The sequence below is a fragment of the Oryza sativa genome, chromosome 1, assembly GCF_034140825.1.
Source record: "Oryza sativa Japonica Group chromosome 1, ASM3414082v1".
Taxonomy (NCBI): Eukaryota; Viridiplantae; Streptophyta; class Magnoliopsida; order Poales; family Poaceae; genus Oryza; species Oryza sativa.
Window position 1 is genome coordinate 13,510,851 of NC_089035.1, and position 142,857 is coordinate 13,653,707.

The window sequence follows — 142,857 nt, forward strand, 5'->3', positions numbered from 1 at the left end:
CCCCGATCGATCAACACATGTTGTCTTCTGCACCACTATTGCCAGGCTATAGCCTTTCTCCCTTACTTTACTAACAAACTTCCTCCAACTCCTAGTTGACGCAACCTCCACTACTCTCCACTGCCATCCATGTTGACCCCTCACTGGCCACACGGCATTTATGACAAATTTATCGTGCACTGGATCTACCCCAAACATATTATACAACCACCCTAACACGTCGTTCAAACCCATATGCTCCGGTGCATTCAGACTAGTATCATGGAAGGCATATACAGTCAAATCCACCCCGCTATCACATATTTGTATAGGAGCATCGCCATAATACAGACGAATGGGCATATCACCTGACATCCTGATAAAACATGACAAATAGTCTCACGTTTAATCATTTAATCATTCGATAATTACCCTATTACAACTTATACTACATTGCCGTGTACTAATTTACAACTATTAGTAACAAACAACTAGTTTAATAATCCAAATAAAATATAACACCTTTGTACATATTTTAACACACAACATATCAATAATATGTACTAACTAAGAACTAATTTAACCGTACAATTACTTAAATACCTCTACCAACATTTAGCAATAACAAATGTATGCTAACCATACATACTAACATCGAACAATGCGAAACAATTAACAACTCTTAAACCAATTTTTTATTAAACTTTCATATGCATTGTACTTAGGGATTACTAATGTATACCTTAACTTCACTGCTGGAGGGCGTCGCCAACCCTTTCCTCCCGGCCGGCGCCTCCTCGGCCTCCTCTCCGGCCTGCTATCCCCTACCCTCGCTCCCTCCGGCGCTCACGGCGACGATGTGGCGACTCTCGGCGGCGGCTGGCGATGTGGTCCTCAAACAAATCGAACAAGCATCACGGGCTGGGGGGACGGGGCTTTAAACCGGCCTGTCGAACGCCCATTGTTCGACAGGGTCGGTGGAGGGACCTGTCGAACGCCCCCGGTTCGACAGGCCTGGCGGCGCGGGGTGGTGGGCCCTGTCGAACTCCCTCCGTTCGACAGGTGACCGTGTCGAACGCCAGCCGTTCGACAGGGCTCTATCGACTGCTCGTCGTTCGATAGGTGCCCTATCGAATTGCACCCGTTCGACAGGGACCTACTTTCGCGATTTTCCCCGGTTGGCCACTACTTTTGCGATTTTCCATAAAAATAATATTAATTCTCAAAAAAATTCGCCGCTATGGACCAGCCGTCCATGCTCCTCTTTGCTTTGTCTCACTCTGCTTCAGTTCTTCTGGATAAGGAGCAGGGATAGAAGGGGTAAGAGTGTCCGTGGACTTAGTCTATGGCAATGGACTTGGTCTATGGAGCATTGAGCACTTTGGGCTGGTTACTGTGCTTTCCTGCTGCTTGTCTCTTTTCTTCCCGTTCAGAGAACGGGTTTGCGTCGCCCACTGCCTCATCGACATCTACGCGTCTCCGACATCGGCATCGACTCTACTTCGACTTCATCGTTTAGCCCGACGCATCTTCGGCTTGATCACCCGTTCAGGCGCCCGGCAACAACGACTTCTGCAACCGATCGTCATCGAGCACGCGTCTACGCCATCAAGCTTATGGTTGCCGCTGCGTCGCCCTCTTGGGCCACAGTGCCGCTGCCTATGGTCCACACCTCCACTGGTTGTTGCAGTGCTGAGAGGTGCCCTCCTCTCAGCATAGCTACATCATCGGTGGACTTCTCGTCGCTGCATCGACATGGAGCTGTAGCTGTATTGTCCTCTCGGACCGCAGTTTCGCCGCTCTCGTCGTCATCATCGTCGCCTGCGCATCGACATCCTCGTCGTCCGCACTGGTCATCGTCAGCCGCTCAGGGTCTTCTTCCTCTACTTCGAGCATCGCCGCCGCATCTCCAAGTTGCCACCGTAGCCACTCTTGGCCGGTGGTCCAGCTACCTCTACATAGCTTCCAACGTTGCCGTCCAGGCCGTTGGTCCCGCTACATCGTCTTCTTCTTCGTCCAACATGTCTCATCGCCAGTATCGCCGTATCTTCCTCGACTACACTTCGATCTTCTTCGGCAACCGCGTGCTGCTCCGGCAATTCTCCCTCTACGCCGTTCTTGCGCCGCGACCGTCTCGGAGGCCTTCTTTGCTAGTCTCCTCCAATATTGGCGTATGGTTCATGGTGGTCCCCTACCTCGTCCGCGCGGTATTGGCAACACCATTGCGCGCGTTCGTCCCGAGTTGTCCCCGGGTCTGGTAAACCCGGTGTGACGTCTCGTCCTTCACGGTTCTACTACATCAGCTCTTCGGCGTCATCTTCCTCCACGATCGCCGCGATTGTGTCACCGTCTTCGTCTCTAGCACGTCTTCGCGCGCCATTGGTCCACGACGCCCTCCTGTGCGTCCACAACCACTCTACGGCGCCTCATGTGCTCCCTGTGGCTCGGCTATCTCGACATCAGCTTCCTGACTTCGGCTACATCGACCACGGCTACTCTACGCACGGCTTCATCGACCACGGCTCTCTCGGCTCCTTCGCTTTGGCTACGTCGACAATGGCACAAAGTGCTATCATCCGTATTGAGCACTCTTGCCGGTTTCTTCTACAGTCGAAGTGTCTGCGCTGCTCACGCTTGGACTGCGGGGGATGTTAGAGTATATGGTAGTTAGAGTCATATTAGGATATGATTGGTTTGTTTGGATTTCTTCCATATCTGTAATCCTTCCTTATCTCCTTCCCATGTACTCCTATATATACCGGCCCCCGAGGCTCAATACAATGTGTCCCACGTTACGAAGTATACCTCTCCCTATACTATCCAACATTTAGATCCAAAGTTTGGATCCAAACTTCAGCCATTTTCCATCACATCAATCTATCATAGACACAACTTTTCAGTCACATCATCTTCAATTTCAACCAAAATCTAAACTTTTCGCTGAACTAAACACAGCCCAAGTGTCAACTACGTGGCCAACTCAACGAGTCGGTACGCAACCGGCCAGATCTCTGTTGGGGCGCATGGCGTGGAGAACGTCTGAACGTGTACGGACTGGTGTAGTGCACGCCCGACGAACTGTCTCGGCAACTTCGTCACTAGTCCTCGTTTAAACGTGATAATCGGATACATGGGATACAAATTTTAGCTCGATTTTCGTTAGTGTGTTTTATGATGCGTTTTCTACCTTTCGACAGGATAAAATTAACAACCGATATCTATAACTACTCAATAGTATTGGTTTATTAAAAAACCCGATACCAATAGTCTTCATACGTGCTGAATTTTATAATAAACCGGCGCTAATAGACATCACATATGTACTGGTTCTTATAATAACCGGTATCTTCTAGTACGGCCTAATTGGTGCAGTTTTTATTATGGAATGGCACATATAGGCATCACAAATATACCGTTTCTTAATAAAAACGGCACCTATGAGTGGTAAACCGGTACATATGATTACATCGCTCCTATACATGTGTTTTTACCTAAAGTTTTCGTATCAAGTCATATAAAATATATTTTACATGAAATTTATAGAGCTCAATGAAAACTACAACGTTGTAGTTCATAAATTTTTTATTTGAGGTTGTCTGGATGTCTGAAATTTTTTTTATTTGAGGTTGTCTGGATGTCTGAAATTGTGTTATAAGTTCTCAGATCTATTGGGATAAGTGAATTTTTAATATTTCTAAACAATCTCGGACAAAGATAACATTTATATGAAAATTGTCGATCTTAATGAGACCTACAATTTTATAGTTGACAAATTTTTCATTCGAAGTTATCTATGATGTTTATTATAAGTTTTGAATGATAGTATTTGCTTAAAAACAACGATTGTTACTAGGTGAGATGGTAAGTAAGCTTTGGATGCAGAGATCTCGGATTTAAACACTTGTAATCCCGAGCGCATAAAAATGGTGTTATAATTTTGTGTGTTGTGAGAATAGAAGTGTAACCATGTATTGCCTAGTAATATACAAAATATTTTTTCGGTTTTTTTCGCACCCATAAAAATAAAAAGGGAAAAGTCTAAAGTCCGAATCACACCCTAAACTATTGAGTGAGTACGAATTACCCTCTAAAAATCAGACATCTTTTACCCTCAACTATCGATACCGGATGACCCCCCACTACTGGAGAATCGCTTTTTAGTCCCGGTTGGGAACCCCCTATAGTCCCGGTTTCCCAACCGGGACTACGAATCCGGGACTAAAAATGTCTATTTTTAGTCCTGATTGAAATAACCGGGACTAAAAATATATCTTTAGTTCCGGTTCGTAACACCAACCGAGACTAAAGATTTAGAATCTTTACTCCCGGTTGATGGTACCAACCGGTACAAAAGTTATTTTTTTTCTTTTTTTCTTTTCTGGCGCCAAATATCATAGATTTGTGTTCACACATCACTCATCACATATCGATCACACATCTCAACATCCCAAATCATCCACAGCAACAACCCAATATCTCAAACATCCCAAATCCACACATCTCAACATCCCAAATCATCCACAACAACAACCCAATATCTCAAACATCCCAAATCATCCACAACAACAAATCACAGTCTCCCTAATCATAGATCATTCACACATCATTCTCAAATCACAGATCAAATCAACAATATTCACACAACGAGAAAGAAAAAAAAGAAAAAAAACGAAAAAAAATCTGGGAGCCTGCCGCCGCGCGGCCTTCAGCGCCGGGCCGCCGTCGCTCCGGCACGGGCCCGGCCGCCGCCGCCCCAGCTCGGCACGGCGCGGCCGCGGCCGCCGCCACCGCCCCCGCGCAGCACGGGCCCAGCCGCCGCCGCCCCTTCCCGGCATGGGCCCGGCCGCCGCCCCTTCCCGGCATGGGCACGGCCCGGCCGAGGCCGCGGCCGCCCCTCCCCGACATGGGCTCGGCCGCTGCCGCCCCAGCTCGGCACGGCCCGGTCGCCGCCGCCGCCGCCGCCCCCGCCCGGCACGGGCCCGGCCGCCGCCGCTGCCTCGGTTGCTTCTCTCGCAAATCTGAGGAAGAGAAGAGAGAAAAACTCGATCAGATGTGTGGAAGAGGAAGTGGATAGGAAGAGATGAGAGTGAAAGAGGAAGGTGAGAAAGAGATAAGGCCTAAGGGAGAGATAAAGAGTGGAGGGGAGGAAGAGATAAGGGTGAGGACTGAGTACTAACTACTCTGCGCGCGGAGAGAACGAGGGAAGAGAGAGATACGTGGGAAACTGATTTGTAGTCCCGGTTGGTATAAACAACCGGGACTAAAAATATTAGGAAACCTGCCACGTCGTGCCAATAAATAAACCGGGACAAAAGATGATCTTTAGTCCCGGTTGGTAACACTAACCGGGACTAAAGATCATTGCACTTTTAAACCGGGACTAAAAATGCTTTTTAGTCCCGGTTTTTTAAGCATCCGGAACTATTGTTGTTTTTGGGCAACCGACCAAAGATGATTTCTCCACCAGTGCCCCCTCCCTCCCCCGAGCAGTTTACAAGCGGTTTAGGTCCTACGCGGCAATCCAGTGAACAATTCTTTTATTAAAAAAATCAATAGGGCGCACCTGTTAGATCTCTTTCATCTCTCTCTTCCCCTCTCACCCCTCTCTCTCTCTCGCACGCTCATTGCCCGCAACACGAAGCAGACGGTGGCCAACATGGAAGGTGCTGCACATCCAGATCGAGGAGAGCATTGGCCGTGTTGAGACGGTGGTTGTCTTCGGCGAGCTACTGTAGTGCCGTTGAGACAGTGGTCGTTGGCGGCGAGACATAGGGCCTCTACCTGATCCAAGACGAGATGCCCCCACCCCCGCCCGTCGCTGTCCTCCGCGCCCGAGCTGCATCTACCCCCCTCCCCCCGCTCCCACGCCCTGCGTCCACCGTAGTCCTGCCACCCTCGCCCACAACCGTCCCGTCGCCCTCACCCGCCTCAATCCCACCGCCGTCCCTCCTTCTCTGCACATCGCTGTCCCGCCACCCCAAGCTGCCTCTGGCCTCACTCGCCGCCGCCCCGAGCTGCCTCCACTCCAACCCCCGCCCACCGTCATCCGGCTCTCCCTCTCGTGCTGAGAAATTGACAGAGGATTTGGGAAAGAGAGATATAGATGAGGGGAGGGAGAAGAGAGAGAGAGAGGGGTATTTGGGAAAGAGAGAGATAGAGAGCAGAGGGGAAAGAGATAGAGAGGGTGAGAGGCTTATAGGTAAGGCCCGCCAATTAGAAAAAGGAATTTGTGACTGGACTGCCAGGTAAGACCAAAACCTCTCCGGTTGGATAGTTGAGTGTGAAAGAAATCTAGTTTTGATAGTGTGAAAGAAATCCGGTATTGATAGTTGAGTGTGAAAGAAATCAAGTTTTCAGGTATTTGCGCCGGGGGGGGGGATAATTCGTACTCACTCAATAGTTTAAGAGCATAATTCAGACTTTTTCAAATAAAAAAGGGTGTACCAGTTTCTAAATCTTGTGAGCTACTCCTTCCGTAAAAAAAAAACCCCACTACCCAAAAGTGGGTTTTTTTTTATTTTGGGGACGGAGAGAGTATAAGAGTAGAGGTGTGACCATATATTGGTAAAATAGGATGAATGAGAGTTACAATCCTTGTTTTTGACTGGTTACGATCTTTTGTAATTCCTTGTGACGCCCACGGTCCGAAAACTGTATTAGGTCCATCTCATTCAGTTGGACCACATCTAACACTATACTTTCTCTGGTTCTATATTAATTGACCTTTTGGACAAGATTGAGGTTAAACTTTTATAACTTTGACCATTAATAACTTTAAAAATATTTAGTTTAAAGAAACTAGAAAAATATATATACATTTGTCTTTCAAAACACTATAATAAAAGTAAACATGCATTTATTTATTGTATATATTATAATAGAAAAATAAGGTCAAAGGTATATCTCGTAGTGAGGGAGTAACTCACTACGTTTTCCGTCTTCGCTTTAACACCAAAATTCTGGGAATCGAGCAACCTTTCCTATTTAAGTTGCTCCCTACTTCCTTCGTCCTAAAATATAGCTACCTAGTATTAGATGTGACGTTATCTAGTACTACGAATCTAGACATCCTCCCGTCCAGATTCATAGTACTAGGTAAGGTCACATGTTAGGTAGATACATAGGGTATCTTCTAGCTACAGTACCGCGATGGTACTGTAGCGCTGCTGCTGCCGCAGTGCTTCTACTGCACTTTACTGCTGCTGCTGCTGTCTTGCTTGTATGGACCGGCCAAGGCCCCAAGGCCAGGCCTGCTGGCTGCTGCTGCTGCTGCTGGGCTGCTAGCTCGCTGTCCTTTTTTTTTTCTCTTCTTTTTCTCCTTTTCATGCTTTATCCTTTTGATATTGTAAATAACTACTTTTTTTCTAATATATATATAACTATACTGGTAGTATTCTTGGAAAAAAATGAATTTTTTAGCACTCGTAAAAAATTGGTGTATCAATTTAGAACCGCTACCCATGACAATTTTGATTGGTTCCCCTATAAGTTGAAGGAGGGCTTCTCTCTCGTTTTACAGTTGGCGTCCTATAGTTGAGGGATGTAATATGAATATTTCCCTAATTTTTGTAGCCCATCTATACTTTCTATATAGTTGGTACCCACTAACAATTATTAGAAGCTAAGGCTCAACATGCAAGCATATGCCACATCATCACCCACTAGCAATTATTATTCTAGCCCATTTAAAATCCTATGCAAGCATCATGCAACATCTTCACTCACTAGCAATTACTGTTCTAGCCTATTTTAAATCCCATGCAAGCATGACACATCATCAATAAGCATATGTCAAATAATCTTCCTCACATTATTTTCTCAATATTTCAACTTTTCATCATTTCGACAATATTTAACATATAATCATTTATGAATATCGCAGCAAAGTGCAAGGTATCACCTAGTATGCGGTAAATAGTTCGGCCACAGGGGCAATACAATTTGTCCCATATCGTTTGTTATATTCAACTCGTAAATGCTGGTATATTTGGCCCGTCCGTGGTCCGCCCTTTGCAATTTCGTCCATAAGTGTGTATATACTCCGTAACTGATAGTAGTATATTTTAAAATGGAGAGAGTAGTATAGTTAATTTCGGCATGTTAGAGCTTAGCAGGTGGCCCAAATATCGCCTTGGTTTCCTCCCACCACGTTTCCTTCCAACAAACCATTCATTCGTGCCAGGAAAATCTAGCATTAGTTGTGCCAACGCTTTCTATGAAAAGGCAATGCAATTTTCTAAAGTCGTTGAGTGCAATCAAATTAACTTCTTATGGCCCGGAACAACCTCGAGAAATTAAATTAAGGAGTAAACCCATCAGTCGGTCAAATGCAAGATGCTGATATCTTGTCTCTTATACTCTCTTAATTAGTACTACTAAGGAGTAACTCGATAGAACATTCGGGTTCAGCCCAATCAACAACCAGTGGCAATCATCTTCAGCGAATGATGAGATTAAAATTAGATATAATCCCTTCGTTTTTCTTTTCAACAGATAACTTTATAGACGACGCCATTGACTTTTACCGTCCTTCTTATTAAAAAAACATAATTATCATTTATTTTGTTGTGAGTTATTTTATCACTAAAAATATTTTAAGTATCATTTATATCATATATATTAGTATAAATTTTTTAATAATACGAATGATCAAAAGTATATCAAAAATCAACAGCGTCACTATTAAAATAAAGAGAGGGATTATATATATTTATATATATTTGCCCTCATCCACGTCGTGTAGGACATTCATCCTAGAGTAGTCGAGTGAAGAACGGAGGGTCAGAATCACAAGAGTTTTAATTTGCAACCAATACAATGCGCTTGGCATTCTCGCGGCAAGTTCCCTGCTCTGCCTAAGGAACACCTAAAAAATCATATAGAAAACCATGCATGACAAGTCAAGTCAGAGAACTATACATAGCCGCGATCTGAAAACCGACCGGCCGGAGCTAAACAAAAACAGAGCATATATTCCTCTCTTATGTATGCAGGTTAGAACAATATTTATATGCAAACATAGATACGCTCGCGTTGCAAGTTGCAACTTGTTTTTCCGTTTGGTGCTATGGCGGTGATCAAGTCTTTGTAACGACTTAATTAATTATACTGTGAAACACATAGCAATTTGATAGCTGCAGCTAATTAATTAAGCCAGTGATTGAGCTTATTATACTATCTCTATTTTCAAATAAACGTTGTGTTATTGACTTTTACACACGACGGACCACGCACATGGACCGGCAGAACATATATAAGGATGATCGTATTGTACCTGCTGCTTGCTTCTAGATGAGTCGGGAAATGTAGTACAAACAACTCGAAATCTGAAAACTACCGTTGGATTAAAAAAATGAATATATAATATTTATCCATGTCATCCAGAGTTTTACTTCCAGATTTGATGACGTGCATAAATCTCATACATCTATTTTAGAATTCAATGATAGTTTCAAAGTTTTCATTACATATATAGTTTGTATTATGTATTTTTCCAACTAAGGTTTCGTTTGAATCTAATTTTATGAGCTAAGTATTTCCTCGTTGTCTATAAACAAGTTTCTCGAAAGGTTAAATTGTATATTTTGTGAATGTTTTATAGAAAATTTTATATAGAAAAGCAATTAAATATATTTTTAAAATTTAATACTTAATTGATCCAATGTTAATAATTAAACTGTCTTTGATTGCGTGTCACTAATAAACTGAGACAAAACCCAATGTCAAACAAAGCCTAATCTATCTATTAACTTATTAAAGTAATAGAAAAAGGAGTCTCCACGTTTGCTCTCACGGCCTAGAAATTCCCGCGTTAATCGGAGAAAAAGAAAAAGAAGAGACCATATAGAAATATAATTTCAAAAGTGTTTAATTTCGGAATTAGAAAATAAGGAATATTGGAAGAGGAGACTAGAGTCCATATAGGAATACAATTTAGAGCTAATTAAAATTCAGAAGAAAAAAAGAAGAAAATTAAAAGAAGTTAGAGACTATATAGAAATAGAACTCAGAAATAACTAAGGAATATTGAAAAACCAGTCTAGAGTCTATATATGAATACAATTTAGTAATAACTGAAATTCGAAATTAAAAATAAGGAATATTGAAAGATAAGTTTAGAGTCCATATAGAAAAACATATACAATTTAGATATAATTGAAATTATGAATTTAAAAAATAAGAAAACTAAAAGTAGAATTTAGAGTCCATATAGAAATACAACTTAGAAAAAAAAACTAAAATTCAAAATTTAAAAATAAGAAATATTAGAAAAAAGAATATAGAGTCCATATAGAAATACAACTTAGAAGAAGCTAAAATTCGAAATTGAAACAAAATAAGAAATATTAAAAATAGTCAAAAGTCCATATATGAATACAATTCGGAAATAATTGAAATTCAGAATTAAAAAGAAATATTAAAATATGAGTATAGAGTCCATATAATAAAAATACAATTTATAAATAAGAGAATTTGGAATTTTAAAAAATATGGATTGTTCGAAGAGGAGTCTAGAGTTTATATATAAATATAATTTAGAAATAACTGAACTTTGAGGTATTAAAATAATAAATATTGTAAGAAGGGTTTAGAGTCTATATTAGAATAAAATTTAAAAATAACATGACTTCGGAATTGGTGAGTATACAGTCTATATAGGAATACTATTTAAAATTAACTAAAAATTAGAATTTTAAAATAATTAATAAATATCACATATATATAATACAATACAATATATATATATATATATATACTACCTCCGTTTCGAAATGTTTGACGCTGTTGACTTTTTAGTACATGTTTGACCGTTCGTCTTATTCAAAAAATTTAAGTAGTTATTAATTCTTTTCCTATCATTTGATTCATTGTTAAAGATATTTTTATGTAGGCATATAATTTTATATATTTCACAAAAGTTTTTGAATAAGACGAACGGTCAAATATGTGCTAAAAAGTCAACGGTGTCAAACATTTTGAAACGGAGGGAGTATGACATATTAGTTAATTTGGTTAAGTTAGTACAAAATTAAAAGTTATGTTATTGTAGGAAAATATAAAAATATATACGATATTATATAAGAAAAATAAAGTTGCTAGCCACACAATTTGTGCGGTCTATTGTGCCAGTTAAATGTATGACCAAAACTACCACGTACTATAGGTAGAGCTACGAGCAGGAATTTCGAGGGAAATGGGCTTATAGAGTCACAACTTCACACTACGACTAGACAGGAGAGCCTATTATCCTAGCAAAAGCCAACCATACGTACGTATAATAAGTACTCCTACTAACATTTGGTCAAATACAATATGCTAATATTGACCTTATGATGCTAATATTATCCTAACTCTTATGAGAGCATTTCAAATCACGCCAATGAACAACCCAATAATTAACCACTTGCAAATTAATTGCGGTGTCATCTTCAACGACGTCGACAAAGAAACTAAAAACCACAGAAAATGTCTCCTCTTCCACGTCAGGAGCTGTGCATCCTGGAATAAACAACTTAAGGTCATAGTCACAGAATTCATTGAACTGATGTGCTCGGCATCCTCGCAGGAAGTTCCTGCGCGCTGCGCAAATCTGCAACGTCGGCCAATAATCATAGAGAGAACCAATAAAAGTCAAGGCAGAAAACTACAGCTCCAGGCCGCAAGAAAAGTTGTTTTCTGTTTTCTGGTTAACGTTATCCACAGACGCTCGTGTTGATTACAACTTCTCTCCTTTCGGCAGTCCAAGTCTTGATGACTGGACTATGTTTGGAAATCTACTCAGCATATCGGCACGGTCAAATAAAACCAGCATCATATAATCGAGTAATCTCAGCTTATAGCATCATACATAGCAGCCTTACATCTTCTAGGTGGTTGTTGATGTGGTTTATATCCTAGTTTGATAGGAAGCCGATGTTCAACAATCGATTGGCTGAGTCCTGGCATCTCATAATATTATCAAGCAAAGCAATCTCTGTATTCTTTTTAATAGCTCTATTAACTTGGTTCTGAATTCTGCAGATAGATTCTTACTGATGAATGTCGGCCTTGGCCTATCCCCTGGACTTATGTCAATTTCCTCCAGATCATCGGCCGATATGAAACACTGTCCTAACTTGCCATCGAGATCATCTACTGTGTCCTTGGTGTAGAAATTTGAACCCTCCACGACGCCCTCAAAGTAATAATTTGGGCTCTCCATCTTTAATTGGTTGTATATCACAATCAGACACTTTTAGATAATCTCCTTCTCAAACTTTTCCAGACAGGCAATCAATCCCATCCATCTCCCAAGGAGCTAAATCGGCACTAGCAACATTAACTAACCTGTCGGCTGGCACGATCTCAATCTTGTCACCTTGCCATTGAATCAAACACTGGTGCATGGTTGAAGGAATACAACAATTCACATGAATCCAATCCCTTCCAAACAACAGGCTGTAGGACCCCTTCCCATCGATGACAAAAAACGTGGTAGGAACAGTTTTGCTGCCGACTATCAACTCCACATTTAAAACTTCTTTGGTCTCCGATGGATTGCCACCAAAATCTTTGAGAATCATGTTTGTCTTGATGAGATCGTCTATATTCTTGCCCAATTTCCTGAATGTAGCATACGACATCAGATTTACAGCAGCCCCACCATCAACTATCATCTTGGGCATCGGCTTCCCGTTGACAAACCCGTTAACGTACAATGGCTTGAGATGCCGATTTTCTGTCCCCTCTGGCTTCTCAAAGATTGCTTGTTTTGGTGACAAAATCAACCTAGCAGAGGCCTCCTCTACATTATCAACATCGGCTTGCTTGGCCTCAAACTCTGCAGGCTGCATAAAAACCATGTTTACCGATGAAGACGCAACAGCTTTGCCCTTAGGCAACCTCTTCGCATTGTCGGCTTCAACCTCATCGGCTGTTGTGACTTTGCTCTTAACACGCCACTCCTGCTTTGTCTTTTTTCAGCCGATGGTTGATTTCTTGTAGTACCTCCTGAAAACGTTCCTTGTTCCTCATCCTTTGGACCCTTCTTTTCTGATTCTTAGTAAAAATACCAGAAGGACACCATTGCGACTTCCTGTCTTCACCCTCTTCCTCAGAACGAGCTTGGTGCATAGGACCCAACCTCTGATGAACAGGCACTCTTTTCTGAATCAGCCGATTTCCTCGATTGTAGGATTGGCTCGAGTTCCCTGAATTGTCACTGCATCCGGGGCAATATTCAATCCACGGCAATCTCATCCCTTCATTCCAGCAAAACCTGAAAAACTCACAATCCCAATGTGGATCAAAACCACCATCTTTTTCTTCAAGATATCTCTCCTGCTGCTTATCATGCCTTTTCTGATATTTGTTGATAATCCTGGCTGAATTCAGTTGTGAACCCCGATGTTTTCCTTCATCGGCTGCTCTTCCAGATGTATGCACCATGTAGATAGGAAAAGGATGGCCATCCACCTTGATCGGGTTCTTTGAGTCATCAAACTTAATTTTTCCTCCCTCAATAGCAAATTGGATCTGTTGCCTGAAAACTTTGCAATCATTAGTAGCATGAGAGCTGGAGTTGTGCCACTTGCAATATTTCCTTTTCCCTAACTCTTCAACCGATGGAATTACATGACCGACAGGAAGTTGAATATGCTTCTCCAGAAGTAGCAAATCAAAAATCTTGTCAGCTTTGGTGATATCAAAATCATATTTTTCTTCTTTTCCAGAATTCTTCACCCACCTGACATGTCACAACCTTTTTGCTTCTTGCCCACTCGGCTGCAGCTACTTCAGAATCATCATCTTCTTCAGAATCATACATATAAGGATAAACATGATTGACCTTTTTGAAATTTTTCTTAGCCTCTGCAAACCTTTGTTCATATAGGGTTACCTTCTGTGTAAGGTGAGACAAGCTTTCGAAATCTTGATACGAAAACTTCTCCTTGATTGGAGCTATCAAACCCTGAAAAGCAAGATCGGCTAACTGAGGATCGGTCAAAGCTAAACTGTAGCACCTATTCCTCATATATCTGAATCTCTGAATATAATCTTGTACAGTTTCATCATGCCTCTGTCTAACCGCTGTCAAATCATAAATTTTCATCTCATGATTTCCACGGTAAAAGTAGCTATGAAACTGTTTCTCCAGATCGGCCCAGCTATGAACGGAATTGTAAGGTAGTGAAGAAAACCATGTGAATGCCGATCCAGACAAGGACAAAGGAAACAAACTGACCCTCAATGCATCAATAGCCGACGCCTCACCACATTGAGCCAAAAATCGACTGACATGCTCATAAGTTGAGACATTATCTTGCCCTGAGAATTTTGAAAAATCTGGGACCTTGTATCGGCCTGGCAATGGTACTCTCTCAAACCACTCAGGGTAATGGTGCCAATACAAGTTTCCAGTATCCTTCGGCTTAAGCCCGAACTGCTCCTTCATTACATCTGCAATCATATCGGCCCAAGGCTTTTGCTGTGATACTCCTTGTATTTGCTGTTGGACTGGATCAAACTGGTTGAACTGAGGCAAAAGCTGATGTTGAGGTGATCCTCCTGTTTGATACTGAACTTGAGGCGAATGAGGCTGATATTGGAAGTTTAAGTTACCACCAAGATAGTTCTAAGGAGGCTGTTGCACATTATGCATCTGCTGTTCAGGAATAAATTGGGCTCCAATAGGCTGATGTTGCCGATTGATAGGTGTTCTCTATCCAACTAGTATCGGCTGAACCGTCTGTTGCCCAATCGGCTACACTACTTGCTGCCTGATTGGTGTTGAGTGAACTGGCTCGATAACCGGCTGAGGTAGCCTGAACATTGCTGCAATTTGCTCCTGAGTTAGCCGATTGATATTTTGCCCAGCATGCTGAGGTTGTTCTCTGGTCAACAAATAAGGATTAACCGTCTGCCTTTGTGCCGATGATGATGCACATGGTCCTGGAGCTGAAACCAATGCCATTGGCTGGCCTGGAGGTACATTAGAAGCATGCTGCTTGTTTCCGGTCACCAAATTCCTGTATGGTGGGAATACACCTTCTGGCAGAAAAACTGGCCCCTTATCTTGATGCTCAGCAATTATGCCACCAACCACAGATTTGATCATATTTGTCAAAGTATTGACAAGCACCCCTGATTGGTTGATTAGTGCTTGATGAACAACATAGTCAACCCGATCCTGGAATTTATGAATTCTAAGGTCTCATGCTCCTTAGTTTCATCTTCTTTAGGCTCCTCACCTTTGTCGCCTGCATCACCTCCATCACCTTTGTCACCTTTGGCTCCTTTAGCTTTGCCACCTTTAGATGAGCTTGTTTCTGGTTCATCGGCAGAAACTACCTTCAGCTTGTACTTCTGAATAACTACTCCTGAGCGGGTCTGTTTGAATGAATCCAGGTACTTGTTCTTCACATTGCTCAGCATCTGCTCAAATTCCTGCCTTTGTTCCGGTGTCAGCTTGTCTAGGGTGACTGGGATGATGTTTCCATCGTCAACCTCAGATGGTTGACCAGGCGCTTGTTTGGTAAACGGGGGCTTGGAACCTTGCTTGCCGTCCGACATGATGAAAAGCGTTCAACTCGTGTCCCACCGGGCATGCCAAAAGTGTGTTGATGCGGAAAACACACACTGGCCTGGAAGATCTGCTTAACTACTGTGCAGGTCCAAAATCTTGCTTTTAGGTTCGTGAGCGTGCCAGTTGATTTGATCCTGCAATCAACAAGAAGAAAAGACAAGAAAACACGGTTAAATCCATAAACAATAGCCGATCGGCTAGTTGCCGATGATGTATCATTTATCTTCGAGCCGATGTCATGTTGGAATCGATCGGCAGTAATGAATGAATAAAATAAGACTAAATCTACTCGATCGGCTGTAGATATTAACGACATATAATCTTTCCTTCGATGTATATTTAAACTAAGTGATTGGGATAGATCGGTCGCCATGCCGAGATAGTATAAATCACTTAAGTCGAAAGATACATTAAAGCAATGATTATATATACGTTTATAGCATAGCCGATCAGATAGGTCTAGCATGTATCGGCTAATACTCCGATACCACTTTATACTAAGATATTAAAACAAGCAAAATATATCAAACAAAAAGCCTAATATACTCTAATGCAATAAGATCTTAATATAAAGGGCATATTTAGCATGAAGGTCATGCATATAAGGTATAAGATAGCTAAACCAGATAAGATCGGCTGAAACCCCGATGCTATCTTTCTCGACAATCATAAAGCAAGCCAGATATCACAATTATAGATAATAGATCAAACTCAACCGATGCAGCATTAAGCATAAAGATAACTGTAAGATCTAAACAAGATGATGAAAATCTCTAAGAGATGATAGATAAACAATATAATCTAGATTAATAACGATATCTAACTCTATCGGCTACTTTCTAACAGTAAAAACCAGCCGATTGTAAGTTACATAGCGCAACTAATAAAGATTATGAAGTATATATGGTAACTCGACGAATTACATAAACAAGATTAGAGTGTCATAAAGATGGAAGCACTAATCTCGAGAACGCAAACCGCCATGACAAGTTTACCTCTAGTTGAAGATCGAAACCGATGCAGCTCAACCCGAAAGCAAGAACTTGTCAAAATAGAACGAAAGTAAAAGGGGTGGCGATGCTCCGAAAGTGTTATTGAACTGTTGTTGTTGATTACATGGGTTCGGTTTATATTTATACCCGAGATACATGATATGTCCTTGCTGGACACGACTATCATCTCTAACAAACTCTAAGATACACATAAGTCTTTACGACAGACTCTTGCCCAAGCATATCTCTAAGGAAATTACAAAATATCCTAATTAATAGATACAATTGCCTATCCGAGAGCTTATCTCCGTAGTGGCAATCCTTGTGTAGCACGTTCATCGATTCTAGAAGCAGTTTTACAACTGTCCTTAACAGAATCGGCTGTATCGGCTGTCCTCTGTGTGCTCCATCTCAGCCGATGCAAATCCCAGCCGATGCCTTCGCAGCCGATGCATACTCTGTTCTTCGAATCTAGCTCTTTGCCGAATCCACTTTGATTCCAATGCCGAACCTGGTTCATACCTTACCAAATTTGGTCGTTAACAACGGCACACATTCAAAAAGCAATCTCTTGATTCCTCATTTGTATTATTCTCTAAATTAGTAGAGTTTAGGCTTAGAATAGTTCTTCGGTTTCCTAGTCTTCTTGAAGATTCGGGTATGTCTTTAATACTTTACTCTCTTTGTAAGACTATGAACTTAGTAATGAAATTACCTTCTGTATTCATTTGTGTTCGTAGTTTATATATTGCTTTATCAATTATGACTAGTTTATACCTGTTTCATAAACTATATATGTTTAGACTAGTTGATCTATTCCACGACATCGGTCCAATCATACTAACTGGTTGCACAAGTTATTACTTGTCCATTCGAAGGGTGGGAGTCCCGCAGGAATTAGTGTATTAATTTGCAATGTAAGCATGGTGCTTAGATTGATAAATCGTTGGATGCGAGTATACCCCATAGAAATGTAGAGGTAGGCGACAAGTGGTGATAGCCTTGTCTGTCCTTTATTGTCCTCCACGTTTGTATATGATGTAAGAGTTCATAAAATAGCCATCAAAAACCACACTAGCAGACCAGCATGGAGTGGTCTCTCGGTAGTGCCTATGTACCTAGAAATAAGTCCTAGCCATGTATATGTATATGAATGTTATATCGACTAAACATGACAAAGATAGAAGTACATATGAAACCATAACTTTCTTCTGTCTTTCTTCACTAGCTAGCTAGTTTATTTATTGAGATGATTCTTATGTGCGTCACACTTTCATATTATTATCATTATGATTTACTCATGTTAGATTATGGTATATTAATAGCATGATTATGAATATATCGATCCATTCTTTACACCGTCGTCTTCCTTATGGAGAAGGAATAATGATACCCTTTTTTTTGCGGGGAAATAACGATACCCTTGGAATACTTCCTGATGAAATACTATAGCGGTATCCACACACTTGCGAATTTATCTGTGATCGTATTGAATACCAACACATGTGCCTCCGAAAGGGAAGAGGTCATTGAGTGCAAGCCAAGCTTTTTCTTGGTGGTTTCTTGGCAAAGCAAGCTTCACCAAAGGAAACTGCATGATGTCTAATCTTAGGACCGAGTGGATTACTTGGAGCACAAACTCGCCCTAGGTGGTTGCTTGAAGAGTCCAATGCACCATCAGAGGTTGCTTGAAGAGGAAAAAGGTTAAAAGAGACCGGACTTTTCCTTCTTTTTTTCCATGATTGAACGACTAACGCACACTCACACACACCATTACACAAGCTACACAAGCAACACCACACTCACACCCCACGAATGCCCCTGTTTAACACACGCTCTAAAAGACGGAAACCATCAACAGATCCTTGATCTCACTAAAATCCTGTTGGAAGCTCACCTGCATGTCAATAATATTCATGGGCACCAGGATTTGAACCCTAGTGAGGGGAGTCATGCACCCTCAACTCCCTCACCACACCATCGGTGTTTCCCTAAAAGAAATCTGGCTTTTCAAAGCCCATCAACAAAGACGTAGGATTGCTTAATCCAAACTTCGGTGTCTACCTTGTACTAGTTGTGTTGCTTGCATGCAAGTTTAGTTCTATCCTCAACTAGCTAGATTGTGTAGGAAGTGTGCTTGAGTAGCTCCTCTAGTTTGTATCTTGGTAAATTTCTTGTTAAATTCTCCATGTGTGTCGGATTATCCTACCACAGTCAGACAATCCGAGACTCTTAGAGCTTTATTGTTTTTCACACTAACTGGATTATCCGCCACGGTCCCGGAATGTCCGACTACTCTATTGTCAGATTGTTCGACCTGGTACAAGATTGTCTGGTTAGCAAGTTTTTGCTGCAAGTTTTTGAATTTTGAGGAAACGCCCATTCACCACTATATAGGTCACATATCCGATCCTCAAGACCCTTTTAGGCGACATGTCCATCGAAAATGAGTCACCTATGTTGACTTCTTCAATCTTAAGATATATTGGTCCAGTCTTCAGAGGTGCTCATAAGAATAGGATTTGCGTATGTGCATTAATATGGGTAAGTGTGGACACGTTTATATGAGCGTCTACGTTAATACTGTGTTTTAAAAAAAATAAATCTCTAGAATATATATATGACTTCAATAGTTGTAATATGAACAAGAAAAGCCCATGCAATGCGTACTATTTGATGATTAATTTCTGCAATGCTCTTGGCTCTGTATTTTAGCTTTTTAATTAGATTATTAGTGTGGATTATGTGCTAAGAGCCTGAAAAATATATCTTATCTCTAAGCTGTCTGTTAATTTTATGCCCTAAAATATCTAATTTGCATGTATAATTGTGTAGATAATCCACTATATAAAATCAAAGAGTGTTTGATTGTTATTTTGTGAAGAACAATTGGCATTTGAGATTATTGGTTTTGATATTTGGAGATTATTGGCGAAGTGGTTTTGAAGATGATGGGAATTTTCAAATGATCAACAAGAATTGCTGACAGAGTGGTCCGGTCAGACCGGGCTGTGGTAGCGAGTCAGTCTGTGGAATGTGTGCGGTCAGACTGGCTGACGATGTGTCAGTTTCTAGTTGATTCTTTCGATATCAGTGGATAATTTATGTTTATGGCTTCTAAATGGATACTATGCTTATGTAATACTGTTGTTTACTTACAATGAGTCAAGTTGGTGAAAACTTGTCCTCGGGTATGGTTTCTTGATTAATGCATGTGTAGGTGATTCTTAATGCCTCGGGAGAGTGTTGTCGGTGATGGATCGGGAGTCAACTTGAGAGAAGATGGCCTCCGGACGATTAGGATATCATGCGGAATGCTTAGGCTAAATATCAATGCACGTGGTTGGTGAAGATTCCATATGGCATACGATGGAGATATTGTGTGCGTATGGGATGCGGAGTCGAATTTGGAGGGAGTCAAATTTGGTATAATTGGAGTTTGTAAAGTTCGTTTCTTGTAAGGGAAGGTTTTCTAGGAGATTAAGACTTCTTGTACAAGGTTGGTTCGTGGCTTTAAGCTGCCTACCTCGAGTATAAATAGAGAGGGAGGGTGTGATTTTCCGGTATCGTTTTTGAGAGAGTTGAGTCCAGAGAAAAGTTAAGTGTTTCGAGTTTAGTCGAGATTTTCGTGAGGAGTGATGTTGTTGCACTTTGAGAGAAAAGTAATAAAGTTTCAATCTACTTTGAGAGATCTTTGATTTGTGTTTGCTTGGGTTCGGCGGTTCAACCAGTGGGACACCGACGGTCAGACTGACGGCATCAGGGCGGTCAGATCGGCGGCGGTGACAGACGACAGTAGCGCATCGGGCGGTCAGAACGAAGCAACTCCACCAATCAGACCGGTGGTAATCGAGAGTTCAGACCAGCGTGTCTTCTCCGATTAGACAGACCGCCATCGAATTTGATAGTAACTTTGAATTCCGCTAATGTTTTGGGTTTTGGGTACTACAATCATTCACCCCCTCTAGTTGGCTTAATTCTTGCTATTCGATTCTACACACTATAATAATCTGGTCAATAATATGTTTTCAACTATGCCTAATACTCTTGCTGGGTCGGTTGCAACTAATCGATCAGATTATCACAATTCATCAAATGACCTCGGACATTCGAGAGTTACTAGCCTTGCGCTCCACTTCACTATATACTCCACTTGTGTTGCTACAACTTTACTAAGCTAGCTCAGCAGCTAGTACAACTGAACGTTTAGTCGTTTACTATCCTCCTCCAACGTACGGGCACCATGCTCAACCTCCTCCTCCTCCTCGTGCTAGCCACCACCTCATGGTCACCGGCGGCGAGCGGCCAGGACACCTCCTCCGCCACGGTGAGCCCGCTGAACACGCACTGCAACGCGACCGCCGGCAACCACACGGCCGTGGGCAGCGCGTACCTCTCCAACCTGCGCGCCCTCGGAGGCGCGCTCTCCAGGCGCGCCCTCGCCACCGGCTTCGCGTCGGGGAGCTACGGCGCGGCGCCCGACGAGGTGCACGGCCTGGTGCTCTGCCGGGGCGACTTCACCGGCGGCAACTGCACCGACGGCCTCGCGTCGGCGTTCCGCGACGCCGCGGCGCAGTTCTGCCCGGGCGCCGCGGACGCCACCGTCTACTACGACCAGTACATGATCCGCTACACCAACGACGGCCGCCTCCTCTCCGACCCCGGCGACAACGAGCCGCTCTGGTCGGGCAAGAACATGAACGAGGTCGCCGGTGCCGACGCGGCGGCGCGGTTCATGGCGAAGGCCACGGAGCTGATGAACAGGACGGCCGACCTCGCCGCCTTCGGGTCGTCGTCGTCGCCGAGCCGGTACGCCACGGGGGAGACGTGGTTCGACGAGCAGGGGGTGAGCGTGGTGTACGGGCTGGTGCAGTGCACGCCGGACCTCACCGGCGAGCAGTGCCGGAGCTGCCTCGCCGGCATCATCGCGCAGATGCCGAAGCTGTTCGGCGACGCTTCGTCACGGCCGGTCGGTGGGAGGATCCTCGGAGTCCGGTGTAACCTCCGTTACGAGAAGGATGTCTTCTTCAAGGAGACCAGCACCACTATCAAGCTCAACATGCCCAAAAGTATGTCGTCTTCTCGTTGATTTCAATTCATATATGCACTAGCTCCTTGCATGAGCATGTCCTTGCAAGATTAACTACAGCAATTTAATCATATTTTCAGACAACCATGCATACATAATTGCATATATATCACCTGATTAATGTATGTAATCTAATCCAATATATCTATAAAATTCGTCCCTACTAAATTTTAAGTGTTGTTAATATTATTTATCTCTTCTCTAATTAAATTAAGTCACATCATCTCAATTCATAGCTCTTGAATGATTAACTTATGGTCTAAATTATCTTTCTCATTTTCTTCTCTTATAAAGTCATATCATATTTGTTTGCACACTTATCTCTTTTTCATCTAGCTAGTATCTTTTAATTGCACACTTACTTGCATCTAGAGGGACTGAGCACGATGCTGAAGATCGTCATATTTGGCGTGCCGTGCTTGGTACTGATCATATCCGTGGTGCTGCTCAGGCCTTACATCGTCAAGGAGATAAGAGGCGAGTTAACTAAAATTTCTTTGACTGTTGACCGATATGTTGTTTTCTTGCTCTCTAGTTAATATATATATATACACAAGATTATGGTCAATACTGTATTCTTCATTGTCACTTCATATTGATTTTTGCTTACAATTTGATCTGTGGCAACGACAGAGTTATTGTTGCAGAGGGATCTAGTCATATTGGAAAGGGAAATCGTGAGTGAAAGCGATGAAAGATTTTCACTGTTCAAGTTTTCTAAGATAAAAGATGCCACGGACAATTTCTCCAGGGAAAATAAGCTAGGAGAAGGTGGATTTGGTCATGTTTACAAGGTAAATGCGTATTCTCTAAATATAGTATAAGTACTTCTGTTCCAAAATATAACGGATTTTAGTTATGCATTTAGAGTCTGGACAAATAATTGATCACCAATAATCCTCTAACATGCAACTATATAAATATATATCTATGTTTCATCATCAGGGCCGTTTGACTACGAACCAAGACATTGCAGTGAAAAGACTTGCCCCAAATTCTGCACAGGGATTCAAGGAGTTCAAAAACGAAATTAAACTCATAGCATGCCTTCAGCATAGGAATCTTGTTAGGCTCCTTGGGTGCTGCATCAAAAGCAAGGAGAGGATATTAGTCTATGAATATATGCCTAATGGAAGCTTGGATGGCCTAATTTTCGGTATGCCTCTAACCCTTCAGCAAGAAAGCACGTTTTATTAATTTTTCACTCGCACTAGCTACAAAGTAATATTTGTATATATTCTCAAATTATTTTGGTTCATTAATTAATTGTATTTACTATTGTGAAAAAATATGACAGGAGAGGAAGAAGTGAAACCAAACTGGCATGTGCGTCGGCACATAATTGAAGGGATAGCAGAAGGTCTACTCTATATACATGACTATGCACATGCATGTATAGTCCACAGAGACCTGAAACCTAGCAACATACTGCTAGATCATGAAATGAATCCCAAAATTTCAGATTTTGGTATTGCTAGGATTTGCCTCTCCAGTGTGACAGAATCAAATACGACAACAGCAATAGGAACATTGTAAGTATATCTACCCTTTAATTTTATGTGAGGCACTTCCCTATCATTTTAGGATTTGTAGTTTTCTAGCTCGCTAGTCTTCAATCTGCTGAGAAGTTTGTACTTACACATTAATGAACATTTTCCTTTGAAGCCATGATAGTATATATAGCTAGAATACTCACCATTGTTTTACAACATGTAGATTCCACATTAAATTTGTATATTTTAGTACAAACTAGCATGGTGGTCTGCGCAGATTACTCGGTTAGCATCATTATATTTTCTCTCATATAATAGCATATATATTTTCTCAATGTATTATTCAAATATATTAAAATGGCAACATAATTTTAAATTTTGTACTAACTTTACAAAACTACTAATGTGTAATATTTATATTCTATTTTATATACGTGTTAGTTATTAATTATTTTTAATATCAAATTTTAGTTATTTCTAAATTATATTCCTATATAGACTCTAGACTCGTATTTCAATATTTCTTTTTTTAATTCCGAATTTTCGTTATCTGTAAATTGTATTTCTATATAGACTTTAGGCTCTTCTTCCAATATTATTTATTTTTAATTCTGAATTTTTATTTTTTCTAATTGTATTTCTATGTGGACTCTAAAGTCATCCTTCAATATTCTTTAATTTTTAATTTTGAATTTCAGTTACTTTTAAATTGCATTCATATATTGACTTTAGACTCTTCTTTCCATATTTTTTTATTTCTAATTTTAGTTATTTGTAAATTGTATTTTTATATGAACTCTAAACTTTACTTTTAATATTACTAGAAAAATACCCGTGCGTTGTAACGGGTGAAGTCTATGTTAATCTTATTAGTGTTATATGGTTTAGTTAAGATGAAATTCACTGTGGGAGTTCGCTTGGATATATATATATTTAGAAAATCATGAGCTGCGGTTAGGAGTCCGATCGTCTCAAGTTAGCATGCGAGCTTTTTTAAACATATTTCTTATATGATTCCTTATGTATTACCAAAAGTGAACGATTTTAAAAACCGGCTCAAATACAAATATGTATTTCCAAAAGCAAACGAACTTAGAAACCAACTCATACACGGATGACGTACCAAAATACCGAAAAAAACATCTTCAATTTTTACAATATTAGAGATTATGTTTATTCCGAATTTTAGTTAGTTTTAAATTCCTATATGGACTCTATACTCTACTTCTAATATTCCTTAGTTTTAATTCCTAATTTCTATTATTTCTTAATTATATTTCTATATGGACTCTATACTCTTCTTCTAATATTTTTTATTTTTAATTCTGAATATCAGTTATTTATAAATTGTATTTCTATATGGACTTTAGTCTCCTCTTCCAATATTCCTTATTTTTTAATTCCGAATTTCAACTATTTCTAAATTGTATTTCTATATGGACTCTGTTTTTCTTTTTCTCCGATTAATATGAGAATTTCTAAGCCATGAGAGCGAACGTGGAGGCTCCTTTTTCTATTTCTTTAATAAGTTAATAGATTACACTAAGGTCGATCTTAAATCATCTCATAGAGTATATATATATATATATATATATATATATATATATATATATATATATATATATATATATATATATATATATATATATATATATATATATAGACACACTCAAGAAGTGATATTTAGTATTACAAAATGCATGTGGAATACTAGGTAGAATTGACTAGTGTAAGGAATCTTCACCCCTCCTATTCTATAATCATGACAAATCCTTATCACTTGTCAAGATCTATGTGGACTTATTCAAACAAGTGATATACTCAGGTTAAATGACTAATTTTACCATTCTCGAGAAAATATTGGAAGGTATCTGTAGCGCCCGTTCCGTCGTGGCGCCTAGCGGAAAAATTATCTCTTAAAAACCCTAATTGCGAAATTTGTTTCTTTGCTTGTTATCTAGTGACCGTACCATCTCAGATCTCAAATCCCCGATCTATCGTCGAGTTCAATTCCGAATCCAAATCCTTCCAAATCAATTCCTCCGCAAAAGTCTATTTTGCCTCCCCCGGGTTCGATGGGCCGAATCTCTCTCGGCCCATCTTCCCCTCCCCTCCCCGGCGCCCTCTCTCTCTCTCTCTCTCTCTCTCCCTCCGCTCCGCTCCGCCCGCGCGCCGCGTGCGCGCGAGCGCGTGAGCCGCGCCGAGCGCCCCTCCTCCGCTCCCTCCGCCCTGCCCGCGCGTGTGTGAGCCGCCGCGCCGAGCGCCTCCCTCCCCCTCCGCTCTACGCGCGCGCGTGTGCGTGAGCCGCCCGCGCCGAGCCGAGCCGTCCTTTTCGCTCCCTCGCTGCCGCTCCCCGCGCGTCGTTCGCGCGCGCGCCCGCGTGGTCGTCGCCCTCGTCGCGTCTGCGCCGCCCGGCCCCGCTGCCCTGCCGCGCCTGCAACCGCGCAGCCGCTCGGCCCCGCAAGCCAACGCGCGTGCCCGAGCCGCGCCGCCCGTTGTTTCCCGCGCGCGCGTGCCGTGGTGGCCGACCGCCTGGTCGCCGCCGCCGTCAGCCTCTGCCGCGCCTGCCGCCCGTGTCGCCGCTCCGCTCCAAACCGCCCCGCCGTCATCGCCGTCGTCATCGCCCGGCCCCCGCTACTCCGCGCGCAAGCTGCCAAGGGACGGAGGCAGAGCCCCTCCCCTCCCTCTGCCGCGTCGCCCCCGCTCCCCTCATCCTTTTCCCAAAGAAGCAAAGGGTGAGCTCCCCTTTCTCTCCCTCCTTTTTCCCTTTTTCCCTCTCGCCGGCGTCACCTCCTATCGCCGTTTTGGCCGCTAGCCGGAGCGCCAGCTCGTTGGCTTGACCGTCCAATGTCGGTTCCCCTCTCCCAAACCGACATTGCCGCCCCTATAAACCAAGGCGCCCTCCCATCGATTCCCCCCCCCGTTTCGCTCATCGCCTCCGTGCCATTGCCGCCGCCTTCCGTGCTCCGTCTCGCCTCCGCCGTTCATCGCCAAGCGTCGGGAGAGCCGGTGCGTTCGTGGACGCGGAAGGGGACTCCGGGCGCGCCCTCTCCTTCCTCTTCCCCGGCCCGAGGCCGGAGAGATTACTCCCGCGCCGTCGGCCTCTCGTCACTGCGCCCCGTCTCGCACGGTAGTGCATCTCCCCGTTCTCCCTCCTCGTTCCATCTCTCCCCCTTAGTTTTCGGTAGTAGCTCGAGTAGCCTCCCCGTAGCTAGCCGGCGCCGCCCCGACCGTTGCCATCGCTCGCCGTGTGCTCGCCGCCGTCGCCGCCCGTGCTCCGTAGCACCCGCTCGTCGCCGGCCTCGCTCGGCGTAGCTCCGCCCAATCCGACGCTAGCAGCGGATTCCCGCGGCCGCGTAGATGCTCTCGCCGCCGGGAATTGGCCCCTCGTGACCTCGTCGCCTTTTCCCCCTTCTTCCGCCGCCGCTTGCCGCCGCCGCAATTCGTCGCCGTCAAGCTCCCTCCGGCGAATCCGAGCCGTTGGCTCGTCTCCCCTTGTCCTGTGCAAACACCCGGTGTGCTCGCTTTCGCCTGTATCGCCGTGGTTCGCTCCGCCGCTCGCCGCTGTCGTCCGCCGTCCGTTCCGGCCGGCGTCGTCGTCTACCTCCCGCTGGCCCGTGTGGCTGCCACGTAGGCGCCACCTCGGCGCCACCTCGGCCGCGACCGGATCAGCTGACCCAGCCAGCTGCTCCCTCCGTTTTTCCTCCCGTGCGCATGGTCCGCGGTGAGCCGTGAGGCTGCGCGTGGGCCCGCCGCATCCGTTCCTGCGCGAACCACGCGCGTGCACCGCGTCCCAACCCCGCCCGCGCGCGTGCGCCACGTGCTCCCTCCGCACGGTGAGCCGAGCCGCTGACTAGCGGGTCCCACCCGGGACCGCGCGTGGTGAGCCCGGTCCACCGACCCCCTCTCTCCTCCCCTCCCGCGTGCGCTCTGGGCCGCCTTTTGGGCCGGCCGGCCCATTAAGACTCGGCTGAGCCGCCCCAAATCTCTTGGGCCGCACCCTAGCCGCCCGAGAAAAGTCTATATTCCCTCCCTCCTTTCTTTTCTTTTTTTTCTTTTCCAAAAAGGATTTAATTAAATCCTTTTCCTTTAGACCAAAAATCCAATAATCTTAGAAATTCAATATCTTCCCAACCGTAAGTCCGTTTGACTCCGTTCAACTTCCAAAATTTCTCAAATCTCGAGATCTATCTAATGGCATGCTTAGAGGTCATTAATAGGGCTTTATTTTCGCCGTTTGTTGAGTTGTCCCGTTTCACGTGTAGTTTCGGAGCCCGAAGTCCCGCAGTGCGAGGATTTCGAGGATCAAGCTCCAGATCTCGAGCAAGGCAAGCCACCTTTGAACATCTTGAGCCTATATTTGAAATTTAATTATGTTGCTTGAAAAATATTATGCATTGTTAGGATCGCACTTAATCTGTTTGCCCCGTCTGCGAGGCAGATTAGTGGGCATACCTAATTTGTTGCATTTGATCCTTCCTTTGTTAATTGTTATATCATGTCCCCCTTGTATCCATCTAGTTGCGTCTCGATATTCTTGCACCCAGTGCGAGTATCGATGGACGCCTTCAAACTTAATATTTGAATAACAACTTGGGTAAAACTTGGGTTTTACAAAGACTTGGAAAACCCGACACCTGGGTCGGTGCTTGTGAACTAAATGAATTTCCAAAACCGCGGACCGGGGAACGTACCGGGTGTACGGTTTCCCGCTCTCGCACTTAAGGACCGTTTCCTTGGAATTTCATCCAAACATAAGACAAGTACGACCACATGGGTGGAATGGGACACCCCTGGCTGAGTAACTAGCTTATCAGGGGAGCCTTGATGCCGAGAGACATGTGGATTCGCTGGGGTGGTGTCGGGGAGGACCCCCGGGCTTCCTGGCACAGTATGGTCTGGGACCTAACCTGTTGTTGGTCTGGGACCCCTCTTGTCGGCATATGGTAAACCTGTGTCGGCTTTCGAAATGCCTTGTCATGAAAGTTTGGAGGTCTCCCGACGTGGCTGATCCCCACGGGCTGGGTGATCCAGGTTAGTAATGTCGTGTGGGTAAAGTGTACTCCCTCTGCAGAGGTTAACAAACTGTTCGAACAGCCGTGCCCACGGTCATGGGCGGATGTGAGGTGATTCCTAGCGTAGTTTTGTTTGACTACTGCTTGTGAAATTACTGTTGTGGAAAGGGGTTCGATGTTTGAAAAATCTGCAGCTGATGGGATCAGCTAGGCCCGGGTGGCCGTTTGAAAGTTGTTGGCCCGGGTGGCCGTTTGAAAAGTTGTTGGCCCGGGTGGCCGTTTGAAAAGCTATTGGCCGGGTGCCAACCCTGTTTCAATTCTAAAGACTGATACATTACACATACTCCGACCGGACGAGACGCACTGTCTCATCCGTGTCGTTTGAGAAGCACTCACTTAGTTGTTTTTAGAAAAGAGTTCAAATAAAATCAATTGCAAAAAAAAATATAGCAGCCTTTCCTTGAAGCCTGCATTAAACACTTATTTCCCATGGCTTGCTGAGTACTCCCGTACTCACCCTTGCTCTATATAAATAATTCCCCCCCCCCCAAGTTGCTGAAGAAGATGAAGCGGATACTGCTGATGAGGAGTTCTTCCAGGAGCAAGCCGGCTACGATGAGTTTTAGGGTTTCGGCCTAGTTCCCAAGTCGCGCCTGTGTCGTTTGGTCCAAGTCCTGGCTTCCGTTTCCCTTCTGTAATGCAGTTGTGAGCTCGGGATCTGTCCGCAGCCCAACATGACTGTACCTCTACTCTATAATAAAGAGACCTCTGTTGCTGTGATATTCTGTCTTCCTGTGATACCAGCACTGTTTCCTGGGACTGGTATCGATTAACAGGTTAATTTGGAACGTCACGGGCTAGTTCCGGTCGGGGCTAGTTTGGGGCGTGACAAGAGATGGTATCAGAGCACAGGCTTGGCCCTAGGGCGAAACCCGACGTTTAGGACGACCCTAAGGATACTAAGTTCAAAACTACTTGCGAAAAGCTAAGGTTTCTTTTGTTTTCTTTATTTCCAATAGTTTGTTTCTAAAATGGTTACTGATCTTTTCTCCCTCTTTCAAAATTGTAGATGGCAGTGAACGCCAGCTTCAGTTCCCACGGTTTCGGTGAGGGTCACCACGTCGCTCAGCTTCGTGACCTCGCCCGTTTCCTTGGCTTCTCGTGTCCCGAGTACACGGGGTACTCCGTGGACCGTGTTCCCCCTCACTGTGAGCTCTCTGTGTACCTTTACCCTCGTGGAGGTATACACGGAGCTGGCCTTCGCCCACACCACTTCACCGTGGCCAGGCCCACTCTCCAGATCGCGTACCAGGACCTCTCCTGGACTGCGCTTCGTCGCTTGGCCCACGACTACAGCCACCGTCTCGGAGGCTCCGCCTTCCGGCAGCTTCCACGCCTTCCTTCTGGCCACGCAGACGCCAGGTACCCTTGTCCGTACAGCGAGTCTCAGCCAGTGCTGACTCGCATGGTTGAGCTTTCGGAGGCTCAGGCCACTCAGCACGACCTACTCCTTGAGGCTTACCGCTCCCTTGCCCGTCGCTACGCCGCTTTGGAGGCCCGTCTGGCCGAGGAGGGTGTCACCTCAGTTGACACTATCTCTTGGGACTCAGGTCGCCTCTGCCGCGCCAGCCACCTGTCCTCCCACAGCTCCAGCGGCTCTGCCCGCACTCCCAGTGGCCCGCGCTCCCCCAGCTCGCGTGCGCCGTACTCACCAGTGTACTCCCCCTACCCACACCCAGTTAGCCCCTCCTACACCCCCGGACACACCCCAGTTGCTTCCTCCCGCCGTGGCCCACGCTTTATCCGCACTGCGCGGAAGCGTGTTGTTGGTTCTTCCACCGTGTTCCGTTTCCACTACCCAGCTCCCCCACCGCCAGCGCCCCGTGCTGCTGCCGGCCCTCGACAGGTTCCGCCGGTCCCTTCGCGTCAGCCGATCGATGTTTCTTCGACTGAGGAGCCGACTACAGGAGGCAGCCAGGCCGACGAGGAGTAGAGGAGGCAGTCTTCAGCAGCCGTCCGTGTGTTAGGCCCTTTTGTTCCGCCGCCAACTCTTTTGGAGTCGTGGTGAGGTAGTGTGTGCGTGTGTTTGTTGTGGGTGTTGTTTGGTAGTCTGGTTCTCCTAGGTGGTGTGCGCACAGTCAAGCTCGGCGTAGCTCTGTGACTTGTACACACCCGTTGTATCAGGTGTTTTTATGATTTGAAAAATCCAGTTTATGCCTAGTGTGTGCTATCTGAGTTGCTATTTACTTTGCTCCTTGCCCTCCTAAGTGCTTATCTGACTCTTACCCCGCCCTTTTCTGGGAGTTTAGATGGCTAGCCACCCCCGCCGTGCAGCTCGTGCACCAGCCCGCTTTGGTTTTGAAGATGGTAGAGTCGAGCCAGAAGCAAATCATGAGTCAGCTAATGAGCAGTCTCACCACAGCAACCGTTCGCACCGTACTGCTTCCCGCAACGCAGAAGTTGAGCAACCCCGCCGCAGCCACCGCTCGCATCACACAGCTTCCCGTAATACAGAAATGGAACAGTCTCACCGCTCTCACCGCACTGCTAGTCACAATTCTGGAGAAGAACGCCTCCCTTCCCCACCTCATGTGGAAAACAACATGCAGCACCTGATGGCAGTTCAGACACAAATCTTGCAAGGATTAGCCGCAGCCGTAGCCGGTTTTCAGCATAATGCGCAGGGAAATGGCCACCCTCACATGAACAACAATAGATCCAAGCTGACAGATTTTCTGAGGTCTCGTCCGCCAGAATTCTCTCAGACCGTCGAGCCCGTCGAGGCTGACGATTGGCTGAAAGATGTTGATAGAAAACTCAACTTAGTGCAGTGTACTCCTGTTGAGAAGACGCTCTACGCCTCTCACTAGCTAAGAGGACCTGCTGTAGATTGGTGGGAGAATTACTGCAATGCACACCCTGAACCCACTAACATTGCTTGGGATGAGTTTGCTACGGCTTTCCGTGCAGCTCATGTGCCTGAAAGCACCATTGACATGAAGAAAGAGGAATTCAACAGACTTAAGCAAGGCAACAGCAATGTCAATGAGTACCTAAGTATGTTCAACAAGTTGGCTCGGTACGCTCCGGAAGAAGTGGACACAGACAAAAAGAAGATCAGGAAGTTCTTGAAGGGAATCGCAGTCGGAATGAGACTCCAGTTGCTTGCTCCTGACTTCCCCACCTTTCAACATATGATCAACAAGGCACTTCTACTTGAGGATGCCAGAAAAGAGGCTACCAAAGAATACAAGAAACGCAAGTCTAACCATCAGGGAAATTCTTCCCGAGGCGCACCTCGCCCTCGCTACGGTCAACCCATGCAATACCACCAGTCGGTCACTCAGGCTAACCGCCAGCCAGGCTACACCCCTCGTCCTCAGATGAACCGTCCGGCACCTCAGCCACAGCAGCGTGCCCCTAGTGGCAATCCTGCGCCAAACAGTGTTACCTCTTTCAAGTCACCGCAGGGACCGTCAGCAGTTCAGTGTTTCCGGTGCAACCAGATGGGTCACTATGCCAGACAGTGCCCCCAGAATCCTATCAACACCAACTCAGGGCATGCTAATGGCAGCACTGCCAGGACTTCTACTCCAGCGGCAGCTCAGTCTCGTCCTAGCTCTCAGGCAAGTGGACAAGGTTCACGTGCTTCCAACAACTTTGGTCGAGGTCGGGTGAACCACATTCAAGCTGAAACCGCTCAGGATGCTCCAGACGTTGTGATGGGTATGTTCTTTGTCAACTCCATACCCACAATAGTTCTGTTTGATTCGGGAGCTTCCCATTCCTTCATATCACAAGCTTTTGTAAAAAGAAATGGTTGGAAAACCCAAAATTTGCGTGTGCCAATGATAGTACATTCCCCTGGAAGGAATATAAGGGCAACTCAAATATGCCCGGAAGTTAACCTTAGAATTGAGGAGGTTGACTTCCTAGCCAAACCAATAGTCCTAGACTCGCAAAGCTTGGACATCATCCTAGGGATGGATTGGTTGGCTAAGCACAAAGGACAGATAGATTGTGCCGAAAAATCCATCACCTTGCAAGGACCTGGAGGAAAGCAAGTCCGCTTTACCTCTAACACCCCTACCGCAAGTCGGTCTATTCTAACCTGCTTACAAGTCACCACCTTGGAGTCGGTGCCTATAGTCTGTGAATATCCCGACGTATTTCCGGAAGAATTAACGGGTATGCCACCAGACAGAGAGGTTGAGTTTGCCATAGAACTGGCGCCAGGCACCGCACCAATCGCAAAAAGACCCTACCGAATGGCAGCTAATGAGTTAGCAGAAGTTAAAAGACAAACCGAAGAATTGGAGAGTAAGGGTTATGTGTGACCTAGCTCATCCCCTTGGGGAGCCCCAGTGCTTCTGGTTAAGAAAAAGGATGGCTCTGAGAGAACGGTAATCGACTATAGAGCCCTGAATGAAGTAACCATAAAGAACAAGTACCCGTTGCCATGGATTGACGATTTGTTCGATCAACTTAAAGGAGCAAGAGTTTTCTCAAAAATTGACCTAAGATCAGGTTACCACCAACTGAAAATCAGATATGAAGATATCCCGAAGACCGCTTTCTCAACGCGTTATGGTCTATATGAGTTCACAGTGATGTCCTTCGGACTCACCAATGCCCCAGCATTCTTCATGAACTTAATGAACAAAATCTTTATGGAATACCTGGACTAGTTTGTCGTGGTGTTCATCGACAACATCCTGATATACTCCAAGAATGAGGAAGAACATGCTGAACACCTGAGGATGATAATTGAAAAGCTCAGGGATCATCAACTATACGCTAAATTCTTGAAATGCGAATTCTGGTTAGATCGAGTAGCATTTCTTGGACACGTGATCTCCTCCAACGGTGTCGAAGTAGATCCCAGCAAGGTTGAAGCTGTACTTGCTTGGAACCCGCCCAAGAATGTGTCAGAAATTCGCAGCTTCCTTGGCTTAGCTGGATATTATCGAAGATTCATTGAAGGATTCTCTAAGCTAGCCAGACCTATGACCGAGCTGTTAAAGAAGGAAAAGAAATTTCAATGGACTGCAGCCTGTGAAGACAGCTTTCAAGAAATGAAGAAAAGGTTGACCACTGCCCCAGTTCTCACCTTGCCAGATATCCAAAAAGATTTCGAAATCTTCTGTGATGCATCAAGACAAGGCTTAGGATGTGTCCTAATGCAAGAACGAAAGGTTGTGGCCTACGCATCCAGGCAGCTCAGGCCTCATGAAGTCAATTATCCCACCCATGATCTCGAGTTGGCAGCTGTGGTTCATGCTCTTAAGATCTGGAGACACTATTTAATCGGGAACAGATGTGAAGTATACACCGATCACAAAAGTCTTAAGTACATCTTTACTCAGACCGAGTTAAATATGAGGCAGAGAAGATGGTTGGAACTAATCAAGGATTACGATCTTGGAATTCATTACCACCCCGGTAAAGCTAACGTGGTCGCTGATGCGCTAAGTCGCAAGGCCTATTGCAATATAGCTCAAATACGGCCTGACCAAGATCGCCTGTGCAGAGAAATGGAGAAGTTGAGGCTGACCGTGGTACAGTCAGGTGTCCCTGCCAGCTTGACAGTACAGCCTACCCTAGAGTCGCAAATCCGGGAAGCTCAGAAAGATGACGAAGGGATAAGAGAGTTAATAAAAAGAATACAGGAGAAGAAAGACACCAATTTCTCCATAGACGATCAAGGCACAGTTTGGTGCGGTCCCCGCATCTGTGTACCGGCCAAGAAGGAGTTAAGAGATCTCATCCTAAAGGAAGCTCATGAGTCCGCCTACTCCATTCATCTAGGAAGTACGAAGATGTACCAAGATATCAAGGCATACTTCTGGTGGGCTGGAATGAAGCGAGATGTCGCAGAATACGTAGCCTTGTGCGACATTTGCCAAAGAGTCAAGGCAGAACATCAGAGGCCAGCTGGTCTGCTGCAACCCCTACCGATTCCCGAGTGGAAATGGGAAGAGATCGGAATGGATTTTATCACCGGTTTGCCAAGAACCCCTAGCGGGTACGACTCCATCTGGGTAATCGTGGACCGACTCACGAAATCAGCTCATTTCGTGCCAGTGAAAACCACCTTTGATGGGAAGAAACTAGTAGAACTCTACATGACCCATGTCGTATGTAGATTTGGCTGTCCCAAGAAGATTGTATCAGATCGAGGCACTCAGTTTACCTCAAGGTTCTGGAAGCAGTTGCATGAAGCCCTTGGAACCGATCTGAATTTTAGTACGGCCTACCATCCGCAGACCGATGGACAGACAGAAAGGGTAAACCAAATCCTAGAAGACATGCTACGTGCGTGTGCCCTGGATTTCGAAGGCACTTGGGATCGTTGTTTGCCGTATGCTGAGTTCTCGTACAACAACAGTTATCAGGCCAGCATTCAGATGTCGCCGAATGAGGCAATGTTCGGAAGAAAGTGCCGCACTCCCTTGTGCTGGAATGAGGTGGGCGAAGCGCTGGTATTCGGTCCTGACATACTGAAGGCAGCAGAAGAACAAGTTAAGCTGATCCGAGAACGTTTGAAGACAGCACAGAACCGTCAGAAGAATTACGCTGACAATCGGAGGCGTGACCTTGAGTTCAAAAAGGGAGATCATGTGTACCTGCGGGTATCACCCCTCCGTGGTATGAGAAGGTTTGGGATGTCCGGCAAGTTAGCACCCCGCTACATCGGCCCCTACCTCATAACCGCCAGATGTGGCGAAGTGGCTTATCAGCTTGAGTTACCTGAAGGTCTCGCAGATGTGCACAACGTGTTCCACGTATCCCAGTTAAAGAAATGTCTTCGAGTTCCAGAAGAACAAGTTCCCCTGGGTAATATCAAGCTGGAAAAGAATCTGACCTACAAGGAAAGACCGATCAAGGTTCTTGAAGAGGCAGAACGTCAGACTCGAAGGAAGACCACCAAGTTCTACAAGGTCCAATGGAGCAACCATTCTGAAGATAAGGCAACCTGGGAGCGAGAAGATCTTCTCCGCGCCGAGTTCCCGGAGCTGCTCAATTAGGTGCTGAATCTCGGGGTCGAGATTCTTGTTAGGGGGGTTGGTCTGTAGCGCCCGTTCCGTCGTGGCGCCTAGCGGGAAAATTATCTCTTAAAAACCCTAATTGCGAAATTTGTTTCTTTACTTGTTGTCTAGTGTCCGTACCATCTCAGATCTCAAATCCCCGATCTATCGTCAAGTTCAATTCCGAATCCAAATCCTTCCAAATCAATTCCTCCGCAAAAGTCTATTTTGCCTCCCCCGGGTTCGATGGGCCGAATCTCTCTCGGCCCATCTTCCCCTCCCCTCCCCGGCGCCCTCTCTCACTCTCTCTCTCTCTCTCTCTCTCTCTCCCTCCGCTCCGCTCCGCTCCGCCCGCGCGCCGCGTGCGCGCGAGCGCGTGAGCCGCGCCGAGCGCCCCTCCTCCGCTCCCTCCGCCCTGCCCGCGCGTGTGTGAGCCGCCGCGCCGAGCGCCTCCCTCCCCCTCCGCTCTGCGCGCGCGCGTGTGCGTGAGCCGCCTGCCCATTGTTTCCCGAGCCGCGCCGCCCATTGTTTCCCGCGCGCGCGTGCCGTGGTGGCCGACCGCCTGGTCGCCGCCGCCGTCAGCCTCTGCCGCGCCTGCCGCCCGTGTCGCCGCTCCGCTCCAAACCGCCCCGCCGTCATCGCCGTCGTCATCGCCCGGCCCCCGCTACTCCGCGCGCAAGCCGCCAAGGGACGGAGGCAGAGCCCCTCCCCTCCCTCTGCCGCGTCGCCCCCGCTCCCCTCCTCCTTTTCCCAAAGAAGCAAAGGGTGAGCTCCCCTTTCTCTCCCTCCTTTTTCCCTTTTTCCCTCTCGCCGGCGTCACCTCCTGTCGCCGTTTTGGCCGCTAGCCGGAGCGCCAGCTCGTCGGCTTGACCGTCCAATGTCGGTTCCCCTCTCCCAAACCGACATTGCCGCCCCTATAAACCAAGGCGCCCTCCCCTCGATTCCCCCCCCCCCCCCCCGTTTCGCTCATCGCCTCCGTGCCATTGCCGCCGCCTTCCGTGCTCCGTCTCGCCTCCGCCGTTCATCGCCAAGCGCCGGGAGAGCCGGTGCGTTCGTGGACGCGGAAGGGGACTCCGGGCGCGCCCTCTCCTTCCTCTTCCCCGGCCCGAGGCCGGAGAGATTACTCCCGCGCCGTCGGCCTCTCGTCACTGCGCCCCGTCTCGCACGGTAGTGCATCTCCCCGTTCTCCTTCCTCGTTCCATCTCTCCCCCTTAGTTTTCGGTATTAGCTCGAGTAGCCTCCCCGTAGCAAGCCGGCGCCGCCTCGACCGTTGCCATCGCTCGCCGTGTGCTCGCCGCCGTCGCCGCCCGTGCTCCGTAGCACCCGCTCGTCGCCGGCCTCGCTCGGCGTAGCTCCGCCCAATCCGACGCTAGCAACGGATTCCCGCGGCCGCGTAGATGCTCTCGCCGCCGGGAATTGGCCCCTCGTGACCTCGTCGCCTTTTCCCCCTTCTTCCGCTGCCGCTTGCCGCCGCCGCAATTCGTCGCCGTCAAGCTCCCTCCAGCGAATCCGAGCCGTTGGCTCGTCTCCCCTTGTCCTGTGCAACCACCCGGTGTGCTCGCTTTCGCCTGTATCGCCGTGGTTCGCTCCGCCGCTCGCCGCTGTCGTCCGCCGTCCGTTCCGGCCGGCGTTGTCGTCTACCTCCCGCCGGCCCGCGTGGCTGCCACGTAGGCGCCACGTCGGCGCCACCTCGGCCACGACTGGATCAGCTGACCCGGCCAGCCGCTCCCTCCGTTTTTCCTCCCGTGCGCATGGTCCGCGGTGAGCCGTGAGGCTGCGCGTGGGCCCGCCGCATCCGTTCCTCCGCGAACCACGCGCGTGCACCGCGTCCCAACCCCGCCCGCGCGCGTGCGCCGCGTGCTCCCTCCGCACGGTGAGCCGAGCCGCTGACAAGCGGGTCCCACCCGGGACCGCGCGTGGTGAGCCCGGTCCACCGGCCCCCTCTCTCCTCCCCTCCCGCGCGCGCTCTGGGCCGCCTTTTGGGCCGGCCGGCCCATTAAGACTCGGCTGAGCCACCCCAAATCTCTTGGGCCGCACCCTAGCCGCCCGAGAAAAGTCTATATTCCCTCCCTCCTTTCTTTTCTTTTTTTTCTTTTCCAAAAAGGATTTAATTAAATCCTTTTCCTTTAGACCAAAAATCCAAACATAAGACAAGTACGACCACATGGGTGGAATGGGACACCCCTGGCTGAGTAACTAGCTTATCAGGGGAGCCTTGATGCCGAGTGACATGTGGATTCGCCGGGGTGGTGTCGGGGAGGACCCCTGGGCTTCCTGGCACAGTATGGTCTGGGACCTAACCTGTTGTTGGTCTGGGACCCTTCTCGTCGGCATATGGTAAACCTGTGTCGGCTTTGGAAATGCCTTGTCATGAAAGCTTGGAGGTCTCCCGACGTGGCTGATTCCCACAGGCTGGGTGATCCGGGTTAGTAATGTCGTGTGGGTAAAGTGTACCCCCTCTGCAGAGGTTAACAAACTGTTCGAACAGCCGTGCCCACGGTCATGGGCGGATGTGAGGTGATTCCTAGCGTAGTTTTGTTTGACTACTGCTTGTGAAATTGCTGTTGTGAAAAGGGGTTCGATGTTTGAAAAATCTGCAGCTGACGGGATCAGCTAGGCCCGGGTGGCCGTTCGAAAGTTGTTGGCCGGGTGCCAATCTTGATCAATTCTAAAGACTGATACATTGCACAAACTCCGACCGGACGAGACACACTGTCTCATCCGTGTCGTTTGAGAAGCACTCACTTAGTTGTTTTCAAAAAGGAGTTCAAATAAAATCAATTGTAAAAATAACAGCCTTTCCTTGAAGCCTGCATTAAACACTTATTTCCCATGGCTTGCTGAGTACTCCCGTACTCACCCTTGCTCTATATAAATAATCCCTCCCCCCCAGTTGCTAAAGAAGATGAAGCGGATCCTGCTGATGAGGAGTTCTTCCAGGAGCAAGCCGGCTACGATGAGTTTTAGGGTTTCGGCCTAGTTCCCAAGTCGCGCCTGTGTTGTTTGGTCCAAGTCCTGGCTTCCGCTTCCCTTTTGTAATGCAGTTGTGAGCTCGGGATCTGTCCGCAGCCCAACATGACTGTACCTCTACTCTATAATAAAGAGACCTCTGTTGCTGTGATAATCTGTCTTCCTGTGATACCAGCACTGTGTCCTAGGACTGGTATCGATTAACAGGTTAATTTGGAGCGTCACGGGCTAGTTCCGGTCGGTACTAGTTCGGAGCGTGACAGTATCACATTTTTAAGCGTAAAATTTAGTACCTTCGGGTACTATACCTTGAGGAACCAAATTTTTAGTATAAAATTTAGATACATCGACGTACTTTCTCAAGTATTGTAAAATTTCTTCAGGTTAAATAGGAATAACGGTTCTTTGAAAGCCCATAATTTACATGTATCCAACTAATAAAATATAAGTGCCAAAGAAATAAGGTAGACATACATTGACATACCCAGACTAGAAATAAAATAAATTATCTACCAAAATTGGGTCATATTGTCAATGAACATTGCTGGTATCAGAAAAACTGTGTCCATGAAGATAATCCTGGGTTCACGTCCGTTTGGTTTTGGTCAAATGAAGTTAAATTTGATCTTGAATTACCTTCTGTTGAAATGCATAAACGTCCTCGTCAGTCGTCTATCTCTAGTTTAGTTGTAAAGGGAATGTTCTACACCTAATGAGAAATTGAAAACGGAACCTGCAACTAGTTCATATACTATTTAAATTTCAGTCTATCAGCAATAAATTGGATTGATCTGTTACAATCAGAGAACTTAAGAACACGGAAAGTTCAGTGCAGATATTTCTTAATTTTAAATTTGTAAGACCATGTGCACCAATACGAGTTGGAGTATTGAATTGAACTATTTGTTGATAGTTGCTCAAGCTAGTATCATTCCGTTAACGCCATATTTTTAAATTTGTTTAGTGTGGACTCTGGAGAAACCGAATAATAATTTCCTTTGGAGTCACGTTGCTTTCGTCGTCGGGAGCATTTTTCCGATTAATTTGGACAGCAAAAGCTACAAAATATCACTGCACACGATTGCTCAAATTACTGTGCGTTACCTGTAGTTTTTTACACAATTATTTTGCATTAAAATCTGATGGACGCACATGAATCATTTCTTTTCAGTGGATACATCGCGCCCGAGTACTGCTCCCAAAATGTTTATTCAACAAAGTCTGATGTTTTTAGCTTTGGCATTTTGGTTCTTGAGATCATAAGTGGGAAAAGAGCCGTGGGTTCATACAAATTATCTGGAAGATCATACGAGCTCAGGAGATATGTGAGTGAAAATCTCCTAAAAACTCTGCATATTCATCCTTTCCTACTGAAGCTGCATGTATCACTGTTGCTCGTTTATGTTTACCCTCTGAAACTTTATATTGTTTAATATTTGCTAATAGGCTTGGCAACTTTGGAAAGAAGAGAGATGCGACGAGTTGGTGGATCCATCTTTTGGAGAAGATTACCAAGAAATGGACATTATTAGGTGCATTCAGGTGGCACTTCTGTGTGTCCAAGACAGTGCAGAGGACAGGCCAACGATGCACGATGTAACGACGATGCTAAGCAACGGAAACAGGAGGTTGCTCATGCCTGCACAACCAGGTTCATTCAACATAGATATTGGCGATCCAGAGGAGCTCTGATGATGAAACCAGACTGACAGATCGTCCAGACAAATCAAACGTGTTTAGCCGGACGAATTCGATGTAGACAAATTAAATCAAATTTAGATCAAGCTATATATAGGACAATTATTCATGTATAAAGTGTTGTGTTCGCCACCTGTTGGAACTAAACTGATTGCAGATTAATTTCCCATGCTCTTGGCTAATTTGTACAGATTGAAAATCAAACTGCTTTGCTGTATTTTCCAACTAGAGGATTCATGAACAACACAGCCCAGCTTGGTTTGTTGACATGATCATTTTCTTCTTTTTGTTGATTTAGAGCATCTCCAACAGTCTCTCCAAATTCCACTCTTCAAATATCTATTTAGCCAACTATCCATTTAATTTGACAAGTTAAATCCGTTATTTACTCCAACAGCCTCTCCATTCATCCTCTCTATTATGAGTCTGTAACAGCGGGACCCATATGTCAGCCTTCTACATCACTTTCTTCCTCATTATCCTGCTCCCCCTCTTCCCCAAGCCCTTTTTGCTTGCGGCAGTGGTGCCCGCCCGCGGCGACGGCGGGGCAGCGGTGGCAGCGCGTGGCGACGGTGGGGCGGTGGTGGCCGCGCGCGGCGACGATGGGGCGGCGGTGCTCGTGCCCGACGACGACGGGGCGACGGTGGCCGGGTGCGACGACGACGGAGCGTTCCTCCTAATGGCGACCCTACTACTTATTGCTCGTCTCCCCACTCGGCACCCCCCATCTCTCTTTGTGCCAAAGGTAATCCATCCATTCCATCCATCGAATCCTGCTTCTTTTTTGCTTGTGCCTTGTGTTGCAAAGCAGTCTTGGATTCCTTCTGTTCGCATTGCCATGAGAGTTCTAGTTCGATCCCCAACTAAGAGCGTTTTGTTTTCGTTTTTTATTCTGTTCGTTCGTTCTTTCGATCTGCAGATCCTACAAACTCGCCTCGCGAATAACGATGGCATCGTCGCTGCCGTCGTCTGACCCGTCCTTGGAGACCGCAGAGGAAGGAGAGGGAAGACGTCGGCTCCCTGTGGATGGTGGCCGCGGCGCAAGGAGACGAGAGGATGTGGTGTGGTAGCGGAGCTGGAGGGAGAGGAGAAGCTCGGGTAGAGGAGAGCTGGGGGATAGCCAGCCTAGGAGGCTGGCCAATATTAGCCAGTGGGTGGGCTTGAATGGAGAGGCAATGGAGAGTTTGTTGGAGGAGTGTTTTTGGTTCATTTGTCAAATTTTTAGCTTGGAGAGCTTAGTAGAGAAGCTGTCGGAGATGCTCTTATTGGGCTTGGGCTTGAGCTTGAAAACTCGGCCACTATATCAACTGAGGTCAAGAGATATAAGCCCATATATATACGCTAGTATGGAGATTTCACCATGAACGTCCTACTAGTACTCAGAAATCATACTAGTACACGTAACAATCCAATTCAGTATCCAACTAGCTCAATTTATTTGTTCCAACAGCATCACATGTACTGTATATGCACAAGGATCACACAGCTAGCACCAGTTAAGCTCGTCCCAGCGCCACACGAAAATGTAACCAAGGACGGTCGCGATCGTCACTTCTAGCTACTACAACCAATATACATAGTACATACTGCAAATCTGCAATCTGCAAAGCGCTGCAACACCACACGCGACAGATACTTCATCATCAGGTGCCCTCCGCCCCGGACATCTTGCTCAGCCTGCTGGGCTGCTTGGAGTCCTTGCCGCCGGCCACCGCCTGCTGCCTCTGCCTCGCCGCGCCGCGGCACCGGCTCGTCGTCGTCGGCCCGTACAGCGCCCGCTGCGCCACCGCGCCGGCGTACAGGTCCACCCTCGACTTACCGCCGCCGCCGCCGCCGATGCCGTCGGAGCCCTGGCTGATGATCTTCTTCGTCGTCTGGTGGTGGTGGCCACCGTGATGATCAGCAGCTGACGCCTCCATGTCGTCCTGATGCGAAAACACTAATTGCGAGTGGTGCAAGTGAGATCTAGCTAGTAGTGTGAGATACAACGCACGATGCGTGGGAGCCGGAATTTATAGTGGCTTGGGGGTTGAAACTTCCCAAGGGGAAAGGAATCTGGCGACGTGTGGATGTGGTGTTCGCTTGCATTGGTAGGAGAAGGCACTGAGGTATGTGTGGAGACCTTTTTCTGTTTTTTTGGCTTTTTTTGGGTCTTAGTCGCTTCAGGGGATGGTAAACACCACTCTAAATTTTAAGCCCAAGGTATCCACGTGTGAGCCTTAGTTCATCTTAAGCTCACGAGAACCCTCGGTGGTGGACTGGTGGTATGGTAGTAGGTCCGGCTAGATTACACCGTACGTAGTGACTTCATCTTTCATAAAATGATCAATTCTAGATTTCGGCCAGCTGGAGACCTTCCCCCGACAATCTTAAGGCAATTTTATTTTTTTTTTACGAAACACTGTGATTTCGCGGTTTTGGTTGTAGAACGCCACATGAAATGACTTTTAAGAAATTTTGGAAAAGTTACTCTAAACATGAAAACAAGCTCGTGGACACCTCATCCATTAGAATATTTATTTATGATTGAATAGGAGAGAGAAACCTTGTGAAATTTCTAAAGTATCCCTGTACCCACTTGTCAGTTCTTCAATCACGAGTCTGGTTTTTATTATGGTTTGGTTACTATTTGACCTATTCAGAATTCGGCACTTTCCTCTTCGTTATCAGGTCAATCCAAAACGAGGAGTGGGGAGATGAGTGAGGGCGTGAGGAATTCGGCAAGGAACGGCCATGAGGATGATGACTGAGCACGTCCCATGGTGTAACTCTTTCGTACATGGCTGAAGCAAGTATTGAGAAGAACTAAAGCGATGGGAACATGACCGACAAAGGCACTATCCCGAAGGAGAGATAAACATCGGTGGTGAGCTCCGGCGGTGAATATGACCAAGGGAGCGCATCAAAGCGTGTTATCGGACGATATATTCCATTTTTCTAGAACTTGTTGATGGATGTGGAGCAAAGGTGGTAGCATCTATGGCGGCCATCCATGGCGAAGAAGAGGAAGGGAAAGTTGAGGGCAAACCCTCACCGAAGCGATGAGGAGGCCGGGGTGCAGGAGTGTCCCGGTGACCAGTGACGGCATTTTAGAACTTAGAGGCTTACAATAATGCCCTATGTGCGAAAGAGAAAGATAGAGATAGAGAGATGGGAGACCTGATATGTGGATCTAGGGAGGCTTATAATCAGAACTTTCACATGGTTTTACTCTACTGTTCAACCAGAAACAAATATTCTAATGGTCGTGGTGTTCACGAGTTAATTTTCACATTCATCGAGTGCCTTCACCCAGAAGTTACTTCATGTGATGTTCTACAGTTAATACCACGAAGTCATAATGTCCTGTAGCAAAATTTTTCAAAATTCAATTGATTATTATATAACCGTATGAGCGTAAAGGGTCTTTCCCACTTGGTGATAGACTCCCCAACTTATATCTTTGGACTTTTTCCAATTCCACAACCAATTACTGTGGGACTATTTAACATTAACCATGCAATTTTTTCGAGATTCATGCTTAATTTGAGCTCCGATACACTGCTAGTGGTGGCACCAAATTGTGATAAGGCTAGTATAGCTAGGACTTGAGCCTTAGGCTAAATGCATGATGCATAATTTATCTCAAAATTTAGTAAAAGTTTTGAAGATAAATGATGCAAAATGCATCAAGTTAATTCAGCCCTCCTCTTAAAGATTTCTTGTCTCACAACTGTACGTCGTCGTAGATGCCCTTACATATGTGCAATGACATGTCGTAGAGTGTGGAGAGGCGGCCATTTTGAACCAATGACAGTTACTTGAACAGTTGTAACAGATGCGTCCATATTATGCAGGTTGCGATGGATCCACCAGCGGCAGCCAGAGAGCAGATCTTTTTATCTTCTCATGGTCATCCCGGAGGTTTATTCTTTGGAGATCTCGAAAGGATAAGAAAATGTGGTAACGCAAGGTCGGTGGAGAAGAGAAGGAATCAGGGGTTTCTCTCTGAAAGGGAGTTTCTCAACTTTCTTGGCCTATGATGAAGAGGATCATTCCATGCCAATAGGCAGACGGCAGAAAAGGCCTCAATGATGAAAAAGGGGGCTCAGGGCTTGCTGTGGATCAAGTTGAATGTCCAAGAATATTCAAAAGCTTGCTCTGTGGGGGGTTCCAAAAGGATGGATGGATTGATACAAGACATGTGGAATTTTGCTTTGCACAAGTGTACTGGTCAATGATATATACCACATTTTTACGAAACATGATATTTTTATATAACTAAAAATATAGCCCGCGCACATGCGTGGACACTTATTCGATGTGCTTGAAATTTTCGTATTCGATGTGCCTTTTTATTGAAATGATTTTTACTCTATTATAAACATGTTTTTTGTCAAAAATTTATTTTCTTAATTATCCTTGCAGCATATAAATTCTAAACTAAAATTAAATTACTTGGAACTTTGCGGTTTTTAATTTATGAGTTATGACGACGTATTGTCCCATAATAACCTACTTCCTCCATTTTTAAAATTATTGATGTTTTAGGCTTGTGATCTAAGGTTGCTAATTCTTGACGATCTAGGCTTAGCCTACTTATCTAAGACTTTTTTGCCCCTGCATGCATGCATCACATTAGATCAAGCCAGCCATCTCATGCGTGTGTGCACTTCGCAGCTCGCAAGCCAGCTATGTTCGGCATCCATTCTTCCCAACTCATCTCTCTCATTTTTCACGCGCACGCGTTTCAAACGGTTAAACGGTGTGTTTTTTTAAAAAAAAATTCTATACGAAAGTTATTTAAAAAAATCAAATTAATCCATTTTTTTTAAAAAAATAGCTAATACTTAATTAATCACGTGCTAATGGATCGCTCCGTTTTTCGTGCAGACGGTTCCTTTTGGGAATAAGGGGTGCCGAACACACCGGTGCTGCATGCATGCTTTCTCGTTGCTACTGCTTTGCTGCTTCGCCTTCTTCATCTTCATCTTGTCTTCTCATGTGTTTCTTTTTTTAATATTCAGCATACCTAGATTTTTTTTTTGAGTAAATTTCATTTTGGGCTAGGTTTAATAGCCAAAATTTCACTATGGACTAGGCCTAAGCCCATATTTTCACATAACTCGAGATAAAAATTACCTTCCTTTGCACTTTGGATCGGGTTGCACTGATTTGAACCGCCACGTCGTCTTCGGTCCAATCCACGTGAGCAATGGCTGGTGGACTCAGTCCATGGGAGAATCGTGGGGAGTCTCCTAGACTCAGTGCGTATTCCGCTCGAGAGAGAGCGCATAGCGGCACAGAAGGCCGGGCGCCACCGCCGCCGTCACTGCCGCTGCCATCGCCGTCGCCGCCGCCCCCGGCCGTCGCTGCCGCCCCAGCCGCTGCCGTTGCCGCCTCCGTCGCTGCCGCTTGAACTTTGAAGTGTGCTCCTTGTGGGGACAACATGCAGGAGAGACGGCGGTTAAACTAGATTCTTGCAGGGTTGTCTGCTCTTGTTGGGGGCACTTCAAGCACCTCAGTAATGCCATTACAAGGCAGCAGGAAAATTAAATCAGCAATTTCTGCTACTACGTTTGATTACCTTCAGAATCCATGCAAGAATCAAGAAGGATGGAGCCGCTGCTGCTTGCTAACTCCAGGCGCTCTTGATGGCTACAGCTGATGAGGGGAGAGCAGTCGAGCGGACACATCGAGCAGCCGACGAAATCTTGATCAGGGACAACCAAATCCTATATATTCGGGGCAGTGCCGTAGCCGGGGTAAGGGGGGCTATCATCTGCCGGGGGCGTGGTGGTGCCGCCGCCGGTGCCGTGCTTGAACCCTCGCGGCGTCGGCTTCGCGCCCTACACGCGTGACTTCCCGCGCGCGTAGTTCCTCTCACCGCGAATAGAGTTTTCCACGCCATCTCTTTTACCGTCAAGGTCTTGCTCACGTGGATTGGACCGAAGACGACGTGGCGGCCCAAATCAGTGCAACCCGGTCCAAAGTGTAAAGAAAGGTAATTTTACTTATAGATCGTCATATGGCCCAAGGCCCATGGCCCAGCCCGAAGCCTGCAATTTTGGCCCAGCCTAAGCTCGGCAGGGCCCGACTGGGGTCGTGCCCGTGCCGGCCCGGCCCGGTACAGCCCGATCAAATAAAAAAATATAGGGATGCAAAATAGACTTATATAATCATGTAAGGCAAGGCCCAAGACAAGAGGTATACAAAATAGACTTATTTTCTAGCTATTTAAACACAGCCGCAGAGTTAAGGGACCAAAAATAGACTTTTTCTGTGAGCAGGCACGATGGGCCTTCATGCCTTCGGGCCGGCCCGGCAGGCCCAAGTAGTATTGGGCCGTGCCTAGGCCGTGGATGTCGCCCGTGGGCTGGCACAGCACGGGCCGGTGTGTCGGTCGGGCCGTGCCGGCCCAACAAGCCTTGGCCCAGGCACGGCCGGGCGGCCCAGATGGCCATCTATAATTTTACCTGGTGTTATGTGAAAATATGGGTTTAGGCCTACTCCGTAGTGAAACTTTGACTATTAAACCGGGCCCAAAGTGAAATTTACTCTCTTTTTTTTCTAAACTAACATTTTTCTGGTATACTGTAGATGTTCTTATGGATTTTAGGATATATTAACTGAATATATTTTCTATTGAAATATGGCTAATAGGACTACTTAATGTAATTAAATAAACTTATATTTATTTCTACTCCCTTCAGCCTTATAAATTCAAGAATTCAAATTTTGACTCAAGATGTAAAGGATTGAGTACCACTTGTCCCATTGAAGCATGTAGTATTATTTATTGTCCAATCTTAATCCAACCACCTTCCATTCTCTACCAACCCTTTACGTAATGATGGATATCATAGTCTTTTTCCTTCCTCCTTGATTGCTGCAAAAATCTTTTTCCCTTCCTCCTTGATTACTGCTAAAATCATAGGATCTCCCTTATTTTATAGGATATAGATGGTAATTACCAAGAGCATCATTTATGGGCATTGGCATAGCCATTTAAGTTATTAAGAATAGACACGTTGTTACTAAATCGACTCTCACCACTCCAAAATTGATTTCCATGGATCCCACCATGCCTATGGGAAAGGAGGATAAGTGACAAACGACGTCAGTGATCAGAGGTCCCTAGCACCAAGATATATAGACGATGCAATAGAGAGAGGATGATCATGTATGTCTGATGCAGTGCGATTGTCATAGTAAAGGTGAACAATTAACCTCAAATTTAGAAGTGGTGATCGGAGGTCCCTAGCACCAAGATATATAGATGATGCAATAGAGAGAGGATGATCATGTATGTCCGATGCAATGCGATTGTCATAGTAAAGGTGGACAATTAACCTCAAATTTAGAAGTGGTGATAGTTGATGATGAGGAATACTATAGCGAAGTACTTGATTACGTCAACACTTTAATTATGTCATTTGAATTTTAGATGTCAGGTGCTATATTAAAATAAGATTATGGATATAAATGTGCATTTTATAAATTTATAGACATAGATAACACACATTTGAGAAGAAAAGAGAGAGGAAGAAGCACGGAATGGTGGAGGCTAAAGGGAGAGCTAGCAATGACTCTATACTTTGGCTTTTTAACAGCCCATAAATATAACTCTGGTTTTATAGTTTTCATAGAGAGAAAACAAAAGGAAAGAAGTGTGTGTAGCGGAAGGGCGCACGCTGCATGGGGGAGGGTGGGAAGGAGATAAATATTTAGTTGTTGAAAGGATTGGTCCACCAATTTGATTTAAAATTAAGAGTCAGATGTTGTTTTTTCCAGAATTTGTATGATCGTCTCTAATCTTTACGGCTCTGGCACTACAGGGCATTCTTGTTTTTATGAAAGTCGTTGTACAAAAATGTTGATTAATAATTAAACTAACAATGCACGTGGTTAGTTTCATATTTATGATATCCTTATATTTATATTTGAAAACAATTCAACTTATATATGTTAATTTGCTACTCAATACGTGTCTTTAATTGTTCATTTAATTAATAAAATGGTTGAAACCGATTATAAATTGGATGTACAACTAAAAGTTGTGGTAAAAGAATCAAATCATCATCGAGAGAGAGTTTATGAATTAGTCTATGGCTCTTGGTGATCTGATCTGAGTCACCACGTAACTATAGAGAGACAGGTTTGGTGGACATATTTTCTGTGTGTGTATTATGGGCTACGGACCGAAGGAGGTAGCCAGGTTGACACTGGGTGTTTGTGGACTATGTACGTGAACTTGTTGAGAGAGGGGTGGGTTCAAGCGGTTGATCGTGGAAGGTGAAGCCCGTAGTCTGAGACCAGTCCTTTGTGGACCAAGATTATGAAAGTGGGATATAGTAGGAGTGTGTGAACCGAGATCTCATTCATTTCTTGTTAGCTAGGGCCATCATATTATTGTGAGCATGTTAATTTCCCAAGCTTACAAATAGGTATGAGTTTTACGGAAAACTTCCTCATCAGCATCTCTTTAAAAAATCAAAATAATTAACTCATAAACGTTTTTATTTAATTTGTTTACTTGTGTCCTCTAATACTTGTCATAAACATAGGCTATCAATTATTCGTCAGCACTGTTAAACAGGCATGAGTTCACGTGCTTGGGTTGATGGACTTTGGTCACACATGAAAACAACTGGCGGCATATATTTGGCCTGGCGAACAGCAGCGATGTGGAGCAAAAGGTTGGCACTGACAGCTAAAGGATGAAACGGGAAGCACTATCTCCAATTTAAAATAACTTTATTTTTAACCCATTTCATATATAATAATACGAAGACAAAATAAAATAAAACGCCCTATATTTTATCGAGTTGCAATAAAAATATCTCTTCTTTATCTAATTCGAAAGCATTTATCTTCTACTTTCACGAACTCTAATGTAATTGCTTGAAACATAAAGTTATTTTAGGATGACAAGCCAGATGCTTAAAAATAAAGTTATTTTGAGACGGAGAGAGTAGGAATCACCGAATCAATATGGCTCAGATCGGACTGCAGGCGACCGAGGTACGCTATGTGGTTCGTTGCGCGAAGTTAATTATGGGTTATCGGCACCTAGAGGAGCAAGGATCAATTGGTCACAACAGCCACGATCTATCGATTGACGGCGCGCACGCGGCGGCCGAGAAGCTAGCTAGGGTAAGTGCCCGACCGCGGCCGTCGTTGGCAGAGAAACGCCGGCTCGGCTACGGGACTGATCGAGGTCAAAGAATGCGAATTTGGTCAATAGTGTGTGGTCAGGCAAAGAGCTAGCATCAAGTCTCATCAAAATATGTAGGGTTGGGCTAGCTTCAAATTGTATTGCACGCCCGCACGTGTAATAGACTAATTGCCAACATAATGCAGTATTTTGATTAAGATCACTCGTTGCAACAGACAATAATATCCTCTCTTTTTCTTTTTCTTTTCCCTGACTATTTTCTCCTTTCGAGAGCGTGCCGTTTCTGAATTGTTAGGTACGTTATGTTTTGGTAAATTTCATCAAAATTATTTTCTTTATAGGAGAAATAAACATCTCGACCACGCCGTTAATATATGCCCTCACCGGCTGCTGGGGCGACTCTGCTGCCTCTTGCTCCTCTTCAACAATTCTTGGAGCATCTAATTAAATTAATCGATTTCGGATCACAGTTCAACAAACATAGCTTTGGCTATTCTTCCTTGAAACTACTATATAGGGCACATGCAACACACATGCTTGTTTAGTCGTAGATCATGTCTAAGGTACGACCATACATAATTCCAAATGAGAAAACATATGGAAATAATGCCCTGATCCGTTCTTACCTGACTTGGTAGGTAAGAGGTAACTTCAAATTAAAATGTATCGATATCAACTGCGACCATATATCATGGTGTGATTTGGTACATGCATGTTCTACTAAGTCTGTTTCTAATCCTGTACTAACTGTCGACGATGTCAAATTTTTTAAGGGGAGAGTATTTTTTTACCCGACCTATATATACATCCAACCGTATATATACAGCCATCGAAATAGGGAACTTAGTCTCGCAAACAATCCAATTTGAAATTTGCTCCTATGAAGATTTGAACTCAGAATCTTGGGGTACTACCCAAGTCACTGTAACCACTAGGCTACATGTCCTTTCGTATCGTTGACGATGTCATGGGGTACAAAATTTTCACATTGCACCTCGTGGAAGCTTCGGATCAGAACAAAAATACTAAGCTGAGAAGAATGGACGGAGTCAAGTGCATGTCAAAGAAACTTGTCAGGCCCAAGCATGCATGCATAGGCCGAATGCACAGGCGCGCGACACATTTTGCATTGATGACATGGTTAACTATACGACAATTAGAAGTAAAATTTATCTTTACGACCATATAATGTCAATGTCTCCAGGGCACGCAAGTGACAATTACTTAGTCCTCACCTACCGTCGACCTCACACGTAATTCTCTATCGCTATATTCTGCAACACACACAGTTTGCTCCCGGTCGACGAAACCCACGAATTGAGGAGGAAATCCTATATACATATGCAAGCAAGTAATTAAGCAGAGTGTGAGAGAGTCCTTTTCTGAGAGAGAGATTATTATACGTTTTTGCTAGCTTAGTAGTACTACCTTACTTAGTACGAGGTATAGTAATAATCAGGCCAACAATTAATATGGCGAGAGAGATCCACAAGATCGCGAGCCTGAGGCGGGAGAGCTCGCTGTGGAGGCGGGGCGACGACGGCGTGTATTTCTCGCGGTCGTCGACGGGGGCGTCGTCGTCGAGGTTCAGGGATGAGGAGGACGACGAGGAGGCGCTGCGGTGGGCGGCGCTGGAGCGGCTGCCGACGCGGGACCGGGTGCGGCGGGGCATCCTGCTGCAGGCGGCGGAGGGGAACGGCGAGAAGGTGGAGGTGGACGTCGGCAGGATGGGCGCCCGCGAGAGCCGCGCGCTCATCGCCCGCCTCATCCGCGCCGCCGACGACGACCACGCCCTCTTCCTGCTCAAGCTCAAGGACCGCATGGACAGGTAAATATCACTGCTGGATTTTTCCAAACGGCCACAGCAGATTTTTGCATGCGGGCCTCTCGTCCGTCTGTAATCAGGTGTCTGTGAAAATCATCATTTTTTCATATGGGTATATTGCATGTGAAAACGGACGGTCATCTAAACCAAATGCATGCGAAAATAGTTTTGACCAAAAAACTAAAATTCGTGGGAGAGGGCAGCCGCCGCCGGCCATTCCCGCCAGCCGCTTGGGAGGGGAGGTGAGGGAAAGAGAGGAGGTGAGAAATGAGAGGAGAGGAAGTGAGAAAAGATAATGATGAGTTGACAATATTTTTCAAGATGGTGAGAGGAAAACAGCTAGACTTATTGGCGGGTCTTAAAGGACCATCTACGAAAATTAATTTTCGTATGCGGACGCTTAAGAGGTTTGTCTACGAAAATAGTCTTATTTTTGTATGGACTTGTTAAGAGGCCGTGATCGATTACGATCCTTCTGCATTCTATGGGGACCCTTTATAGAAAAATCCATTTTTAAGTAGTGTATATAGTTATATACACGTAGAGAATATGCATCATGCATATATTGTTAATTATTTTGCAAAAATGAAACAATAAAACGATCTCTAAGCTAGATTTGATCGCTTGATAACCTGGATACTACACCGTACCTCTGGTTCACTTAGCTTACCTGTTGCTTGCATGCACACATTGGTTATTGATATTGTAAACATATATAGTAGTATATACTTTTTATATCCTTTGAGTACACACCGAATTAACCTTGGCTGCATGAGACAAGTGGTTCCCATGGGTGAAACTTGACCATACAGAACTCGTCATGCTTTATGCTTACAGCAAGTATATATTGATGTTAAACTCTGAGAGTACCATGTAGGTTTCGATAATGATGTGGATAGGATAGAGGACAATCGAGCTGCCTCTTATACAAGAGAAACTGAAAACACGAGCTCATTAAAACTAGAAAGAGACAGGATGTCAGCAAGAGGAAACTAGTTAGTAAAATAAAATTAGTGTACAGCATTAGGTTAGTGTAATATATCTGGTAATATATTGTTAAGACACATATCATATCATATAGTCGATCGAAGTTATAAAATTTTGATTTTAATGATATTAAAATGTCTGGAATTATGAAACCGGAGAGAGTAATTGGTTATTACTCCTGAAGAGATATGGACAAAATTAGAAGTAGTACGTAGATATATACTCCCTCCGTTTCAAAATGTTTGACACCGTTGACTTTTTAGCACATGTTTGACCGTTCGTCTTATTCAAAATAATTTGTGAAATATGTAAAACTATATGTGTACATGAAAGTATATTTAACAATGAATCAAATGATATGAAAATAATAAATAATTACTTAAATTTTTTGAATAAGACGAATGGTCAAACACATAATAAAAAGTCAACGGTGTCAAACATTTTGAAACGGAGGGAGTATATTAACTTGCTCTTAGTCATGCAACTAAAATAGAGATTAGCTTACATAGACTGCGGTTCATTTAATTGTACTTAAACAAAACTCATTTAAAATATGACAACACTTGAACTCGATTCGATCTCCTAATTTGCCCATGTCATGTGTCCTGAAGAGTCAATTATCTAAAAAATATATTACACAACAGTACTAAAATATACACATTGATGTTCTCTCTTCTTACTCTCCCTTCTCACCTCAAACCTCTGCAGATTGGCCCAACTGGCAATGTTATGGATCACCTACTAATTATTATTGTACCTGTACTTGCAGAGTGGGGATAGATTATCCAACTATTGAGGTACGGTTTGAAAAACTAGAGGTGGAGGCAGAGGTGCACGTTGGCAACAGGGGCCTGCCCACGCTCCTCAACTCCATCATCAACACAGTGCAGGTAATACAATATACAGTCAGCCAGTAGTGCTCTAATTTTTTAAGACGGCAATGCTCCTACCAGACCTTAGGTTTTTTAGGAGCTTCTTCTAGCTCTACAGCTACTCTAAACAGTTTATAATTTCACTCAGCTTCCGAGAAGCTATAGTTAATTAGTTATATAATCTAGAAAAATAAACTAAGTCAGAACTTAAATAACTTTTTTTTAATTCTCATCAACTAGCTTTTTATCAGTTGCTTCTCAGGACCTTCAATCTTAAAGCTCTCATAAACAGGATCCTAGAGGATCTAGGAAGATATGATAACCCTTTTACATTGTGTGATTACAAAATGGTCTACGAACAAGGAAAATTACAAGTACTTTGAAGAAACAAGAAAAGCAACCGGATCCTTGTGATGCCATCGCAAACAAAATCAAGATAGTTGATGCCATCAAACCACTATGCATAGATACATTGGGTGACCTTACCGGGCTGCATTAACCTTGCACACCACAATTCTTGCCCTCGTGGGGGTCTCCGATCAATGAAGGTTTGGTTGTCTCTTTGCGAAAACGACCATCTTAACCTTTTAGTTGAAGTCGTCATAGGTGAGAAAAATGATTGGCATTGACCTTGTAAAGCATGCATCAGAGTTTTGTCAATTGGTGCAACCGCGCCTATAGCCAATACCTTCAACAAGGAAGCGAAACGCTACCAGGTACAACCAACTAAAGCTAGTTCTAGAGATTTAACCTTAAAGTCAAGGAACTGATACATGGGCATCACCTAATCGGTTCCACAGTTATATTGTTCCTCCATTCCTAGCCGGTTCCTCCATATCTCCCACTCTTAGCCCTATTTCAATTGGCTATAAACTACACAACTGCAACCTTTTTAGATGTGTTACCCTGCTGTTGTAGTGTTGCGAGCAAGTCAATAGATACACGCCCAACATCCATGAGGTCCATCTAAAGAGCAGATGAGTTGTCGATGTAAATGATACCATTGAAGCCAAAATGTGGCATTACTCTACATGATACCAAAGTAATTGTGAGTGACAATTTAACCATACTTAGGTCATTTACCAAATTATGAAACAGATTTTTTATTCACGCTTCAAAAAATACATTTTCTCGTAGAACTTTTTTTATTGTTTACACCACTTGTTTTAAAGTATTTTTAAGTTTATTTATTAAAATATTTAATTTATCCGTATAATCAAATGGATAATCTGCACCAACAATCAGTTCCCATTTATATTTATGAAAACATAAGCTAATTTTATTTTCAAAATCTAGCTTCACGTAAAATTACGTGGGAATATTCGCTAGCTAGTTGTGGTTAGTAGGAGTACGTAGGAAGCCCACATTTGCACATCACGCATCAGAACAAACCAGGCCCACGGTGAAACTCACCAATTCTCACCACTCCGTCCTCTCCTCCTCCTCTCCCGAGCTCTGAGCCTGCCATCTCTCTCTCACCGCCTCACGCCGTCCTCCGACGTTCGCCGGCGACGTTGATGGCGCCACGACCTCTCCCGAGTCCTGACGACGCGCCACCTCAGCCTTCTCTCTTCCTAGCCATGGAGAGCGGTCAACTCCCAGCACCACGCCTCTGCGCTTTTGAGCGGCATTTCGCCGAACATGTGGCGTGCATGGTCGGATTCTCAAAGCAATTGTAATCTTCTTGCTCCGTCGATGCGATAATGCGATACTTCTTCATTTCGAGGCGTAATAATATGTAATTTTCCATGTTAAGTTGCTTCGAAATCGTTCTCTTGGTGCAGGCGATCGGGAACGCGCTCCACATCTCCCCCACCAGGAAGCAGCCGATGACCGTCCTCCATGACGTCAGCGGAATAATCAAGCCCCGAAGGTAAAACCACGAGCTAGACACTGATATAGCACAAATTTGCGTAAACACTAACACATTTTCTTTGTCGAGATGTCATGCTGCTAATTATCAACCCATGTCTTGATTTAATTTCAGGATGACATTACTTCTAGGACCTCCTGGGTCAGGCAAGACAACGTTGCTCCTGGCATTGGCTGGGAAGCTTGAAGACAATCTCAAGGTCCAGAATTGAACCTAGCTATGTGCATTTTCACTCCATTATATATTATTATGTTCAAATCTTGTAGCATGGCCGTGTCGCTTTGCGGTTCTTCCGTATGAGGGGGCAAAAAAAAAAAAGAAAATCATTTTGTGTTTAACTTGCTGAATGCGCAGGTTTCTGGGAAGGTTACCTACAATGGCCATGGGATGGATGAGTTTGTGCCTCAAAGGACAGCTGCTTACATCAGCCAGCATGATCTCCACATTGGAGAGATGACAGTGAGGGAGACCTTGGCCTTCTCGGCACGGTGCCAAGGTGTTGGATCTCGATATGGTATGTGTACCTAAAATATTGACTTGTTCTTGGCCATATTATGGTGGGATACTGAGCTAGGTTGTTTTCCAGACATGCTTACAGAGTTGTCAAGGAGGGAAAAAGCAGAGAACATCAAGCCAGATCAAGATATTGATGTCTATATGAAGGTGAGCTGGTGTCATGTGTTGCTTAGATTTATTTGATTTTTTTTGTCGCAATGAACAGAAGAACTTTCAAGCGTACTTCTCAAATGTAATATATTTGCATAATAGAATAACAGTTGTTTTTTCCTGCTCCTTTAGGCCTCAGCTATTGGAGGACAAGAGTCCAGCGTTGTCACTGAATACATATTGAAGGTACAGGCTGCCAACACATAGAACTAATTGTAGAACTACGTAAATGAATTTTTACTGAATGTTTGTTTGTCTGTTACATATCTGCAGATTTTAGGATTAGACATTTGTGCAGACACAGTGGTAGGGAATGATATGTTAAGGGGTGTATCTGGTGGACAACGGAAGCGTGTGACTACAGGTATGATTCATAGTTTTAGGCAAATATGGAGGCTAAGTGGAGAATGGTTCATTTTTCAATCTTTATCACATAGATATGAGTTTACAAAATTTCCTGGGCGCATTAGCATAATTGTAGTTGTCTTGTTAGGAAATCTTTTTAAACTTTCTCTTTGTAGGTGAGATGCTTGTTGGTCCAGCAAGAGCTCTGTTCATGGATGAGATATCGACCGGACTGGATAGTTCAACCACATACCAGATTGTGAATTCCATTGGGCAGACCATCCGTATCCTTGGTGGAACTGCTGTCATCTCCTTGCTACAGCCGGCACCTGAAACATACAACTTATTTGATGACATTATACTCCTCTCAGACGGGCAGATTGTGTACCAGGGTGCCCGCGAACATGTGCTCGAGTTCTTCGAGTTGATGGGCTTCAGATGCCCCCAAAGAAAAGGAGTTGCTGACTTCTTGCAGGAAGTATGTGTAATTATCTACAAGTTACCATGCCAATTAGTGATTCTGATTTGCAAAGATGAAAGTTACTGTTATCTGAAATTCTGTATACATTGAACAGGTGACATCAAAGAAAGACCAGGAACAGTATTGGTATAGGAATGACATACCATACTCTTTCGTGCCTGTGAAGCAATTCGCAGATGCATTCCGTTCCTTCCACGTGGGACAGTCTATTCAGAATGAACTTTCGGAGCCATTTGATAGGAGCAGGAGCCACCCTGCTTCTCTTGCTACCTCCAAGTTTGGAGTTAGCTGGATGGCGTTGCTCAAAGCCAATATTGATAGAGAGCTTCTACTCATGAAGAGGAACTCGTTTGTGTACATCTTTAAAGCTGCCAATGTAAGTTCAGACCTATGGCTTGGTCTTCTTTTTAATATTGAGATGAAGATTACCTGACACCAATCTGAATTTTACATCATCACAGTTAACTCTTACCGCGTTCCTCGTAATGACCACGTTTCTTCGTACCAAAATGCGCCATGATACAACTTATGGAACGATCTATATGGGGGCTCTGTACTTTGCCCTTGACACAATCATGTTCAATGGGTTCGCGGAGCTTGGCATGACTGTCATGAAGCTTCCTGTCTTCTTCAAGCAGAGGGATCTTCTATTCTTCCCTGCATGGACCTACACCATACCATCATGGATTCTTCAGATCCCCGTCACATTTTTTGAGGTTGGAGTTTATGTTTTCACAACATACTATGTTGTTGGCTTTGATCCCAATGTGAGCAGGTAAGACAGTGCAGCACATACTTTCATGTCCTAAGAATGCATAAAAGAGATAACTCTTTTATCTGTACTGTATGCTGGTAGAAAGAAATTAAGCAGAATGTTCACATAGTACTGATTTTGTTCTGTGAAATCTGAATAATTTATATCTTTCTCAGGTTCTTTAAGCAGTATCTGCTACTTGTTGCACTTAATCAGATGTCATCTTCACTGTTTCGATTTATTGCTGGCATCGGTAGAGACATGGTTGTGTCTCAAACCTTCGGACCCTTATCATTGTTGGCTTTCACAGCACTGGGTGGCTTTATTCTTGCAAGACGTAAGTTACTCAATATGCAATTATAAAATTAAAATGATATTTATTCTTAAATCGTATTGACGGTGCTAACCCTTAACTGTTCCTGACTAATTTCCATCTCAATCTTTCTTTGCCTTTCCAGCTGATGTGAAGAAATGGTGGATTTGGGGTTACTGGATTTCTCCCTTATCGTATGCACAGAATGCTATTTCAACAAACGAATTTCTAGGGCGCAGTTGGAACAAAGTAAGTAAAGATCGCATTAGTCACTTAGAAAAATGTGAAAGAAAAATCAACTTATTGTATTCCCATGTTGTAGAGTTTTCCTGGACAAAATGACACTGTCGGAATAAGCATTCTGAAATCTCGAGGCATATTTACTGAAGCTAAGTGGTATTGGATTGGGTTTGGTGCTTTGATTGGATATACACTCTTGTTCAACCTCCTTTACACTGTGGCACTTTCATTTTTGAAACGTAAGTGGATTGATGAGACTGTTTTTATATGGATATAATTCCAAGAATTTAGCAAAACAGCATTTTGTGGGTTAACAGTTGATGCTCACTGTGACTGCTTTGCTAACTTTTCGCAGCACTTGGTGACTCTTACCCATCAGTGCCTGAAGATGCACTGAAGGAAAAGCGTGCCAACCAAACTGGTGAAATTCTAGATAGCTGTGAGGAAAAGAAATCTAGAAAGAAGGAACAGTCCCAAAGTGTCAACCAAAAGCATTGGAATAACACTGCAGAATCTAGTCAGATCAGGCAGGGAATACTCCCCTTTGCACAACTGTCACTTAGTTTTAATGACATAAAATACTCAGTGGACATGCCTGAGGTAAAAATTTTCAGTGAACTATGCATTGCAACATTTTTACAGCTACATACTTGCATACCCAAGATGCCTTACCCAATAGTACTGTTCAACACTTACAGGCAATGACAGCACAAGGAGTAACAGAAGAGCGCTTGTTACTTTTAAAGGGTGTTAGTGGTTCGTTTAGGCCAGGAGTACTTACCGCACTGATGGGTGTGAGTGGTGCTGGAAAGACTACTCTGATGGATGTATTAGCAGGGAGGAAAACTGGAGGATACATAGAGGGAGACATCACCATCTCAGGCTATCCAAAGAAACAAGAGACCTTTGCGCGTATATCAGGATACTGTGAACAAAATGATATTCATTCTCCACATGTAACAGTTTATGAGTCACTCGTATTTTCTGCTTGGATGCGGCTTCCTTCAGAGGTTGATTCAGAAACAAGAAAGGTTAGCTGGGTTGTAGGTATTGATTAATTTAAATAGGCAAATGAGCAGGCTTTGAAATTCGTGGTTTTTGACTGATTTTTTTACTGAATTATGATAACAGATGTTCATAGAGGAGGTCATGGAGCTTGTAGAGCTCACATCACTGAGGGGTGCACTCGTTGGGCTTCCTGGAGTGAATGGCTTGTCAACTGAGCAACGGAAGAGGCTAACTGTTGCTGTGGAGCTTGTTGCTAACCCTTCGATCATTTTTATGGATGAGCCTACATCTGGTCTTGATGCTCGGGCCGCTGCAATTGTGATGAGGACCGTAAGGAAGACCGTTGACACTGGTAGGACTGTTGTTTGCACAATTCACCAGCCAAGTATTGACATATTTGAAGCATTTGATGAGGTGGACAATTCTTTATTGTCAATATGGATAAAGGTCCTTAGATTTATTAAGATAAGTTCACATATTGACAATGTTATCATTTATGTATGACTTACAGCTTTTCCTAATGAAAAGAGGAGGAGAAGAGATATATGTTGGTCCATTGGGCCAGAATTCCTCAAAACTGATTGAGTACTTTGAGGTAAGAAGATTAGTAAAATAAAGTATTATTCATTGCAGGTTGTAGAACTTAGTGCCAGCAAAACTATATAAAGGTGGATACTTTTTATTTGATCTGTTCAGGGAATTGAAGGCATTAGTAAGATAAAAGATGGCTACAATCCAGCAACATGGATGTTGGAAGTAACCTCTACTACACAAGAGGAGATGCTTGGGATTGATTTCAGTGAAATCTACAAACGATCAGAACTATATCAGTTTGTCTCCTTTCATGCTGTTTTAGTGAACTGTAGTATATAGTGCAACATGTAATTCCTGATTGGGTGACAACATAATAAATTTGCCCCTTTTCACAATTTCAGAAGGAACAAGGAACTTATACAAGACCTAAGCACACCTACTCCTGGTTCTACTGATCTCCATTTCCCTACACAGTACTCTAGGTCGTTCTTCACACAATGCATAGCTTGCTTGTGGAAGCACAAGTTATCATATTGGAGGAATCCATCCTACACAGCAGTGAGGTTACTCTTCACCATCATCATTGCACTACTGTTTGGAACAATGTTTTGGGACCTCGGAAGGAAAACGTACATCTTCTAAGTTTATTCTCCTATCTTTCTGATTGATAGAACCTACTTTGCATGTGATATATTATGATACCTTACTCATACCATGGCAGAAAAAAAGAACAGGATCTATTCAATGCTGTGGGATCAATGTATGCTGCAGTTCTTTACATTGGGATACAAAATTCTGGTTGTGTTCAACCTGTAGTGGTGGTGGAGAGAACAGTCTTTTACCGAGAAAGAGCTGCCGGCATGTATTCAGGTTTCCCGTATGCATTTGGACAGGTGATTTCTAATTGGAATAAATCTATTTTATTATCCCTCAACTCTTTATGGAGTCCAAATTTCACTTTGAACTATGAAATCATCCAAGTTGTATACCTGAACTTTCAAAATATGATATGTTGCCTAGACACGCTACCATAATACACCATTTCCCTAAAACATCGATATGGCAATACATCTTAGTATCTTATGAAAAACAACAATTAGAAATACAGCAATTAATCAAGAATGAAGGAAGAAAGCAACCAAAGGTTGACTCAAAGTTTCAAATCTTCTAGAGGATCTCATCATAGAGTTCCACAGGACAGACTAGAAGCATCGGAACATAAGTGCTCCGTAACAGCAATGTTGTTCCAACTTCCAATGGATGACCAACAAGACCACCAATTGCTTGGATGTCAGCAAATTGAAGAGAAACAAGAGGGAGATAGAACAGATTTTCCTGTATTATGTTCTTGCAGTAACAGTTAAGAATTACCTGACCTTGTAGATGGAATAAGGCTGAAACCACCATTGTATTAGATATTGGGTTATTCTTCTTTTTTTTTAGGGTGGATATTGGGTTATTCTGATTCAATTTTGAAGGTTAAGTGAAAGTTTATTTTTACTCCGTAGAGTAGAGGCATAAAATTGATTCTTTCCTTTATAATTCATCTTAGTAATGGATGAAGAAATACAATGCCTTTGAAATCAAACTGAAGCTTGTAGTTCAATGAAAAGAACTATTCACTACTGTTCATAAAACTTAAAAGTCATAAGTTCTTTTGGGCTCCAACCCTAACTTCACTTCCTTGTCTCTTTTGTAGGTTGCGATCGAATTGCCATACATCCTAGTTCAGACACTGGTATATGGTGTACTAGTCTACTCAATGATTGGGTTTGAATGGACTGTTGCTAAGTTCATTTGGTACCTGTTCTTCATGTACTTCACATTGCTGTATTTCACGTTCTTCGGAATGATGGCAGTAGGATTGACACCAAACGAGAGCATTGCAGCTATCATTTCACCAGCAATCTACAATGCATGGAACCTCTTCTCAGGATATCTTATACCTCGACCTGTAGGTTACTTTCCTGCCGCGTATGGTTTTGTTTTCATTTAGATTTCATTACCATATTGTTCTAATGTGACTCATGCATTTAACTCTCGCAAATTCAGAAAATTCCTGTCTGGTGGAGGTGGTACTGTTGGATTTGCCCTGTTGCATGGACATTGTATGGATTGGTTGCCTCCCAGTTTGGAAATATCCAAACTAAACTTGATGGCAAAGACCAAACCGTGGCTCAGTTCATTACGGAATACTATGGTTTCCATCATGACTTACTATGGCTTGTTGCCGTTGTGCATGTTGTTTTCACTGTGATGTTCGCTTTCCTGTTCAGTTTTGCAATCATGAAGTTCAACTTCCAGAGGAGATGAAGAAGATGCCATTCTTAGATGTAGTCGTAGAAGATGGTGTAGTCTCATATATAGAGTTTATTTTCATTCGGTACATAGAAAATGTAACAAGTTCCTTGTAAGTTGTAACCAGCTCATACTAGGCAGAGCAGAGGCAATAACTTCATCTCAAGAAATGCTGCTGTATTTGACAATTAAATAAATGCAGATTTTTTTGTTCATTCAATCTACACAGATCTCCACTGGAGAGCCTTTTTGGTTAAATTGTGTGATCTGTTAAATAGCATTCTATGCAACTCCTCTCTTTTCGCTTGGTTCTTTTTGCTGAAACACATCTTTGATGAATTGTGACAGCATTGTGTCTTCCTGAATTTACTTTGATTTTGAGTTTGATCAATTTAGATTTCCGAGTAAGCATGAGAGGTTTCAGTTTGTTTTCAGGTTTCCATGATGGTGCCCTTTCATTGATGTGAATGCTAATCTCAAATCCCGTTCTACGTTTTGTGTCCGCTCCAGCAACCAATGGCTAAAGTCATCTATACTAATATAAAAAGTACCAGTTGTTTCTTTCCTACATCCACCCAGAAAAGTGTACCCAGAAGTTTCTAACCGTTGGATCCTCTAATCTAACAATGTAAATTACAAGTCGGATTAACACTGCAATTAGCGCCAGATTAGCACCGATTAGCGCTTCGCAATCCTTCTCTTCGCATTTTTTTACTGCAAATTGATCAAAAAAGAATCTTAAATAAGGACTGGAAACAAGCTGAAGCTAAAATAGAAAAGAGAGTTGGGTGTTGGCAAGGGAAACTTCAGTCTATTGGTGGAAGAGTTACTCTAATTAACTCTAGCTTGAGCAGTACCCCTCTGTATATGTTTTCTTTCTATAGAATTCCAAAAGGGGCGCTAGAAAAGATTGATTACTTTAGAAGAAGATACCTTTGGCAGGAAGATCAGGGGATTAGAAAATATCACCTGGTGCAATGGCCAATAGTGTGTTCACCTAGAGACATGGGGGGCTTGGGTATTTCGGATTTGGAAACTATGAACAAGACACTTCTGGGGAAATGGCTGTGGAGGTTGGAGAATACTGATGCTTTATGGCAAAAATTGTTAAGAGAAAAATATCTAAAAAAGAAACCACTTACAGCACAAAAAATCAAGCAGGGAGATTCCCATTTTTGGCATGGATTGATGGAGATAAAAGAAAACTTCATTTCTGTGAAATATCCTTAGGGAATGGCTGTAATACTTTGGTTTGGGAGGATAAATGGACAGGGAAGCAATCTCTGGCTGAAAGATATCCTAATCTATACAGAATTACCAATGCAAATGGAGTGACCTTAACTTCTGTTAAAAACAAAGGGTGGGAGTCTATTACTTTCAGAAGAAATTTGACAGGAGATAGACTTGCAGACTGGATCAATATAAAAAACTTATGTGAGACGGTAATATTACCAGGAGGGAGAGACACCTTAAAATGGATTTTGACAAAAAAATGGAGAGTTTAGTGTTAAATCTTTTTATAAAGCTCTGAAAACACATGACACAATCCCCAGGCCAATAGGGATACACAAAAAAATCTGGAAAATCAAAATTCCTTTTAAGATAAGGATTTTTATGTGGCTGATGATGCAAAATAGGATTTTAACCAAAGATAACTTGAGAAAGAGAGGATGGAAAAAAGGAACAGAAACATGTCAATTCTGTGAGAAAAAAAGAGACTTTGCAGAATTTGTATTTTTGATTGCCCTATGGCTAGATTTACCTGGAATATGGTTTGTTGTGCTTTTGATCTTAAACCAATCAGAAATTTACATCAAACCTTGGAGAATTGAACAAAAAACTGTGATAGAATGACATCACAGCTACTGCTGATTGGAGTTGATAGAATAACAAACTGCCATCTGATCCTTCTGAAATTTTGTTTGCTGCTTGTAATTGGATCTCCGATTGGGGTATTTTACAGATTTCGGAGGAAAGGCAAAGAAAGTTGCTTTGGGGAGCCAAGCTCCTAAAGCAGGTAACAAGTGAAGTCTTTAAATCAAGATATGGATGGAGATCGAGCGTGTGCAGGCTGGACAACACATGAAGCTGGATGGACAAAAAAGAGCAGAAGATAGAGTTTTTTTTGTGGACCGGAATCCTCAGCTAAAGTCTGGTTCAGTTCTGGGAGTTATTGCAAGTAGAAGATCTTTTGTTTTGTCAGGTCAAAATGATTGTAGTGAGCAAAGAGCTCTGGCACCTGTGTTTCTGTTTTTTTCACTTCTGAAGACATGAACCCTTAAATGGGATGACTCCTTTGTATTAGCTACATCATTTCTTTAATGGAAATGGAGGGCTCAGTCCCTTTGCTAAAAAAAAAGATAAACTGCTAATAATGATCATTGCAATGGACTTTCGATGACATTAAAAATGCCATTGAAGAGGCAAATGATTATGAGGTAGATACAAAAGGGACTTGCAGCACCAATTGGCGCTCCTCCTAATGCTTCACATAGCCTTTGTGCATGATCTACAACAGAAACTTTAACTAACCTATATGCCTATAAGTCGACCTTTGTGCACATTCTACAACAGAAACTTTGACAATTGCCTATACGCCTACATTTCAACGTGCCTTGCACGTGCACACTCACTAGTCACAAGAAATATGGTTTGCCAGTAGTTTTAGTTCGTTTTGTTTTGTTTTGTATTCACACAGCACACTCTTCACAAAAGTAATTCTATCTCAAAATCATTTGGAGCTCTTAGGCAATTTAACATCTAGATTTGACCAACAAAATTTGCAAAGTGTGTTTGCTTGGTTATCCCACAGTTAAACACGCAATTTGCTAATCCCGGCAAATTGAGTTCAACACCAACTGAAACAGGCAGGCGGCAGCAGGGATCAAACTAAAATACGGTGTGCAGAAGCAGAGTATTCAACTTATTCCCCACACATTTTTATCAACTATCAACTAAACTGTTGCAAAAAACAAGAAGTCCAAATGCCCGCCAACCGCTAGCAAGGCAAGTAAAAACAACGGGGTAGAGCTAACTGACGCTGGCATGACGCGGCGAAGCATTTCGTCGAACACCTCGCGCGCACGCGTGCTCACGCTCCGCCCTCGGCGCCGCACACCTCCTTGAGCCGCCCCGCCGCAGCATCCGCGTCGATCGAGTACTGCAAGGCAGCAAAGAGCGGTGAACCAGCACGCCGATGCGGTGGAAGGCGAGCGAGCGCGCGCGCTCCGCTCAAGCGGCGGGCGTGTTTGTAGGTTAGGTACCGTACTACCACCCACCTTGGAGAGGACCCAGGAGGAGTGGGCGTAGGCGCGGCGGAGGAGGGCGGCGAGGTCGTCGTCAGCGGAGAGGTCGCGGTAGTTGACGAAGTTCTCGCGGGCGTACTTGGCGTAGTACGGCCGCGCGTCCGCCGGCAGCCGCCGCACCAGCCGCAGCACCTCCCGGTACGCGCGCAGCCCCGCGTTCGCCATAGTTTCGCTTCCCCTGAGGCCTGTGCTGGGCTCGACTATTTATTACCACTGAAGACTGAAGTGATGAACATTTAATTATTAGTACTATTTTACTACTACTAGTATTAGGGTTAATTGGATCCTATCATTGCAAATTTGCTATTTAGAAAAATACTATTACTATTTGCAAATCACGATATCAGCTGGGTGTCACTAAAATTTTACAAAATTGGATCCATACCATCGTCGTCATATTTTCCGTCATGCTCTCCTTATTCTCTCTTCTTTTATTCTCCTCTCCTTCTTCCTCGTCGGCCAGGCGCTCTTCTCCTCTCCAGGCATGGATGTGTGGGGGCGGTGAGAGGGAAAGGCAGCAACAACGGGTGGCAAGCCACAGCCGTCCGCAGGCAGCGCGTGGGCAAGGTGACTCCGATGGTAGCAGGCGGGCATGGATGTGTGAGGGCGGCAAGAGGGAAAGACAGCGATGGCGGGCGGCGAGCCATGGATGTCCTCATGCAGCGAGAGGGCAAGACGATGCCGGCGATGACGGGCCATGGCTATCCGTGGGCTGCGGCGACAGGGTGAGGCGGCCATGGCATTTCCTTCCCTCGTCATCAATGAGCTCTTCCACTAGATGTCGTTCCTACTCATCAGCGATGCCCATGAAATCAACGAGGAGCAGCTTAGGCTCGCCGGCGGAATGGGAGAGTGTACTTGGGGAGATTGGGCTTGCCGATGACTTCATGCCCACGAGGCTACCGATTCGCTTCCCAACTAGATCTAATGGGGGGAGACCGCTGTGGTTGTAGCCTTCTCCCCGCGCGCCGCCGCTGAGGGCAGTCGTTCCCATTGGAGAGAGGCGGCGGGAGGATCGTCATGCCCTCCGGAAGAGAGGAGGATGGAGGAAGAAGATGAAACTGATGTGTGGGTCCCACGTTCAGGGTTATTTTGGTCCATGTGAAAAATGGAAACTGTGACGGCGATGACATTGATCCAATTTTACAAAATTCCAGTGGCACTCAACTGATATCACGAATAGGGGTGGCATTTTTCTAATATGGTAAATTTGTTATGGCATGGATCCAACCGTACATGTAAACGCATGATGTGATAATTGTCGTTATTAGCCTTGCTAAGTCAGTTTGCATTGATAAATTTAGGGCCCGTTCTTCTGGTCAAGAACAAATTCTACCTTAATTTCAATTAACATGTTTCTAAAACTAGAAAGAAAGCCCGCGTAGATGCGCAGGCATCTTATTGAATGTTTTATAAAAATAATGATAAAAGAAGTTACATCTCACTATTTCTACTTAAATGTTATAAAATAATAAGAATATATCTCAGATTAAAAATACACTTTGATCGAGTGACATATAAATTCTCATATTGTCACCACTAAATTATGCTTTAAAACCAATTAACCCTGTTGGAGGTACACCACAAAGGGCCTTCGGCCAGATCTACCGAAACCAAGAACTTAGGCGACAGGCTCAAACCGGAGGCAAGCAGCGAAGGTCGAGAATGGAACCATATGGGCGAAAGCCACATGGCGAAAACCGTGGCTCGGAACACGCGGGCTTCGCCAGGCAAAGACCTCGTTAGAAGGCCGCATGGGCGAAGACGGTGAGGTGAAAGCCTTGGCACGAAGGCACAGGCTTCGCCAAGTACCGAACCCCACCGTAAGGAGGCCCAGTGGGCCATTGCGCTTTCGGGGGATTTTGCCAAATAAATTGGCCGAGCTATTTAGCCTAATAGGGGCCCATACATGTAAAGGACACTGTGTGCCCCCAATAATGTCCCTATCATAAGGGTAACCATGTAAATTCCCCTGTAAAACCTAAACCCTAAAGGAGGAACCTGTAATAGGGCTATAAATAGCCCCCTAAGGCCACGTAATAGGGAGATTAAAAAATTTTCACTATGTAATACAATTGTGTTTACTTCCAACTACTATTGAGAGAACCACGCATTTCGACGTGATGCAGTTGTCGGTTCGACAACAAACCCTAAAACCTAATACATTATTAATACACTAAATTATCCACTACTTACGTTTTATGTCTCATTTTTTTTTCTAAATCCATTTAAAAATATTGTAAAAATACGACCACTTCTATCCATTAATGGAATATCACCATTAAAGTTAAACATGAATACTACTCTCATGTGATGACGCTCTCTCTCGTGGCCCGATCTTCTGGTGAGGGGATAACTCTCGCTTTGATCGAGTGCGACGTTTGCGACGTGGCTACCAACCAGAACAAGTCCAGGACGCCGTGCAATCGTTACACCACAAACGATGTCGTACCAACCGTGATACGCGGTTGATGATCCCTGCAATGCAAACGAGAGAACACTACAAGAACAAGATAAGATGCAATCTAAATATTGCGAATAGGTGATTAAGCACAAAGGAATAGTTGCGATTGAAGTAGTAGATCTAATTGACCCGGCAAATCAACACACCAACTATTGGGGGCTCTGAATCAATAGTCGCCGACTAATCGAGCGAGGACTAGAGACAAAGTGAATGGCACTTGGCAAAATTCAACTAAACAAAACCCAATTGTTTTTTTAGGATGTACAAAGCTATTTATAGAGGAAAACAAAGCTAGGGTTAAGTGCTAATTCGTGGAGGTGGAGGGAGACACTTCCGAGATGGGCCTAGTCTATTACAAAGCCTAAGGCTCAAGTTTGGTTTCAGCAACAGCACTGTCTTGTTTTGGCGATTCCCGTTGACTCGAGATGAATTTGGACATGAGACCAGATGCGTTTGAAAGGTAGAGAGATAATCTTTCCATGAAGTCCAAGATTACCCAAATCGGAGTTGGCATGAAGGCGCTAGGTCCGTTTGAAGTCAGTGCTATCTCTGGAGGCCGAACTAGATTCCAAAACTCGTTGGATTTTAATATCTTGTAGATCCTCCATTCACTCGATGTATTCTTTAGCCATGTTTTATATTTCTCGTGCTTGGATGTATGCATATACTTGATGGTCACATCATCATGGGTAAAGTCGATCATAGCCACCAAGACTTCCTTTCTCCATTGCCTTGAAACATGGGTCCCGCATCGATATAGCCATGCTCCTGAAGACCAGCTTGGAGCATAATTTTAATGTACTCTCCCTCCTTCCAAAAGTCTAAGTTATATTTCTTTTTCACTAAGATCAAGGTGTAGTCAACTCATTCATCATGTGACAAAACCAATGAACATGCAAGCAATAAGTATTAAAATGACTTTTTGGTTCCGATAAAAAATTTAATATAGCACATAGTGACTACAAATAGGATTTAGACTTTTGGAAAACCAAAGAATGAAATAGGACTCATGGAGTTTTGCATTGGTAAGTAGAAAGTTGAGTACTATTAGCAATGGTGGTCTCCACTGGGACTGTCTTAACTTAGCCGTATATTCCATACTAAACTTGCGACACCATAATAAACTTTGTTGTCCATGTTTGGTGTCCTTTAGGGAAGAACAAAGAGAAGATGGAGGTGACCAAAGTAGTTTTTAAAAATGTTTTGAGTAGATTTGTGGTGCAGTGTAGACACGATTTGTTTATGTTGTTGATCATTACAACTCATTTTTTTTATTATATAGATAGAATACTCTCTTTTGAATATGACTGAGGTCAATCGTTCGATGGTATTTTTAAAAAATTATATCTAATGAGACATAACACCACGATAATAACCAGAGCATCATGTTATTATTTATATTTTGACAAATATATATAGTCAAATAGTTCTAAAAGTATAAAGCTACTTTGAGAATCTTAATCTCAAATAAATTATAATTTAATCAGACCTACTTGAAAAACACAACTAAATTGTGTTGTTTTTATTTTTTACATATGCAGATTTAAATTAATGTTGTATATTTGTGAAGTGATATTTCCCTCCCTAAAATATGATGTATTTTTTTGAAAAATTATCATACATATGTCAGCCTCATGTGCCATGGTGTATTTAGGACTATAATATAACTTTTATAATTTAATTAAAGAAATACAACATGATCACAAATTGGATATATAATTTCAAAATAATTTAGAAGATTGTTTAAAGAACATTTATTGGGTATTCTATGTTTTTCTTATATATCTTAGTTTAACTATATATATTTATATTATATTTGTGAAGTAGTATGGTTTTTTTCCCTTCCGTGAACAGTTGAAATTTAAATTGCACCTACTACTCGTACGTCGTACGTACGAGACCTGAGAACGGTAGTATCGTTTCTATATTTCGCAATAATAGATCTAACCTAATGGTGTAGAATAACGGGTCCACCAATTTAAGTAAAAATCAATGGTGAGATTAGATAGTACCACATGACGGCTTAGAAACGTTTATAGGAGTGCCACATGGCGGTTTAAGACGGTTTAAGAGTGTTTGTAGGAAGTTTAATATACTTTTAGTATATAATAGATAAATAGATAGCTAAATGGTATGTTTTGTACGAAAATTTTCTATATAAACGCTACTATGAAATATTGAATAAATATATTTTTAAGTTTATAATAACTAAAACTTAATTAATCATGCACTTATAGCATTTTTTGTTTAAACGTGTAATGAGTTCTCATTTTCATCAGTTGCAGACACCATGTTAGTAAATCAGCCAATTTATATATTCAAACTAAAAATCAATTTCTTTATAAAATTTATCTGAATTCCACCATTTTTTTTGTTAACCGTGAATTATCTACCTGTTAGCAACAATTGTCGACTTTTCACATTTTGAAACCCCGGTTAAGGTATATTCATGTCACACGAAGAGACATTTCATTATAATTATATTTAAGCTTATTACATATTACTCCCAAAGGTCATAAATATTTGATATTTAGAGTAAAATTCAGCCAAACTATTAAAAGTTTGATCACCAATAACATCTCACCCTTAATTTGGAAAAAAAAAAGCTATATGTAGATTTATCCTGAAAAGGTACTGTCATATATAATATTATATGTACTTAATAGATTTTGTACACTAATCTTCAAGTTTTAAAACTTTCAAATCTTGTCTTGAACATAAAAATGTTTATGAATAGAGGGAATATGTTGATTTTTTTTGCCCATCTGAAACAAAATGTATTTTTTTTCCATACGGTCAAATTAGATTTTTGCAGGAGGCTGGGCAACCCGCACGCACCTAGGGGGCTACAAAAATCGTTATTTCTGTGTTCGTGACGCACCTGTACATGAAAATCAGATTTTTGCGTATGGGTGCTTATGTCATCCACATGCAAAAATAAAAGTCTGAAAACAATAAAATCTCAAAAATTCAAAAGTTGAAACCCTAGCTCCCTGATTTATTCCCAAACCCTAGCCCGCTGCTGCCAGATGTTGTCACCGCCGGAGTCATCCCAAACCCTAATTCACCGCCCACCACCAGATCCACGTGGGGGAGGGCGGCGGCTACCAGATCAGTGCAGGGGAGGATGCAGCCGACGGATCCGCGCGGGGCCGCTCCTGCACTGGCCTCCCGCTTGAGCCCACCGCCAGATCCATGTGAGGGAGGGTGAGGGCCGTTGCTGTCGCCCTTGCCCTCGCCCACCGCTGACGTTGCCGCTGGTGCCTGCCGTCGGGAGGGATTCGAGGGAAGAGGAGGAGTCATCCGGAGTAAGGAGGAGTAGGGGAGAGGAGGAGTTAGACAGAGGGAGGAGTGGAGAATAAAAAATGGGTGATTTTTCCATGCATATCACTTAACATGTTCGCATGCGAAAATATCTGATTTGTTAAAAGACCCGCTTGCAAAAATTGTTTTTTACATGCGAGCCTGCGATATGCGAAAATGGAGGTTGATTTTTGTAGACGTGAACACTTATGGCCCACCTGCCTGCAACCTATTGGGGTGTTTGGCCAGAAAAAAAATCATTTGTTTAATAATGACAACATTTGTTATTTTAAATCATTCATTCATAAATAAAATGGAGATACTATTATGCTATTATTATGCTATTTGAATAAGGTAGACATCAACCCCGTGAGTTACATATATTGTTGTTCGCTAATCCAAACTATAACGATTTATATGATTCAAATTTTGTGTCACAATATAAGCATTCTTACGCTAATTCCCATCACTGTTTCAATGGGTCCAAAGCCAATCACATGCTAGGAAAAAGATCTAAGCAATTCAAAATTACAACTTCCAACTGAAATAACTAAACAACCAAACCTTAGTATTTGCTTAATAATCTAAAAATCTTTATATTTAAAAACGAAGGGAGTATGTTATAAATATGCTAGATGTATTGGTTATTTTTAAAATGTACTGGCTTGGATTTAAGAGCATTTCACATAAATTAGAACTTCTTAACCAATAATATCAAATTTTTTTAATATACTAACAATATACTAAGTTGAGAGTTTTATGATTTTTATGCAACAACTTCATGTTTATTATGTCCAAGGTTTTGAAAAAAAAAATCTAATTGCATGTCTTGTTTAATACTCCCTCCGTTCTATTTTAAGTGCAGCCATGAGTTTCCGTGCCTAACTTTGAACGTCCGTCTTATTTGAAAATTTTTTGAAAAAAATTAAAAACGTAAGTCACGCATAAAGTAATATTCATGTTTTGTCATCTCATAACAACAAAATACTACTACCTCCGTCCCAAAATAAGTGCAGTTTTGCACTATTCATCTTCAACGTTTGACCGTTCGTCTTATTTGAAAATTTTTTATGATTATTATTTTTATTGTTATTATATGATAAAACATGAATAGTGCTTTATGTGTGACTAATTTTTTTAAAATTTTTCAAATAAGACGGACGGTCAAACGTTGGACATGGATTTCGACGACTGCACTTATTTTGGAACGGTGGTAGTAATTAATTTTTTTTTTTCAAATAAGACGAACGATTAAAGTTGGACGTAAAAACTCATGGTTACATTTAAAATGAGACGGAGGGAGTATGAACTTTCAATATGATATACGGTTATAATAAAAGTATAGTACATATCAACGGTAACATGACATTTAAAATATCCCATAATTTATATAGGGAGAGAGATTCTAGAAGAACTTTTCTAAACAAACTTTTCTAAGGGGGACATGCCTGAATGCACTGATTCTCTTTTTTGTTTTATGTCCCCTCGGCAGAGTGGTGGATGGATTTGACGGGACAGAGCTGCACAAGGTTTCTTTTATTGTTTGCTTATCTATTTATCGGTTGCAATTAAAATTTGAATTTTGAAGATAATTTTAGTGCTGATTTTAAAATTTTTATACCGTAGTTTATTTTTCAATATTATTTTTTAAACATTTATTGATACAAATGAAAGTAGTTTTCCTCATAAACTTTTTTTTAATTATTTTGATTATTTTATCATGACTTATCGGTTGTAGGCGTAGCTCAGTGCTTATGTCAGCAGGGTCTGAATAGGACGGGCGCTAGTGTCGGATCTCGGATGAGAAGATCCACGGTCAAGCTGGATGACCATTCACAGGGTGAGCTATGTGCGAAACTGATGACACTTCACCAACTTTATTACCAGTAGTTTTATATGATATGATACCTGAAATCTGGCTTCCAATGCTGTCATGTAACCTAAGATGGATAATAAAGCTATACTACTAGTAACCCCTCGGCTCCTAAGTGCAGTTATAAATTTCCGTATCCAACGTTTTATGGTCTGTTTTATTTAAAAAATTTTATAATTACTATTTATATTATTATTAGATGATAAAATATAAATAATACTTTATATGTAACTTATTTATTTTATTTATTTTATAAATTTTTGAAATAAGACAGATCAAACGCCATACATGTCAACTGTAACCGTATTTAAGATAGGAGTGAGGGAGTAGTTTACAAGTATCGAAATTGGAATCTAATTCTAACCCTCATTGTGCCGGTGCTGTGCTAGTGTGCTTTGGCGGGCGGCCGCGCCGCTGAATGAATCAGAAAACTAACCAACGCGGCCCAATGATTCTGCGCACTCTGCGGCTTGCATTCCAACCTCCCCCCACCCACCACCTCACTACCCTAGCCTGCAGCGGCTGCCGCGCTATAAATAGGCAGCCATGCACAGACTCCATGGCTGCCTCTCTCGAGCTCCAGACTCCAGTAGCAGCAGCAGCAGCTCTCCTCCTCTCCACTGCTAGTTCGACGATATCGATGGAGGGCACGGTGCTCTGCTCCGCCAACCACGCGCCGCTCACGCCCATCAGCTTCCTCGAGCGCACCGCGCTCGTGTACCCCGACCGTCTCGCTATTGTCGCCTCGGATGGCAGCGCCGGCGTGGCCGTGTCGCGCACCTGGCGGGACACTCGGGCCCGCTGCCTCCGCCTCGCCGCCGCCCTCACCGGCCTCCTCGGCGTCCAGCGCCACGACGTGGTACGTATGAACAGGCGCCACGCCACTGTAACAGTAACATTAATTTCACCCCTCAAAATCGCTGTGAATTCGCATGCCAAATGCTGTAATTTAATCGCGGTGATTCACATTTTGGTTCATGCGCAGGTTGCGGTGTTCGCGCAGAACATTCCTGCTGTTTGCGAGCTCCACTTCGGCGTCCCCATGGCCGGCGCCGTCATCTGCACGCTCAACTCGCGCCTCGACGCCGCCATGGCGGCCGTCCTGCTGCGCCACTCCGAGGCCAAGGTCGTCTTCGTCGACCGCGCTCTGCTCGGCGTCGCCCAGAAAGCCCTCGTGCTCGTCGCCGAAGCCGGAGCCAGGCGTCCCGTCTTGGTTCTCATCAGCGAGCTCCTCGACGAAAACGAACGATCACCTCCTGATGCCAAGATCAAGGTCACCCGAGTCGATTACGAGTACGAGCACCTCCTGAGCGCCGCCGCCGCCGGATCGTCGCCGGACTTCGCGATCCGGTGGCCGGCCGACGAGAACGAGCCGATCGCCCTGAACTACACCTCCGGGACGACGTCGAGGCCCAAGGGCGTGATCTACAGCCACCGCGGCGCGTACCTGAGCAGCCTCGCCGCCGTGATCGTGAACGCCATGGCGGAGACGCCGGTGTACCTGTGGACCGTGCCGATGTTCCACTGCAACGGGTGGTGCCAGGTGTGGGGCGTGGCGGCGCAGGGCGGCACGAACGTGTGCGTCCGCAGGGTGACCGCGGCGGCCATCTTCGACAGCGTGGCGCGGCACGGCGTGACGCACATGGGCGGCGCGCCGACGGTGCTGAGCATGATCGTGAACGCGACGGCGGACGAGCGGCGGCGGCAGCCGGGCGGGAGGAGGAGGAGGGTGACGGTGATGACCGGCGGCGCGCCGCCGCCGCCGCAGGTGCTGTTCCGGATGGAGGAGCAGGGGTTCCTGGTGATCCACTCGTACGGGCTGACGGAGACGTACGGGCCGGCGACGGTGTGCACGTGGAAGCCGGAGTGGGACGCGCTGACGGCGGAGGAGCGCGCCCGGATCAAGTCGCGGCAGGGGCTCCACCACGTCGGGCTGGAGGCGGCGGACGTGAAGGACCCGGCGACGATGCGGAGCGTGCCGGCGGACGGGCGGACGGTCGGGGAGGTGATGCTCCGGGGGAACACGGTGATGAGCGGGTACTACAAGGACGGCGGCGCGACGGCGGAGGCGCTCGCCGGCGGGTGGCTCCGGTCGGGCGACCTGGCGGTGCGGGAGGAGGACGGGTACATCAAGATCCTGGACCGGTCCAAGGACATCATCATCTCCGGCGGGGAGAACATCAGCACGGTCGAGGTGGAGGCGGCGCTGTTCGGGCACCCGGCGGTGGAGGAGGCGGCGGTGGTGGGGCGGCCGGACGAGTACTGGGGCGAGACGCCGTGCGCGTTCGTGAAGCTGAGAGGAGGAGGAGGAGGAGGAGGAGGCGGCGCGGCGGTGGAGGAGGAGCTGATGGCGTTCTGCCGCGCGCGGCTGCCGCGATACATGGCGCCGCGGACGGTGGTGGTGGTGGAGGAGGAGCTTCCGAAGACGGCGACGGGGAAGGTGCAGAAGGTGGCGCTGCGGGAGCGGGCCAAGGCCATGGGCAGCCTCCCCGCCGCCGCCTCTTCCTCCTCCAGGCGCGCACCCACAGGGACAGCTGGGTCTGGGAGAAGCAAGCTCTGAACCGAGTTTCTCAATCGTAACTGCTGCTGCGAGAATGCGACTACGATGTTGCAACCAGTTAACGCAATATTGGCAGTCGATTCTAATCAGGGTGGATGTACATCCATTTATTACATGACAAATAAATAATTATGAAAAAATTTGTCATATATTATTGACAAGATCACCTCTACAAACTACTTGTAGTTTAAATTTGATTTCTACATGTTATATCAAATTCAACTGTGAATATACGTATGTGAATATACGTATAATAATTAGAGTTAAATTTGTTATTTTTGTTAAAAAATTGTAGAGTTGAATTTATACCTGCACGTTGTTAGAGTGACATATTACATATTAAACCACCTATCTTTACTAGTTGATTCAGTTTAGGCTAGTTCTTCTACCTTCTGCTCTGTTCTCTACCTCCAAGGTCCTATCTGTCTCTTCTCGTTTCACCGAAGACAACGAGTGGTGACCACATCACGAACTGCGCCGCTGTGGCCAACTCCTATTTGAGGGGTTGCTGCCATTGAGGTGAACACATTACTGCATCGCCCCCAATCAGTCCATGGTCTGATCCTCGTAGGGGATGATGCAGGACAAGCCCAACCACGATGAGAGCCATCTTGTGGCTGTTGCACAAATCGGACGCTGCCACCCAAATCCATCGCAATGATGGTTTCCTTGCAATGGAGGTGCTCCAGCAACATCACATATTCACATCTAAATTCATGTCGTGGTAGTTGAGCTCGAGCTTTACCTCCACTTGGCAATGGGGAATTTCTTCTGCCCTTATCTTCTTTATTTCTGTCAAGTGCAACCAAGGTCCTTAGGCCATTTTTCAATCACATGGCATTGATGCTGGTGCTGGCGGAGTTCCAGCGCAAGCACGGCACTGGCAGGTGGCTGCTCAACCTGCTCACTTGTAGTGGTGGTTCTTGTTGGAATTAATGGATGGGCCTTAGTCCACTCGAAGATTAATTCTTTGGAAAATTACAAAAGCCCACCTCATGGGATAACATGCATGTGGAGTTTAGTACCACCTTGCTTATTCTAGGAGAGGGGGACCTTCTTAAAAGGGAGGATGCCCTCCTAGCCACTTGAAACATGTGTGGTGGAGAGAAGAGGGGGAACACGCGCGTGCTCGCTCGCCTCGCCTAGCAGGGCAGGCGGCGCGCGTGCACGACGTTACGCGTCAAATTCGGTTACGCGCAGTGGAGATCGTGCAGGCGCCCTGATCAAGCGACCCTTCTTTATATAAACCGACCCGCCGTCTTCACGCAACACACGCGAAATCAATCTAGGGTTTGCCTCCTACTCTGTGCTGCGCCGTCGCTCGTAGATTACTCCATCCCGCTCACCGGCGTGCATCGGCGATCGGGAGAGCAGGTCTCCGGAACCTCTGCCTTCGACGTCCCTGCACGCCGGCGATCGGGAGAGCAGGTCTCCGGAACCTCTGCCTTCGACGTCCTGCACAGCCGGTCTTTCTACCACCTCGGTACATGTTTAATATGTTGCGCATATTTGATCTGTTCATGTTTTACTGCTTAGTTTACATGTGTAGATCTAATGATGCGTTAATGCTAGTATACATCTGCAATGCCATGATTTATTTATGAAATATATTAAATCATTATATGCTTATAATCTCAACAATCCAAAAACCTTATTATAGGCACTGTGATTTTACTATGGCTGGTTTTGCCGATGCACTGAGGCCGGATAAATTCACCGGTGTGCACTTTAAGAGATGGCAGATCAGGGTCACTCTGTGGCTGACAGCTATGAAATGTTTCTGGGTGAGTACTGGCAAACCTGAAGGAGTTCTTACTACTGAACAGCAGAAGCAATTCGAGGAAGTCACTACTCTCTTTGTGGGATGCATTCTTATCGTTCTTGGCGATCGTCTGGTCGAGGTGTATATGCATATGACCGACGCTAAGGAGTTGTGGGATGCACTGAATACTAAATTCGGTGCTACTGATGCTAGCAATGATCTGTATATCATGGAGCAGTTTCACGACTACAAGATGGCTGACAACCGTTCTGTAGTCGAACAGGCTCATAAGATACAAACCATGGCTAAGGAATTCGAACTCCTTAAGTGTGTCTTACCCGACAAATTTGTGGCCGGGTGCATTATTGCGAAACTTCCTCCATCTTGGAGAAGTTTCGGTACTGCACTCAAACACAATTTGAGTCTATGAACCATATTTATGGCAGTGTGGATGATGAGGCTAATGTCTGGCACTCACGTTTATGTCATATTAATTTTGGCTTGATGTCTCGACTTTCCAGCATGTGTTTAATTCCTAAGTTTTCCATTGTCAAAGGTTCTAAGTGCCATAGTTGTGTGCAATCAAAGCAACCTTGCAAGCCTTACAAGGCTGCTGAGGAGAGAAACTTGGCACCTCTAGAACTCTTACATTCAGATCTTTGTGAAATGAATTAGGTGTTGACGAAGGGTGGAAAACGATATTTCATGACGTTGATTGATGATGCTACTAGATTTTGCTATGTGTACTTGTTGAAAATGAAAGACGAGGCTCTAGACTATTTTAAAATTTATAAGGCAGAAGTTGAAAATCAACTTGATAGAAAGATAAAAAGACTTAGGTCTGATCGTGGTGGAGAGTTTTTCTCAAACGAGTTTGACTTATTCTGTGAGGAACATGACATTATACATGAGAGGACGCCTCCCTATTCTCCTGAGTCTAATGGGATTGCTGAAAGGGAGAACCGCACACTGACTGACTTGGTGAATGCCATGTTGGACACACTTGGTGAATGCCATGTTGGACACCGCGGGACTACCTAAGGCATGGTGGGGAGAGGCATTGCTGACCTCGAATCATGTGTTAAACAGAGTTCCTAACAGAAATAAGGACAAAACACCATATGAAATATGGATTGGGAGAAAACCATCACTTTCTTTCTTGCGCACATGGGGGTGCTTGGCGAAAGTCAATGTACCAATAACGAAGAAGCGCAAACTTGGACCTAAGACTGTGGACTGTGTCTTTCTGGGATATGCTCACCACAGCATTGCCTATAGATTTTTAATAGTTAAATCTGAGGTACCTGACATGCATGTTGGTACAATTATGGAGTCTCGTGATGCTACCTTTTTCCCAACGAAGGATACACATAGTAGTTCTAGTCAACCTTCTGAAATAATTGCCAATTCAATCACACCACCAGAACAAACTGAACATACACATGAACATGTCACTAAGGAGGATGACAGTGAAGCTCCTCGAAGGAGTAAAAGACAAAGGACGGCTAAGTCCTTTGGTGATGATTTCACTGTGTACCTCGTGGACGACACTCCTAAGTCAATTTCAGAAGCATATGCATCTCCTGATGCAGACTACTGGAAGGAGGCTGTCCGTAGTGAAATGGATTCCATTATCGCTAACGGGACTTGGGAAGTGATAAAGCGACCCTATGGATGTAAACCTGTGGGGTGCAAGTGGGTGTTCAAGAAGAAGTTTAGGCCTGATGGTACTATTAAAAAGTACAAGGCTCGACTTGTTGCTAAGGGCTATACTCAGAAAGAAGGCGAAGATTTCTTTGACGCTTACTCACCTGTTGCTAGATTGACCACAATTCGTGTGCTACTTTCCCTAGCAGCCTCACATGGTCTTCTCGTTCATCAAATGGACGTTAAAAACAGCTTTTCTTAATGGAGAGCTGGATGAGGAGATCTATATGGATCAACCTGATGGGTTTGTAGATGAAGGTCAAGAAGGCAAAGTGTGCAAATTGTTGAAGTCTTTGTATGGTCTGAAACAAGCTCCTAAGCAATGGCATGAGAAATTTGATAGAACATTGACATCTGCAGGCTTCGCAGTCAATGAGGCAGATAAATGTGTATACTATCGCCATGGTGGGGGTGAGGGAGTTATTCTGTGCTTGTATGTTGATGACATACTGATATTTGGGACAAATCTTGAGGTAATAAATGAGGTTAAATTATTCTTGTCTCAAAAATTTGATATGAAGGATTTGGGAGTAGCTGATGTTATCCTAAACATCAAGCTAATTAGAGGTGAGAATGTGATTACACTCTTGCAGTCCCATTATGTGGAGAAGATCTCGAATCGCTTTGGCTACATTGATAGTAAGCCTTCTCCAACACCTTATGATCCTAGCTTGTTGCTTCGCAAGAACAAGAGAATTGCTAGGAATCAACTGGAATACTACCAAATCATTGGCTCGCTGATGTACCTGGCTAGTGCAACTAGGCCTGATATCTCCTTTGCTGTGAGCAAGTTGAGCCGGTTTACCTCTAATCCAGGAGATGATCACTGGCGTGCGCTTGAGCGAGTAATGCGCTATCTGAAAGGTACTATGGAATTGGGGCTTCACTATTCTAGGTACCCTGCGGTACTGGAATGATATAGTGATTCTAACTGGATCTCTGATGTGGATGAGATCAAAGCCACTAGTGAATATGTCTTCACACTAGGTGGTGGTGCTGTTTCGTGGAGATCTTGCAAACAGACCATTTTGACGAGGTCAACCATGGAAGCGGAGTTGACGGCACTGGATACTGCTACTGTTGAGGCAGAATGGCTGCGTGATCTATTAATGGATCTGCCTATTGTTGAAAAACCGGTGCCGGCTATCCTTATGAACTGTGACAATCAAACGGTAATTGTCAAAGTGAATAGTTCTAAGGATAATATGAAATCGTCTAGACATGTGAAAAGACGATTGAAGTCTGTCAGGAAATTGAGAAACTCCGGAGTTATAACGTTGGATTACATCCAAACAACTAGAAACCTGGCAGATCCCTTCACGAAGGGACTATCACGAAATGTGATAGACAATACATCGAAGGAGATGGGTTTGAGACCCATGTGAGTTATACTATGGTGGTAACCCAGTCTATGTGATCGGAGATCCCGTAAATTAGATCCTGGGAAGAACAAACCATTAGTAAACTAGAGGAGAGTACCAATATATACCCTCTCTAAGTGAAGATGCATGTACTCTCGTGAGCTGCAAGGCAGGTTGGCTATACCTTAATGAGTTCTGTTGGCTTTAATTAGCGAAGATGCTGTCCTGCAGAGCATTCTTGAAAGAACTCACCTTTGTGAGCTTGACTGTTGGTCGCAGTCTATGAAGATTTTGGGTGAATCTTCTAGGAAGCTTACTAAAGACCTAGGAGTATGACTTATACGCTCCACCCGAGGGGTAGTGTACAGACGATCTAGTACCAGATAAGACTTTGAGTGAAACTTGCTTGCACAAGACTTGCAATTCAAGGCGTAGTCCATTGTTCAAGTTGTGAGTAAGTGTAGCTTGGAGTTCTAGATGGATGTTCAACCTTAATCGGTCTCCATCGAACCGCTGGTATATAAACAGTACATTGGTAAAGGCAAATCTCAGTGGGATTTTGACATTTGGTGGGGGATTGTTGGAATTAATGGATGGGCCTTAGCCCACTCGAAGATTAATTCTTTAGAAAATCACAAAAGCCCACCTCATGGGATGGCATGCATGTGGAGTTTAGTACCACCTTGCTTATTCTAGGAAAGGGGACCTCCTTAAAAGGGAGGATGTCTTCCTAGCCACTTGAAGCATGTGTGGTGGAGAGAAGAGGGGGAACACACGCGCGCGCTCGCTCGCCTCGCCTGGCCTGGCAGGGCAGGCGGCGCGCGTGCACGACGTATACGTCGAATGGTCCGCCAAAATTGATTCCTCACCTTGCGCAGATGCAGCCTCCTTTTGCAGTTTTGTTTTGCTGCAAATTCGGATTCGTTTCTGTTTTGGAAACGTTCCGAAAAATCCGGTGCGTGAAAACGGCTTGGAGTCTGGATAAGTTACGCGTGACTTATCCGGTTTGGTTACGCATAGTGGAGATCGTGCGGGCGCCCTGATCAAGCGACCCTTCTCTATATAAACCGACCTGCCGTCTTCACGCAACACACGCGAAATCAATCTAGGGTTTGCCTCCTACTCTGTGCTGCGCTGTCGCTCGTAGATTACTACATCCCGCTCGCCGGCGTGCACCGGCGATCGGGAGACCAGGTCTCCGGAACATCTGCCTTCGACTTCCTGCACCAGGAGAAGGCAGCAATAAGGTTTTTGGGAAGCGTTTAGCGCGACTGCTCCCTATTCGTCCGTGACGGCTCGTCATCCTCTTCGCTCGCATGCTGTGCGCCTTCGTTGACGCCTGCAATCGCGAAAAGTTCCTGCCGAGCAGCCGGTCTTTCTATCACCTCGGTACGTGTTTAATATGTTGCGTATATTTGATCTGTTTATGTTTTACAGCTTAGTTTACATGTATAGTTTACATGTGTAGATCTAATGATGCGTTAATGCTAGTATACATCTGTAATGCCATGATTTATTTATGGAATATATTAAATCATTATATACCTATAATCTCAACAGTTCTTCCTGCCCATGAGTAAAGAGAGAAAGAGAGGAGAGAGGGGGAGCTAGAGGTAGAAGAAATAGTCCAAACTTAAACGACCAGTAAAGACGATACGTGGTCTAAGGTGAAAAAGTTTGTTTACCCTTAATCCAAATTGCAACAATGGCAAAAAAGAGTGACCCAAGATTCAATTTACTCTTAAATATATATTCCTCTACAGAACTCCTATGCCACCCTATATATGTCATCAATATTAGAAAATGGAAATTTAGATGGGCTTATTGTAGTCCACTGATCTGGTAAAAATATTGAAGTGCGTTTCTGAGTTCGTTGTCTATTACGCTTTATTGGTTCATGGATTATTATTTTTGCACTTCCTAGAAAAAGTTGGTAAACTGGTGTATCCTATTTTTTGCGATATGGCCATAAGGGAGAAATATAATTAACTTGTTTTAAACTAAAACATTTTACATTCGAAAACAGGAGGAGTATTTACGATATAACATTCTTACTTCTAATGCCTTTGTAGACAGTTTGGGCTGAATTTCTTAATCTCCACTGCTAATAATAAGTCACTAGCACTAATGCCATCAGGCCAGGTTCAGTTACTGAACAACTACGCTTATGTAAAGAAAAGAGAATAGCAGGCAACTTTTAGTTAGCATATCAGAGTGAGGGTTTTATTCAAGGACGGCCCTGACTTTTTGTGGCCTGGTGCGGAAAAAAAAAAAGACCCCCATACACCAAAAAATATAAGATAATATTTAAAAACTCATTGTCATTAACGAATTTCACACTAATAAGTTTAAAATACAATCAAGCAGTCACGATATGCTCGATCGCCAATTGGTCTTCTGTCTTTTCTCTAAGCCTATCAGGCTTGATACCATAGTATACATATTTTGGAGGCCCCTAATTTTTAGAGGCCCAGTACAGTCGCACCATCCGTACTGCCCCATAGCTGGCCCTGATTTTATTAGAAGATAATGACACTTGCTAATAAAAAAAATAAATCCCCTGAATGACGACTGCATCATCCCATCCTCCTTTGCCCTCCACGAGGAACGCCGCGAATGGGAGGCCACGGCGGCGGGGATCAAACCCAGGGGCATATACTCTCTCCGGTTTCGTAATTCTTAATGTTTTAGATAATAATATGGTCTTCAAAATATATCTTTAATCTTATTTTTTATTATAATATACACAATAAATAAATACATGTTTACTTTTACTCCGTATTACAGTTCTTGGAAAGACAAATCTATACATATTGTTCTCAACCTTTTAAACTAAGTATTTTTAAAGTTATTGATAAGCAAAGCTATTAAAGTTTGATCTCAACCTTATCCGAAACGTTAAGAATTATGCAACGGAGGAGTCCTCGGTAGCAGTTCTAAGTCTTTAATTACCAAGTAAACGCTAGTCTTCCTGGTTTGTAGGGTCGCGATCGTGTGAACTTACCCAAATGCATCAGCAAATGTATGATGACCCCAAAGTTGCCACCTTTTTCCAGATAAAGTGGCCCAAAGGTTCCTGCAGACGAAATTGGTTAATTTCCCTCATGAGTATATGCCTGAAATTTTGGATATGTATATAAATTTTACAAGACTAGTCCTACAATATATGTAAAGTTGGTGTAAACAGAACAGCACACCAAAGCTGGCTTCGTATGGAATATGCTTGGTTGCCATCGCACTCAGATATATAGTACCATTACACGGGTCTCTTTACATGTTAAATAAATTTTACTCCCAATTAGCTACGCGAGTGGCAAGTGCACCCACGTTAGGGCAGTCCCAACCCTCCACCTAGGATGGTGTCTATGGTATTAACTACATTGCCATGTAGGACTTTTAGCTTACGTAACACTATATTAATTAAGAGAGAGTGAAGAGAGGAGGAAACTGGGTCTCATGCAAGACACAGCTTCAACACGAGAATCTATGCACTAGACACTATCAAGTTTTGCATTTGGAGAGAATAATGTTTTCATAATAGATGAAGAATAAATAAGATTGGTAGAGAAGAGAGATGATGCATTTATTAATGGCTAACTTTAAGAAACCATGGATCGTAGAGTGTAGTTTATATTGTGATGTCTTATTGATATGACACCATAGACACTGCTTATGAGCACTATGAGTTGAGACTGCCCTTAGTTGTGAGAGTCCCCACACGATCGACCACGGCCCTAGAAACCAGGAAGACTAGCGTTTACTTGGTACTCCCAGACCCCAGTAGCAAGTTGCATATGCCTGCCTGCGTTCTTCTATTTAAGGTGAAGCCAGACAGGCAAGAGGCAGGTCCGGGAACATATGCAAGAGGAGGCTCAGGAAGCAGCAAGTTTGCACATCCAGGTCCAACATGACGACTCCATCCATCGGTAAGTATATGTGTGTGTTTTCTTTATCCCCATAAACAGTTTTTCCTCAGTAACAAATGCTCGTCGGTTTGAGATATGACTCCAATTAAACTTTATATTTTAAATATTTGGTCCAGACTAGTATGCATCACATCGAATTTTAATTTTAGTAGCGAAATGCCCATATTTTGCTATGGATAAAATAATATATAATAATATGGCATAGATAATTATTGTTTTATCAAGTATGCTATTATTGTTTGTTTGCTCATTTGAATATATAGTATTTACTTGAAACAAATATTAGATTATTGTATAATATCATAAAATATGATGGACTAATTTAGAAAATTTGCTAAAGTAGTGGTAGAGAGGTTATTATAACCACCACCACTTGTTGTATTTTATAGTAGTATATATAGATAGGACTATCACCGGCATAGAAAGGCCAATCTCTACCGTTTCAAAAACTGGCATCTAGACCACCAGTGTTACTCATTTTGGGGACAAAGTAAAATAGATGGTTACATCAACATGTTACTCCAATCTATAATACAATTTCAATCCAGATATCAAATTACATAAAGATCAACTCACAACAGTAAACTAAACAATCTTACAATAAAATCTTGAGATCAAGTTGATTTAAAAAGCACAAACATTCACTTCATGCCATCGGCCCCACCAGCCTCAGGTACAATTGATCCGTCGGCCGCTAGCTTTCCTGATGCCCAATCCGTTGGCCTTTGCCTCGCAATGTCAGATCTGTCAGCCATCCTAAGTTGCCGCCGTCATCACCCTCCCTATCTCACTTCCTCCCCAGCACGCTAGAGGCGGCATCGTGGGACGGTGGGGATCCCATCCGCAAACCAGGCTCTAGGGTTGTTGGATAAGGGCGTTTACAGTGCGTTGAGTTAACGTTGGCATTCAGTTGCATCATTCCCCTAACGAATATTCCGTGCCACGTTCGCTTCTACCACATCTACCTAAAATCCCTGTATCCAACTTTGATCACTCGTTCTTCAGCCAAATCCTAGGTGAGTAGCGTGGGGAGAGAGCCCCGTGGAGGTCCTGACCCCTGCTCAGCTTGCACACGTGTATCTTGCTTTTTTTCCTTGAGTCACGGCATGGGGTCCGAACGGCACTATGAATCCTATCTTACTATAAAGTTATAACCTACTAATTCTAAAGCTCAACATGCAAACATACCACCTCATCATCCACTAGCAATAATTATATAAAAACTTATGCAAGCATGCAATATCATATATAATTCATTCTACAAATCAACATCCAATCATTTTTTTCACATTATTTTTTACAATATTTTTAACATATATATCCATCATTTTTATAATACTTAACATAAATTCATCAATATAATCAAAGTGCGGGATATCATATTTCATCTACAATCTGATACAGAGTCTATTAAATTTATTTCTCTCTGAATATATATAGTTTGACAAACTATTTTTATTTGTTGTAAATAACTAATATAATTTACTTTTAGCTTGAATATTAAAAAAAATATTAAAAGTCACTTAGTAATTCTCCTTCTCCTCCTAGTGGTCTAGGATCCGGTGCCACCAAATCCGTCAGCTGATGCCACCCTCCAGCACGATAGGAGGAGGACAATGGTGCAGCTGGGTATGGAGGCAGCAGCGGCATGGCTAGGAGAGGCGGTGACGTGGGTAGGGTTGTTGAGGATGAGGAAGAGTTGCAGTCGGTCATGGGGACTTACAATTTTCTCGTGTGGGATTGCCTTTAATACGGTTGGCCAGCTAACTTTATTGCCGGGTCATAAAAGATAAAAACTGATATTTAAGGATTTAGGGCCTGTTTAAATCCCTGGTAAAATTTTTCACCCTATTATATCGAATGTTTGGCACATGCATAGAGTATTAAATATAGAAAAAAACCTAATTAGACAGTGGCGTGTAAATTGCGAGGCGAATCTTTTAAACCTAATTATTCCATGATCTGACATTAATGTGGTGCTACAGTAAAAATTTGCAAATAACGGATTAATTAGGCTTAATAAATTCGTCTCGCAGTTTATAGGTGGAATCTATTATTAGTCTACGCTTAATACTTCAAATATGTGTCCGTATACCCGATGTGACACGCTAAAACTTTTCACCCCTGATCTAAACACAGTCTTAATCATATATAAAATTAAGGCACTACAAACATCACACAAATTGCTATTTAAACCCATTCATACATAGAAGATCTCTTCTCTGGTAACCTAGCTACCATCGGTACAACCACCAAGTCTGTTCGTATCGTCTGCCTTTGAGGCAAACGGCAAAATTTGCCGTTGATAACATCCAAAGCGTTCATCACTCAATCAACCGTAACCGTTGCATGTTTAGGCTCACCTCATAGACTAATTAACAGACAACTAATTAATAGAATCTGATGTGCTAATAAATCACTTTAACAACCCACTAATGGATATAATCAACTTAGCCATTTTTTCCTGTATTCACAGTAAACAAAACAGAAATTCTCATACAACTAAACATTTTTTCTGCATACCACTATGTCCATTTTTTATCCATTATTTTAGACGCTTGCACAATCTTCAATAAACATGTTTCACCATTTATATTTTCTAAATAAATTAGAAAAGATAAATGATGAAACACGTTTATTGAAGACTATGCAAACGTTCACGTCAAAAAAATATTCATTCAATTACACTCATCTGTATAAATTTATAGGCTAGTGTAAGATAATGACATCTAAAATTTATAGTCAATGCAATATAAACTCACTTGTAATTACAAAATCTTCTAAGAATTTTACTATAAAAAGGTAATTAACGACATAATAAAATAAATTATTATCTTAGTTTAGAGGCCAGATAAATAAAATCAAAGTAAGATATTTATTAATCTCCATGAACTTCATCAATCATGTCAAGAATAAGACGCAATCAGTAAGCTAAACATCTTGAATTCAACCTCAAATTTCAGCCATCCAACTATATTATAAAAATATGCATGGGACGACATTGTTTCACTTGGCGGAAGAGTGGATCAGTCATTTGAGCTGGTATGGATGGCAACAGATGAACTAGACAACATCTATGGACGGTCCGTGGGTTAGAGGCGTTCAATATATAAAAGATGGTAACCAGGAAGGCTCCTGAGTGGTCGTGGGGCTAAGGTCGCCAGCAGCATGGATTTGATCCCAAGGGATGGCACCTAGTGGAATTTCCACTCTAAAGCAAGAAGTACGATAGGTTAGGAGGTAGATGGAGGCAGGCGGTGTTGTAGATTCATGGGAGGAAGGGATGCCATGGCAATGGTCTATGCAGATGGAGAAAGGAGCATTGTAGAGAATCAAGAGCACACAAGTGGGTGGGAAACAGAGGTAATGGCTTAGAGAGAGAAAGAGAGGGGGGAGAGGAGATATGATGGATCAGAGAGAGGAAAGTGCATGAGTTAGGGCTTTGTGTTGAGAGATGTTTATAAATTAGATGGAGACCCACCATTTCATGTTTTATCCAAGTGTTCTAACGATGACTTATTTAGAGAAAATCCATGAGGTGATCTATATTTCTTATATAAGAGAACCATTGACATCCTGACCTCAGTATCAAGGACGAATGTCCATAGATAAAAAAAAATCCAGGTTATCAATCTATTTGGCACTTTGTCTATTTCCTTCCAACTTTCTCTAGATACCCTTGTTAATTACCTAATGTGGTGGGTATATTATTTGTATTTTGTAAGATAAAATACTTTTACTGGTAGTGACTACATTCGTGTACATAAGGCTAAAACATAATATATATATATATATATATATATTTGAACCAAATAGTATATGATCGACTAGATAATTCGCTATGTTGTCCAAGAGTAACTTTACGGTGATACAGTATTCTATACCAATATTATTATAAGGAGATATTAACTGTTGATTTATGAAGTCTACTACCACAGTACAAAAATTAATCTACTATATGAGTGGTTTGGTAGTATAAATAAATATGAAGATTTGGATTATAAAGGATGAATGGTATGGATTGATTGTACTGCCATTTATAAAGCATTGCTTCTTCCAATTGCCGAAGTCACACTGAATGATATTGTATGCTATTCTAATCAACAGGTGCTATGAGATACGAAATGGAGAAATATGTGCCTGTGCTCTTGAGCTTCGCAATGCAAGTGGTCCTATTCTTTGCGGGTAGATTTCACGTGCACATCACTGACAAGTTCACCAGGGTCTTAATCTCATCAACTTATCTAGGGGCAGATATCATAGCAATCTATGCCCTCGGTGGCCTCTCACGACAAGAGGGTAACCCCCAATCAATTGCTTTCTTTTGGGCGCCATTTCTTCTTATTCATCTTGGTGGGCAGGACACGATTACTGCTTTTAAAATGGAGGACAAGAATGCATGGTTGACACGTTCAGGGAAACTTCTGTTCTATGCTGTTCTGGCTGTTTTTGTTTTCTTCAATTCTATTGGAAGACACAAGGAGCTTCTACTTGCAGGAATATTTATGTTTGCTACTGGATTTATCAAGTATTTCACTAGGTCATGGTCTCTCAAGTGGGGGAGCTTTGAAAGCATTGAGAACTCCACTATTCGACACATGTATGAGATACAATTGCCAGAAGCGAGCAACGGGTCGAATATGACCTATTACGATTATGTTCTCACTGCTTTAAATTCCATGTTACAAATCCATGATATCTTTGCTGCACGCAGTCTCAGGTCTACTGCTAACTCTGAGAGTGAAGATGAAGAAATAGTAGAATCGGAAGAAGCTGCTAGATCCGTGAGAGAAGATGAAGAAGCAGTAGAATTGGAGAAAGCCACTAGGTCTGTGGATATAGATCAAGAAATAGTAGAGCAGAAGGAATATAAAATATTAATTAAAGATGATGAAGTAGTAGAACCGAAGGAAAATAAAATCTCAACTGAGAATGATGAAGCTATACAATCCACAGGAAATAACACACCAATTGAAGGTGATGAAGAAGTACAATTGGAGGGAGATGAAATATCAATCGAAAATAGAAAAGCAGAATTGGAGAAAATTATAATTGAAACTATAATAAAGCCCGAATTAAGTTTGGTGCAGCTTCAGCTCGGCATGATGTATGATGACCTCTACACAAAGGCACTTCTTCTTAGAAAAAAGGGAGGTATTGCACTTCGATTCATTGCTATATCTACCTCAATTGTTGCTTTTGCCCTCTTTCTTTCAACAGAGAAACGGCGGTATAGTAAAGTTGATATTGCGGTCACCATGTCACTATTCATTGGAGAACTTCTCCTTGAAGTTTGCGCAGTGCTTATTTTCATGATGTCTCCATGGACGTGGGCATGGTTGAAGGTTCGAAAGTACAACTGGCTTGCCTGTTTTTCATGGTATCTTTTTTCCAGTCGCATTGGATGGCCAGAGAATAGGCCACGGTGGTCTAATTCAATGGGACAGTACAATTGCGTGAACAGGTTGGTAGGCATCAGCCCGCCAACATCATGCACACCCAAAATTATGACCTATTTGAGAAACATAGCAAACAAAGTTGGTGCTAAGGAGATATCTTGGATAAACAAGCTGATACACACTGGGTATGTCAAGACGGATAGAGATACTATGGAACGAGTTGTGTTTGGCCTTTATGGCTTAATGAATGAAGTCGATGGTCAGGATACAGAATACCTAGAATGGAGATATGTTGGCTCATTCCTGGAACAGATACAAGATGTTCTCACCGCAGACTTTGGTACTGCTCTTCTCATGATGCATATGGTCACAGAGGTTTTCCTCAGGCAATACCCTGGGAATCATTCCTTGGTGGATGTCTGCAGAAAACTGTCAAACTATATGATATATCTTTTGGTTAACCACCCTTCCATGCTTCCACTCAATACCAGTGCAATATCCTCGATTAAAACTGCGGAACGTATGTTCCAGAGGAGGACTAATGACATCTCTGATGTTGAGCATTACAAAAATATCCATGACTCGTTACTAGTGGGTGACCAGCCTGAAGGAGATGGGGTACTTGACGAGCTGGTCGAAATGTGGGTGAGAGTCCTCCTCTATTCCGCCGGCAAGTCAAGGGCGGAGCTTCACGTGGAACAACTGGCCAGTGGAGGGGAGCTCATCACCTTTGCTTGGTTACTCATGGCCAAAAATGACTGCGGTGACTCCAGGATGAAAAGGATTCAAATCACAAATTTTAGTCCTCGTGATGAATCTGACGATTGCTATGATCTCCCTATGAAGGAAGGCCACGCTTTCCATATCGTCCATCGTAGTGAAGTCGATATTCAGCGTGATTGATGTTGTTTTGTTGATTAACTAGTACATGGATGGAATCAAGTGAGCTAGCTAGCTGCAAGTAACTTATGTTTGTTTTCTCATGTCACAGGGAGTATATTAATGTCTTTGCTTCGGTCTGAATGTGCTAGCTAGCTAGCTAGTCTATGTGTGTGATGAAATAATTTACATTGTTGTGTGCATGTATGTGTACTAGACTATAATGAGCTAGTACCTTTATTTTCCTCTTTTTTGTTCTTAGAGTCATAGAGTGAGGGCCTATTTTGATGTTTTGTGTTTTTTTCTCACTTGTAATAAAATGTTTCCCCTTGTAATGTTCTAGCACCAAGAATAAAACCAGGTTTTCTTACCCTTCTCGAGGTCTGCTTGGATGTTGACCACTGGATTAGAACTTGAAGTTGAAGTGGATGATGCAGCAGCAAAAGCGATGGAGGAGATCCTAGGCATGGTGAGAACGCTGGAAACACGAACCGAGGACAGGATGACGCCATTGACATGGAATGGAATGGCTTTTCCCTTGTCTTCTCTATTCCATCGCGACACGTGCTCCCATCACCTGTCTTAGTGTGCCTACGGGACAAGCGCGGCTTGCAGGGTCATCCCCATGTCCGCTATTGTCACCCACACTTGGCCTTTCCTCAACTCTCATGCTCATGTTCGGTACCATCAACTCTAAAAGACGAAATCTCTCGCTATAATTGATATATTTTTCTATCGGTTTTCGATTGTCTTGTTCTAAAAAGCAGTAAAAAAGATGTGACCAATGGTAAAAAGAACATGTGTTTTGAAACACAGGAGAAAAATATAGAAGCCCTTTGGTAGTGTCATACTGCCTCCATCCTAGAAAGACTATTGTTTTACACTGCTTATGTCCAATGTTTAACCGTCCGTCTTATTTGAAAAAAATTTATGATTAGTATTTTTATTATTATTAGATGATAAAACATGAATAATACTTTATGTGTGACTAATTTTTTTAAAAAAAATTATATTTTTTTTCAAATAACATGGACGGTCAAACGTTGGACACGAAAACTCACAACTGCACTTAAAATGGAACGGAGTAGTAGGAAAAACATTGGAAAGTTTTACAAAGAGGTAAGAACTCTTGGTGATTTTGCTGTGAAAGTGAAGCATAGAAATACAACCATATATGGAAAGTTTCTTTCGTTTTCTTATGAATTACAAAGGGACATGCAAGAAACACTTCATAGGAATTCGAATTCTATGTAAATCTTTTTTGCCAATCCAATAATCAAAGGGGCCTTTTTTAAGGAATCACTGTAGGAATCAAAGGGGGCCTTGCTGCGAAAATACTGCAAACACTAAGCATATAGATCAGTTTTCATGGAGATGAACTAAAGGAATGGAAGGAGGCTCAATTGGGAGAAGGGCCAGACGATGTTCACCTTATCTGACCGAGTCTACAAATGGGTTTTTGAACTATGGGAGACAGGGCGTACAATAGCTGCTCTACGTTAAATAGTCTTACTCTCGAGAGTATTACTATTCTCCCTCACAAGTCACACACACACGCGCGCGCGCACACACACACACACATAATTCTAAGTCATCCAAACGTAATTCTAATTTATCAATACTACGTGAAACCCCGCGCGTTGCTGCGGGAGTTTGGTATGATAATAAGAAATAGAAATAATGTGTAAGATATCTAGACGATAGAAACTTGCATAAGTTGATGTTGTTTATCATAATTTAAATAGTATATAGAATGATGACCCAAATTTAAAAGTAATATGATGTGGCTTTATGAGAGAAGAAAATGAGGGAGATAATTCCAACCATAGATTAATCATTTGAAAGCTTGAAACAATTGAGATGATATGGCTAAATGAGAGAAGATAGAAATAACATTAACTAAGTGAGAATGAATTGTATAGGTATATAGATACAAAGTATTATACATAATGATGGAGAGATATATTGAAATATTTTGAGATTACGTGGAATGATGATTTAATATGCTTGGATTTTTTTAAAGCTCTTAAATTTAAGTGAGGATGAACTATATAGGCATATAAGATATTATAAAAAGTGATGGAGAGATATATTGAAATATTATGTGAATTATGTGGGGTGATAATTTAATTAACATGCTTGTGTTTTAAAGCTCTAAAACTTAAATTAGCATGCTTGCATGAGATTTGAGATGTAGTAAATGTTAGTGGATGATGTGGCATCTTTATATGTTAAACTTTAGAATGTAGTAGGCTTAATTTTATAGAAAGATAGGATTACATCATGAGGTTCAAATTATCCATCCGTATATGGTTAGTGGTAGCGCACACATATACAATTTCAGCCTAAGCATGACGCCTATTATAGCAAGTTTAGCCTGTGCTTTTTAGATAGTTGTTGGAAACCAATCTCTCACGCACGTAAAACGATTCATTAACGTATGAGTAATTAAGTATTAGTTTTCTAAAAAAAATGAAAAAAAAATGATTTTTAAAGTAATTTTTTTATAAAAAAACTTTTGTAAAAAACACATAGTTTAGGACAAGTTTGCGAAAAAAGAAGAGAGATGAGTTGGAAAAGTAAAAAAAAAACAGATCGAGCACTAGAGTATAAAGTTAAATAGATTTCCAGTATATTTATATAGGTGGTGTTTGGAAAGAAGGGACTGAGGCCCTGTATAGATGGGACTAAAACTTTTAAGTCCCTATCACATCGGATGTTTGAAAATTAATTATAAATATTAAACGTAGACTATTAATAAAACCCATCCATAATCTTGGACTAATTTGCGAGACGAATCTAATGAGCCTAATTAATCCATGATTAGCCTATGTGATGCTACAGTAAACATTCTCTAATTATAGATTAATTAGGCTTAAAAAATTTGTCTCGTGAATTAGCTTTTATTTATGTAATTAGTTTTGTAAGTAGTCTATATTTAATACTCTAAATTAGTGTCTAAAGACAGGGACTAAAGTTAAGTCCCTGGATCTAAACACCACCTAAACTTTAGTCTCTCTCACAAAAGCAAAAGTCCCTATGGGAGGGACTAAAATTTTTGTGAGAGGGACTAAAGTTTAGTTTCTCCTTCCCAAACACCACCATATAAAACCTCTTTTAAAAATTATATATACCCAGCTTTGGCTGCGTTCGGTAATTTGAGTTCCCAACTTCACCTCCTTCGTTTTCCGTGCGTACACTTTCCAAACTATTAAACGGTACGTTTTTTAAAAAGGTTTCTATATGAAATTTGGTTTAAAAATTAAATCATATTAATCCATTTTTCAAGAAGAAAATAACTAATACTGAATTAATCATGTGATAATGAACCATTTCGTTTTGCGTGTTTGGAGGGAAAGTTCCCAGCTTAACCTACCGCGAACACAGCCTTATAACCTCAAGAAGCTTTCACGTTAATCCCATCAGCAATTGAAACTCAGTGCCTATCTGCCAAGTGAGAAATCATCAGGACAAGTAAGGTTTGTTTGACACAGTTTCAGCTTCAGCTCCATTTCTTCTGTGGTTGGAGCTCAGCCAAACAGTTTCAGCTCCATCTAAAATAAAAGTGGAGATGTGTAAAGCGCTCTCATAAAATGATTTAGCTCCACATAAAATAAGTGTGGAGATAGGTAAAACGCTCTCATAAAATGAGAGATTTGAAGATGAGTTTAAGGGGTAATTTGGATACAAGGAAACTTTAGTCCCTATCACATCGGATGTTTGAACAAAACAGAATATACAGATGGAGGCTAATTTGCGAGACGAATATATTATACCTAATTACTCTTCTATTATTTGATAATATAGTGGTACAATGAATAGGTGCTAATCATGGATTAATTAGTTTTAATAGATTGTTCGCAAATTAGCCTTGATCTGTGTAAACTTGTTTTGTAATTAGTCTTTTAATACTCGCAAAAAGAGGGGATTGAGCGAGGGAAAAAGGACGACAGATTTTCCGCCCGTTGCGTCAAAAGGAAGTCGATCGTTCTACGCGCGTCAATAAAAATCCATGGCACCCAACAGCAACCGCCTCCTCTCCCCTGTTTCGAAGCCCCCCCCACAACACGGGAACCCCGAATCTCCCCACCTCTCCCCTCCCATTCGACTAGGGTTTTTCTCTAGGGCTTGGGGAACCTCGGCGAGGCGCGTCGGCGATGTCGCTCCGGCCGAGCGAGCGGATGGGGATCCGCCAGAAGGGCTACAAGGCGTCGATGGACGCGGCGGAGGGGCGGCGGCGGCGGGAGGACATCACCGTGATACTCCGCAAGGCCGACCGCGATCGCGCCCTCAAGGAGAAGAGGCGGCGCCCCACGGCCACCGCCGCCGCCGAGGGGTTGCCGCAGGCGGCGCACTCGTCGGCCATCGAGAAGAAGGTTAGGTTCGGGGTGGGGGTCCGGGGCCTCGGTGCGTGGGTGGGAGCCTTCCGTCGGGGGATTTTCTCGTGGTTTTTCCTGATCATTTTTGCTGTTTGTGTCTGCGAAGTTGGAGAGCCTGCCGATGATGGTGCAGGGGTTGTACTCGGATGACAGCAGCATGCAGTTGGAGTCGACCACGCAGTTCAGGAAGCTGCTCTCTGTCGGTGCGTGTTGCTATTTGCCCCCCCCCCCACCCCCCACCCCACCAAAATCCCCGCCCCAATTTGAATTGCTCCCTTTTGTTTTGACGAAATTGTAGCGAAACTATCATGCTTTTGTAAAATCGTACTGCAATCGATCATCGTGGCTCATGGAATTTTTGTTCAATGTTCATGCTGATTGACTTCATTGCTGAGGTTGCGCTTAAAACAAAATTGTAGCGAAACTCTCCTGGTTTTGTAAACTTATTATTGTGCAATTAATCATCGTGGCTCATGGAATTTTTGTCCAATGTTCATGCTGATTAGTTTCATTGCTGAAGCTGTGCTTAAACAAAACAACTTTGCTATACGCCCGACGCATGTGTCCGACGCATGTACGACTGAAACGGCGGAAAAAACGAGCAATGACGGTGTCAGATATGACTACGCGTCACTGGGCCTCGTTGTTGTTTGCTTGCGTACTGCGCTTTCTGTACACTGAGGCCAGAGGCTAGTCCGGCTGAGACATGTATCGATATAGCTTAGGTTGCTATTAAAATGATTCACTCCAGATGTTAGATTAGTTTAGGCCTTCAGGATGTGAAACCAATATATTTTCACAGCCATAACATGCAAGTCCTCTAAAAAAAGCCATAACATGCAAGCAAAAAATGATTGACCAGACTTGATAGAAAAGCAAGGCACCACGGCTTCAATTTCCATATTCATGGCCAAAATCAGTTGAAAAATCAAATATGGCCATGTATATGTTTGCAAGCATGAAAAAACAAGAGATGTTGAAAAACGAATTGAGATAAAAGATTAATAGAATTGTTCATGGGGCCTAGAAAATCAGAGCCTAAAATACCTTCTGTTAGCTTCAACCTGAATACTCTGTTGTGGTTGCCGCAAAAAAATTTTTCTGATTAATCTTAACTGATTGGTATGGATAGGAGACAAAGGGGATTAGAATGAGGGTTTAGGGTGAGAAAGCAAATGTAGAAGATGAAAAGTCACGGCTGTGTATAGAGTAATATCGAGAAGAGGAATCGACGCTGGAATATGGAGCTTCGGCTGGAGTTGGGCTTTTAAAAGGCCCAACAATCACAGCCCACTAAGTTAAACAGCTCACGCTCACAGATGACGGCGTTGACTAGTTGTACGATAGTCCTACAAATCTGTCGTGTGTATAGCATTTTCGTAAACAAAATTATAGCAAAACTCCCTTGGTTTTGTAAACTCCTACTGCAATTAATCATTGTGGCTCAGGAATCTTTGTTTAATTTTATATGCTATTTGATTTCAATGCTGAAGCTGCACTTGAAATTTATGTTAACTATTCCCGTGAGCTGCTATAGTTTATGAGTAAATAAATGTTTCAGACCATTGTCCTCCAATTGATGAGGTGATTAGATCTGGAGTGCTCCCTCGCTTTGTGGAATTCCTCACCAGGGAGGAGTACCCCCAGCTCCAGGTTTGTATCTATTACAGCATATCAACAGTTCCATTACAGCTAAGAACATAGTATAAGCCACGAGTGAGCAAAGCAAATTGATTGCTTGTTGGAAAACTGAAAACTACATTACCGTTGCTCCTCAAACCTAACAATGCAGGCATGCCACTTTATATTATTATTACTTACTATGTTAATCACTAGCTGTTCTCTGAGTCTTATCTTTTTTCTGTGGCTTCAGTTTGAGGCAGCATGGGCTCTCACCAATATTGCTTCAGGAACAGCAGCCAACACAATGGCAGTTATTGAACATGGTGCTGTGCCCATCTTTGTGAAGCTCCTCAGCTCACCAAGAGAGGATGTCCGTGAACAGGCATGGAAGCAATTGATAATCTAAGTTTGAACATCTGAATTCTTATACCTATCATATGGTTGGTATCATATAGGGAAGTTTAACAGAGTTATTTTGTTTTGAATTTTCAGGCTGTCTGGGCCCTGGGAAATGTGGCTGGGGATTCCACAAAATGCCGTAACCTGGTTCTTATGCATGGTGCAATGTTACCGCTACTGCAGCAGCTCAATGAGCATGCTAAACTCTCGATGCTGAGGAACAGTGCCTGGACCCTTTCTAACTTCTGCCGTGGCAAGCCGCAGCCTGACTTCAAGCATGTATGATGGTGCCTCTAATGTAGTACTGATTTCATATGTTGTTTCCTTTTTCTGATTGATTTTTTGGTCTGAAAATTTATTAGGTTGAACCTGCGCTTCCAGTGCTGCGGGAGCTCATCCTCTCTCAAGATGAGGAGATCCTAACGGACTCATGTTGGGCACTCTCTTACCTGTCAGATGGTTCTAATGACAATATACAAGCTGTGATTGAAACTGGCGTGTGTGATTGGCTTGTTGAGCTCCTTAGGTAAGTTTGTTTTCTTTTTTGTTCTGTTTTTTCATTTCATAGATCTAAATTCGAGGACTGATACATGAACAACTACATATTGATTCAGCCATCCTTCACCTGTGGTGCTCATTCCTGCTCTCCGCACGGTTGGCAACATTGTAACTGGGGATGATGCGCAGACCCAGGTTCTTTTTTCTCTTTTCTAACTTGGGTTTTATCTTTTGTGAATCTTTGTTGAGCTGCTAACTACTTCATTCTTAAGTTCTCAAAAACTGCATACGAAATATATGGTCAGATGTGTTTATATTTGAACCTTTGGCTGATTTTCAGTTAACTTGTTAACTTTTATGAAAAACATCATACTCTGTGTTGCATGATTAAATAGCATTTTACCTTAGAATTGTATTAACCATATCTCCTGATACATTTGTTGTCTATCTACTGTGTCACTTCTCCTGTCAGAGTAAATTAACCAAAACTGCAGATACTGGACAAAATTATTTGCAAAACTACGGATTTAATCCACAATACTATGGAACCACAGATTTAGTGCTGACTTTAAGCATGGTATCATGAAATTATAGATTTAGCATTCAATTTACTTCAAATTGCTGAATTAAGGAGTTAGATCTTATGATGTTGTCCTAATGGGACTTTGAAATGAAATCTGTAGTTTTGGTATACCATGCTTAAATTTCTGTTTTTATAGCTCTCATTCTAAATTGCTAGTGTTGCAATATTGTGCCTTACATATGTGGTTTTGCGAAAATTTTGCCAAAATATCTGTAGGTTTTCTACATCTACTCTTTCTGTTATGCTGTAGGAACTAGTCCTTCTGGTTATTAGCCCCTCCATGCACTGCTTTAAGGCATATTTTGATTTTGTATAAAATTTATACCAATAGATACATAGTTAAAAAATTCTTTATGAGAAAACTGATGCTCAAATTGGTGTTAACTATCTGAGCACAGAGGAGCATTTATTTTTCATTTGGTTGTATCCTCATTTTTTAAATTCGTAACATGTTCATTTTCACTATGATCCAATGTTTCATCTGGTAATTCCAGACTTTAATATTGCTGATGTGCATCCCTGAAATTTGAGAAAATCATATTTCCCTTGCAAACTGCTTGCCTTGTCAAACCTATCATAAATACTCGCAAACCTGAGTGCTTAAATTGCAATGGTAAATGGGGAATTTATTCTTTTTTAAATGTCATAATTCTCTTTGTTCATACAAGAACATTTTAGTGCAATTGTGCATACAAGAACATTTATTAATGGTAATGATGTCATTGGTGTTTGGTTGAATTCTGCTGTGAAAAATCTGCTTTTAAGTCCTTCTCACTAGGTTACTCCATTACTACTGATGTTTGATCAAAGTAGTAGTCCTTTGAGTAGAGAAATCTGTACAGTACACTGAGAGGTTAATGTTAGTTTGCCCAACACATGCATCCCTGCCATCCATATGCTTGCACATAGTAGCGGTGTCTGTTACTAGGAAATAATGTCCACATTTTTCTGTTTATATTTGCAGTGCTCAGTTTACAATATTAATGTTAATACTACTGCAGCAGCCTTGCCTGTATATTGTGTCATGTTATGCACATCTACTACTGATTAATTAGTTTTTGTTTTATCCTTCCTTAATGTTTCTTCTCCCTACCACAGTGTATTGTTGGTCATCCCCAAGCACTTCCCTGTCTTTTCAATCTTTTGACAACAACTCAAAAGAAAAGCGTCAAGAGAGAAGCTTGCTGGACAATCTCCAACATCACAGCTGGAACTAAAGAGCAGATTCAGGTTTGTAGCTTCACCAATGAAAAAAACATGAGAAATATGCTTATAGTAATCGTGTCATTTGCAGCTCTAGAATATATCCCCTTGTTGGGAAGCCTTCATTTTTTGAAAAGCACTAAGTAGTATCTTGAAAGGTATACCTATCCATTAGTAACATTCAGAAATTTGCTTGTAGGCTGTGATCGATTCAAACATAATTGCTCCTCTATTGCATCTGTTGCAACATGCTGAGTTTGATGTCAAAAAGGAGGCTGTTTGGGCAATTTCTAATGCCACATCTGGTGGGACATTCAATCAGATAGAGTATGAAAAGCTTGATGACAATTATTTATATGTGCTTTTGCTCATTTCTGTGCAACTAAATTAGCAACTTCTTAACGACACATCATTTGTTTACCAGGTATCTTGTTAGTCAGGGTTGCATCAAGCCGCTTTGTGATTTACTTGTTCACCAAGATTCCAAAACAGTGTTAACTTGTTTGGAGGCCCTTGATAATATCTTGAGGGTTGGGGAGGCTAAGAAGAACTTGGGGGCTTGTAATATGAACATATTTGTGCCGATGGTTGATGAAGCTGATGGCTTGGACAAAATTGAGGATCTCCAGAACCATGACAATGTTGAGATATATAATAAGGCAGTTTATGTGCTTGAGTCATACTGGGTGCAGGAGGATGACCAACAGCCCTTTCTTATTCCATCTGTATCTGAATCTGAATCTGACAATGAAATGTTTCAGTTTGGCAGTTTCGGTAAAGGTAAATTTCTATTCACTAATGGTTGGAACTGTGAATCTGAATCTGACAATGAAATGTTTCAGTTTGGCAGTTTCGGTGAAGGTAAATTTCTTTCTATTCACTAATGGTCGGAACTGGTCAGTCATTGACTCATTGGAGTTCTTATGACTTTATTTTTTTCTTTTTGAACAGTGCCCGATTTGGATGGAAATGCACCGTAGCTGTCTGTTCAGGGGGCTTTCCAGAATCGGAGAGTCAAGTTATCCGAGTCATGGTTTGGTCCTGCTAACTTGTTATGAGGCAGCAGTCAGGGTTCGTCCGATAAGAGCAAGGTCAGGGTATGGCAATTAGGTACATTGCTTTTGTGTGGTTCGGGTGTCTTGTGTATAGCGGTTGGTTCATATGGATTATGGTTCTCCACACAAGGGGGTGGGTACTGGAAATTGGTCGGTCGGGGAAGGGCATACTCTTGCTTGTGTTGTCGGGTTAGCTATTACTTTTACCTTCCTTTCAGTAGCGTAAGCTGGTATGTCTGTGGAGGTAAAAAAAAAAGGGAAAAGACAAAAATACTTGGAAGCTGTAAAGCCATAGTTTACATTGTTGTTAATCATGAGAACCCAGTGGGTTTTGGAATTCTTACGAGTCCCGTCGCTGGAACACAATTTTGTCTGCACTGTTGTTTTTTCTTACTCACCACTATCTATCTGGCGATCTACCACGTCTGAATGTGGGTTCTGACTTCTGAATGTGGGTTCTGACTTCTTTTGCTAAGCATTGACCTTTATGTGGATTGGGTTGGAACTGATAGTACAGAATCGACTGGCCTGATTATGCCTGTGCCGATGCCTCGAGGCCCTCGATTGGAAGTTAGAAACAAGAATGTTGTTCGATACAAGTCTGAAGTGTGACTGCTTTCTGCTGTTCTGCAATTCTTTTTCTGTGCCTGCCACTCTGTTAGAAATCACTGCAGCGCTCGCTTAATAGCCTCGTGTAAGGGAGAAGAGAAGCTGCCGTCTCAGAGCAAGTACTATGCACACCTAAACACTTGCCTCAAAATAGCACATTGATGAGGTGGAGAGAAGAGGAGAGAGAGAGAGAGAGAGGAGTTAGACAATCTTCACACAAACTTAAAAATAGAGAAAGGGGGAGACAAGATTGAGCAAACAAATAAAATAAAACTATTGGGATTAGTGCACTAGAATTAGCATAGATGTAATTTATTATACATGTTACCTCTTCATTAATAAATACTCCCTCCGTTTTACAATGTAAGTCATTCTAGCATTTATCACATTCATATTAATATTAATGAATCTAGACATATATCTATCTACATTCATTAGCATCAATATAAATGCTAAAATGAAACGGAGGAAGTAGCTAAAATTAGATGTGACATCTGTCTCTTTTACTACTACCATATTTTTAATTCATTGCAGCAATCATGATTCATGCCTGGCTCCCTAGCCGAAGATTCTTGTGCGCCAAGGGGGGCAATTGTTCAGCTGTTCATGATGCGCATGCAATTGTCAATTGTGTGCTAGCTCCAGGTCCAGTTTGGAGTACTTTGTCTGTGCTGCCCTACTGCGTTTGGTACGGTGCCCCCATTATTGGCCTTCATCTCATAACCTTCTTTCTCCCTAACCAATCATCACAGAATTTACAAAGTTGAAACCCATCCTACACAAATCATTAGTGCACAACACATATCTATGCATGAGCAGCTGGTCGACAGCTGGGTGAGCCTTGGATTGCAGTGGATTTTCCCTCTCAAAAGGCCGTACCACCACCAGAACAACTTTTCAGCTTTTTTTCTCGCATATTTTACACCTGAGAGTTGAGAGTTCTAGTGGGCCTGGTGGTCCTGATGGAGCTTGTTGTTTAGCCTTTGTTTAGTTTATGGTTAAGCTTCACTCTAATGTGGATGTTTACCTATCCCCTTATCCTCTGGGACACTAGCTGCTTCTATGCAAATATCTGGCTGAGAGCTAATCTCATGTACAACCTTTGTTTGGCTATCTGTGAAGTTGACAACACAATCTTCTTCCTTTTTTTTTTACTTTTTGGTGGATGATTGTTTTGCCAGGAAAGTGAGTACTTATAGTACAATTTTATTCTTTTTTGGGTGATTATTGTTGGGAAGAATTTGTGCCGCAAAACATTGGAAAACATTGAAGGGATGCTTACATAAGCTTTTGTGGTCTTCATGGAATGTGATGCAACGGAGTTGGTGCAGTAGTTGACTAGTGAGTATAACGTTGATGAAAAAGCGAGGAAGCATGCTCTCGTGAAAAAAGAAGTGTACTATACAGTTTTAAGCTCTTGTATTTTTCATGGAACAGTCAAGGAAATAGTAGTTGAGTTGACTAAAACCCAACTTAGCACACAAGAAATGGAAGAGATATAAATAAATAATTAAATAAATAGAAGTGGAGAATATTCGAGCGCCACATAATACTACAGGTGGTACAAATGATAGAGAAGTCTAGATGTCCAGCCATGAGCTTTACAAATGAAAGATACAATTTTGTCGACGATTTTATAGTTTGATGGGAAATATACATACCTTTTTTGGTTGATTACCTTTTCAAGGGCTTCAACGCAAAGTTTCTTTTTTTTTGTTCTTTTTAAACTGAATGTAAAGTTTCTTTTGAAGCATGATAGATTGATTAATAGCCTATTTGGAGCGCACTATATATTCTTAACCTTACCACGAGATATCGATCAACTTGTCAGCGATATCTTGATCATGTAGACACCTTTGGATTATTTCTTCTCATAAGTGACCCCTAAAGACGGTCTTGCAAAGTTATGTGAATGCATCTAGCCGTTTTTAGTTGTTGGTTGCTTTGGATAATTTCCGAGTTGTAAACTAGTAGGATGAAATAGAAAACGTCAAGTTAATAATTTCTGAGTTGAATATCTGAATTAATACCCTTCAGAATTCAAGACGAATCAGCATTCACTCCACAAATAAATACTACGTTGGATGAAGCATGCCACTGTTAATTTCAGCACAAAACCATTTTGAGGAACAAAGTGACGTTTTGCTTTGTTCCTGACGGCGATTTTGACCTCTGTACACTGCAGGAGAAAAAGGTTGCCCGTGAATCGTGATACACAAAGCCGCTGTGATGACGGGTAAGCCATGACGTCATCTTTGATTTATCCATTTCGGTGGTTGCTTATGTGTTGTTCTACACTTTATGACCACTTCGATTTTGTAAGAAAAGTAGTTAGTACTAGATTAACTGAGAAGCAGAAGAAAGAGTTGGTTTTGATGACAGCAAACGAGAAACAGATAAGCTAGGGACTTGAACTCGTGCTTTAATTTTCCCTTTTACTGCTTGTCATCTCTGATTCTCTGCTTATGTGAACGTGACTGCTAATCTTACGTCATCATTGGTTATGGAGGCACTCGATGCTTTGTTATTACAAGAGCAGGTACAATAGCAGGCTATAAGTCAGCTACAAATATATTTTAAGAAGATAAATAAGGAGAAAGAAGAGCAGCGGACTACAGGTTTGTAGCCAGCTGTAGCACGGACTCTAAGACGTAGTGTGTATATGATAGATGGGACCAGATATTAATAGTGTAGTATATAACTATTATATAAATGAGCTATTAGATTGCCTATAGATGGATTAGAGCTAATAATTGGCTATACTATTAAACTTGCTCTAAACGTCATCAATCAATTGATCAAGTAACCATTTGAGCATCCACACGAGATGCTTACATAACAGAGGGGGGGTTTAATTTTTCTTTTCTTTTGCAAAGGTTCCCGATCACGTGGCAATATTCTGCTAGTGTCTTTAATTGTTGCTGTAAGCATTTAGCATTGAATAACATTACCAACATCAAAATCTTGATCCTTTATTCCAAAGTTGACTCGTTCAAGGACCCAAATGTGACCTATATATTTAACACTGGTAAAACATTTTCTTTAAGTAAAGAAACATGTTTATATAATCATATATTTAGGACGGATCCAGAATTAGGCCCTATTACGCTTCCTTCTCTCCCTTTTCTTTCGTCTCCCCTCTCCCCTGTTCTCATGTTCTCACTGGTAATTCAGCAGAGTAGGGGGACTTGACTTCCTCCAGCAACCACTGCGTCCGTCTCTATATGTATTGTGTTTAAAAAGTTAAATTTAACATGTCACGTTAAATTTAAGAAAATTTTGATGGCTAAAATTTAGCTTGAAAATCCAGCAGAAAGTGCTCCCGAGATTTGCCGAGAAAGCGGCCTCCCTCCGCCGCCAATGTTACAAAATCTTTTTATTACCATCCAAACGGAAACGAAACCAGAATCGCAGCCATATCTTCCCTTGTCCATCCGCCAACGCCACGTCACCTCCTCCGCTATCCCGCGCGCCGCGCGGCGTACATACGTCTTCCTCACCTCACCTCTCCACCGCCTAAGCCTCTACCTTTCTCCTGCTCCTTCTCTCGTCTTCTTCCTCCACAACTACTCTCTCCTCCTCCTCCTCCTCTACTACACGCTTCATCAACAACACAGAAGCAAGAACTAGAGAAAAAATACGAACGATTCTCTTCTCCAACCAACGCTGTGTTAATCCGGATGGGCTCCACCGATCGGAAGGTGCGTGCGTGCGCGCGTGCGGCTCTCTCCGTTGTTTCCCTAGCTTGTGTAATCTGAGTTTTGGGTTTGTGTGTTCTGGGCTCGATCAATTTCTCGTTCAATTTTTTCTTGGTTGGTGATCATCATGTAGGTGGTGGGGATCGGCGTGGCGGAGGAAGGGAGGAGGAGCTGCGTCGAATGCCGCGCCACCACCACGCCCATGTGGCGCAGCGGCCCGACCGGCCCCAGGGTGAGTTCTTGATCGATCGATCGATCGATCGCTTCCCTTGGCTTTCCTCTTCGGTTACTGTGTTCATCATCGTTATGATCAGAGTCAGGCAGATTGATTGATTGGGGATTAATTCTGGACTGCCGATCGATTACATGATCATGACGTAGTAGTTGTACTTGTATATACATGCATATTAATTTTTATCTCTGCTCTTGTGGTGCAAATGATTGTTCCGTTTGTTCGTGTCATGCTGTCAATCTGTGCTACATGGTCGATCATCTCATCTATTAGTAACTTTTACTTTGTCCTAGCGAAGTTTTGATCCATTAAATATGGATGTTTAGGGACGTCATGATCTTTATTTTGTGGATTTTTATCAGGTATTTATTTATTTATTTATTTTTTTGACTAACAGGTATTTATTTTCTTTAGTGCAATCTGTTCTAATCGGGAAATGCTAATCTTTTTTCTGTATTTTGGTAAAAAATAATTAGCAGATGCTTTTAGAGAATGCTAAACTGATTTTTGGTGCACTTGAGTAGTACCGCTAAGATTCTAATGTTGGATGATCCAATGGAAACATATATGAGCTGCAAAGACCGAGTCAAAGAGGCTATCTTGTGCCCTTCACTTTAATCATAGACAGCTAGAGAACTAAGTACATTGCATTAGGAGAAAGTTCCTACCACATTCCACCATATGTCCATATCTAACCTGCCCCTGGCCTTCAGTTTGTTTAGCTTCTTAATCAATGCGCTGTCAACAAGATCATTAGCGCAAACACGCTTTCGAAAGTTTCCTCAAGTCCCCTTTTAGTGGCACAATGATATATATACTTGAAATAGACTCCGAGAAAATATCAAGTTTTCTGTTGACAGTCTGTGCTTACTTGATGTCTTGTTGGATTTAGGCATTTAGCACAGGGGGTGGTGGTGACCTCTTGTTTTGGTCCAATCTATCATGACTAATCTTGTTGACATTTCTCTCCATTCAGCTGGGTTGCAACTTGTTGGTTAGTTGAGCTGTTCCTTGCAACAGAGCTAACCACCAAACCAATTGTGTACATGGAGAGAGAGAGAGAGAGAGAGATGCTTTATCCATTTCGATTCTCTAATTGGAATATTTTTCATTTCCACCCTTAATGTTTTCCTCAATTCCATCCCGTAGCAACATTAGGCACAAAAGCACGTGTAGCACTAAGGAAATAAAGTAACTAGATAGCCAATAATTGGCAGAAAGGTGATTCTTAATGTTATCCCTTTTGCAATAATAAATTCAGATGCGTCGATCCGTTGATCCTTATTTTTCAATTTCTTATCGCAGTCTCTATGCAACGCTTGCGGAATCCGGTACCGGAAGAAGAGGAGGCAGGATCTTGGGCTGGACCTGAACCAGCCACAGAAGCAGGAGCATGGTGAGGTAATACCTGAAGTAAAAGACAGTAACAGCAACAGCAACAACTGCAACAGTGGGAGTGGAAATAGCAGCAGCAACTTGCAGGTTGTTCCGAAAAGGAGGCTTCTGATGGGTGTGGAGGAGGCTGCATTGTTGCTAATGACATTGTCGTCCCCATCTGCATCCACATTGCTACATGGCTGACAATATCCTGCTCACCCCCAATCGCCAAATGTACATAGTACATACTACATACAAAGCACACACCACCAATGGTTCCAGATCATACAGGTTTCTTGGTTTATCAGGATGAGATAGGGGAGGGGCCCTATCTGAAGAAGATGATGATGATGGGATAATGTGAGGGATGGATTTGTGGCGATCTGATGACTCCGTCTGCTCCTTCTCCGTGCCGCTGTATCGTAGATAAATTGATCATGTCGACCTTATCTGTTTGTGATTGTGGTAGGATCCATATGATCAGAGGTCCGTTGATCTCACTCACACCCTTCTTTTTTTGTCCTTTTATTTTTTATTTCCTTCTTTTTTGTTCTTCGAATATGTACATCGATGTTGCCCCCTGTGAGGGAATGATGGTCAGAAGGAGACATCGTTCCTCTTCATTCTGAAATAAAAGTGAAAGTAATAAAGAATTTATTTGTTCATCACACCTAGACTACGTTTGGCACTGGTTTATTTCTACTTTGAATTCAAAACTTTTATGAAAAGCATTCTAAGGTCAGTAAAGATTCTCAATTCTCGTAACTGATTAGATCCTGCATCACAAATGCAGCATAGCCTAAGTGCATGAATTTCATAGGAAAAAGGTTCTAGGTTCAATTCTGGCAAAAAAAAAAAAGAAAAAAAAAAGGAAAACTCTGCTTTCCAAAATCCAAAAGGTCTTAGTTTGCGTAAAGATCAAATCGCTGTGGGAAGGAATCAGTCACCGAAAACCAATAAATGTGGTCAGCTAGCTGAGAACGGACCAAAACTGACATCGTTTGAGTGTTCTTTTATTCACTTTTCACTTCAGGGCAGATGTTGCTCAAGGTAGTAAGAGCAGAATTCCAACAGATACAAGCAAGATTCAACATCTCCAAAGCCATCGGGTAAAACTGCAAATGGATCGACCGACCAATTCACTTATAGCATAAATATAAGCGGGTAACCCACACGTCAACCTACTTAATTACTCCCTCCGTTTCACAATGTAAGTAATGTGACTTACATTGTGAAACGGATGAAGTATTCTATATAAGTGGGTTCACGGGTTGACCCACTTGCGTCCTTATAATCAAGGAGTAACATAAATTTCCTATTCAGCCTCACCGCAACAGCAAAATACTAATGTACTCTCGTGAGGATGATTGTGACCACAATTGTTGAGATTCTTCATGGCCACAGCTTGAGCTTCGTACTTAACGTACAATTGTGGACGGCCAAAAAGGGACATATATGGATGGTCCCCGAAAGGAAAAAGGATTGATTGGCCAAGGATGTTCGTTCGAATAGATTTTTTTTTTCATGTGAGTTCCTTCGAATAGATGGACCCCTTTGTTCAAATATCGACGGTCGCGGTTACCGATCATATTAATCCATTTTTCAATTTTTTAGACTAACACTTAGTTAATCACATGTTAATGGGTTAACACCGTTTTTCGTGCGACCCGAACTCAGCCATAACTTTGGATGGTATGTGGACACCAAACCAAAGCAAGTAGATTGATTTAATTCGAGTATTTGGATGATGGGCTGTGGATTCAGGTAGGGCTTCGTTTTCGGCACTGTTCCCTCGAGTCTGGGGGCCCATGATACTATTCGTCGGCATCGCCGGTGATACACTGTGTTGGGGCTGCGAACGGGACCGCTCGAACCGGCCGATGTTGGTTCCTGTCGTCGTCGTCGTCGTGGTGATGCGTGATGCCAATAGAAACACATGCTCGATGGCCGATCGATCTTCAACTGTCCGGAGTTAGTAAACCAATCAAATGAGACTTTGATCACTCCGCAGCTATAGGATCTCACTGTCACGTGTCAGCTCCAAAATTCAAGGATTTGATAGCTTGGATCCGGAGCTTGTAACCTGAACCACGTCTGTGTTCGTTTGGGTTTAACCTTTTCTCTGGTATGGAAAAATACACGATGAATTAGCGTATGATTAATTAAGTATCCGCTTTAGAACTTAAAAATAGATTAAATATAAACTTTTTAAAAGAATTTTGTATAGATTTTTTTTAAAACGCACCGTTTAATGACTCGGAAAACATGTGCTCGAAAAATGAGGGAATAAAAGTTGGAAAAGAGTAGTAGATTGCATACTAGGAGCAACTACAATAACATGCTATATGTGAGCTATAAGCACGGATGGAGGAGAGAGTAAAGGAGAGAGAAGAAAAATATACTATAGATTTGTAACCAACTGCAGCATGGCCTCCAAAATATGTGTATGAGAGGTGTGCCTATAATATATATTAATATAAAACTACTAGGTGAAACCCCAAGTGTTGCCGCAGAAGTTTAATATGATAATAATAAGTAAAAGATAGTGCGTAAGATAGTTTTAAACAACGTAAGCTTACATAAACATAAGTTTACATAAGTTGATGCGATTTAAATTTAAATAGTACGTAGAATGATGATTCAAATGTAAAAGTAAGATGATAAAAGTAAGATGATATGACTTTATGAGAGAATAAAAGAATGAAGATAATTTAGACCATACATCTAATGGCTTAAAAAAATAGAGATTAATGATGATTCAAATGTAAAAGTAAGATGACGTAACTTTGTGAGAGAAGAAAAAAGAAAGATAATTTAGACTATACATATAAGGGCTAAAAAAAATTGAGATTATATGGCTTAATGAGAGAAGAAAATAAGAGAGATAATTTGAACCATATATTAATCATTTAAGGACTACAAACAATTAATGTGATCTGACTTAATGAGATAAAAGAAAAATAAATAATCTAAGTGAGGATGAACTATACAGGAATATGAGATATTATAAAGAAATAATGGAGAGATATATTGAAATATTATGTGAATTATGTGGGATGATTTAACATGCTTATATTTTAAATCTCTAAAATTTAATAAATTATTAAATTATAGATAATATAGCATACTTGTATGATGCTTAAATGTAATAATTATTAGTGGATAATGATGTGGCATCTTTGCATGTTAAGCTTTAAAAATTAGTGAGTATAACTTTGTACTAAGAGAGTTGTATGGGTAAGCTATTAAAGTGATTGTATATGGTGTGTCAATTTTTCAGCTAGTAACTGATTATACTATTAAACTTGCTCTAAGGATGTGTTTTAAGTCTATGTTTCCAACATCACCTCTCTTGTTTTCTGTCTCTCCCGCCGACCACCTCTCCCCTCCTTCCCAAGCTTGGGAAGAAAAAGAAAGAAGAGGATGCTAACACGTGGGCCCTACTTTTTTCTTCTCACTTACATGTGGACCCCATATTTTTTTTAAATTTTTTGTTGACTAGGATGCCACGTCAGCGAAACTAGATATCCATACTACTACGAGACCTAATTGCACGGTTTTATATAGGTTAGAGGTGAAGATTTATAGTATTGGAGAGAAGCTCGACATATAGTTGAGGGATGGCAAGTGGACTTATTAAAAATAGGCTAACAATTATCCGTGGGTTGACTTGTGCGAATCCTTGGTTTTGTTTGATAAGGCCGAAATGCCTCATGCACTCCGATATTTTAGGTCGGCCCATTCCAGGGGAAGGCCTGTGAATTCGGCCTTGCCGATGGATCGCTGTGAATCCAACGGAAACATGCTTCAAACTGTACTGAGTTAATGAGCCAATAATCGGATGGACCTGGCGCGTACGTGCCTTTGTTTGTTCCTATGGACTACGGATCATGGCAGCAAAACAAGTTTTGAACAGAATATATACTTTGATCACTTCGCCGCGATGTCATTGTCAACTCGAAAATTTTGTGAATTGAGCACTTACAGCCAAATTCGGCCGCTCTGCTAGTGGCAAACAGATACACATAGCGAGCACATAAAGGGCATGCAAGTCCATCTCGGGCTCTCTGTCGCACAAAACCACATAATTAAATTTGAAAATATATTATTCATTCAAATTTTTTTAGGAATATTCGGCATGCAAAATTTTTTGTAGAAATATATTGTCGATCTTGTACAACCGTTACGCGAAAATAACGTAGACGTGACATCGCGAATGGTATCACGTAGTCTTGTGAAACGAAAGAGCGAGACCGGACAGTCTCGCTGAACCAGGGAGCGATTTCAAATTGATTAATTATTCAGATTAGCGTTTAATTAATTACTAATCAAGATAACTAATCACTAATTGTTGTTAGTTAATAGTTAACTAGTTAATTAATCACTAATCAAATGGAGCCGTTGGGATGGTGTTGTTGATTGGTTCAGTGAGACCGTTCAGGCTCGCTCTTTCACTCTGCGGTCTCGCACTTTTCTCATTGGATTGACATCGCACTACGTTATTTTCGTATAACGGTTGTGCGGGTGGTATATCTCTTAAAATTTTTTTTTGCATCCCGTATATTTCTGAAAAAAAGTCAGTATATTTTCAAATTTAATTCCAAAACCACATGGCTGGCCCGTCTTACCCACCGTTGACTTTTATCAATGTTACACTTTCTGTTTCTCTCCGTGTGTACCGGCAAGTTGTCCTATATATATCTCTCTCTCTCTCTTGAAATAGAGGCAAGTTTGATTGGTCTATTGGCCTAATTAAGATATTGATGCACGCGATTACTTGGAAGATGGACATACAGGGGCCAAGCTGTTTCTTTGCTTGTTCAAACGGGTGTACGGAATGAGACGGCCAGCCTGCTGAACTTCGTATTCAGGAAGCACCCACAGGATCACAGAGGCCACCTTGAGGAGTTGAGGTGTTGATAGTACGGAACTGTTGTAGCATAACAGGGGGACCGATCGAAGAGAGCAAACAAAATGTGTATAATACTCCAAGTCGAGATAAGATAACCGTAGCATACGCTTGCAGTTGCCGCGTACTACGTTATTACTTCCTTGCCTTGATCGATAGCCTTGACCTTGCCGAATGATCTTGTGGATCCTTTGTCCTGATGAAGCGATGATTCAAGTGATCCGTTGAACTGCATGCAGGTAGGTATACGTACGTTCGTTCTTAATTTCTCTTCTCATAACCTTCCGATTAATTAATTGCTTGGATATATAACACCTCTGTAAGGTGAAAACGACGACATCGATCGATCTATGGTGTTCTAGTTCAGTGATAAATTGCTAATTAGATTTGATTGGCTAATCTGAGCCGACTAGCTAAAAGCCTAAGACTGTCTACCTCAAACTGTTAATTCTTGCTCTTGCATTACTCGTTTATTAGTTTGTACACTACTTCTCATTCGGTTTCTGGCCAAATATAGTAGTTTTTGAGGCAACTCTTGAATGAATCATGTATATGCAGATCTAACAGATAAAGAAACAACAGCTCAACGATGTCAATGTCAGGGCCTCGAGAAGCATGCGACGTCACAGGGTTGGATGAGTTCTACAAGCGCATGCAGGCGCGAGTGTGGCGCACGCGAGGTCAGTTGATCTTCGCTGCCGCCGTGGTGACGATCCTTGTAGGATCAGGCGTCTACAGCCGTCGCCACCGGCGCCATGGTTTCGCCCGCTTCGTCTTCCTCGGAGCCTCTACCCTGTACCTGCCTGTAGTCTCCTACCTCGTCTCCGACATCGGCGGTGAGAACTGCGGCCTGCCAAAAGACGTCAAGGAATGCAAGGACATGAGTGCGTTCTTCCTGGAAGCATGGGCGATCCTTGCGCTGATTTTCGGAGCAAACAGCTTCGTGATAGCTGCTGCTGATGACCATGGAGGTCAAAATGTTCATCGTCCCGTCGCGGAGCTGCTTGTTCGTGCGATCTGGACCTCTTACATTTCAGTTCACCACTTCAGAATTATTTTTCCACTTGACCGTGTCTTCATTTCGATGTCGTGTGGCTTCGTTCTTGTCAGGATTGTTGTCAAGTTATATGCTTTCTTGAAGGCGCAACGCTCGTTCGCGCATGGACGCAACCCTCGCCTGATTGCTGGATACATGGATCAACTGAAACAGGATATCATGAGCAGCAGCAGCAGCAGCCACCACGCGCAAGCTGTAAATGTTGCGTTGCCACTCTTAGTCATGGGGGAGGATGAGCAGCAGGTGGAGGAAGGCCCTCATGGCTATCGATTTAGAGACAGGAAGGGAAATGAAAGCCTGGTCACCATCGGTAAAGTTCAGATCATGTCATCAACGGATGGTGTTTTGAGCTCATGGCCGCCACTCAAAGATCTGTGTTTATCATTCTCGCTGTTCAAGCTGCTGCGGCGAAGATTTGCGAGGTGTGTAGTTGTGGAAGAAGGATCTGAGATTGGCCCAAACATGGTGTGCACATTATTTGATAGTGACACTGAACCTGAAAGAATTGTCAGTATTGTCGCGGATGAGCTATCTTTTGCATGTGATTTTTACCATTCATCGCTCCCAGTATCCTGTTCAGTCTTCTGGTTATTCGTATTAAACATCTTATTCTCCTTCGCCGGCACAGCATGCTGCTTATTTATTGCAATACGCACGATTCAACATGTGGTTTCGGTAGCACAGGTTGGGCCAATGTCATCAGATCCATTCTACCATCAGATAACCTGTGTGTTGATATGCGGTAAGAATGATCAAGCCAAACAGTTCGGATCGATTTTGTTTTTCATGGTGCTATCATTCCTCTTTGTGATAGTACTAATTTTTGATGAGGTATGGGAGATTGTCTCATACATGTGCTCAAATTGGACCAAAGTTACCTTGATTTGCTACTACATAACCAAACCCACATGGCAGCAATCTCCTCGCATGCGGAGATTGATTCGTTGCGTACTACAATTTCGATGCAATCTCTTGGGCTACTGGAGTGACAAAATGGGCCAAACCTCCCTAATGGATACCAACATGAATATAGGTCCAATTGTTAGAATTAAACAACTACTCGGACTGCCAGTCCAAACTAAGCAAGTGAAGATACCAACAGAGGTGAAGGCTGCAATTATCAACACTCTCAAAAGCCAAAACTGGAGACCAACTGATTGTATTACATCACTCCAACAAAGCCATATCGGCAAGAGTTTTTCATGGGCTTGCAAAGGAGATGGCACATCTGATGTTATTCTTGTATGGCACATTGCAACTTGTATCTTCGAGATCAGGCATTCGACTGAGCCTTTGATTGCAGACTCAATTAGCAATAAGATCACCGCCACTTATCTGTCACAGTACTGTGCATACTTGCTATCATCTGCTTCTGAGCTACTGCCAGATGACAAGGCATGGTCGAAGAAATCATATGAATCTGTTAAGAAGATTGTCGATCCCATTTTCAGTGGCCGGAATGATAAACCTTTGGAATATGAGTACATATTACTATTGTTGGTTGAAAAATCCAGGAGCGATATGATATTGAACAAAGGTTTAACTCTTGGGAAGCAACTTGTGGAGGGAATTGAGGATGAAGAGATGGGATGGACGGTTCTTGCTGGGTTTTGGTCAGAGATGATATTGTACATTGCCCCCTCTGACAATATTGATGCTCATAGAAGGGCCATTGCCAGAGGAGGTGAGCTGATAACAATTCTATGGGTTTTGCTTACTCACGCTGGGATCCTCTCCAGGGCCAGTCCTAGTAGTGGTGTTTAATTGATTTCATTATGTTCCTTTCATAATGATATTGCCTATTGTCTTGTCGTATGCTATTAATCATTTTTGCTCATTGGGGCTAGGATCTGTTTTTCAAATTAAATATTAGAATTATGATTTACTTATTCTTTTCACTCTGCATAGCTAGTACTACTAGCATATCATGATGCCATGAATGTAACCGAGACGAGCGTTTGTTTTATATTTGCATTACATTTTTCGGATATGGTTTATGGCACATTAAATGCAGGGATTTTATCTATCACATTCATGGTTCTGTCCATATATATAGATGACCGAATGCGAGAGAGAGAGAGAGAGAGAGAGAGAGAGAGAGCAGGAATGGGGGAGGAAGATGCATGGATTGCTCTCTTCTTTTCTTTCCTAGCATAACTAGCAAAGATCGATCTCCATGCGGTAGAATGAGAACGATCGGAAAAAAAGAATGATCAAATTTCCGTTACAATATTTTTTTTCTCAGAGACAGTATTGGAACGGCAGAGCTGGACACGCTAACAATATCGGAACATAGAAATATACAGAATGTTCTTACTCAATCCCAACAACTACACCGAAAAAAATTGACGTGAGGTTCATCGTCGTGGTGATATCCTACGCGACCCTGCTCGTGATCGACGTGAGGTTCATCGTCCTCGCCGTCTTCCCCTTCATCGCGCTCGCCTTCATCGCCGCGCTGTGCGTCGCACTGATCCGAGCTGAAGCTGACAATGGCGGCGAGCCTGGCGCAAGCAGCAGCAGTGCCAGTTCGGCTGCTGCAACTGATCGCGAAGGCAACAAGAATACGACGACGACGGCGGCCGAGGAAGCCGAGCAGCTGACGGCGATGTCGGTTGTGCCCTACTGGGCGCTATGTGTGACGGGGCACGGCCCGCGCCACGGACCTCGCCGTCACCCAGTTTCTCCTCTTCCTCAGCGCCACACTGGGCGCGCTGGTCCTGATGCTGACGAGGCTCAGCTGGCTGTACGACGCCGGCGTGGCTCCGGGCGTCGCGCCGGCGTCGCGTGAGAGCTAGCTGCTCCGCAAGGCCTCGCTCGTGGTGCTGCTGGCCGGTGACCGTGCACGCCATGGCCGCCAAGCTGCTCGGCGAGAACGTTGTGCTGCTGCTCTGCGTGCCGGAGCTTGTCCCGGCGCTTCTCTGGTCCAGCCTTCACCTCGATCGACCGGAGCAGCACGGTTATCACCGTGGACACGATCAAATCGAACAGAAACGGGCTAGTTGTCTTCCTCGGCGCCGGGGCGGTGGCCGGGTTCGGCTACCTGGCGGCCTCCATGGATGAGCATGGAGTCTCCAGGTGCGCGATGACTTCGGTGTCGTGCGTAGTTTCAGGGCTTCTGGTGTACTACGCTGTGTTCATGCTGCGTCAGTGGCCAAGGCCACCGTCTCTTGTTTGGAGGAGGCCGTCCAGGCCAGCTACTCAAGTTTTGGGCGGATGCTCTACTGCTAGTAGCGGCTGCGCTGCTGGTACCAACATCCCTGGCTGCAGTCCGGCTTCTGCATGAACAAGCGCGATTTCTGCACTGAAAATTTCTGGGTGCTATGTCTGATGTGCCAAACAAATGAATCGTAGTAGTGAGGTTTAAATGTCAAGAAAATATATACTGTTTTTAGGCTTCCGAATCAGTACATGTATTAATTAAAAAAATAATGGTTCAGACTTTCAGAATCATTTAACTATACTTGGTGATTCACTCACTCTGTTCTTCTGGACGAAGAACCACCGATCAACTGATTATAAGTTGCTTACTTTGTGGAAGAATTACTCAACAAGCATGGGAAATGTTATGAAAATAAAGATTCATTCAATGAGCATCTCAACGCTTGATTTGGTTTCATTTCTCATCTTTCTCAGAGGTTGAATCTTTAAAATGCTTCCACCGTGTTTGATCAGCCATTTCAGTCTCGTTAAAAGGGAAAAAAAGAAGAGGAAGAGTCCAGATCACGCGAGATATTTAACTAATTGCCACTCTTACAAATGACAATTTAGGATTTGTTACTGGATCTACATGTCATAGACACATAAGAGCCGTTACGTCATTGACTGTGAGTGGCAATGTGCTATTTACCAAATCTACAAAAATTTGAGACCAAGAAGTCCAGTTAAATACAGTGAGCCATGGGAAGAACATACCCAAGATGCTTCCTATCTGTTGGCTTCAACAAGAATGTTTAGGTCCACTTGTTTGTATAATACTTCTGTCACTCCAGAGTCCAGTTGCGGCATTGACAATGAACTAGTGCAAGTGAAGCCATGTAATCACCGGACCTAAACCAAGAATTATCCTGTTAATTCAGTATGGCTGAAGACTGCACAGTTAGTGAAATATATCTGTACTTTGGAACAGGTGGGGATGGAAGACCTTGATCCATATGGTGACCTGCATGCAGCAACAATGTGGGACTTTGCCAACTCTGCATCCTTCTGTTCAGTACAGAATCAAAGTAGTAGTAGTTCAATGTTCTGAATGTTCACAAAGTAAAGAGACTTTTTAAATTTTAATTGCGATTGCCATGGATAAGAGAAGAACAGGACACTACCTAGTACCTACTTGCAGGATGTGTCAACTGCTCATGTTTAGAACTACTCAGTCTGCTCGTGTTTCCGGTATATATATTTCATTCAACTGGCTATGCATCAATTATAATCTATATGTGTGAGTGATCCAAGGACTACAATGGATATATTTATAAAATAGAAAACATCCCACAAAGCAAAAAGAAAATATAGCGTTGACGAAAACCTGTTAAATGTTGTACTGGGGGAAGTTCAGTAAAAAAACTATGAGAAAATATGTAAATAACCTAATAAGAATGCAAATGTTCACAAGAAGGTTTGTGATTTTAATTGTACCTGAGATTCATAGTAAAGTCCAGTGTATAATGATGAATAGAAAATTTCACCTTCAGAACCACTAGAGAAATTTGAAGCCAACTGAAGATGAAAAAGAAAACTAGCGTAAATGTTTATCAGAAATTTGTAAGAACAGGTGAGATATGTTCATTTATCATCAAATCAAACAACCTTTTCAGGGTCCCCACCATCTTTGAACAGTGCATAAGCTTCTCGCATTACAGACCTTGAGTCTAAACCAACCTGAAAGTGAAGCGCAATAAAGTTTACATTTACCAGCAATTAGTGTGGGCTGTTTACACATAGTGCTGCAGGCCATTTATATTTGGGAGAGATTTGTCAAGAAGAATATTAGAAATTTGTACATGTAGGACGCGTTATGTCGTATGCATAGAAAATTTTAAGAAATTTATAAATGTGGTCATCATCAAGTGAGTACGGACGCCCAATAGCACTGTATTCGTTTAGTACTCTGCCAGCTGATCTCAGCTTAAGACACTTTTAGTCAATTGATAATTTGAATTTGTTATGTACTGCAGTCACCATGGAGGCATAGATGTTTCCACAGCATATATTATGAACGATTCATTAGATTTGAAAGCTTCAGTTTTGATTGCTAGAATGAAGTACGCAATGTAAAGATAGTGTATAATGGACAGTAAAAACACCATTTAGGAAGTTAGTTCATGCCAACAAACTAAATTGATAAGACCATGAAAGTCTACAGAAGTGGCAAAGATTTTGCATCTTACTTGAGGACATTAATTACGTACTTCTTCACGTCACGCACCATACCTCATTAGTAAGAAGTAGAACACATCAAGAAATCTAGCATTCAGAAAACATATCTTTAGCTGGAAAACTTACCTCCAGGAAGCGCTTCCTTGCTTCGTCTACCCCATACAGCTGAGCTTCACAGAGAAAGCACCATATCGACTCCTCAGTGTCATTCGGGTTGGCAGCAACATCCAGCCTGAACTGTTCTGCACCTTCTTCGAACCTATCCCAGAATTTCGATCAATTAAACCAAGGATAAAAGAGATGGTTACACATGGTTTAATTTCAGTCCATGGCTTGAAATTATTTGGTTCAGTTTCCAGAATCTATGAACCTAGTTACTATCATGATAATGCACCTGTCCAGGTAGTAGAGTGAAAGCCCCCTTTGCCAGAGATCTGAAACAAAGCACAATTGCAGCCAGTTGTACATTGCTGACTCACACTCTGAAATCTGAACTTTGAAGTGTTACAAATACATACATTTCTTCTGCCGCTGATCGAGCTCAATTGCCCGATCGAACTCTGCTACTGAGCCAGCTACATCTCCCTGTAATGCAAAGATAGGACGAACAGAAAAAAAAAATTCAAGAACCCTCACGCAATTTATCGAAGCTAATAACAAAAACAGCTTCGCCGCGCAGCATTACGGAAGCAGATATTGGCTGAGACGAGGGGTTTATCTGTAATTACAGAAAATAAGTGGGAAAAGAATGTGAAAGAAAAATCCCCTTATCGTCGCACCTGCCTGAAGAGCTGCATGCCTCCCCGGACGGCGAGCGACGCGGCAGCCGCGCCGCCTGCTCCGCCACCGGAAAGGAAGTCCCAAATGCCGGCAGCCACCGGGAAGAGGAGCCGGCGAGGCACCGCGGGCGTGGCCGCCGGCGGAAGTGGCGAGGAGAGGAGCTTGGGGCCCACCGGCTGCGCCGAGCCGACGCGGCCGCGGGCTCCGGCTGCCGTGGGGAAGGGGAAGGACGCCGGAGAACGGACTGACATGGAAGTGGATGACATTTTGGAGGGAAGCGAACTCCGTTTACCAAATGCCCAATTGGGATAGGAAAAAGAAAAAAGGGAAATACGCTTTTCAAATCATTGTGTACAACGTGTGGTGAGTAATAATCACGATATCTTCAGGAACTCGGCCAGGTCAATCGAAAAGGTAATGGCCGTAAGAGTCGATAGATGTACAAAATTAGATCCCAAAAATCCTATATTGAAGTATATAATGGATTGTTGCCTAAAAAAAATTGGCAAGCCACAATTTTGGCAATGCCCAAAATTGTGGGAATGTAACTTGTGATGTTTTGTTTGCCCTTGCCAAAATGTTAGCAACACCAATTTTTCTGGAAACAAACCAATGCGTACCCAGGCTATGCCCTTGTCCTTGCCAATATTTTTGTGTCGTTTGTTTGGGCTGTAAACAAAACAGATCGAAACGACTACAAATCGAGGACGTTGTTTCAGTCTTTACGTAAAAATGTTTCAGTACTGAAGATAGTAAAACATAATCAAATCACACAATAAAACATTTTACTACAGCGTATAAAACAACAGTTTCGAATGTAGTGAAACATGAAAAAAATCCAAGTACATTGAGAAAAAGAATGAAACACCATCGAAAACCCCACTGCAACATTTAAATCTAACCGATGAAACATTATGGTACATATACTGAAACATTAAAAAATTCAAAAGAAAAATCTAGATCTATCTCTTCCTCCATTCCGGTGGTTAGCCACCACATCGACTGGGATGGTGCCGTGGGTGAGGAGGTGGCACCGGCATGCCCCCGAATTGGTACCACATTCTCTAGTGTCCAATTTGCAATGTTGTCGTCTATGCAGTGCAACTGCGTGGCTGTTATTGTTTATGTCACGTTGAGTTTGTCCGTGTCAGACACAACCGCATGGTCGCTGTCGTTGACACCGCGCCAAGCTCCACCGCATCCGTGTGACCACCGTTGCCGACGCCACACAGAGCTCGACCCGTCAGCGTGTCTACCGTTGTCGATGCCACGCAAAGGTCGGTTGCGTCCTTGTGGCAGCCGCGCCGCTGAGCTTCTCCTATATAAAGAGAATTTGTGTGGATAGAGAAGAAGAAAGAGAGAGAAAAGAGGATGAGGGAATGGAGAAGAAGTGGGTGAGGGGAGTAACTGCTCGATATTTAGTTCGTGCATCGGTCGCCCGGATAGGATCATTTTCCCAAACCAAACCCTATAAACCAAACAGACCCATACTCTCCTTGAGAAGAATTTCGGTGCTAGGGCATTTGTTTGTTAGTCAATTTCCTTGTACACCAATATTTTATTTGGGCATATGTAGGATAATACAATTAGCTTCTAGTAATCGCTGTATAGTATAATTAATTAATGAAGTATAGGGCTTCAGGCTTGTTGGGGAGGCGACTTCAATTTTTCACCCGCTTTTCTAAGAGCAAGTTTAATAATAGAGCCAACTATGAGCTTATAGCTAATATTAGAGTTAACATGTATAGTAAATGAGCTATAATGTTATCTTTTTTTTTTCTCCTCCTCTCTCTATCTCTCACCTATGTATTTAATGTATTTATCTTGAAGTATGTGAATAGCTAGCTCTTGCATGAGAGCCAACCCTCTCCATTTTTTAAATTCTCTTTCCTCTACATAAGCTTATAGTTGGCTTATAGCCTATAAGTGGAAATGGCCACTTCAGCTAGTATTCACGAGGGATGAAATCGGTTAGTCTAGTTTCCCTAGGCAGACGATTTTTTAGAAATTGATCAATGATGCTGGTTCGATATTTCGGAAACAAAAACAAAATATGATTTGAATACATTAAGACTATCTATATTTTTAACTTTACCTGTTATAAAAACTAGAAAGGTAGCCCGTGCATACGTGTGGACATCTTCTTGTATAATGTAAGTGAAATTTTATTATGAATATTTATGTGTGGGTGGCTTTTTATTAAATATTTTTTTATTATATTCTAAACTAAAATTAAATTTATTTTGTGTGCTTTGAACGCTGGTTATTTTCTTATAATTACCCTTACAACATATAAATTCAAAAATAAATTATTTGAGAAGATACGGTTTTGAATTGATGAGAAAATATTGTGTCGAAACAAAGGAGTTGCTTCCTATAAGAAAATTTAGGATATCTTAACTCCCCAGCAGGATATCTTACTACTCAAAAAAATCCAACAATATCAATTGTTTGATTGATTGTACTTTAGTTTTTTATATATTTTATCATTCTAACTATTTAGAGTGGGTTTTAAATCTAGCAACATTTGCTCAATTTTCAATTTATTTCATGTCCATTTTTATTTTTGTTTATTTTTGGATATTTTCATTATATGAATCATCCTTGAAATGATTTGATATTTGCAATTTGAGACGAAAATATAATTGCATATAACATGGCATGGGGTAAAGGCATGCATTCCAAATTTTTCTGTCAAGAAATATTGAAGTAATGGTCATAGTGTGTTTAGCGAATCATCACTAAAGTGGAGTATCTTATAACAAATACACATTTCTAGATTGTTCTATGTCAAGATTTTATAATATATTGTAGCAAAATTTACCAGAAATTAAAAAAAATGACATGGTCTTTAATTCCTATATAGAATTGACTTGATTTATTGTAAAGGCCACCTCAAGGTTGTTAAGATTCCTAGGTGCAACCCATATGCTTACTGGTATGATATTCAACCGGCCACACATTTATTTTCAATCTATTGTCTATATTGCTAGATAAATACCTGTTATGATTAGTAACTTCATATATCATATGTGTAATTGGGATGTTATGATAATCTTTCTTATGAATATTTATTTATCTCCTAAAAAGATCATTTTAAAAGTATCAAGGTCAATTTGTATAGATACATAGCCCTCATATGCATGTTAAGAGAAATTAATTAGTGGGTAGAAAGTCGTGAAACGCCTAATGGGATATAAGTAATAGATGGAGGCCCATTTGTGTTTTTTTCCATATAGAAAATTTTAAATTCAGTTGATAAGGAGATAAAAAATAGAGAGAAAAGAATGGCGCAGGCTATACACGGGCTGGGAGGAAGGGAGGTTTGGGATGTTTTTTTTTCTAAATGATTAATCTAATAAACTAAAATAATGTGTCAGATGTTTAAGTCGAAGCTGATGGTCGAATGTTTTGTTGTCATGTCAGAATTTTTAGGATTTTCTCTTATTTAAGAGAACGACGTAATATCTTAAGAGTGTATTTTCTCCGATTTAAGAGAACAACATAATATCTTAGGAGTGTTTATAAGATGTGTACTTTTTATTGTGTTATAATGGGGGGTCTAATTTTTTTTAATATTACTCAAAGATATGTTCATTTTAATTTTATTAGATCTAATTTAATTATTATCAAGTTATATACGATGATAAAATATATATAATTATTTTTTTATAGTTTTATAATTGCTTAAATGACACAAAAGTTAGAAAATGTGGCCCCGATTAATATGACATATTTCTCTTTAAGTTGAACTAAATTGGATATGAGTTTTTAAATATAAATATCTAATGACATTGCCAACAGACGTACGTACTTGCATTTGCCAACAGGCCGAGGTGGGCCCAGGGATAAAGAGATGATTTTTTTTTCTAATAAATCTAATGGTTACAAATAAACGTACGTACTTGCAATTGCCGACAAGCCGAGGTGGGCCTAGGGGATAACGAGATGATTTTTTACAAGTAATGGGTCACCAAATTTAATAAAAAATCAACGGTTCCATGTTGTGCCATTTTAAGAATTTCTCTAATTTTTTAGAGTACCCCGTGACGGCTTAGGAGCGTTTGTAAAAAATTTAATGAACTTTTAGTATATAATAGATAGATTAAAGATGATTTCATGCTTACCTTAATTGTGTAAGGATTCGAACTCAAGTTCATCTAGCCACCAAAGCAACATTGCTATCGTGTGTTATTGGGATATACTTTGCTTTATTTGACTGTTTAACTAGCAACTGAACCGGACAACAGTCAAACCGCTCAACCTGTGAATTGGATTTGGTATATACAACAATAATAGTTGAATTTGGTAAAGGGCTTTGTGAGCGTTATGGTCGCTTCGACGGATGGCGGCACAAGAGCAACTTCAACAGAATCTCTATTTGGCTCTCCAAGTTAAAATTTAGCTAACATAGAGAAAAAACGAGCTCCAATAGCCTCTGCATCCGGATAGCCAAGCCATCCGGATGGCCAAATTGCTCCTCCGGCTGGCCAAATGTAGCCAGCCTCCTCCACTGCCAAAGGTGGGTCCCACCGCCACTCCCATCCCCGTCCATCCTCTCTCTGCCGTCACGCCTCTGCGCGCGCGGGGAGCCACCGCCACCGCCGTCTCGCGCACGAGCCGTCGCCGCTGCGCGCGCCGGGAGCCGCCGCCGCCGCCTCGTATCGCCGCCATCGCTGCTACGCGCGCGGGGAGCCACCGCCGCCGCCGCCTTGCACCTTGCGCATGAGCCGTCGCTACTGCTCGAGTGAGGGGAGCCACCGCCGCCGCCGCCTCGCGCCTCGCGCCCGAGCCGTTGTTGCCATTGCCGCTGCGCGCACGGGGAGCCACCGCCGCAACCGCCTCGCTCCTCGCGCGCGCGGGGAGCCGCCTCGCGCCTCGCGGGCGCCGCTGCCGCTGCCGCCCGCCGCTGAAGCCGCCGCCGCCGCCGCCTCGCTCCTCGCGCGCGCGGGGAGCCGTCGCCGCCGCCGCCTCGCTCCTCGCGCGCGCGGGGAGCCGCCTCGCGCCTCGCGGGCGCCGCTGCCGCCGCCGCCCGCCGCTGGAGCTGTCACCACCACCGCGCGGGTAGTCGTCGCCGCCGCTGCCTCCGCCGCTGTCGCCATCCGCCTCGCGTGCTAGAGCCGTCGCTGTCGCCGCTGGATCGATGCGACCACGCGGGAGAAAAGAAAGGGGAAGAGAAAGAGGAGGAAGAAGAAGGGAATGGAGATGGGAGGATGACATGTGGGCCCCTTTGTAATTTTGGAGATGTAAATAGAGAGACTGTTGGAGTGCACACCTAGTTTGACTACCCAAATCAGTTGGAGAGTTGGCTAAATGGGTATTTGGAGAGTCTAATTTAGAGATGCTGTTGGAGATGCTCTAAGAGCATATTTGGTTTAGGATCGGGCCATGGATCAGACTTGTCGATGTTTCTTCAGTGGTTCTATGGATCCGTTCTCTAGAGCGGAGGACTATTGTGGTCTTAAAAAGATACTGTGTAATTGGGTTCGTTTAGGTTTTACTTGATTCTTTCTCTTTTTTTTTGCGGGCATCGGGATCATCAGGGTTGTGGAATGATATAGAGTGACCATAGTTGTGATGGATGCGCTTGAGAAAAACTAATTGTCAAACTTTATTGTAAATTTTTTTGACACATGGTCTTTTCTGTCCCCGAGCCCCTGTGGCCGCGACGAAGCCGATGCCGCCGCTTCGGGCTGACCGCTGACGTCTCCTTCCATTTCATTATTTGCCATCCAATTCGTAGGCCTTTCAGGGCAAGCCACTCAATATGTACTTCTTTCATATTTTGTCACTAAGATAGCGAATTCCTTTATTCCGTGCCACTCCGTCGCCGATCCGTCCGTCCGTCCCCAACGCCAGCTTTTCTGTCGTCTTCCCCACCTCGTCATGCTCGTCACCGGCGCCGGCGTGGGCCACGCTTAGAGGTGGCCAAACGGGCCGGGCCAAACGGGCGGCCCGGGGCACGGCCGAACCTGTAGCAGGCACGGCCCGGCACGGCCTGCTACAGTAACGGGCCGTGCCGGCACGGCACGAGTAGCCGTGCCGTGCTTGGGCCGCTGGCCGAGCCCGCGGGCCGGCACGGCACGGCACGGCTACTGTAGCGGCACGGCACGGCACGGCCCGCGGCACGGCACGGCCCGTTTCGCCGGCGGCCCGTCAGGCTGAAAGCGGGCCAGCGGCGCACGCGCCAGGCCGAAAGCAGGGACAGGGCGGGCGGCGGTCGAATGGGAAGGCGCCACGTGGCACTAACGGCTATTTGACCGTTCAAATTTGAAAATAACCGTTGGGAGGCTAAAAAATTCATAAAAATTTCGAAAAAATTCCAAAAAATCTCAAATTTCGCCCTATAAATAGGGCATGAACCCCAGCCATTTCTCCTCATCCCACACTCCTCATCTTGTGCTCTCAAGTGTTTTAAGTGCTCTCTTTGTTCTCAAGTGTGCATTTTTTTTGATTTTGACAAAATTTGCTCAAATTTTGTCAAAAATCAAAATTAGTTTCGTAGTTCAACAGTTTGATCACAGAGGTTTGAAGAGCTCGCGGTTGGAAAGATGTAAGTAATATTCAAATTTGTGTATTATTTGTATTGTGTTTGTGAATTCAATAAATATTCGAAAATTTGTTTATGTCGGTTTAAATTTTCAGAATGGATCCGAACTTTCCATACCAGTCGCCGTCATTCACCTTGGGTGATTTCGACCCCAACTACATGTCGGGGTTTGACGATACCTCCGGATCGGCTCCAACTCCACCATCTGTGGAGGAGGTACCGGTTCATACGGCTGTCGTTGAGGAGGTACCGGTTCAGGCGGCGACAGCTTCGGAAGGATTTTCCGGAACCGCGAGCGGAAGTGTTTTGACACACACCGGCTCGAAGAGATCGAGAACCTCCGGTGTGTGGCAAAACTTCGACGAGATAAAGGAAACATGCCCCGACGGAAGGGAGGTATCGAAAGCCCGTTGTAGAATATGTAGGCAAATTTTATCTGCTCGTTCTTCTGGTGGTACAGGTCACCTCAAGCGCCATGCGGAGTCGTGTGCCAAGAAGCAAGGAATACAACTCCGGCAGCAGCAACTTATGGTAAACCCAGACGGTACGGTACGCAGTTGGGAGTACGATCCCATGGTTGCTCGGGAATCTCTTGTCCGGTTAATCGCCAGGCAAGATTTACCCCTGAACTTTGGGGAGTCCCCTGCTTTTGAACATTACATTCAGCAATCTCATAACCCTAGGTTTAAAGCTGTGAGTAGGCAAACATCAACTAGAGATTTAGAGAATGTTTATCACAAGGAAGCAACTGCACTTAAGGAACTGTTTAGTACATGTACTTTCTCTGTTAGTGTTACTTCAGATATATGGAGTAGTAGAGCTAGAGAGGATTATCTTAGCGTAGTTGTTCATTTTGTTGATGATGATTGGCAATTACAAAAGAGAGTTTTAGGGCTTAGGTTAATAGATGTCTCACATACAGGAGAAAACATAGCTGAAAGAATTAGGGAAGTAATTAATGAATTTAATCTTGCTGATAAAATATTTGCTGTCACCCTAGATAATGCATCTGCTAATTCTAGGGCTATTGAAATATTGCAACCTTTATTTTGTGTGTATGCTCAATCTTTTCTACTCCATCAGCGTTGTGCATGTCATATAATTAATTTGATTGTTAAGACTGGCATGAAGAGGGTAGGTGACCACATCGATGCTGTTCGTCAAGCAATCGCGTGGTTAACTGCTTCTAACCCACGGATTGCTGCATGGAAGAGGTTTTGCAATGCGGCCGGTGTGAAAGCTCGTAAGTTTGCCACCGATGCAGAGCATCGGTGGAATGCAACGTATTTAATGTTAAAAGTTGTTTTACCTTATAGTAGTTTACTTTTTGATTTTGTTCAGTCACGTGGTGGCCCAAGAAACAGTGACAGGTCTTCAGTACTGAACGAGCATGTTTGGGCAATTGTCCAAAAATTTCACAAATTTCTAGAAACTTTTTATGATTGTACTCTAACTTTGTCACAAGTTTATTATCCAACTGCTAATATAATTTTGCACAACCTTCTTGAAATTGCTACTTTATTTAAAGAATACGAAAATGATGACGTTCTAACTGAACCTGTCTTTCACATGAAACAAAAATATTTGAAATATTGGAAAAATATACCTATGTTGTATGCTTTTGCTTTTGTTTTAGATCCTAGGTGTAAATTAAGGGGATTGTCTGCTATTTTATCACTTGTTGGAGATACTATAGGTGTAGATTATAGTTCTTTTTATACTGAGGTTAGACGTAAATTATATGAGGTTTTTGGAAGATATGAAGTAAAGTTTCAGAAAGTTCGTCAGCAGAGACCCCCTCCTATCCCCACTACAGGTAAGAAGAAGATACAGTGGGGTAGGATTTGGGGTGGATCGTCTTCAATCCAAGGTGGTGGCAGTTCGTCGGCTACAAGTGGAGACGCCTCTTCGCATGTTGTGGCCGAAGAGTTGTCCGGTTATTTGGACAGCGACGCCATCCACCACGAAGCACAAGATTTCAACGTCCTCGGGTGGTGGAATGACCACAAGATAACATATCCTGTGCTTTCAAAACTAGCACGGGATGTGTTGACGGTGCCCGTGTCGACGGTGTCCTCCGAATCGGCCTTCAGTCTATGCGGCCGAATCATCGAAGACCGGAGGACGACTCTGCGCAGCGACCACGTCGAAATGCTACTAAGCGTTAAAGACTGGGAGCTTGCTCGACAACATGCCCAATACACTGCGGACAACCAAGAATTGGCCGCCCAGTTCGAGCAACTCTACCTGGATCCAGACCAACCCCAGTAGAATTTTGTTAGAAGTAGTTTTGACCTTTGAGCTGTACTCTTTTCTTTGTCATGGTTTTCTCATTTTCCCCTATGAGTTTTTACATGACAAAGTTTTTAACGAGGCAGCATGTATCATTGTATCCTGTAATGATATAAACATCAATAAAGGTCATTACTATTTTTAACAAATTCTTTTGCAATATTTTCGCAAGTGTGGATTTATCTTTAAATTATTTCAAAATAATGAATCACAATCTATATTTTTAAATTTTTCAACACAACAAAAAATACCATTTTTTCTTTTTTTTAACATTAGCAAATCATTACTTTTTTTAAAAACTTTTATTTCCATTTTTTAAATACCATTTTTTCATTTTTTAACATTAGTAAATCATTATTTTTTTAAACATTTTATTTCCATTTTTAATTTTTTTTCCTTATACATTTCCTTTGCTTTTTTTTTAAAAAAAACACTGTGCACTGGCGGCCTGGCGGCCTGGCGGCCAGTGCAGCTCAGCTGCCGGCCTGCCTTCACGGGCCGCCATGCCCCGAACGGCCCGTGGGCCGCAGGCGTGCCGTGCCGGCACGGGCACGGCCCGGCCATCCACGGGCCGTGCTTGGGCCGGCGGCTCGGCACGTGGGCCGGCACGGCACGGCCCGTTTCATCAGCCGTGCCTAACGGGCCGTGCCGGACCCGTGCCCATGCCGGGCCGGGCCGTGCCGCCCGTTTGGACACCTATAGCCACGCTCTAAAGGGCCTCAAGCTCAGATTCGTCTTGTAATCTGGCAAAGCAGCAGCCGATCGAAACGGGCGAGCCGAGACGCACGAGGCGGGGCTAGCCGCAGGCGCCAAGGCCGCCCTCCACACCGCAGAATAGTTGGGCAACTCGGCGAAGAAATTTCCAGCGTCTTCCACCTCGACGTAGCCGGCGAGCGGCCACCTTCGCGAACCTGGGCCACATCGGGAACGAAGGCCATATCTATTCCGCGGACGTGCGACCTCAGCACCAGGCAGAACTGCAGAGCTAATCTCTTCCATGCCATAATCAGCAAAAAATTGTTAATCTTCCCAAACAAATGCATTGAGAAAACTGATAGAGGAATCTACTGTTTTCATTGATAAACTACCAAGCGTGCTCCTCAGAAGGCAGAACGAAGTAGAAAGAAATCACATTCCGCAACTAATTGATCGATGAGAGAGAACGAAGAAACTAGGGAAGAAATTAGCGAGCTGCAATTAACACACAAGCTAGATCTATGCACAATCAGTAGTATTTTTATGATAAATTCATGCACGGAGCAATTACGTACGTTCCAGCCTGCAGACTTGACACATACAAACTCTGTAGGCTTGCTATTTCACTCGGAGGAGTCAGCTATGAACCTGATTAGTGATTACCTGAAGAAAGTATGAGTGTCACCGGTGCCGACCGCCGGGTCGCCGTCGCCGCATTCTCCTCCGTACCCGCCGGGCTGCTGCAGCTGGCCCCTCCTCGCCATTTAATCGGCTGCTGCTTCGCAAGATTAGAAGACAACTGGTTCCTCCCATCCGTGCCGGAGTCCGAGCTCGAGTCCCTCCAACTCTCCAAGAGTTTGGCCCACGCGGGCGCCGGTGACGAGCGTGACGAGGTGGGGAAGACGACGGAAAAGCTGGCGTTGGGGACGGACGGACGGATCGGCGACGGAGTGGCACGGAATAAAGGAATTCGCTATCTCAGTGCAAAATCTGAAAGAAGTGCGTATTGAGTGGCTTGCCCTGAAAGGTCTACGAATTAGATGGCATATATCCCCTATCGCCCTCAAATCGTCTGTTTCGTTCACTCCTGCCGTCGATTTGGAGGGGAGAACCCTAGGCAGTGGTGGCGCAACCATGGAGGCGGAGCCCTTCGATGAGGTAACTCCCCAGAGTCCCAGTCCAGTCTCCCCTGTCGCTTCAAGCTGCAAAAGTTGCACTATATCGTCGTCGCCTCGTACTGCGTTGGGTCCCACCTCCGCTTTCACCATCGGCATCGCGTCCTCCCACCTCCTCCTTCACCACCGGCACCGCTACATACCGTCATCAGATGCGCAACGGCTGTGGAAGCTCCCTCTCCAGTACTGTGGCTGGCGGCTCAGCGACGACATGCAGCTGTGCAGGACAGGAGCAACCAAGAGGTTGCGATTCAGTTGGGTGCAGTGGGCAGAGGCGTGAGCTAACGCTTGCCCATAGACATGCAACTATAGCAGACCAAGCCCAACAAAACAAATGCTATCTTCTTTGCCTTCCTCATATCATGATGCAGCAACAGCAGCAGCACATAAGCGAGGCAGAACGGCCGACAGGTGTCTCCATGAGGAACACTAGGCGTTTTCCCCACATCAGGCAGCAGCAGCAGCAGCACAGCAATGGGTGTTTTGTTGAGGAAAGATAAGCAATCAGGTGAGTTTTCTTTTGCCCTATACAACTAAATTCCCAATTTCTCATCCGATTTGCACACAAAATTCTTACGTTCCTATCAAGATGTCCAGTAAGTAGTTCTCTTTCAATCTCCCATGATTACTGAGGTTTGGTGCTTCTGATTTGTAGAGATTTTGATACAACGAGTCTTTGAGGCTGAGGGTTGTTCTGCTCATTGGTGTGCCGTGCCTGTTGGGCAGGGTTTTGGGATTCGATTGCAGAAAAAATTCGGAGTACGTCCACCGAAATGGACGAATTTCGGAAAATTCGGATGAAATTTGGTCAAATTTAAACCAAATTTGAGAAATTTTGGTAAAACTGAACCATATTTAGGCGAAATAGGAGTGAATCTTTGTCTCGGACCTCATTGAAATGGGTGAAATTCACCGAAATTCGGATCTTTCGGACCGAATCCCAGAACCTTGCTGTTGGGCGCTGGGTACTAGCCCGCTGCCGCCTAGGATTGTTGATCTTACAATCTTCAGGTATGTCAAGTTCAGGGGGAACCAGTAATGTTGGTTCTGCTTAAAAAAATAGTGTTGATTATTTACTTTGCACATATTTGTACCTATTGCTTTAGTTTAGTAAATTTGTAATTTAATTTCACCAATTGGAGAGGTAGTATGAAACTAACTGCTGCCACCGTGTCAGGCGAGAGGGGTTCTTTAGCAATGAAAATTGTGAAGAAGGTACTACGTAACCGTATTAGTAACAAGTTCATGAATGATTGTCATTTGTTTTGTTGAGTCACCCTATCTAGATACAACCCCAAACAATATTATTTTATATTGTTCATTTCCAGAAGATGAAAGATCGTAAACATAAAATGCTTCCATGAGAGGGAAGCACAAGTACTTATAATACTTTTTTTAAAATCTACGTACTTAGTACTGCTACCTGTTATTAAAACTATCTGACATGTTGTATTTACATGTTTTCAGTAGGACGAGCACTTAGTGGAACAGGTGATTTAGACTATGCTCCTTCAATTTTGTTTTTGTACATTTTGATGGTACTCTGTAAAAAACAGAACCGGTTTCTTGCTCCTGATTGGTACTCTATGCAAACAATCGCTTCCCCAATTTGATACCCTTTTTCTTTCACTTCTGCAACTTGGAAGGAACAGTTCAAAATGGATGGAGATGTGTTTTGTTTGCATGTTTTGCATTTCAGGTGACTAACTACACAAACTGTTCATGGAGTGGTCAAATGTCTGCTTAACACAAATTGCACAGGCAAATCAGACGGCATCTATTTGGCTATGTTTGCTTGTGATTCTGTTTGTTTGATCTGAAAGCACCATGCGTGTTCTTGATTTATTGGTTAAATCTCTATAACATATGGTTGATAAATGTCCAGATGCATTATTATCAGTGCTCTGTAGCTTTTCTTATGCAGCTTAATAGCGAAATATATTGTAACCAAGGTTTTTTTTTTTGGGTTGTCGATTAATTTCTTCCTGTACAGTTAAAATTTTCAATTTTCTGGAACTCAATTTAGCGTACACATTTGACCTCTACAATTTTTGTGTTTGCATATTCAGTAAATCGGTACCCTTGGATATACACAGAAGTGAGTATGCTCTTGGATTTGCTAGACTAATGTCAAATTGTTTATGTGCCATGTAGCCCATTGTATGCATATCTGGTTTACAGAGAACTGGTCCCTAGATGCCCATATCGTCCAAACTCCAGTGTTTTATCATTCTTTCTAGCTCCTACATCAGAAACTTCTAAGTTTGTTCATGGGATATTGTAATGATATGGTTATCCTCATGGAACTAATTAAAATTAGATTACTATGTGCACATGTACATAGCCAGGTCAACATTAAAGTATGCTTTTCATGATTGGTTGCATACATAAGTTAATTAATGTTGTGCCTTTTTACTTGCAGCAAAAAAGGTGCTCCATGTAAGGGACTTTGGGGGGTGCTCTGATGGCATTCGGTTTAGAGATTTGAAAGGATTTGTGCTTGCACAGGTGTGAGCTATTGTGTTCTTTGGATTTCGTACTAATTCTCGAACTAAGTTATTTTGTGCTGGTTCATGTCTATGTACTGACTGTAGTTTTGTAGCTTTTTTCTGCTACTTTCAGATTTTAGAATCAGTAATTTGTTGTTCCATGAGCAATCATGCTATGATAAATGTAAAAGAGACAGAGTGGTTCTATTCCTGTATGTATCCGAAACATTGGTCACACCAAAAATGTTACTCTATCGATCTTGTTTTTCTTAGGCTCATGTTGTTCGATCACCCACTGTTTAATTATAAAGCCGCTTTGTTAACAAACAACAAACTACGGATATTTTGAGTGTATAAGCCGCTTGTACTATGATATACTACCTCCATATTTTAATGTATGACGCCGTTGACTTTTTGTCTAACGTTTGACCATTCATCTTATTCAAAAAATTTATATAACGATCATTTATTTTATTGTGACTTGATTTGTCATCAAATGTTCTTTATGCATGACATAAATATTTTCATATTTGCACAAAAAATTTGAATAAAATGAATGGTCAAACGTTGGTTGAAAAGTCAACGACGTCAATATATATGGAGGGAGTAGTTTTTAAGCTAAATGGAACTATAAATTAATATTTGGTCAATAATAGCTAATGTGTTTTTAATAGTTGCTTTGATTAAGCCATGCTTGTGGGTTCAGCTGTGCGCGGCGTGGCGCCGCGCGTCCTTCTATATACCAGGGTTTCAAAAACCGCTGGGGGCCCGGTTACCGCCACCCGGCGGTACGGCGGTTACCGGCGGTAACCGCGGTAACCGCGCAAAACCGCGACAAATTTTCAAATCGAAATTTGAATTCAAAAATTCGGGCAAACCGCGCGGTTTGGCGCGGTTACCGCGCGGTTTGACGCGGTAACCACGCGGTTTGGCGCGGTTACCGCGCGATGTGTAATGGGTTGCACAGTAACGGGCCGGCCTATTTTTTTTTCTTTTTCCAATTTTTAAATTTATTCTCCGTTTTGCTCTCAAATTTGAATAAATATTACTCTTTTTTGAGAAATTTCTTCACCATAAAACACTATAAATCAAGCACTACCTTCACTATTTTTTTTGATTTTTTTCTTTTTTTTTAAATTTTTGAATTTGGACGAATTTTATTAAACCGTACCGTGCGGTACGGGTAACCGTACCCCCGCGGTACGGGCGGTAACCGCGGTAACCGCGCGGTTACCGGCGGTTTTTCACACCCTACTATATACTAACACTATATACAACCATTACAATATATTATTGCACCGTAGGAGTTATAATTCGTTCGAATCATGTGCGGTATGTGTATGTACTGCTGATGGAATATACTCCATCCATCCTATAATATAAGGATTTTGAAGATTTGTGACATATTTTAGATTCATGGTTCTAGAAAGTGTCACGTCTCTCCAAAATCTGTCACGTCTTTCCAAAATCTCTTATATTTTAGGACGGAGGGAGTACTAAAAATTTCTTGTATTTTGGGACGGAAGGATCAGCTACACGAATAAAAACCAAATAGTGAGTCCGGTTGCCCCAAACGGCTTAGATGAATAGATGCGCTACGGTATATGGTCTCATCTTTTCGCTTATACTTATTAGCTAAAATTTAAATTTTTAATTTTAAATTTAAAGTTGATTTTGGGGTTCTTTTATCAAAGTTTATTTTTAACATTTGCTTTTACATCGCTAAGAACATGTATATAAAAGTTTTATTCACAAATTATTTTCCGTTTGTAAATATGTCGTTTTGGCCGTCTCGGACCCTTTTACTTTCCGTTTCGCTTTAGTTTCCTGTCGCTGTGGGCACGCTTGGGACCCTTTTACCCTCCGTTTCGTCAGCCTTCTTTTCCTTGGGAAACGTCAGTATGTATTGGTGAAACCATTGACTGACTGTATATTAATATACAGTCGCCGGGCCGGCCGGCGTAGGGGCGCTATATATACGGAATAAATTTATCAAGATTCTGGACATTACAAAGGCAAGTTGGGCCTGACAAGTACTTGTTGCAATAATCTTGCTCCGGAGTAAGTGGTTATAGGATGCAAGTACAATAACTAGTTGTAGACAAAGTCAATGACGATACGGAGAAGAATAAGCGCAATGTCAGACCAGCTTGTTATAATCCAGTAACAGTAAGTAAACTCCGTACCGTTCGTTTTTTTCATTCATTTTAATTATTGTCCGTTGCAGGCTTGCAGCAGTCACATGAGTGCGTATAAATGCACCGATTTCAAGCCCGGTGCTATTAATCAATAGATTCTTCTTCACTGTGGTTCGACAAACAATGAAACTAGTATAACTATAGTATAACTAGGTGATTCCTCACGCTTTCCCGTGCTTTGTTGTAAAATTTACTAAGAAATTCTCAATATGTTTTTTTTACAATCAAACTAGGATTACGAAGAAAAAAAACAAAACATTAGGGTTTATCAGTCAAATAATACTCGTGCTTTAGTGTGAAACATATTGATAAGTATATGTTAAATATTGTAAAAGTAATAGATAGATTTGTTGAAATATTGTGCAAATGTATGACGGAGACGGATGATGGTTGGATGCTTGTATTTTGATTTGTATAATTAAATAAATTGTAGATCATTTGTATGCTTGTATGAGATTAAATATATAATTATTGCTAGTGGGTGATGATGTGGCATGGTTGTATATTAAGCTTTAGATTTAGTGTGCTTTAACTTTACAGAAAGCATAGATTTCGTATAAAATATATGTTGCAAAAAAGCGTTGTTCCTGTCCATGAGGTTGTACCTCGCGGTACTTGTAAAAACACAAATATTAAAAAATGATCTAATATCAAATAATTAAAAGGAGTGCCGCTTCGAACTAGCTAGGCAGGCTAACCCACCATCTAGTGGAGTTAGCTAGAAGACCCTAGCGTTTCTCCTCGTGGTACTGGTACCAGACGGTATCGAAATAAATCTAACCGTTCGCTGTGAAGGAGCAAGATGGGAAGCTGCGGAACCGCACCGTGCCTTCAGGCATCAGGACGTGTCGTGAACAACCCAAACCCCGTCCGGCCAAACATCCTCATGTTGATGCATGGCGCCACAATCTTGTGCATCACGCATAGACGAGGACGCTCTCACTTATGTGATTCTGCCAATTCATCCCGTCGAGGGCGATTCATCAGGCTCCGGCCCCACAATCGCGTCCATCATGCGTAGTTGGGGACGCCATCAGTCCATCACTTTTGCGACATCACCTATCATCTACTACAGAATGGGTTTTTGCATACAGAAGAACATGATCTTCGTATGTGGTCGGCCGGCCCGCATGCGCGAAATGGTCTGCAAAGATCATCATTTGCGTCCAGCCGCATGCGAAGATCGATCTTCGCATGCGGTCACCTAAGACGGCCGCATGCGAAGCGGCCCATTTAAGCAGCCACATGCGAAGATCTATTTTCCCATGCGATCGACTTAACAAGACCGCATGCAAAGATCTATTTTCGCATGCGGCCGTCTTAAGTAGACCGCATGCGAAGTTCAATTTCCGAATAGCTAAAATAATATTTATTCTAGCCTTTTGGTGAGATGTGTCTGGTAATTAATATTAAATTATTGAGGATTTATTATCGTATTTCGGAATAGTAAGCATACGAGATAGTCGGGTTGTTGTTATTACAGTTTATGATACATAACCATAAATTCAATCGTAATTTACATACGAAATATATAATACAAGTGTCACAGTTTTTTCATCATATGTATAAGTAGTGTACATGTCATTGCATATGTTCTTTCTCCCACTCTCTGAGAGGTTTAAATTTGTCGTTCATTGCGAGTTCATTCTTGTTGTCGTAGAAGAGACCTCTTGCGTTGCAGACATCACGACGGAGGAATCGGCAGAGGTCAGCGCCCACGTTCCAGGTAGTACCGTTGTTGATTTGTTGTGCAATATATGGGATTTCGGGGATCTGCGCACAGAAAGGAAAATAGAATGGTACTCAGTGAGAAGCGTGTGCTAGATGGGTTTCTTTGTAGAGAAGAGTTCGCTAACTTACTTGGTTACTGGTTGTTTTGTACCTCCCGTTTACTCTGAGCATCGCGCACACGTAATAACCGCACAAGTTGGTTCCTGGTGGTTGTTTGTAACGCTGCGATATAATTATGAGGGACTGATCTCAGTAGATATAAATTAGTATGTATTGTTCGATAATTAGTTCTATTGGTATAGATTTGATAGTACCGGCCAGCCAGTCATGATGGGTAACTGCTTCTGGGATGGAATATGTACTGGGTCCGCCTCTTTTGCGGTAGTACTTGTGTGCTCTATTTGAAGAAAACAATTATTTTATCAGTAGCAAGAAGACTAGGGATCGACCTAAACAATTTATATTAATGAAATGTTTATCACTTACAAATTCAAAATAGTGAGGAATTCCATAAAGGTCTCCTTTTCATATTGTGTGGGGTCCAACGATATGATCAATTGGTTTTTTGGATATACAAGGAATAATATGTAGTGGTCTCTGCATATAAGATAGGCTTATTGGAGACAGAAAATTCCGAAGAAGATAAATTAATTAAACAAAAAGAAGATAAAGCTTACGTCAACGCGTAGGGGACCATTAAGACATCTTTGTCGGCGTGCGCCAACATTGCTATTGCTAAGTATGTTGCTACTTCTAGCTTCTTCCTGTTGTGCAATTGCTTCACATATTCTTCCTTTTCTTGAGGGGTCTTGCCAACCAATTTGCTCGTAGTCCTCTCTCAGCTCTACGGTGTGTTGTCTTTTGCATATTCTTGTTGGATCGATGTATCCAACCGGTGATCCAGTTCTATCAGCTTCATGAATTGCATACTGTATAATGAACAAAGAAGTAATGAGATTTGGTTTCTTTGTTTGGAATGATACGTGTAACATGTAATAAAGAGTTCAGACTTACAGACAGAATGCCGCAACGAGATTAACGTCCATTTTATCTAGCTTGTAGAGGGCGTAAAGGTCTCGGAAAGAGATAAAAAAAATATCCCATTAGGACCACTCAACTCATGAAAGCACCTTCCGGGACGGCGATGCTTATGAAACCGAGACCCTTCCTATATGCCTTGATATACCATTCGTGCATTGCCCTCATTTCCCAGGGTAGATTGTTCATAAGATATGTTGGCAAGAATGGCTTGCCATACTCATAAGTTTCAGGCACATCGGCAGATAACCATGATTGCAATTCATCTTGGGCTGCTAGTACTGACTTCTGGGAGTCTGACATGACGTGAGCAAGTTCTTTTCTCTTCTCAGAATTCCTGAAAGCTGAAACATGAACTTCTCCTTATCCTTGTCAATCTCCTTTGGGTCATATGTCGATATCAACTTTGGAATTATACGACGAGGTTCCAAAGGATTAGACTTCGGTTCGGATGTAGTACCTTCCGGTATGTGCACTTGTTCTACCAGAGCAGATTGGGGTGTAGGTGGAGATGCTTGAACTAAGGGCGGAGTCGGGGGAGCATGCTGTTGAGCTGGGGAGGTGGGAGAGGCTTGAACTGGTTGTGGAGCCGGGAGAGCAGGCTGTTGAGAATGGGAGGGTGGTGGTGTAGGTTGGTGAGGCGATGACCTAAGCGGTGGTGGTGTAGGTTGGCGAGGCGGTGACCTAAACGGTAGTGGTGATGCCAGATTTGGAGGTGATGGTGGTCCAGGAGGCGACGGTGAAGCAGAAGCGGCAACTGTCCTTGCTTGTGATGAGGATGGAGTTGAAGATCCTGCTGCTGGAACGGCCGCGGTCAGGATTATGTCTCTGCGGTGCCACAACATAAACTGATTCACTGCATCACCGAGAAGTTCAATCCTCTCAGGTGCAGGTATGTCTAGTTCCAAGGAAATGTGGTCTCTATGGACCTTGGCGACCTGTACCCTTGCGTAATCCTCAGGGATTGCCGTGTTGTGTAATTGACATCCGGGTATCGCTAAACCAGTTGCAACCTCCTTAGTCTTTCTAGCGCGGCCGATAGGTACGACGAGACTGCACGGAGTTGGTCCAGTTATACCATCCATAGGGAAGGGAGTTGTCTCCACTGATCCTACACTACTGGGTGCATTAGTTGTTTGCTGTGTGGATTGTGTGGGTTGCTGGCCATCAGGGAATAACCTTGGAAAGGCTGTCGGGTTTTTAGCTACCAACGAGTAGAAGTGTTCCTTCACTTGCGCATAGATTTTGTATGATAGTTGTTCTTTGTATTTGTCTCTCTTCTTATAACTTGGTGCGTCATGTGGAAAGCCTATCTTCCAACTTGGCTTTGAGGACAAACCCCTTACACGTCCAGAGTGTTCGGCGGTCCCCAACGCCACAGTAAGCTGGTCTCGCTCCCTCCGTGGGACAAACTGTCCTGCTCTTTCTTTCTCGACGATCTGCTGCAAATTAGTAGTCACTTGTTCTATGTCCGGAGTCTCGAATAGTATGTCTCCCTCATCCGAGACTTGACCTGTGCTGCGCGCCCAAACCCAGTTCTTACTACGTTCCACCATGGGGTCTACCAGTAGTGGTTTGCCGGCCGCTGCAAATCTTTGCTCGGTCTCCCGCCATTGATCGACGTGCCCAGCGTATCCACTTGACCCCAATCTATGGGGATATCTATTTTTCTTCGCGAGCTCGGACATTTTTTTCCTCAAAGCCAATGCTTCAGCTGTTGTATGATCTGCAACAAACGTATCCCAGTCAGGCTGCGATATATGTCCATATTCCGTGAACGGAGGGAGATTCTTCTGAGTATGAACGGAGGGACGTTCATACTATTGCCGTACAACTCAGAGTTAGTTTAATTTTACTGTCTTCCTATACCAAATTTTATTCCCGTACGAACATGCTAAGTGTTTCATATGTAATGCATCCCACGCACATTGCAAATTCCACTGGGTGCTTTTACTCTTCAACCTGGAGGCCTGCACCGTCAACGTATATGACTCAATGGATAAAAAAGAGTCTACGTTTGACAATGTTTTCGAACTTATAGATAGGTACTGTCATAAGTTCCTATGTTAATTAAGAATCTTGTTATAATTAATTGCTACTACGAATCATAGCTTTAAACTCCATGTAGGGCTTGGTATCGGTTCTGTCATTTGGTCCGCGGCAAATGGAGAGAAAGACTTAGGCCGAAGTTCAATTTTCCTGTGAGTACACATGCTCTACATTTATATTGAATCTCCGATTCAAATACATACAATTGTATATTAATTACATCTCTCGCCGTTTGTCATTTATTTATAGTGCGCAAAGCAAAAGCAGGGAACTAACTTGTGCGGCTACTACGTGTGCGAGTATTGCCACTGCCTTGCAGACCAAATCATCACCACAAGAGAGCTCGATGTACGTACAAATAAATTCAAAATTTCATTACATATCGACTTGTTGTTTAATTACTAATTAATTTCATACATTCATATAGTTTATTCGCATGAGGGATAACCTGATCACACACAAGGAATTTATCGCGGCGATTCAAGAATAACTCATGGGATTCATCAACGAACAAATCCTTGATCCCAAGGGTGAATTCTACTACGACAGAAATACAATTCATAGGTCCTTAGCTTCTGAAATAGCGACTACTACTACGTCGAAATCGTAGCTAGCTAGGACATAATGGATTGTAATTAATACATGTCTATTTTTCTATATGCATGTGTACACATTTTCTTTAATGTAAATATATATTTTGGTCATATATATATATATATATATATATATATATATATATATATATATATATATATATATATATATATATATATATATATATATATATATATATATATATATATATATATATATATATATATATATATATATATATATATATATATATAAACCATGCAGCAACAGGGCCATGAAAAAAAAAAAAAGGTCAGCTCGATCTTTAATCCCGGTTATTGCACCCGGGACTAAAGATAGCGATCTTTAGTCCCGGATTGGTACTGCCGGTTTGGAAACCGGGACTAAAGGGGTTACGAACCGGGACTACAAACGCTTTCTCCACCCGTGTGGTCTACAGCTGCTGCTTGCTGCTTCTGCCGCTGTTGAACTGATGCTGATCCTAGAAGCAGCCATTGCTCGTAATGGCTGGCTGCTGCTGCTTACTGGTTACGTTGGTTTGCTTGCTGCTATATTGGACTGAGATAATTTTCTACTGAAATGTTGTTGGGTTGATCGCGTTGAAATGCGGATGTTGTACTAATCTGATTGTTGATTTTGTACTGAGAAATTTTCTTACAAGTACAAATTTAGATGGTAGTTTACAAACACTGCAGGCCAAAATATGCAGAAGTACATCGTGGCGGGGGGAGAGCAACATTGTGGGATGGGAGGTGAATGCGATCGTGGTGACAGTAAGCGTCGAGGCTGCATGATCACTTGCGGGAGGAGGGAGGAAACAGATTTTTGTTGGTAGCTTTTATAGGGTCCACTTTTCAGTTATAGAGAATTAGTTATAGGTCATCTCTTGGAGAGATGATTATTTTCACACCTTAAATTTCTTTTAGGATTTTGGAAAACAAAATTTTGGGGATGAAATTTTGGAATGCTGTTGGGATGCTCTTAGTTTCCTGTGGCTGTGGGCACGCTTGGGACCCTTTTACCCTCCGTTGCATCAGCCTTATTTTTCCCGGGAAACGTCAGTATACCATACATTGTTATTGGTGAAACCATTGACTGACTGTATATTACAGTCGTCGGGCCGGCCGACGTAGGGGCGCTATATACGGGATAAATTTATCGAGATTCCGGACATTACAGGCGCAAGCTGGGCCTGACAAGTACTTGTTGCAATAATCTAAGTGGTCATAGGATGCATGTACAATAACTAGTTGTTGACAAGTCAATGACAATACGGACAAGAATAAGCACACCAGCTTGTCGAATTATAGTCCTGTTAGTAAACTCCTTATCGTTCATTTTTTTTTCATTCATTTTGATTATTGTCCGTTGCAGCAGTCACATGAGTGCGTAAATGCACCGTTTTCATGCCCGGTGCTATTAATCCATAGATTCTTCTATGGATTAAGGCCTGGTTAGTTCTCAAAATTTTTTTCCCAAAAACATCACATCAAATCTTTGGACACATGTATAGAGCATTAAATATAGTATAAAAAAACTAATTGCACAGTTAAGAGATAATCGCAAGACGAATCTTTTGAGTCTAATTAGTCCATGATTAGTCATAAGTGCTACAGTAACCCATATGTGCTAATGACGGATTAATTAGACTCAAAAGATTCGTCTCGCGGTTTCCAGACGAGTTATGAAATTAGTTTTTTCATTCGTGTCCAAAACCCCTTTCAACATCCGTTCAAATATCCGATGTGACTCTTAAAAATTTTCTTTTCGCGAACTAAACAGACCCTAATTTGACAAACAAGTATAATTTCGTAGGAAACACATGTTGCAAAAAGCCCCCATTGGGACAACTTTGTAAGGAAGATGGATCGTAACATAAGGTCGTTGGTTTTTTTTCTTTGAGAAAGATATTTTTATCCGGCCTCTACATCAAACCAGATATATGCAGCCTTTTTAAATTAGGAACACCCTATATTATATCTTATGTGACACGCTAAAATTTTACACCCCTAGATTTAAACACCCCTTAAAAATATGGCTTCGTCCATACACACATACACACCTAAACGATGTGGTTTTTCTATAGACACCACCAAAAATATTTTATCATTTCTAGCTAGGTAATTCAAGAGGGAGAAAAAAAATACAAAATAACCAGATTGCCCCTAGGACGCAGCGTGCTCATCCATCGGGAATGCTACTTGACGAGCGATCGCCCTCGCACCCCCCCTTCCCTCCCTCCACCTCTCCACCTTGTTTCCTTTTTTGGCACCGCGTTACTTTTCTATTTTAGTCAATTTATACACCTAAAGTTTACACATCTAAAGTTTAGAGACCAAAAATTTATAAGTCAAAAGTTTATATATCCGATTCAAATTTGAATTTGAATTCAAATATTTTTATATATATAGTATTTCTATACATCTAAAGTTTATACCCCTAAAGTTTATAGACCTAAAGTTTATAGACCTAAAGTTTATAAGTCAAAAGTTTATATACCCGATTCAAATTTGAATTTGAATTCAAATATTTTTCATATATAGTATTTCTATACATCTAAAGTTTATACACCTAAAGTTTATAGACCTAAAGTTTATATACCCGATTCAAATTTGAATTTGAATAATATTTGATTCAAATTTGAATTTGAATTCAAATATTTTCTATATATAGTATTTCTATACATCTAAACTTTATACACCTAAAGTTTATAGACCCAAAGTTTATAAGTCAAAAGTTTACATACCCGATTCAAATTTGAATTTGAATTCAAATTTTTTATATATAGTATTTCTATACATAAATTTTTCTAACTTTTATTTTTCAAAAAAATTTGTGTAGTCTACTGTAGTAGAAAGAGGAGAAGGGGAGGAGGAATAGGGGAGAGGAGGGAGGAGTATAGGAGGAGGGGGGCCGGATCCGATCGCCTGGGCGATCGCCTGGCGATCAATCGCCCATTAAGGCCCCCCCCTCATCCATTCAGTACCGTTGTGGTAGCCATTAGCACCGCCACTTTTTCATGGTTACAGTTAAAAGAGTTTGTTTAGGTTGTAGCCAAAATAAACCTTATAATTTTGGTAATACCAAAAATTTGGCAATTAGTAATATTGTCAAATTTTGGCAAGATTTGTTATGTATTTATTAGAGTTTGGTAATAACTAAATGGATGTATATATTTAGCAACTTAAAAAAAATAGTATGGTTTGAAAATGACATCAATCTGAATAACCCAAAATGATTTATGAGACAGGTGACACGACATTGTTTAGGCAGAACGATACATAAGATAAACTTGTCATTACTCATTGCGAGGCGGGTGCAATTTAGTTACTTATTTTACAAATTGCTCAGTTAAGTCACTCATCTCATTTCGCCGGTGCAAATCTTATAAAATACATATCACATCTATTGTTTTGTTTCGAATTGACAGCCATACCAGCCAAATATAATGCATTGTGAGCCATATGGGCAGGATAAGCTTATATGTTTTTAGGGAAGTAAAAGAATTACAAATTACCACCATATTTTCATCAATGCTAGCTGCTATTTGGGTGCTTTCGAGAAACTTAGCAAGCAATAATATAATTCATCTTAAAATTGGATTTTACTATAATCATATTGCAGTTGGCTTATTTGTGGATTGACAATCCAGGATTGTGTGTGGCCATGTTTACCAAATAAATCAACATGGCATCAACCTTAATAGAGAACTCCTCACATGACACATGTTTTATGTGATTAAAAAAAGATAAGTGACTCGTTTGAGTATTTTACAAGATCAGTGCATTTGGAATTGTTAAGAGGGGATGGGAGTTTGAAGGGTGGAGGTTGTTTAGTCTATTGTTTTGGTTGATGGATGTGGGAGTTTTATGAGGGATTGGGATTGAGAGTTTAAGAGCAGCTCCCACCTTTTTCAATACATGTGTAAGGGTAGGTATTGGGAGGGAATTCCCATTTTAAGTACGATGAGATAAATTCAGTCGTACATCATCACTTAAATTTTAGGGTTAATTTGATCTGTGCCATTGCAAATGTGCATATTTAGGTAAATGTCATTACAATTCGTCTATTCCTAACCATGTCACTCAAATTTTATAAAATTGGGACTATGCCATCGCATCATGTTTTTCATTTCCTTCCCCATCTGCACGTTACACGTACATCCATCCCAACTCCCTCCCTGCCGCCCGCAGCAACAGACCGCCAACGGCAGAGCAAGCTTAGTGTACCTCGCTGCAACACGTTGTCGGTTAAGTAGGCGAGTGTGTCGTCGCTGCGCAATCACTGGTGCTTCTCCCAGCCGCGCAGGTCGAACTCGCCGCCACCGCCATGCAGCAAGCATCGAGTAGTTCTTAGAACGATTGAGTAGGCAACGGGGGTCGGAGGTGTGAGGCGTGGTCTCCTGCGGCGGTGAGGGCTTAGGCGTGGACTCCCGTGGTGGTGAGGGCGCAGGCGTACTCCGCGGTGCAGAGGGTGTCGGGATGGATTGGTCGGGTGGAGACTAAGAAGTGGTGGAGAGAGAAACAAAGAGAAGAGGGGAGGATGG

General features: G+C 42.8%; 8 protein-coding genes, 2 long non-coding RNA genes, 1 other non-coding gene and 1 pseudogene across 18 annotated transcripts; 9 read left to right on the plus strand and 3 right to left on the minus strand.

Moving 5' to 3' along the window:
• The first annotated feature begins 1,330 nt into the window (after positions 1 to 1,330).
• LOC107280840 (uncharacterized) lies at positions 1,331 to 2,251 on the plus strand (annotated as a pseudogene).
• Positions 2,252 to 20,713: 18,462 nt separating this feature from the next.
• Positions 20,714 to 40,057, plus strand: LOC9270410 (cysteine-rich receptor-like protein kinase 15). The gene is made up of 7 exons (XM_015786037.3): positions 20,714 to 21,605; positions 21,998 to 22,102; positions 22,259 to 22,419; positions 22,571 to 22,781; positions 22,923 to 23,157; positions 39,303 to 39,456; positions 39,578 to 40,057. The coding sequence occupies exons 1-7, from the start codon at positions 20,780 to 20,782 to the stop codon at positions 39,821 to 39,823; spliced, it is 1,938 nt and encodes a 645-aa protein (XP_015641523.1). The 5' UTR covers positions 20,714 to 20,779; the 3' UTR covers positions 39,824 to 40,057.
• Positions 40,058 to 40,315: 258 nt separating this feature from the next.
• On the plus strand, positions 40,316 to 41,194 carry LOC112938873 (uncharacterized). Its single transcript, XR_010740103.1, has 2 exons — positions 40,316 to 40,574; positions 40,749 to 41,194. It is a non-coding gene; the product is annotated as an uncharacterized protein (transcript).
• Positions 41,195 to 41,241: 47 nt separating this feature from the next.
• On the minus strand, positions 41,242 to 41,833 carry LOC9266164 (uncharacterized). The gene has a single exon (XR_001546592.3). It is a non-coding gene; the product is annotated as an uncharacterized lncRNA (long non-coding RNA).
• Positions 41,834 to 50,267: 8,434 nt separating this feature from the next.
• Positions 50,268 to 61,379, plus strand: LOC4326812 (ABC transporter G family member 32-like). Its single transcript, NM_001401678.1, has 23 exons — positions 50,268 to 50,814; positions 52,568 to 52,688; positions 54,455 to 54,543; positions 54,658 to 54,742; positions 54,898 to 55,057; positions 55,130 to 55,206; positions 55,342 to 55,395; positions 55,483 to 55,573; positions 55,731 to 56,032; positions 56,130 to 56,411; positions 56,497 to 56,810; positions 56,966 to 57,126; positions 57,248 to 57,351; positions 57,425 to 57,581; positions 57,698 to 57,942; positions 58,041 to 58,373; positions 58,474 to 58,764; positions 58,862 to 58,945; positions 59,047 to 59,180; positions 59,286 to 59,513; positions 59,606 to 59,777; positions 60,584 to 60,838; positions 60,937 to 61,379. Exons 1-23 carry the CDS (start codon positions 50,459 to 50,461, stop codon positions 61,195 to 61,197), a joined length of 4,356 nt encoding a protein of 1,451 aa, NP_001388607.1. The 5' UTR covers positions 50,268 to 50,458; the 3' UTR covers positions 61,198 to 61,379.
• Positions 55,280 to 64,663, minus strand: LOC4326486 (LYR motif-containing protein At3g19508). 3 transcript variants are annotated; one of them, XR_001542683.3, is made up of 4 exons: positions 64,461 to 64,663; positions 64,222 to 64,342; positions 56,179 to 56,702; positions 55,280 to 56,046 (listed from the first exon to the last, which is right to left on the minus strand). XR_001542683.3 is itself a non-coding variant. In XM_015766816.3 (2 exons), the coding sequence occupies exons 1-2, from the start codon at positions 64,650 to 64,652 to the stop codon at positions 64,274 to 64,276; spliced, it is 261 nt and encodes an 86-aa protein (XP_015622302.1). In that variant the 5' UTR covers positions 64,653 to 64,663; the 3' UTR covers positions 63,962 to 64,273. The 3 variants fall into 3 exon arrangements, 1 of the variants encoding a protein (XP_015622302.1); XR_010738751.1 differs by lacking the exons at positions 55,280 to 56,046; positions 56,179 to 56,702 and adding an exon at positions 60,595 to 61,896; XM_015766816.3 differs by lacking the exons at positions 55,280 to 56,046; positions 56,179 to 56,702 and having other exon boundaries at positions 63,962 to 64,342.
• Positions 64,664 to 72,427: 7,764 nt separating this feature from the next.
• On the plus strand, positions 72,428 to 74,836 carry LOC4326487 (butanoate--CoA ligase AAE1). The gene is made up of 2 exons (XM_015779140.3): positions 72,428 to 72,986; positions 73,113 to 74,836. Exons 1-2 carry the CDS (start codon positions 72,546 to 72,548, stop codon positions 74,685 to 74,687), a joined length of 2,016 nt encoding a protein of 671 aa, XP_015634626.3. The 5' UTR covers positions 72,428 to 72,545; the 3' UTR covers positions 74,688 to 74,836.
• Positions 74,837 to 83,296: 8,460 nt separating this feature from the next.
• LOC9269304 (uncharacterized) lies at positions 83,297 to 90,091 on the plus strand. The gene is made up of 2 exons (XM_015780415.3): positions 83,297 to 83,443; positions 87,551 to 90,091. The coding sequence occupies exons 1-2, from the start codon at positions 83,425 to 83,427 to the stop codon at positions 89,743 to 89,745; spliced, it is 2,214 nt and encodes a 737-aa protein (XP_015635901.1). The 5' UTR covers positions 83,297 to 83,424; the 3' UTR covers positions 89,746 to 90,091.
• Positions 90,092 to 93,799: 3,708 nt separating this feature from the next.
• LOC4326488 (importin subunit alpha-1b-like) lies at positions 93,800 to 99,798 on the plus strand. 4 transcript variants are annotated; one of them, XM_015765878.3, is made up of 12 exons: positions 93,800 to 94,097; positions 94,207 to 94,303; positions 95,662 to 95,753; positions 95,974 to 96,105; positions 96,216 to 96,401; positions 96,485 to 96,648; positions 96,737 to 96,815; positions 98,302 to 98,433; positions 98,606 to 98,733; positions 98,831 to 99,186; positions 99,249 to 99,267; positions 99,358 to 99,798. In XM_015765878.3, the coding sequence occupies exons 1-11, from the start codon at positions 93,879 to 93,881 to the stop codon at positions 99,263 to 99,265; spliced, it is 1,602 nt and encodes a 533-aa protein (XP_015621364.1). In that variant the 5' UTR covers positions 93,800 to 93,878; the 3' UTR covers positions 99,266 to 99,267; positions 99,358 to 99,798. The 4 variants fall into 4 exon arrangements, with proteins under 4 accessions (XP_015621364.1, XP_015621362.1, XP_015621363.1 ...); XM_015765876.3 differs by having other exon boundaries at positions 98,831 to 99,267; XM_015765877.3 differs by lacking the exon at positions 99,249 to 99,267.
• Positions 99,799 to 103,455: 3,657 nt separating this feature from the next.
• LOC4326489 (GATA transcription factor 23) lies at positions 103,456 to 106,045 on the plus strand. The gene is made up of 3 exons (XM_015765880.3): positions 103,456 to 103,771; positions 103,902 to 104,000; positions 105,306 to 106,045. Exons 1-3 carry the CDS (start codon positions 103,751 to 103,753, stop codon positions 105,579 to 105,581), a joined length of 396 nt encoding a protein of 131 aa, XP_015621366.1. The 5' UTR covers positions 103,456 to 103,750; the 3' UTR covers positions 105,582 to 106,045.
• A 9,013-nt stretch (positions 106,046 to 115,058) lies between these two features.
• On the minus strand, positions 115,059 to 117,809 carry LOC4326490 (uncharacterized). 3 transcript variants are annotated; one of them, XR_010738928.1, is made up of 8 exons: positions 117,499 to 117,809; positions 117,238 to 117,304; positions 117,114 to 117,153; positions 116,846 to 116,978; positions 116,150 to 116,221; positions 115,979 to 116,059; positions 115,488 to 115,588; positions 115,059 to 115,393 (listed from the first exon to the last, which is right to left on the minus strand). XR_010738928.1 is itself a non-coding variant. In XM_015774941.3 (8 exons), exons 1-8 carry the CDS (start codon positions 117,763 to 117,765, stop codon positions 115,327 to 115,329), a joined length of 789 nt encoding a protein of 262 aa, XP_015630427.1. In that variant the 5' UTR covers positions 117,766 to 117,809; the 3' UTR covers positions 115,059 to 115,326. The 3 variants fall into 3 exon arrangements, 1 of the variants encoding a protein (XP_015630427.1); XR_010738927.1 differs by having other exon boundaries at positions 115,488 to 115,549; positions 115,666 to 116,059; XM_015774941.3 differs by having other exon boundaries at positions 115,488 to 115,549.
• Positions 117,810 to 127,707: 9,898 nt separating this feature from the next.
• Positions 127,708 to 130,916, plus strand: LOC107280464 (uncharacterized). The gene is made up of 2 exons (XR_001544712.3): positions 127,708 to 128,720; positions 128,868 to 130,916. It is a non-coding gene; the product is annotated as an uncharacterized lncRNA (long non-coding RNA).
• The last annotated feature ends 11,941 nt before the right edge of the window (positions 130,917 to 142,857 follow it).

What these genes read in the sequence shown, in the direction of transcription:
- LOC9270410 (XM_015786037.3), top strand. Translation starts at nt 20,780, where the DNA reads ATGCTCAACCTCCTCCTCCTCCTCGTGCTAGCCACCACCTCATGGTCA. An exon ending in CATCGTCAAGGAGATAAGAG is followed by an intron (nt 22,103 to 22,258) that starts GCGAGTTAACTA and finishes TGGCAACGACAG; the next exon opens with AGTTATTGTTGCAGAGGGAT. An exon ending in CATACGAGCTCAGGAGATAT is followed by an intron (nt 39,457 to 39,577) that starts GTGAGTGAAAAT and finishes ATTTGCTAATAG; the next exon opens with GCTTGGCAACTTTGGAAAGA.
- LOC4326812 (NM_001401678.1), top strand. Translation starts at nt 50,459, where the DNA reads ATGGCGAGAGAGATCCACAAGATCGCGAGCCTGAGGCGGGAGAGCTCG. An exon ending in TCACTGAATACATATTGAAG is followed by an intron (nt 55,396 to 55,482) that starts GTACAGGCTGCC and finishes ACATATCTGCAG; the next exon opens with ATTTTAGGATTAGACATTTG. An exon ending in TCCCGTATGCATTTGGACAG is followed by an intron (nt 59,778 to 60,583) that starts GTGATTTCTAAT and finishes TCTCTTTTGTAG; the next exon opens with GTTGCGATCGAATTGCCATA.
- LOC4326486 (XM_015766816.3), bottom strand. Translation starts at nt 64,652, where the DNA reads ATGGCGAACGCGGGGCTGCGCGCGTACCGGGAGGTGCTGCGGCTGGTG. An exon ending in CCTCCTGGGTCCTCTCCAAG is followed by an intron (nt 64,343 to 64,460) that starts GTGGGTGGTAGT and finishes GCTGCCTTGCAG; the next exon opens with TACTCGATCGACGCGGATGC.
- LOC4326487 (XM_015779140.3), top strand. Translation starts at nt 72,546, where the DNA reads ATGAATCAGAAAACTAACCAACGCGGCCCAATGATTCTGCGCACTCTG. An exon ending in GCGTCCAGCGCCACGACGTG is followed by an intron (nt 72,987 to 73,112) that starts GTACGTATGAAC and finishes GTTCATGCGCAG; the next exon opens with GTTGCGGTGTTCGCGCAGAA.
- LOC4326488 (XM_015765876.3), top strand. Translation starts at nt 93,879, where the DNA reads ATGTCGCTCCGGCCGAGCGAGCGGATGGGGATCCGCCAGAAGGGCTAC. An exon ending in GAGAGGATGTCCGTGAACAG is followed by an intron (nt 96,106 to 96,215) that starts GCATGGAAGCAA and finishes TTGAATTTTCAG; the next exon opens with GCTGTCTGGGCCCTGGGAAA. An exon ending in GAACTAAAGAGCAGATTCAG is followed by an intron (nt 98,434 to 98,605) that starts GTTTGTAGCTTC and finishes ATTTGCTTGTAG; the next exon opens with GCTGTGATCGATTCAAACAT.
- LOC4326489 (XM_015765880.3), top strand. Translation starts at nt 103,751, where the DNA reads ATGGGCTCCACCGATCGGAAG. An exon ending in TGGGCTCCACCGATCGGAAG is followed by an intron (nt 103,772 to 103,901) that starts GTGCGTGCGTGC and finishes ATCATCATGTAG; the next exon opens with GTGGTGGGGATCGGCGTGGC. An exon ending in GCGGCCCGACCGGCCCCAGG is followed by an intron (nt 104,001 to 105,305) that starts GTGAGTTCTTGA and finishes TTCTTATCGCAG; the next exon opens with TCTCTATGCAACGCTTGCGG.
- LOC4326490 (XM_015774941.3), bottom strand. Translation starts at nt 117,765, where the DNA reads ATGTCATCCACTTCCATGTCAGTCCGTTCTCCGGCGTCCTTCCCCTTC. An exon ending in CGATCAGCGGCAGAAGAAAT is followed by an intron (nt 117,154 to 117,237) that starts GTATGTATTTGT and finishes GCTTTGTTTCAG; the next exon opens with ATCTCTGGCAAAGGGGGCTT. An exon ending in GACTTTACTATGAATCTCAG is followed by an intron (nt 115,550 to 115,978) that starts GTACAATTAAAA and finishes TGTACTGAACAG; the next exon opens with AAGGATGCAGAGTTGGCAAA.